The sequence below is a fragment of the Argiope bruennichi genome, chromosome X1 (assembly GCF_947563725.1).
Source record: "Argiope bruennichi chromosome X1, qqArgBrue1.1, whole genome shotgun sequence".
Lineage (NCBI taxonomy): Eukaryota > Metazoa > Arthropoda > Arachnida > Araneae > Araneidae > Argiope > Argiope bruennichi.
The window spans coordinates 109,445,863-109,590,041 of NC_079162.1; positions in this window are offsets into that span (position 1 = coordinate 109,445,863).

Consider the following 144,179-nt stretch of genomic DNA (forward strand, 5'->3'; position numbering starts at 1 on the left):
GAGCTAATTCATTCGTTCTCGAACGAAAGAGCTTAACTCATTCGTTCGAAGAGTCGAAATCGTTCGCGAACGACCTGAAACGAACGGGTCAAATTGGTGAACGAACGATTTTTAGCCGAATCTTTCAAATGAACGAGATTTCCCATCACTAGTGATTTTTCATCTTGCATTTCTGGATTATTCGTTTCTTTGCAACCACTAACAATTTACAGTGAGGTTTCCAGTTAACTTTCAGAAATGCTGAAAAGAACAAACAAGAAATTTTGATTGTAATAAATGATCCCATATTAAACGTCATTTCAAAATATTTATTCTCCGTCATTCATTTTTTTTTCTATATAGAAGAGAAACAAAATAAAATGATGTAAAAATAAACGAATAAATATGTAGTGGTGAAACCGACACGTATTAAAATAAACGAATAAATATGTAGTGGTGAAACCGACACGTATTAAAATAAACGAATAAATATGTAGTGGTGAAACCGACACGTATTAGATTTCGTAGTAGCGAAGTGAACTGAAATATTAACAAGTGAAAAGAAATGGCGATATTTTATGATTTCATTTGTTTTAAAGTTTTTTTTAATTTATTTACTAGGTGATATTTCTTTTGCCTTTAACAAATTGCACGAATATTTCTTTGTGCATATTTTTTAAATGTAAGTAATTTTTATATCTCAATAATTAGTGCATGATACATTTACGACAGATATATGAGTTTTACCTTCTTTAATTCCACTGTGATATTAAGATTAGATTTATTTAATAGTTTTTTAAAAATAGGTTACGTGCGCCAAAGTAATTGTAACTAATCATACTTACTGATGCGGAATTCTTCGATTGTGGTTTCGATTTGACGTTTGTAAAACGATAAATCGAACTATATTCTTAAACCTTGCTGCAATTTGTTTTCGAAATGGCATGTGAAAGCGTACATCTTTTTTCTATCTTTTGTTTAATTTTCATGATCAGTTTGAAATGTACACAAAGGTTTTTGGTTGACATAAGTAAGCATGATTTATAAAAGATTATTAATTCATTTTATATATACCACGGACATTTTTGCGAAAAGACTGATCAATTTTTAAGAAATTAACGATGTTTCATTCGATAAGTTTTTATTTTCATTTGATTTTATACCAACTAGGAGTAACACTGCTAATTGATTTTTAAATTTTACTTCTGTTTCTCCAGTCATATCAGGCTTGAGTTTATTTCATGGAGGTGAGTTGGACATACCCCCATCCCTTTTCTCTCAGCTATGCTTCACTTTTCAGCACATTCTGTCTTTTTAATTAATTCTGTTTAATTTCATATACCATTGAACTTTTTAGAAAATGATGCAAATACAATCTTGTATACATTTAATTTAATACCATGTTCAACTTAAAATTTTTTTATTCACTGAGTTGTTTATTTTATTTACTACCCTGAAATATATATACATATATATATTTCTCTCACTGTTCCCATCAATTTGCTGTATTTACTTAAACTTTCCAACTAAAATAAAAAAAAGTTCTAAAAGTTTCTTTTCTTTTAAGATTTTCTATATGATATTTAAGTTCATTCTGACTTTCATTTTCATTATTTACTTTTTAAAAATTTATTTTGTTCCATAGTGAAAAAAAAATTTCTTGGTTGTGACCCTCCGAAAACAATTTCTAATAAAAACCTTTTAATGTGGAGTCTAAACATGCAGTAAAAATGTTATTACACATGAATTTTTATTATTGTGAATCTCTTTTCCATTTGTATGTTCATGCAATATAAATCTTTTCTCACTCTGATGCGCACAAAAAAAATTCATCTGAATTTAGAAAATTTTGACTTCAGAACAGCATTTTACATATATGCATACCCTCCAATATAGTTGCGCTGTCATCGGCAGCACTTCCTACCAATATATTGCAAATAACATAGTATCAATAAATTGTTAGAGAATAGGTATTTCCAAAGATTAATTATTAATTGAAAGAAATATTTTCAAAGCACTATACAAAATTATTTAACTTACATTTATTATTGATTAAATATAAAAGTGAAATAATTTTATCACACAACACAATTTTGTTCATTAAGCTAATTAACACTCTTTGTTGGACATTTTTAAAAAAAATTTTCCATTACAAAGCAAACACTTCTGCATTTTATAATTATTGCTCAGTTTAACATCAAAAGAAAGACCCATATACATTTTTATTACGAGCAGTGTCTGCAAAGATTTTGCGTTAATGCCATATCAAAATCCCCCCGACCCCTTTTTTTTCCACGTAACTATTCTAAAATTACTTCCATTATTAGCATTGCTGTGAACGAAGATTTGGATATTTACAACACTCTTTGATAGTTCTTTGTAATTTTTTATTATATATCCATAACTTTGTAGTTTTCTCCCAATTTCCATAGCAAGTACAGAAATTTTGTAGCTGTTGGATGGTATGTAGGTATATTTTCAGTCTTTTATTAAAATTTTTTATTCACTGAAGTGGTTTCTTTTAAACCTGGAACTAGAAAATTTTGACTTTGGTATTGGATTTTGCATATATCTGTATATTTATAATATTTGAATTAATTTCTTAATGACTATTTACACACAAGAGTAAAACTAGATAAAAACTATATACATTTTGTTTCCTTACTCTGTATAGACATCAAGAATATTTATGTTACTATACATATATAAATATAATTTTATCACATTAATAAGGTCCATATATTGTATCCTTTGGTAGTTTTAAAGATATTTTTGATAAGTTAGTTTTTAAATTTGCTCTTTAGTCAAGCAAGATAAATAATTTGCATAAATTTAAAATTAAAAAAATGCCTGTTTTGGCATGTCATTTCTGTTTTCATTATTCATATTCTATATTTTGAAATGGGCTTTGAATAATTTTCTTTTAGATTGCTATTTTGTGTTATAATTCTGTTTATATTTCCCTTTTAATAAATTCTTCTTAATTTGAGAGTTCTTTTAGAAGGAAAAGGCTTCGAATCTATGATAAATATGACTAATAGAAACCTTTATTCTATTTTTAATATAATATTAAGGCATTAAGTCTACCAGTATTTTACTTTTCTGTTTGTTTTTAATGTTCATTTTATACAATTTTTCATATAAGTAAAATGTTTGTTGCAATGTGAAACACTTGCTATTGTGTCTTATTTATTATGTGATACTAAAATTAGATTTATGTATATTTTATATTTATTTTTCTGCTGGTTTTATCAGACCGTGCAAAAAAATCTTTTGCATATGATACTTTTATTTAATTTCAAATCTAGTGTCTGTTTATATCTGACCAAGGCATTTGTGGTCATTTTGTGAAGGTTGTATTTAGTTTTTGCTGAAACATTTGGCCACCTTTATTTTAATGCAAAATTTTTTTTCAATGAAGAGTATGTCTTAGGAATGATTTGAATGTAAAATGGCTTTCAATCTAATATATAAAACCTTCTATCACTCTATCTTTCAATATCTTAATATCTGATTTTTAACTGTTTTAATTTCTGCTAAAATTTGTATCCCTTTTAAAAATTCTTCTCTGAGAAATAGATTATATCACAGAAATAAATTGATTGAGGAAATATTGGACTATAGCATTAGACAACTAATTTGATTCTCAGACGAGACTATGATCTAGTTTAGTGAGAATAAGTATCAGGAATTAAACTTTATATTTACCAAGCAATTCAATATTGTCTCATAAAATTTTCAGTACATTTCGTTGTGTTCATTTGAGTATGCTTAAGTCATTTTAAATTCATCTAAAATTCTTATAACAGGTAACCTCATCCACTCATGTTTTGAAGAAGGAATAACATAGCCTGAATTTAAATAATATTAATAAGCATTTATATGGCAAGAAGACATTATTTAATAAAACCACATCATTCTATGTTATCGTCATATTCGTATAACATTATCTGAATAGCCAATAATTCAGTTATATCATTGGGATGAGTATTTGTTTGGGATGGTTTGAAAGTTAACATAAAAGGAAAAATAAAGAAACCTTTTAATCTTTATGTTGATACTAGGCTTAAACAATTATCCGTGACAAATTCTTACTTTAAATTTTAATTAAATACAATCCTAGAAATCACTTAACAAGTGGTTATATACAGATGATTATTAATTTAATAAAGATTTCCTGATTCAGATTACATTTTATTAAACTTTCAGTGTGCAATTTAAACACTTCATCAGTATGCTCTCTCAACAGTTTTACAAATCAAATCAGATAGATATCAGTTAACAAAAGAGCTTGGTTTTTTTTATATATATTTGATTTATCATCCACAATTGAAATGTTGAGATTTCAAAAGATCTGTGTTCTGTTAGTAAAAAAAAAAAAAAAAATACTTCTTAGAATCTTTATGTTAAACTTTTATTTGCCATAACTTTTTAATCTTAAATAAAATTGATTAGGTTATTCAAAAATCAAGACTTTTTCTTGTATTGGGGAAATCTTTAACAGGGCTCCTAGCTTAAACTACAGGATAATCTGTTGGAAAGTGGGACAAAAATTAGCATAATATGGATCTAGCAATCTCCTTTTTGCTTATAGATCACAACAGCAGTATTAGTGTGCTTTTAAAAGATTCAAGAACAAAACAATACATAAAATGGGATTCATAAGTGACTTTTAAATGAAATCTCGTCTTACAATAAATTCATGAAGCAGAGGCACAGAATATTTATTATATATATAAAAAAAAAAGATTTTTATTGAGAAAGAGTTCATAATTTATCAACCAGGTCACAGAATGTTATGTGTTTTATGAACAACACACACAATGGGATATCCACAATTTTCCTGCTCTTGGAGCAAGAAGATTGACTACCTGGGATTACAAGGTGCATATATTTGAAATGTATCCTGACTAAACAGCTGCGCCATACTATTTACTTGCTATGTAGCAGAAGTCTTATTTACTTATATAGAGTAATTTTGAATGTTGTACAATTGTTTTCATTCTGTACCTGCTTTTAATTATTGTATTTTCTATTGTACTAATTATTTGGCTCATTACAAATTAGTATAATATATATTATATTATATACATGAAAATATTGTAATAGCTAGAGGTTTATTCCATCCTGCATAAAAGTGTTGGAATGTCATTTAATAGCTGCTATGGTGATTATTGTCCTTAGATGTTGATGCAACTAAATATATTTCTATTTCAAGTGGTGCTTTTGTACTTGAAGAATTGCTGATATACTTTGAATACTGAGCGCTGGCTTGTAATAATTTCCATCAGAAGATTTTTACTGCATGCTGCTGGATATTATATTCTTTATTGATAATTAATAGATACTTTTGGGTAATGTTTAAAAACAATGATTCCCACATGAATTAAAATTTATTGTGTAAATCATCATAATGCAAAATATGTATTTAAATCAATATTTCATGGGTAAAATTTTTTCAAAAAGTAGTATTTTTTAATTGAGAATGCTAGATGTGTTTCTCTAGAGAAAGGTAAATTTTTATAGGCAGAGAGTAAAAAGTATGACAAAGTGTTTTTTACCATGTTCAGAAAGATATATTTTCTGTATTTTTCTTTCATTAGTATGTAAAATCATATTTTCATAATAATGAAAATCTTATTCTCCTATTCATTGATTTATAGTATAATATTTCTTGAATTAGTTCAGAATTTTTAAAATACTTGTACAATAAATATCATTGTGCTAGAAACGTGCAACAACGTCATTCAATAAATTTCTAATAATTCTTTTGCATGATTTGAAGATCTTTGACCCTTTTAATCAAATATCTTGTGTATTGTGTAGGTAATAATATAAAGTTTATTTTTCCTTTGAATGATTCTTGCAAGTAAATTGCATTAAGTATATTTTACCTTAGTTTTTACCTCGAATAGTTTTTTTTTTTTTTTTTTTCTTATTTCGTATGCATGTAGTATTTATAATTTTTTTACTCTAATAACAATAATGTCTTTTAAATGTATTTTTAGAAGATGCGACTTAAAATATTGCTTCTTTATTGGGATCGCCATATAAGATCTGGTATTTATTTTAATGAGACTGAATGCAATTTGAACTTGATCTGGTATTGCTTTCAAAATAAATAAATACGCTGTGGAATAAATGTATAAAGATGTAAATGGTTATTACAAGGCTTCTTTTGTCACCACTTTAGTAAATTAGTATCTGATTTGTCATGAAATTTGAGAATTGCATTCTTTTTAAACATTCTTCATCTGAGAAAATATCTGATCAGTTTTAGATGAGTTAAATAAATAGTTTGAGGAAGTACTGAAGTGTGTCATTTTAACAAATAATTTCTGTCCAAAAGGGGCCTGTGAACTAGAGGTTTATTGTGATTGCACTGTCTTGATTTTGCTGCTCATCTTATAGGAAGTTTTCCCTGTCTGGAGTTGCAAGGTATATTTTTGTGCTGTGCGTATTATATTTTACCTGAATTAAACTTGCATTGAATGGCTATTTAATAGTTGTTTGGATTCTTATTACATCATTGAAAATCTTGATAATCTGACATTCCATATGTATGTTAAATACACAATGTGCATGTAATTGTAATAGCTAAAGTTTTATTTTACTTTGCATAAAAGTATCATAATGTAATTTATTCATTAGCTGTTAAGGTAGCTCTTGATGTTTCTCATAATAATTTTGCCATTTCATGTTGATGTAATTGTATATATTATAATATCTTTCTATTTCAGATGGTGCTTTTGGATTTGACTTGAGAAAATTCAGACATGTTTAGAACATTGAAGAGCGGTTAGTGATAAATTTTACTTGAAATTTAAAAAATGGTTGTTTTTATTAAATGTACTGTGCCTTCCTATTCTTTTAAAGCCAATTAATAGAATATACAATCTTACTAGATGTATCTTTTTGCTATATTATGAAATATTTTTGGACACAATTAATATATTTTGTGAATGCAATTGTATTTCTACTTTTCACATTTAAATAGAGTTCTCTTTTAAAAAAATTTCCATCAGTGCTCATTCTCAAATTCAGCTTTGAATTTGAGCTAATATTTATAAACTTCATTATTTTTTAAATTTGAGAATGAATGGTATCAGAATTAAAATAATTGTGCAAATTTATCATTGGATATATTCATTATTGGTTAATAATAGATGCTTTCATGTAATATTCAAAGACACTAATTCCAATTTGTAATTAAATTCGCTGTACAGATACTGTTAGAACATGAATTTAGCCTTGTGCATTCCACCTTCTGGTGTCTCTGGATGTAAAATTCATAATTTAGTTTTCCTGAAATTGATGATATATATTATTATTATTATTTTTCCAGTTTATTGAAATTGATTTATTTGGTTGTATAAGTTATCTTGGACTTGGCTACCAGTCCTGTAGTAAAAACAATGGATTGAAAAGAGTGAAATAATAATTTTATGTTTAAAACTATATTCAAATTCTGTAATTTTTATTAAAGAATGTTAAGTGTTTCTCTACTTAAATTGAAAATAAATTATATAGGAAGCGATTTGAAATTAAGAAAAAGCATATTCTCTGTAATTTTCTCAAGGATTGATCAATATATTGTTACTTTCCTTTTATTAGCTTGTAAATCATTTTTGTTGATAATGAAAATCTTGTTTCGCTAGGAATTGAAATCAGTTCTAAAATTTTAAGTTAGTACTGAGGTTTTACTGTTGTGTTTACTAATTTTATTATTTGGAGCATTTCTTTTGGATTATTTGGAAATTTTCTTTTCTCTTAATGATATATTTTCAATTCTGTTTATGTAATATAAAGTTTTAGTTTGCTTTTGAATCATTCTTATCTTTTAATTACGTTATTTTAGACATATTTTTTCTCTTTTCTAATACTGATAAATTATTGTGCTCAATTTCTCCATATTTTGTGTATACTACACTTAATATATTTTAACCACGTTTTCTAATAATTCTTAAGTATTGTTCTTCATTCCCTCATTTTATGTATACAACATGTAAATTATTTTACTTGCACTCAATTGAAACGATATTGTTGAATTTTATTCTATCTCACAATATTTAAATTGTAAAATTTCTTATGGTTTCCTTTTTTAAATTTAACATCCACTTAGTGTGTTTTAACGGTTTAAAATATATCTTTATTAGATGAAAATTAAAATATTGCAACTTAATTCTAATCTCCATATGGTTTTTAAAGAGTTCTGGTATTAGTGAGTGAATCAATTCCGATTGAACTTTTTTATCTGGTGTTTATTTCAAAAAAGAAAATAAATACATTGTATAATTAATTATCCGTAGGAAGGTGTAAATTAGGATTACAGGCCTTATTTTGTTTAACCTTTCACTGGCTTATTACTGATATTTCTCATTAATTATATTTCACTGGTTGAAGATTGTATCCTCTTTAAAGATTTTATGTCTGAGGGAAAATTCTCATCAGGTTAGATAAGTCAGAAAAAATGTGTGGAAAAATATTAGAAATTGATGTTGTAACTGATCATTTGATTCCATGTGGGGTCTGTGAAGAATAGTCTTATCATGATAAAACTGTCATGACTTTGCTACTCATTCGACAGGAAGTTTCCTCTTCCTGAAAATGCACAGTGTAATGTGTGTATTTAAACTGAATAGCCAGTCTCATCGTATTATTTGCCTACTTTGTGGAAATTGTTTTAATTAGATTTGTGTAGACATTTTAAAAATTTCCAAAATTTTGAATGTGAAAGGATTGCTTTCATTCTAATTTCTCTTTTTATCATTGCATCATAATACTCATTCCATGACTTTCTTTACTAATTTTTTAAATTCATTTTACACCATTAAAAATCTTTATAACTTGAAAACTATATGCACATCAAGTATACTGTGTGCATGAAAGTTTTATATCAACTGGAATTCTGTTTAACTCTGTGTAGAATACTGTATATTTATAACTGTTGGGGAGGCCTTTTGATATTTCTCATTATTGTTTTGTTTCTTGATGCTAATGAAATTAAATATATATTTTTATATCAGGTGTTGCTTTTGGAATTTTGCTCAAAGAATTTTCGATGCATTTTGAATGTTAAGCAGTGGTAAGTAATAAATTAAATTTTACTTAATTATTAAAGATGATAGCTTGCATTAAATGTGCTGTGGCTCCATGTACTTTAAAAACCAAATATTGTTTTTAAATTCTTTCTAGGCATAAAAGTTTTGTTGTAAAACTATGAAATGATTTTGAACACATTTAAAACACAATTCTCTTAAGAAGGCTTGCATCATTGATCATTGTAACATTTTGTTTCTTAAATATTTTAGGATTAATACTCATGAACATCTCTTTCATGTTTGAGAATTATGGCAAAGTTACAATACTTACAAATTAAATTTACTGGGTGAGGAGATTTTAGAACTAGTAGATGGTGCTGCATATAATTTTTTGTATTATTTTGTAAGTATTAATTCTCCATAATATTCAAAGCAGCTGTTCCAGTATGTGCAGAAATGTGTTGTGTAAATGTTCATGTTGTAAAGTACTGAAATAAAGAAAAAGAATGATGTCTAAAAATATTTGAAAGAGTTATTTTTTACTAGGGAATGGTAAATGTCTTTCTCTAGATAATTAAAATTAAATTTTTATAAGCATGGAGTTAAAAATAAGAAAATGCAAAATCTCGACAATCTTTACCAATATAACATCAGCAATTGAGTATTTTCTTTTATGAATATATAAAATCATTTCTGCTGATAATGAAAATTTTGTTTTGTTGTTCTTTGAAAAGTTGTGTGATTATTATTGAAATGAATTTCAGTCTTTTGGGGTGTTGCTAAATTTTATTCGTAACTTCTTTTTTTTACTGCAATATTTAATAAATTGATTATTTAAAATATTTCTTTTCAATGGTGTGATAATTCTCTTCTCTTTCAATGGCATATTTTCGATATTAGTTAGGCAATATATAGTTTAGTTTTGTTATGCTTCATTTCTAGAAGTAAATTGCTTTAAATACTTCTGTACTCTAATACTTTTTATATTTCATAATCCTTATAATAATTTGTTCTTTGATATTGATGGTTATGTTTCTATTTCAGATAGTTACTTTTTGATATCACTTGAGAATATTCTGATATATTTTGTGTATTGAGGAGTGGTAAGTTGTAAATTATTTTTTGTCTGAAATATTAAAAATGGTAGCTTTCATTTTATTTACTCTGTATCTATATTCTTTTAAAGCCCAAATATATGCAAATTCATACTGGGCATATGCTTCTTGGTTGCAAAATTATAAAATATTTTTAAACACTATTAAATCTTTACTTTTCATATTTAAATACAATTTTGTGCAATTTAAATAAGTGATCTTTGTCACATTCAGCTCTGAATATATTAATACTATAATGTATGTAAATATTAATTTGAGATCATTATTTATTAGAGAATAAATAATGTTATTTAAAATGCAGGTTAAGTAAATTTAATGCACCAGAATGTTTTATAAATATTACTACACATGGATGGATGTAATTTCTTTCCTAGTGGGTTATATGTGATTCTCCATTTAGGTCATAAACAACTATTCCAGTATGTAGTGATATTTAATTTACAAAATAGTTATAATATAAAAAAGGTAATGAAAATGAAACTTTATATCTAACAGTATTAAAGAATATGCTATTCTCCAGTATAAAATGTTGCATGTCTTAATTTAATAGACAAAGTCTCAAAAACTGATAATGAATGTTGGTTGGATTTAAGTACAGACTTAAGTGAAACTATTGTTTCATATAATTGTTACTACATACAGCTGGTAGCATGTGTTGAAATTTATTGTGAAGGTGCTAATAAGTTGAGTATTCAAATTAACATTTTATATCTAAAAGTTTATTGAAAAGTGTTTTTGAAAGTTTTAACTGTCTTTCTCTGGTTAAATTAAAAGTAAATTTTAGAGGCAAAAAGTTGAAATTAAGAAAAAGGTTGCTGTCTGCTATCTTCACAAGAATTGGGCATTATTTGAGTACTTTGATTAATGTATAAAATAATTTCTGCTGAAATTAAAATTTTGCTCTTTCAGATTTGTTAACTTAGATCCTTAACTTTCTTTTTCCTTTCAAGGAATTGATATGTTAGTGAATTGGTAGTATACTATTTTTTTTTTCTTAGTACATATAAATAAATATAAGAACTGTATTATGACAAGATAATTTTATGAATACATTGAAAGTGCTTTTTCATAAGGAACTTGCAAAATTAAAAAGTGTTGCTTCTATGTTTATGAAAAATATTTGACAATTGGCAATATGTTGTATTTATTTTGTATAAATCTTGCTCAACTTAAGGAATTTCATTGTTACATATAATTCTATAAACAAAACTCTTATATTAGTGTTTGTTCTTATATCTACTCAGAAGTCTTAAAAGGTGTATATTTTTAAAAATTTAGTTGTTCACCCTCAAAAGTGGTAGGAATAATTGTCTTCCTTAATTGTAGGAATACTGAAATCATGATTTACACATAATTATTATTTTATCTATATCATGTCAACAGTATGATTGCTTTTACACTAGAATAAAATACTCTTATAATCTTGTTTTTTATATTGTGTTTTTAAGTATTATGTCATAATTGCATTCTTTATTTCTTATTTTATGAGGATTTGTATGAGATCTCTGTCTGATTTATATAAGTTTTTCATTTTAATTTATTTCATATATCTTGTAAATATCTTGCATATCTATACATATGTTTCTTTATATTTTTCAGTTTTGTCATTAAATATTGTTTTGTCCATTTTTAAGTGCTTTGCAAATTGTACTTGTAATGTTTTTTTGTATAATTGGATTTGAGTTTTTGCTGTGGAACTGCCTTTCATAACAGTTTCTGTTTCAGGATTATTCTTCTTGTCTCTTTTTGCTGAATATATATTTGTCATTTGCATCTTATATATTTGATGCAGAAAAGGTCTCTCAACTCAGCCTTTTCTCCAAATGGATACTGAATCTGAAGAATAAATATTTTTGGAATCCCTGCTTAAATTCTATCTGCAAGATGATCCACTCATTTGTGGAGACAATTATTTATTTGCTCCACATCTGTAGTAGATTTTCTTGAATTCCTTTAATGTAAGTAAAAAAACAATTTACCACAAAGAATCTTTTTAATTTAAGTTATTTAAAAATGTTTGAAATTTGGTTTCATGTATTATTCAGCACTTAAAAACTTGGCTTATTAAAATATTATGTTGTTTTCATAAAAGTATGCAATTTCTAGAATTTGTATTATGGCTTTTTAACTTGGGAGTGTTGTAAATTATATAATAAATAAATACATTTTGATGTTGGGACTTTGTAAATTATTATGTTTTCAATAATTTAAAGGTTTTATAAATTTTTCCCTTATTTTATTCTGTTTCTGTGTTTTATAGATTGTGAAAATATTGAAGTAATCAGTCATGATTTTTTAAAAACAATATTATGTGAAATTATTTTATCACTTAGATGGTTGTCTTTAATTCATTCTGAATTCAAATACAATTACTTCACAACAATTATTTTTTTCACTTTTAGTATGTTTTTGTTTTTTATTTTTATTTACTTGTAAATATTAGATGATGAAATTAAATTTGTATTCTTAAGGGCATTTTAAAGTTTAATTTTTTTTTTTTTAATAAAATAACTATATATATTATTTGTAGTGTAGAAGAAAAAAATTCTTAATATTCTTTCTTTCTTTCAAAACTAAGTTTATTAAAAACAGTGTCCAGAGCATTCTACTGCTAATGACTCTTCCTTGACTCAAAAATGGACATTACTAAAAAGATATTTCTCAGAAAAGTACAGTTAAAATATCGGCTTGATCTCTGTATAATTCAAAATTTGTGACTGTAATTATCTCTTTTGTATAATAAAGATTTACCGATGTATCATTTCTTGGTGTGTGACTCCTAACAAAATGGGGAAAAAGAATAAAAAAAGTGAAGGTGAATGTTTATCTGATTGGTGGGAGGGATGATACAAATATCAATTGCAGTAATATTAAGTTGTCTTAGTTACTATATTAGGAATGTAAGGTTATGTTTCCTCTTATTTTTTTCTTTTTTTTTTAAGGGAAATAAAGACAAACCTTAAATTTTTTAAATTTAAGTGTCTTATTTGAAAAAAACCTGCACTGTTACTTTTTGATAACCACGTAACTATTTGTGTTATTATGATGATAAATGTTATGATTATCATGACCTTTCATCCTCACAGCAACCACTGAATGCATCCATTTGACAGGAATGCTTTTAGACCGTTTTTAAAACTTATTGCAATCAGACAATGAACTGGTTGTTAACACCAAATAATAGTAATATTTCTGTTACCATGCATGATGTGGCTAAATTGGCTCCAAATAATATCACCTAAGTTTTCAATATTATATGCCTTTGAAAAAGTATATTACGTAGAAAATGATTCTTCAGAAGTTGAATTTTTTAAATTATATCTCAAATTAACGGAAATTCAGGATAAACATTAAAAAACTGGGATTGTCTCAGCTATTCTGTTCATTTAATTTATAAACTCAATTGTCACTATAGATAGTTTTTTCCTATCCTTCAAGGGATGTCATAATTCAAATTCTGAGCTATGAGTTTAAGGAAGATCTTTTCAATCTTTTATTACTTTCCCTCTTATACAAGAAATATCATGCAGTGTTGAACAACACGCACAATGATATAACTTGGAAAAGGCAAGGGGTGTATGCACGTGAAGGTCGGAAATCATAGGAAATGTCTTGGGCAAAATATTAATGCACTTTAGCTACTTATTAAAGTCAAAAATAATGGGGTGGGCACGAAAAATTGTCACTCTTCTCAGGGAGTCACCGCTCTTTGCTACACCACTGAACATATTAAATTATACATATGAATAATTTTTACGATTCCCAGAAAAAAATTTCTTGCCATTAACTGTCAAAATGAAAAAAAAATCAGGATATCTTGAGAATTTACAGATTATTTTCACAGAAAATGACTGTTATAGGGGTTGTTTATTTCAAAGCCTGCATTAGTCAGAATTATCAGAACCTTAATTTCATTCATGTGGTCTTTTGGCATATTAGCATCAAATACTAAAAATGAAATAATGAAGTCTGTTTGGCATCTTATTACCTACTACCAACTACTGGGTACTACTACCTACTTTGCTATATTCAGCTTCAAAAGAAAAGCAAATAATAATAATAATACGCCTTTAAACCATCAATCAAAAATTATAGAAACTGTTTATACTATCAAAATATTTTTGCCTGGCATTGTAATCAAAAGTGCTGATAAATTGAAAATCCACATACTGATAAATACGATTATATTCTTTCAAAAGCATTCCAAGAACTCATATTTGAAGAAACCATCTTTCTGAAATCAAAACATTATTTATTTATTTTTTTTGAAACGACAAAGTAAATTCGATGTCCCTATCTCTCTGCTATAATATGCTAACAATAATATCTCTGCAATTGAAAAAAAAAAAATTTCACAAAGGAATACAGCTGATAAAATATTTAAAAATTGTATAGTAAAATATAATTAAAAATATTTATATAAATATGCCAAAATGAAAAAATAATTATATGAAAATAAAATTGATATCACTGAAGAATTAATTTTTCTGAATTGAAAGGTAAAGTAAAAAGGCCCTTGATATACTACTCAAATATTGAGAGAGAAAAAAACATTTCGATTGATTTGCAATTAAAAGTATAATTAAAATTTTGAGAAATTTTTTGTGTATAAGCACTTGCTACCAAAGAAGTAATTATATTTCAAATATAATAGCTCTAGTTTCAACAATCTGCTTTGTAGAACATTTTGAGTGATTTTTCATCTTGCATTTCTGGATTATTCGTTTCTTTGCAACCACTAACAATTTACAGTGAGGTTTCCAGTTAACTTTCAGAAATGCTGAAAAGAACAAACAAGAAATTTTGATTGTAATAAATGATCCCATATTAAACGTCATTTCAAAATATTTATTCTCCGTCATTCATTTTTTTTTTCTATATAGAAGAGAAACAAAATATAATGATGTAAAAATAAACGAATAAATATGTAGTGGTGAAACCGACACGTATTAGATTTCGTAGTAGCGAAGTGAACTGAAATATTAACAAGTGAAAAGAAATGGCGATATTTTATGATTTCATTTGTTTTAAAGTTTTTTTTAATTTATTTACTAGGTGATATTTCTTTTGCCTTTAACAAATTGCACGAATATTTCTTTGTGCATATTTTTTAAATGTAAGTAATTTTTATATCTCAATAATTAGTGCATGATACATTTACGACAGATATATGAGTTTTACCTTCTTTAATTCCACTGTGATATTAAGATTAGATTTATTTAATAGTTTTTTAAAAATAGGTTACGTGCGCCAAAGTAATTGTAACTAATCATACTTACTGATGCGGAATTCTTCGATTGTGGTTTCGATTTGACGTTTGTAAAACGATAAATCGAACTATATTCTTAAACCTTGCTGCAATTTGTTTTCGAAATGGCATGTGAAAGCGTACATCTTTTTTCTATCTTTTGTTTAATTTTCATGATCAGTTTGAAATGTACACAAAGGTTTTTGGTTGACATAAGTAAGCATGATTTATAAAAGATTATTAATTCATTTTATATATACCACGGACATTTTTGCGAAAAGACTGATCAATTTTTAAGAAATTAACGATGTTTCATTCGATAAGTTTTTATTTTCATTTGATTTTATACCAACTAGGAGTAACACTGCTAATTGATTTTTAAATTTTACTTCTGTTTCTCCAGTCATATCAGGCTTGAGTTTATTTCATGGAGGTGAGTTGGACATACCCCCATCCCTTTTCCCTCAGCTATGCTTCACTTTTCAGCACATTCTGTCTTTTTAATTAATTCTGTTTAATTTCATATACCATTGAACTTTTTAGAAAATGATGCAAATACAATCTTGTATACATTTAATTTAATACCATGTTCAACTTAAAATTTTTTTATTCACTGAGTTGTTTATTTTATTTACTACCCTGAAATATATATACATATATATATTTCTCTCACTGTTCCCATCAATTTGCTGTATTTACTTAAACTTTCCAACTAAAATAAAAAAAAGTTCTAAAAGTTTCTTTTCTTTTAAGATTTTCTATATGATATTTAAGTTCATTCTGACTTTCATTTTCATTATTTACTTTTTAAAAATTTATTTTGTTCCATAGTGAAAAAAAAATTTCTTGGTTGTGACCCTCCGAAAACAATTTCTAATAAAAACCTTTTAATGTGGAGTCTAAACATGCAGTAAAAATGTTATTACACATGAATTTTTATTATTGTGAATCTCTTTTCCATTTGTATGTTCATGCAATATAAATCTTTTCTCACTCTGATGCGCACAAAAAAAATTCATCTGAATTTAGAAAATTTTGACTTCAGAACAGCATTTTACATATATGCATACCCTCCAATATAGTTGCGCTGTCATCGGCAGCACTTCCTACCAATATATTGCAAATAACATAGTATCAATAAATTGTTAGAGAATAGGTATTTCCAAAGATTAATTATTAATTGAAAGAAATATTTTCAAAGCACTATACAAAATTATTTAACTTACATTTATTATTGATTAAATATAAAAGTGAAATAATTTTATCACACAACACAATTTTGTTCATTAAGCTAATTAACACTCTTTGTTGGACATTTTAAAAAAAAATTTTCCATTACAAAGCAAACACTTCTGCATTTTATAATTATTGCTCAGTTTAACATCAAAAGAAAGACCCATATACATTTTTATTACGAGCAGTGTCTGCAAAGATTTTGCGTTAATGCCATATCAAAATCCCCCCGACCCCTTTTTTTTCCACGTAACTATTCTAAAATTACTTCCATTATTAGCATTGCTGTGAACGAAGATTTGGATATTTACAACACTCTTTGATAGTTCTTTGTAATTTTTTATTATATATCCATAACTTTGTAGTTTTCTCCCAATTTCCATAGCAAGTACAGAAATTTTATAGCTGTTGGATGGTATGTAGGTATATTTTCAGTCTTTTATTAAAATTTTTTATTCACTGAAGTGGTTTCTTTTAAACCTGGAACTAGAAAATTTTGACTTTGGTATTGGATTTTGCATATATCTGTATATTTATAATATTTGAATTAATTTCTTAATGACTATTTACACACAAGAGTAAAACTAGATAAAAACTATATACATTTTGTTTCCTTACTCTGTATAGACATCAAGAATATTTATGTTACTATACATATATAAATATAATTTTATCACATTAATAAGGTCCATATATTGTATCCCTTGGTAGTTTTAAAGATATTTTTGATAAGTTAGTTTTTAAATTTGCTCTTTAGTCAAGCAAGATAAATAATTTGCATAAATTTAAAATTAAAAAAATGCCTGTTTTGGCATGTCATTTCTGTTTTCATTATTCATATTCTATATTTCGAAATGGGCTTTGAATAATTTTCTTTTAGATCGCTATTTTGTGTTATAATTCTGTTTATATTTCCCTTTTAATAAATTCTTCTTAATTTGAGAGTTCTTTTAGAAGGAAAAGGCTTCGAATCTATGATAAATATGACTAATAGAAACCTTTATTCTATTTTTAATATAATATAAAGGCATTAAGTCTACCAGTATTTTACTTTTCTGTTTGTTTTTAATGTTCATTTTATACAATTTTTCATATAAGTAAAATGTTTGTTGCAATGTGAAACACTTGCTATTGTGTCTTATTTATTATGTGATACTAAAATTAGATTTATGTATATTTTATATTTATTTTTCTGCTGGTTTTATCAGACCGTGCAAAAAAATCTTTTGCATATGATACTTTTATTTAATTTCAAATCTAGTGTCTGTTTATATCTGACCAAGGCATTTGTGGTCATTTTGTGAAGGTTGTATTTAGTTTTTGCTGAAACATTTGGCCACCTTTATTTTAATGCAAAATTTTTTTTCACTGAAGAGTATGTCTTAAGAATGATTTGAATGTAAAATGGCTTTCAATCTAATATATAAAACCTTCTATCACTCTATCTTTCAATATCTTAATATCTGATTTTTAACTGTTTTAATTTCTGCTAAAATTTGTATCCCTTTTAAAAATTCTTCTCTGAGAAATAGATTATATCACAGAAATAAATTGATTGAGGAAATATTGGACTATAGCATTAGACAACTAATTTGATTCTCAGACGAGACTATGATCTAGTTTAGTGAGAATAAGTATCAGGAATTAAACTTTATATTTACCAAGCAATTCAATATTGTCTAATAAAATTTTCAGTACATTTCGTTGTGTTCATTTGAGTATGCTTAAGTCATTTTAAATTCATCTAAAATTCTTATAACAGGTAACCTCATCCACTCATGTTTTGAAGAAGGAATAACATAGCCTGAATTTAAATAATATTAATAAGCATTTATATGGCAAGAAGACATTATTTAATAAAACCACATCATTCTATGTTATCGTCATATTCGTATAACATTATCTGAATAGCCAATAATTCAGTTATATCATTGGGATGAGTATTTGTTTGGGATGGTTTGAAAGTTAACATAAAAGGAAAAATAAAGAAACCTTTTAATCTTTATGTTGATACTAGGCTTAAACAATTATCCGTGACAAATTCTTACTTTAAATTTTAATTAAATACAATCCTAGAAATCACTTAACAAGTGGTTATATACAGATGATTATTAATTTAATAAAGATTTCCTGATTCAGATTACATTTTATTAAACTTTCAGTGTGCAATTTAAACACTTCATCAGTATGCTCTCTCAACAGTTTTACAAATCAAATCAGATAGATATCAGTTAACAAAAGAGCTTGGTTTTTTTTATATATATTTGATTTATCATCCACAATTGAAATGTTGAGATTTCAAAAAATCTGTGTTCTGTTAGTAAAAAAAAAAAAAAAAAAAAAAAAAAAATACTTCTTAGAATCTTTATGTTAAACTTTTATTTGCCATAAATTTTTAATCTTAAATAAAATTGATTAGGTTATTCAAAAATCAAGACTTTTTCTTGTATTGGGGAAATCTTTAACAGGGCTCCTAGCTTAAACTACAGGATAATCTGTTGGAAAGTGGGACAAAAATTAGCATAATATGGATCTAGCAATATCCTTTTTGCTTATAGATCACAACAGCAGTATTAGTGTGCTTTTAAAAGATTCAAGAACAAAACAATACATAAAATGGGATTCATAAGTGACTTTTAAATGAAATCTCGTCTTACAATAAATTCATGAAGCAGAGGCACAGAATATTTATTATATTTATATAAAAAAAAGATTTTTATTGAGAAAGAGTTCATAATTTATCAACCAGGTCACAGAATGTTATGTGTTTTATGAACAACACACACAATGGGATATCCACAATTTTCCTGCTCTTGGAGCAAGAAGATTGACTACCTGGGATTACAAGGTGCATATATTTGAAATGTATCCTGACTAAACAGCTGCGCCATACTATTTACTTGCTATGTAGCAGAAGTCTTATTTACTTATATAGAGTAATTTTGAATGTTGTACAATTGTTTTCATTCTGTACCTGCTTTTAATTATTGTATTTTCTATTGTACTAATTATTTGGCTCATTACAAATTAGTATAATATATATTATATTGTTGGAATTTTTAAATTTGAAAAGCCATATGCACATCATGTGCATGAAAATATTGTAATAGCTAGAGGTTTATTCCATCCTGCATAAAAGTGTTGGAATGTCATTTAATAGCTGCTATGGTGATTATTGTCCTTAGATGTTGATGCAACTAAATATATTTCTATTTCAAGTGGTGCTTTTGTACTTGAAGAATTGCTGATATACTTTGAATACTGAGCGCTGGCTTGTAATAATTTCCATCAGAAGATTTTTACTGCATGCTGCTGGATATTATATTCTTTATTGATAATTAATAGATACTTTTGGGTAATGTTTAAAAACAATGATTCCCACATGAATTAAAATTTATTGTGTAAATCATCATAATGCAAAATATGTATTTAAATCAATATTTCATGGGTAAAATTTTTTCAAAAAGTAGTATTTTTTAATTGAGAATGCTAGATGTGTTTCTCTAGAGAAAGGTAAATTTTTATAGGCAGAGAGTAAAAAGTATGACAAAGTGTTTTTTACCATGTTCAGAAAGATATATTTTCTGTATTTTTCTTTCATTAGTATGTAAAATCATATTTTCATAATAATGAAAATCTTATTCTCCTATTCATTGATTTATAGTATAATATTTCTTGAATTAGTTCAGAATTTTTAAAATACTTGTACAATAAATATCATTGTGCTAGAAACGTGCAACAACGTCATTCAATAAATTTCTAATAATTCTTTTGCATGATTTGAAGATCTTTGACCCTTTTAATCAAATATCTTGTGTATTGTGTAGGTAATAATATAAAGTTTATTTTTCCTTTGAATGATTCTTGCAAGTAAATTGCATTAAGTATATTTTACCTTAGTTTTTACCTCGAATAGTTTTTTTTTTTTTTTTTTTTTTCTCATTTCGTATGCATGTAGTATTTATTAATTTTTTTACTCTAATAACAATAATGTCTTTTAAATGTATTTTTAGAAGATGCGACTTAAAATATTGCTTCTTTATTGGGATCGCCATATAAGATCTGGTATTGCTTTCAAAATAAATAAATACGCTGTGGAATAAATGTATAAAGATGTAAATGGTTATTACAAGGCTTCTTTTGTCACCACTTTAGTAAATTAGTATCTGATTTGTCATGAAATTTGAGAATTGCATTCTTTTTAAACATTCTTCATCTGAGAAAATATCTGATCAGTTTTAGATGAGTTAAATAAATAGTTTGAGGAAGTACTGAAGTGTGTCATTTTAACAAATAATTTCTGTCCAAAAGGGGCCTGTGAACTAGAGGTTTATTGTGATTGCACTGTCTTGATTTTGCTGCTCATCTTATAGGAAGTTTTCCCTGTCTGGAGTTGCAAGGTATATTTTTGTGCTGTGCGTATTATATTTTACCTGAATTAAACTTGCATTGAATGGCTATTTAATAGTTGTTTGGATTCTTATTACATCATTGAAAATCTTGATAATCTGACATTCCTTATGTATGTTAAATACACAATGTGCATGTAATTGTAATAGCTAAAGTTTTATTTTACTTTGCATAAAAGTATCATAATGTAATTTATTCATTAGCTGTTAAGGTAGCTCTTGATGTTTCTCATAATAATTTTGCCATTTCATGTTGATGTAATTGTATATATTATAATATCTTTCTATTTCAGATGGTGCTTTTGGATTTGACTTGAGAAAATTCAGACATGTTTAGAACATTGAAGAGCGGTTAGTGATAAATTTTACTTGAAATTTAAAAAATGGTTGTTTTTATTAAATGTACTGTGCCTTCCTATTCTTTTAAAGCCAATTAATAGAATATACAATCTTACTAGATGTATCTTTTTGCTATATTATGAAATATTTTTGGACACAATTAATATATTTTGTGAATGCAATTGTATTTCTACTTTTCACATTTAAATAGAGTTCTCTTTTAAAAAAATTTCCATCAGTGCTCATTCTCAAATTCAGCTTTGAATTTGAGCTAATATTTATAAACTTCATTATTTTTTAAATTTGAGAATGAATGGTATCAGAATTAAAATAATTGTGCAAATTTATCATTGGATATATTCATTATTGGTTAATAATAGATGCTTTCATGTAATATTCAAAGACACTAATTCCAATTTGTAATTAAATTCACTGTACAGATACTGTTAGAACATGAATTTAGCCTTGTGCATTCCACCTTCTGGTGTCTCTGGATGTAAAATTCATAATTTAGTTTTCCTGAAATTGATGATATATATTATTATTATTATTTTTCCAGTTTATTGAAATTGATTTATTTGGTTGTATAAGTTATCTTGGACTTGGCTACCAGTCCTGTAGTAAAAACAATGGATTGAAAAGAGTGAAATAATAATTTTATGTTTAAAACTATATTCAAATTCTGTAATTTTTATTAAAGAATGTTAAGTGTTTCTCTACTTAAATTGAAAATAAATTATATAGGAAGCGATTTGAAATTAAGAAAAAGCATATTCTCTGTAATTTTCTCAAGGATTGATCAATATATTGTTACTTTCCTTTTATTAGCTTGTAAATCATTTTTGTTGATAATGAAAATCTTGTTTCGCTAGGAATTGAAATCAGTTCTAAAATTTTAAGTTAGTACTGAGGTTTTACTGTTGTGTTTACTAATTTTATTATTTGGAGCATTTCTTTTGGATTATTTGGAAATTTTCTTTTCTCTTAATGATATATTTTCAATTCTGTTTATGTAATATAAAGTTTTAGTTTGCTTTTGAATCATTCTTATCTTTTAATTACGTTATTTTAGACATATTTTTTCTCTTTTCTAATACTGATAAATTATTGTGCTCAATTTCTCCATATTTTGTGTATACTACACTTAATATATTTTAACCACGTTTTCTAATAATTCTTAAGTATTGTTCTTCATTCCCTCATTTTATGTATACAACATGTAAATTATTTTACTTGCACTCAATTGAAACGATATTGTTGAATTTTATTCTATCTCACAATATTTAAATTGTAAAATTTCTTATGGTTTCCTTTTTTAAATTTAACATCCACTTAGTGTGTTTTAACGGTTTAAAATATATCTTTATTAGATGAAAATTAAAATATTGCAACTTAATTCTAATCTCCATATGGTTTTTAAAGAGTTCTGGTATTAGTGAGTGAATCAATTCCGATTGAACTTTTTTATCTGGTGTTTATTTCAAAAAAGAAAATAAATACATTGTATAATTAATTATCCGTAGGAAGGTGTAAATTAGGATTACAGGCCTTATTTTGTTTAACCTTTCACTGGCTTATTACTGATATTTCTCATTAATTATATTTCACTGGTTGAAGATTGTATCCTCTTTAAAGATTTTATGTCTGAGGGAAAATTCTCATCAGGTTAGATAAGTCAGAAAAAATGTGTGGAAAAATATTAGAAATTGATGTTGTAACTGATCATTTGATTCCATGTGGGGTCTGTGAAGAATAGTCTTATCATGATAAAACTGTCATGACTTTGCTACTCATTCGACAGGAAGTTTCCTCTTCCTGAAAATGCACAGTGTAATGTGTGTATTTAAACTGAATAGCCAGTCTCATCGTATTATTTGCCTACTTTGTGGAAATTGTTTTAATTAGATTTGTGTAGACATTTTAAAAATTTCCAAAATTTTGAATGTGAAAGGATTGCTTTCATTCTAATTTCTCTTTTTATCATTGCATCATAATACTCATTCCATGACTTTCTTTACTAATTTTTTAAATTCATTTTACACCATTAAAAATCTTTATAACTTGAAAACTATATGCACATCAAGTATACTGTGTGCATGAAAGTTTTATATCAACTGGAATTCTGTTTAACTCTGTGTAGAATACTGTATATTTATAACTGTTGGGGAGGCCTTTTGATATTTCTCATTATTGTTTTGTTTCTTGATGCTAATGAAATTAAATATATATTTTTGTATCAGGTGTTGCTTTTGGAATTTTGCTCAAAGAATTTTCGATGCATTTTGAATGTTAAGCAGTGGTAAGTAATAAATTAAATTTTACTTAATTATTAAAGATGATAGCTTGCATTAAATGTGCTGTGGCTCCATGTACTTTAAAAACCAAATATTGTTTTTAAATTCTTTCTAGGCATAAAAGTTTTGTTATAAAACTATGAAATGATTTTGAACACATTTAAAACACAATTCTCTTAAGAAGGCTTGCGTCATTGATCATTGTAACATTTTGTTTCTTAAATATTTTAGGATTAATACTCATGAACATCTCTTTCATGTTTGAGAATTATGGCAAAGTTACAATACTTACAAATTAAATTTACTGGGTGAGGAGATTTTAGAACTAGTAGATGGTGCTGCATATAATTTTTTGTATTATTTTGTAAGTATTAATTCTCCATAATATTCAAAGCAGCTGTTCCAGTATGTGCAGAAATGTGTTGTGTAAATGTTCATGTTGTAAAGTACTGAAATAAAGAAAAAGAATGATGTCTAAAAATATTTGAAAGAGTTATTTTTTACTAGGGAATGGTAAATGTCTTTCTCTAGATAATTAAAATTAAATTTTTATAAGCATGCAGTTAAAAATAAGAAAATGCAAAATCTCGACAATCTTTACCAATATAACATCAGCAATTGAGTATTTTCTTTTATGAATATATAAAATCATTTCTGCTGATAATGAAAATTTTGTTTTGTTGTTCTTTGAAAAGTTGTGTGATTATTATTGAAATGAATTTCAGTCTTTTGGGGTGTTGCTAAATTTTATTCATAACTTCTTTTTTTTTTACTGCAATATTTAATAAATTGATTATTTAAAATATTTCTTTTCAATGGTGTGATAATTCTCTTCTCTTTCAATGGCATATTTTCGATATTAGTTAGGCAATATATAGTTTAGTTTTGTTATGCTTCATTTCTAGAAGTAAATTGCTTTAAATACTTCTGTACTCTAATACTTTTTATATTTCATAATCCTTATAATAATTTGTTCTTTGATATTGATGGTTATGTTTCTATTTCAGATAGTTACTTTTTGATATCACTTGAGAATATTCTGATATATTTTGTGTATTGAGGAGTGGTAAGTTGTAAATTATTTTTTGTCTGAAATATTAAAAATGGTAGCTTTCATTTTATTTACTCTGTATCTATATTCTTTTAAAGCCCAAATATATGCAAATTCATACTGGGCATATGCTTCTTGGTTGCAAAATTATAAAATATTTTTAAACACTATTAAATCTTTACTTTTCATATTTAAATACAATTTTGTGCAATTTAAATAAGTGATCTTTGTCACATTCAGCTCTGAATATATTAATACTATAATGTATGTTAATATTAATTTGAGATCATTATTTATTAGAGAATAAATAATGTTATTTAAAATGCAGGTTAAGTACATTTAATGCACCAGAATGTTTTATAAATACTACTACACATGGATGGATGTAATTTCTTTCCTAGTGGGTTATATGTGATTCTCCATTTAGGTCATAAACAACTATTCCAGTATGTAGTGATATTTAATTTACAAAATAGTTATAATATAAAAAAGGTAATGAAAATGAAACTTTATATCTAACAGTATTATAGAATATGCTATTCTCCAGTATAAAATGTTGCATGTCTTAATTTAATAGACAAAGTCTCAAAAACTGATAATGAATGTTGGTTGGATTTAAGTACAGACTTAAGTGAAACTATTGTTTCATATAATTGTTACTACATACAGCTGGTAGCATGTGTTGAAATTTATTGTGAAGGTGCTAATAAGTTGAGTATTCAAATTAACATTTTATATCTAAAAGTTTATTGAAAAGTGTTTTTGAAAGTTTTAACTGTCTTTCTCTGGTTAAATTAAAAGTAAATTTTAGAGGCAAAAAGATGAAATTAAGAAAAAGGTTGCTGTCTGCTATCTTCACAAGAATTGGGCATTATTTGAGTACTTTGATTAATGTATAAAATAATTTCTGCTGAAATTAAAATTTTGCTCTTTCAGATTTGTTAACTTAGATCCTTAACTTTCTTTTTCCTTTCAAGGAATTGATATGTTAGTGAATTGGTAGTATACTATTTTTTTTTCTTAGTACATATAAATAAATATAAGAACTGTATTATGACAAGATAATTTTATGAATACATTGAAAGTGCTTTTTCATAAGGAACTTGCAAAATTAAAAAGTGTTGCTTCTATGTTTATGAAAAATATTTGACAATTGGCAATATGTTGTATTTATTTTGTATAAATCTTGCTCAACTTAAGGAATTTCATTGTTACATATAATTCTATAAACAAAACTCTTATATTAGTGTTTGTTCTTATATCTACTCAGAAGTCTTAAAAGGTGTATATTTTTAAAAATTTAGTTGTTCACCCTCAAAAGTGGTAGAAATAATTGTCTTCCTTAATTGTAGGAATACTGAAATCATGATTTACACATAATTATTATTTTATCTATATCATGTCAACAGTATGATTGCTTTTACACTAGAATAAAATACTCCTATAATATTGTTTTTTATATTGTGTTTTTAAGTATTATGTCATAATTGCATTCTTTATTTCTTATTTTATGAGGATTTGTATGAGATCTCTGTCTGATTTATATAAGTTTTTCATTTTAATTTATTTCATATATCTTGTAAATATCTTGCATATCTATACATATGTTTCTTTATATTTTTCAGTTTTGTCATTGAATATTGTTTTGTCCATTTTTAAGTGCTTTGCAAATTGTACTTGTAATGTTTTTTTGTATAATTGGATTTGTGTTTTTGCTGTGGAACTGCCTTTCATAACAGTTTCTGTTTCAGGATTATTCTTCTTGTCTCTTTTTGCTGAATATATATTTGTCATTTGCATCTTATATATTTGATGCAGAAAAGGTCTCTCAACTCAGCCTTTACTCCAAATGGATACTGAATCTGAAGAATAAATATTTTTGGAATCCCTGCTTAAATTCTATCTGCAAGATGATCCACTCATTTGTGGAGACAATTATTTATTTGCTCCACATCTGTAGTAGATTTTCTTGAATTCCTTTAATGTAAGTAAAAAAACAATTTACCACAAAGAATCTTTTTAATTTAAGTTATTTAAAAATGTTTGAAATTTGGTTTCATGTATTATTCAGCACTTAAAAACTTGGCTTATCAAAATATTATGTTGTTTTCATAAAAGTATGCAATTTCTAGAATTTGTATTATGGCTTTTTAACTTGGGAGTGTTGTAAATTATATAATAAATAAATACATTTTGATGTTGGGACTTTGTAAATTATTATGTTTTCAATAATTTAAAGGTTTTATAAATTTTTCCCTTATTTTATTCTGTTTCTGTGTTTTATAGATTGTGAAAATATTGAAGTAATCAGTCATGATTTTTTAAAAACAATATTATGTGAAATTATTTTATCACTTAGATGGTTGTCTTTAATTCATTCTGAATTCAAATACAATTACTTCACAACAATTATTTTTTCCACTTTTAGTATGTTTTTATTTTTTATTTTTATTTACTTGTAAATATTAGATGATGAAATTAAATTTGTATTCTTAAGGGCATTTTAAAGTTTTAATTTTTTTTTTAATAAAATAACTATATATATTATTTGTAATGTAGAAGAAAAAAATTCTTAATTTTCTTTCTCTATTCTTTCTTTCTTTCAAAACTAAGTTTATTAAAAACAGTGTCCAGAGCATTCTACTGCTAATGACTCTTCCTTGACTCAAAAATGGACATTACTAAAAAGATATTTCTCAGAAAAGTACAGTTAAAATATCGGCTTGATCTCTGTATAATTCAAAATTTGTGACTGTAATTATCTCTTTTGTATAATAAAGATTTACCGATGTATCATTTCTTGGTGTGTGACTCCTAACAAAATGGGGAAAAAGAATAAAAAAAGTGAAGGTGAATGTTTATCTGATTGGTGGGAGGGATGATACAAATATCAATTGCAGTAATATTAAGTTGTCTTAGTTACTATATTAGGAATGTAAGGTTTTGTTTCCTCTTATTTTTTTCTTTTTTTTTTAAGGGAAATAAAGACAAACCTTAAATTTTTTAAATTTAAGTGTCTTATTTGAAAAAAACCTGCACTGTTACTTTTTGATAACCACGTAACTATTTGTGTTATTATAATGATAAATGGTATGATTATCATGACCTTTCATCCTCACAGCAACCACTGAATGCATCCATTTGACAGGAATGCTTTTAGACCGTTTTTAAAACTTATTGCAATCAGACAATGAACTGGTTGTTAACACCAAATAATAGTAATATTTCTGTTACCATGCATGATGTGGCTAAATTGGCTCCAAATAATATCACCTAAGTTTTCAATATTATATGCCTTTGAAAAAGTATATTACGTAGAAAATGATTCTTCAGAAGTTGAATTTTTTAAATTATATCTCAAATTAACGGAAATTCAGGATAAACATTAAAAAACTGGGATTGTCTCAGCTATTCTGTTCATTTAATTTATAAACTCAATTGTCACTATAGATAGTTTTTTCCTATCCTTCAAGGGATGTCATAATTCAAATTCTGAGCTATGAGTTTAAGGAAGATCTTTTCAATCTTTTATTACTTTCCCTCTTATACAAGAAATATCATGCAGTGTTGAACAACACGCACAATGATATAACTTTGAAAGGGCAAGGGGTGTATGCACGTGAAGGTCGAAAATCATAGGAAATGTCTTGGGCAAAATATTAATGCACTTTAGCTACTTATTAAAGTCAAAAATAATGGGATGGGCACGAAAAATTGTCACTCTTCTCAGGGAGTCACCGCTCTTTGCTACACCACTGAACATATTAAATTATACATATGAATAATTTTTACGATTCCCAGAAAAAAATTTCTTGCCATTAACTGTCAAAATGAAAGAAAATCAGGATATCTCGAGAATTTACGCACATCGAAGCAGATTATTTTCACAGAAAATGACTGTTATAGGGGTTGTTTATTTCAAAGCCTGCATTAGTCAGAACCTTAATTTCATTCATGTGGTCTGTTGGCATATTAGCATCAAATACTAAAAATGAAATAATGAAGTCTGTTTGGCATCTTATTACCTACTACCAACTACTGGGTACTACTACCTACTTTGCTATATTCAGCTTCAAAAGAAAAGCAAATAATAATAATAATACGCCTTTAAACCATCAATCAAAAATTATAGAAACTGTTTATACTATCAAAATATTTTTGCCTGGCATTGTAATCAAAAGTGCTGATAAATAGAAAATCCACATACTGATAAATACGATGATATTCTTTCAAAAGCATTCCAAGAACTCATATTTGAAGAAACCATCTTTCTGAAATCAAAACATTATTTATTTATTTTTTTTGAAACGACAAAGTAAATTCGATGTCCCAATCTCTCTGCTATAATATGCTAACAAAAATATCTCTGCAATTGAAAAAAAAAAAATTTCACAAAGGAATACAGCTGATAAAATATTTAAAAATTGTATAGTAAAATATAATTAAAAATATTTATATAAATATGCCAAAATGAAAAAATAATTATATGAAAATAAAATTGATATCACTGAAGAATTAATTTTTCTGAATTGAAAGGTAAAGTAAAAAGGCCCTTGATATACTACTCAAATATTGAGAGAGAAAAAAACAAACATTTCGATTGATTTGCAATTAAAAGTATAATTAAAATTTTGAGAAATTTTTTGTGTATAAGCACTTGCTACCAAAGAAGTAATTATATTTCAAATATAATAGCCCTAGTTTCAACAATCTGCTTTGTAGAACATTTTGAGTGATTTTTCATCTTGCATTTCTGGATTATTCGTTTCTTTGCAACCACTAACAATTTACAGTGAGGTTTCCAGTTAACTTTCAGAAATGCTGAAAAGAACAAACAAGAAATTTTGATTGTAATAAATGATCCCATATTAAACGTCATTTCAAAATATTTATTCTCCGTCATTCATTTTTTTTTTCTATATAGAAGAGAAACAAAATATAATGATGTAAAAATAAACGAATAAATATGTAGTGGTGAAACCGACACGTATTAGATTTCGTAGTAGCGAAGTGAACTGAAATATTAACAAGTGAAAAGAAATGGCGATATTTTATGATTTCATTTGTTTTAAAGTTTTTTTTAATTTATTTACTAGGTGATATTTCTTTTGCCTTTAACAAATTGCACGAATATTTCTTTGTGCATATTTTTTAAATGTAAGTAATTTTTATATCTCAATAATTAGTGCATGATACATTTACGACAGATATATGAGTTTTACCTTCTTTAATTCCACTGTGATATTAAGATTAGATTTATTTAATAGTTTTTTAAAAATAGGTTACGTGCGCCAAAGTAATTGTAACTAATCATACTTACTGATGCGGAATTCTTCGATTGTGGTTTCGATTTGACGTTTGTAAAACGATAAATCGAACTATATTCTTAAACCTTGCTGCAATTTGTTTTCGAAATGGCATGTGAAAGCGTACATCTTTTTTCTATCTTTTGTTTAATTTTCATGATCAGTTTGAAATGTACACAAAGGTTTTTGGTTGACATAAGTAAGCATGATTTATAAAAGATTATTAATTCATTTTATATATACCACGGACATTTTTGCGAAAAGACTGATCAATTTTTAAGAAATTAACGATGTTTCATTCGATAAGTTTTTATTTTCATTTGATTTTATACCAACTAGGAGTAACACTGCTAATTGATTTTTAAATTTTACTTCTGTTTCTCCAGTCATATCAGGCTTGAGTTTATTTCATGGAGGTGAGTTGGACATACCCCCATCCCTTTTCCCTCAGCTATGCTTCACTTTTCAGCACATTCTGTCTTTTTAATTAATTCTGTTTAATTTCATATACCATTGAACTTTTTAGAAAATGATGCAAATACAATCTTGTATACATTTAATTTAATACCATGTTCAACTTAAAATTTTTTTATTCACTGAGTTGTTTATTTTATTTACTACCCTGAAATATATATACATATATATATTTCTCTCACTGTTCCCATCAATTTGCTGTATTTACTTAAACTTTCCAACTAAAATAAAAAAAAGTTCTAAAAGTTTCTTTTCTTTTAAGATTTTCTATATGATATTTAAGTTCATTCTGACTTTCATTTTCATTATTTACTTTTTAAAAATTTATTTTGTTCCATAGTGAAAAAAAAATTTCTTGGTTGTGACCCTCCGAAAACAATTTCTAATAAAAACCTTTTAATGTGGAGTCTAAACATGCAGTAAAAATGTTATTACACATGAATTTTTATTATTGTGAATCTCTTTTCCATTTGTATGTTCATGCAATATAAATCTTTTCTCACTCTGATGTGCACAAAAAAAATTCATCTGAATTTAGAAAATTTTGACTTCAGAACAGCATTTTACATATATGCATACCCTCCAATATAGTTGCGCTGTCATCGGCAGCACTTCCTACCAATATATTGCAAATAACATAGTATCAATAAATTGTTAGAGAATAGGTATTTCCAAAGATTAATTATTAATTGAAAGAAATATTTTCAAAGCACTATACAAAATTATTTAACTTACATTTATTATTGATTAAATATAAAAGTGAAATAATTTTATCACACAACACAATTTTGTTCATTAAGCTAATTAACACTCTTTGTTGGACATTTTAAAAAAAAATTTTCCATTACAAAGCAAACACTTCTGCATTTTATAATTATTGCTCAGTTTAACATCAAAAGAAAGACCCATATACATTTTTATTACGAGCAGTGTCTGCAAAGATTTTGCGTTAATGCCATATCAAAATCCCCCCGACCCCTTTTTTTTCCACGTAACTATTCTAAAATTACTTCCATTATTAGCATTGCTGTGAACGAAGATTTGGATATTTACAACACTCTTTGATAGTTCTTTGTAATTTTTTATTATATATCCATAACTTTGTAGTTTTCTCCCAATTTCCATAGCAAGTACAGAAATTTTGTAGCTGTTGGATGGTATGTAGGTATATTTTCAGTCTTTTATTAAAATTTTTTATTCACTGAAGTGGTTTCTTTTAAACCTGGAACTAGAAAATTTTGACTTTGGTATTGGATTTTGCATATATCTGTATATTTATAATATTTGAATTAATTTCTTAATGACTATTTACACACAAGAGTAAAACTAGATAAAAACTATATACATTTTGTTTCCTTACTCTGTATAGACATCAAGAATATTTATGTTACTATACATATATAAATATAATTTTATCACATTAATAAGGTCCATATATTGTATCCCTTGGTAGTTTTAAAGATATTTTTGATAAGTTAGTTTTTAAATTTGCTCTTTAGTCAAGCAAGATAAATAATTTGCATAAATTTAAAATTAAAAAAATGCCTGTTTTGGCATGTCATTTCTGTTTTCATTATTCATATTCTATATTTTGAAATGGGCTTTGAATAATTTTCTTTTAGATTGCTATTTTGTGTTATAATTCTGTTTATATTTCCCTTTTAATAAATTCTTCTTAATTTGAGAGTTCTTTTAGAAGGAAAAGGCTTCGAATCTATGATAAATATGACTAATAGAAACCTTTATTCTATTTTTAATATAATATAAAGGCATTAAGTCTACCAGTATTTTACTTTTCTGTTTGTTTTTAATGTTCATTTTATACAATTTTTCATATAAGTAAAATGTTTGTTGCAATGTGAAACACTTGCTATTGTGTCTTATTTATTATGTGATACTAAAATTAGATTTATGTATATTTTATATTTATTTTTCTGCTGGTTTTATCAGACCGTGCAAAAAAATCTTTTGCATATGATACATTTATTTAATTTCAAATCTAGTGTCTGTTTATATCTGACCAAGGCATTTGTGGTCATTTTGTGAAGGTTGTATTTAGTTTTTGCTGAAACATTTGGCCACCTTTATTTTAATGCAAAATTTTTTTTCAATGAAGAGTATGTCTTAGGAATGATTTGAATGTAAAATGGCTTTCAATCTAATATATAAAACCTTCTATCACTCTATCTTTCAATATCTTAATATCTGATTTTTAACTGTTTTAATTTCTGCTAAAATTTGTATCCCTTTTAAAAATTCTTCTCTGAGAAATAGATTATATCACAGAAATAAATTGATTGAGGAAATATTGGACTATAGCATTAGACAACTAATTTGATTCTCAGACGAGACTATGATCTAGTTTAGTGAGAATAAGTATCAGGAATTAAACTTTATATTTACCAAGCAATTCAATATTGTCTAATAAAATTTTCAGTACATTTCGTTCTGTTCATTTGAGTATGCTTAAGTCATTTTAAATTCATCTAAAATTCTTATAACAGGTAACCTCATCCACTCATGTTTTGAAGAAGGAATAACATAGCCTGAATTTAAATAATATTAATAAGCATTTATATGGCAAGAAGACATTATTTAATAAAACCACATCATTCTATGTTATCGTCATATTCGTATAACATTATCTGAATAGCCAATAATTCAGTTATATCATTGGGATGAGTATTTGTTTGGGATGGTTTGAAAGTTAACATAAAAGGAAAAATAAAGAAACCTTTTAATCTTTATGTTGATACTAGGCTTAAACAATTATCCGTGACAAATTCTTACTTTAAATTTTAATTAAATACAATCCTAGAAATCACTTAACAAGTGGTTATATACAGATGATTATTAATTTAATAAAGATTTCCTGATTCAGATTACATTTTATTAAACTTTCAGTGTGCAATTTAAACACTTCATCAGTATGCTCTCTCAACAGTTTTACAAATCAAATCAGATAGATATCAGTTAACAAAAGAGCTTGGTTTTTTTTATATATATTTGATTTATCATCCACAATTGAAATGTTGAGATTTCAAAAGATCTGTGTTCTGTTAGTAAAAAAAAAAAAAAAAAAAAAATACTTCTTAGAATCTTTATGTTAAACTTTTATTTGCCATAACTTTTTAATCTTAAATAAAATTGATTAGGTTATTCAAAAATCAAGACTTTTTCTTGTATTGGGGAAATCTTTAACAGGGCTCCTAGCTTAAACTACAGGATAATCTGTTGGAAAGTGGGACAAAAATTAGCATAATATGGATCTAGCAATCTCCTTTTTGCTTATAGATCACAACAGCAGTATTAGTGTGCTTTTAAAAGATTCAAGAACAAAACAATACATAAAATGGGATTCATAAGTGACTTTTAAATGAAATCTCGTCTTACAATAAATTCATGAAGCAGAGGCACAGAATATTTATTATATATATAAAAAAAAAAGATTTTTATTGAGAAAGAGTTCATAATTTATCAACCAGGTCACAGAATGTTATGTGTTTTATGAACAACACACACAATGGGATATCCACAATTTTCCTGCTCTTGGAGCAAGAAGATTGACTACCTGGGATTACAAGGTGCATATATTTGAAATGTATCCTGACTAAACAGCTGCGCCATACTATTTACTTGCTATGTAGCAGAAGTCTTATTTACTTATATAGAGTAATTTTGAATGTTGTACAATTGTTTTCATTCTGTACCTGCTTTTAATTATTGTATTTTCTATTGTACTAATTATTTGGCTCATTACAAATTAGTATAATATATATTATATTGTTGGAATTTTTAAATTTGAAAAGCCATATGCACATCATGTGCATGAAAATATTGTAATAGCTAGAGGTTTATTCCATCCTGCATAAAAGTGTTGGAATGTCATTTAATAGCTGCTATGGTGATTATTGTCCTTAGATGTTGATGCAACTAAATATATTTCTATTTCAAGTGGTGCTTTTGTACTTGAAGAATTGCTGATATACTTTGAATACTGAGCGCTGGCTTGTAATAATTTCCATCAGAAGATTTTTACTGCATGCTGCTGGATATTATATTCTTTATTGATAATTAATAGATACTTTTGGGTAATGTTTAAAAACAATGATTCCCACATGAATTAAAATTTATTGTGTAAATCATCATAATGCAAAATATGTATTTAAATCAATATTTCATGGGTAAAATTTTTTCAAAAAGTAGTATTTTTTAATTGAGAATGCTAGATGTGTTTCTCTAGAGAAAGGTAAATTTTTATAGGCAGAGAGTAAAAAGTATGACAAAGTGTTTTTTACCATGTTCAGAAAGATATATTTTCTGTATTTTTCTTTCATTAGTATGTAAAATCATATTTTCATAATAATGAAAATCTTATTCTCCTATTCATTGATTTATAGTATAATATTTCTTGAATTAGTTCAGAATTTTTAAAATACTTGTACAATAAATATCATTGTGCTAGAAACGTGCAACAACGTCATTCAATAAATTTCTAATAATTCTTTTGCATGATTTGAAGATCTTTGACCCTTTTAATCAAATATCTTGTGTATTGTGTAGGTAATAATATAAAGTTTATTTTTCCTTTGAATGATTCTTGCAAGTAAATTGCATTAAGTATATTTTACCTTAGTTTTTACCTCAAATAGTTTTTTTTTTTTCTTATTTCGTATTCATGTAGTATTTATTAATTTTTTTACTCTAATAACAATAATGTCTTTTAAATGTATTTTTAGAAGATGCGACTTAAAATATTGCTTCTTTATTGGGATCGCCATATAAGATCTGGTATTGCTTTCAAAATAAATAAATACGCTGTGGAATAAATGTATAAAGATGTAAATGGTTATTACAAGGCTTCTTTTGTCACCACTTTAGTAAATTAGTATCTGATTTGTCATGAAATTTGAGAATTGCATTCTTTTTAAACATTCTTCATCTGAGAAAATATCTGATCAGTTTTAGATGAGTGAAATAAATAGTTTGAGGAAGTACTGAAGTGTGTCATTTTAACAAATAATTTCTGCCCAAAAGGGGCCTGTGAACTAGAGGTTTATTGTGATTGCACTGTCTTGATTTTGCTGCTCATCTTATAGGAAGTTTTCCCTGTCTGGAGTTGCAAGGTATATTTTTGTGCTGTGCGTATTATATTTTACCTGAATTAAACTTGCATTGAATGGCTATTTAATAGTTGTTTGGATTCTTATTACATCATTGAAAATCTTGATAATCTGACATTCCATATGTATGTTAAATACACAATGTGCATGTAATTGTAATAGCTAAAGTTTTATTTTACTTTGCATAAAAGTATCATAATGTAATTTATTCATTAGCTGTTAAGGTAGCTCTTGATGTTTCTCATAATAATTTTGCCATTTCATGTTGATGTAATTGTATATATTATAATATCTTTCTATTTCAGATGGTGCTTTTGGATTTGACTTGAGAAAATTCAGACATGTTTAGAACATTGAAGAGCGGTTAGTGATAAATTTTACTTGAAATTTAAAAAATGGTTGTTTTTATTAAATGTACTGTGCCTTCCTATTCTTTTAAAGCCAATTAATAGAATATACAATCTTACTAGATGTATCTTTTTGCTATATTATGAAATATTTTTGGACACAATTAATATATTTTGTGAATGCAATTGTATTTCTACTTTTCACATTTAAATAGAGTTCTCTTTTAAAAAAATTTCCATCAGTGCTCATTCTCAAATTCAGCTTTGAATTTGAGCTAATATTTATAAACTTCATTATTTTTTAAATTTGAGAATGAATGGTATCAGAATTAAAATAATTGTGCAAATTTATCATTGGATATATTCATTATTGGTTAATAATAGATGCTTTCATGTAATATTCAAAGACACTAATTCCAATTTGTAATTAAATTCACTGTACAGATACTGTTAGAACATGAATTTAGCCTTGTGCATTCCACCTTCTGGTGTCTCTGGATGTAAAATTCATAATTTAGTTTTCCTGAAATTGATGATATATATTATTATTATTATTTTTCCAGTTTATTGAAATTGATTTATTTGGTTGTATAAGTTATCTTGGACTTGGCTACCAGTCCTGTAGTAAAAACAATGGATTGAAAAGAGTGAAATAATAATTTTATGTTTAAAACTATATTCAAATTCTGTAATTTTTATTAAAGAATGTTAAGTGTTTCTCTACTTAAATTGAAAATAAATTATATAGGAAGCGATTTGAAATTAAGAAAAAGCATATTCTCTGTAATTTTCTCAAGGATTGATCAATATATTGTTACTTTCCTTTTATTAGCTTGTAAATCATTTTTGTTGATAATGAAAATCTTGTTTCGCTAGGAATTGAAATCAGTTCTAAAATTTTAAGTTAGTACTGAGGTTTTACTGTTGTGTTTACTAATTTTATTATTTGGAGCATTTCTTTTGGATTATTTGGAAATTTTCTTTTCTCTTAATGATATATTTTCAATTCTGTTTATGTAATATAAAGTTTTAGTTTGCTTTTGAATCATTCTTATCTTTTAATTACGTTATTTTAGACATATTTTTTCTCTTTTCTAATACTGATAAATTATTGTGCTCAATTTCTCCATATTTTGTGTATACTACACTTAATATATTTTAACCACGTTTTCTAATAATTCTTAAGTATTGTTCTTCATTCCCTCATTTTATGTATACAACATGTAAATTATTTTACTTGCACTCAATTGAAACGATATTGTTGAATTTTATTCTATCTCACAATATTTAAATTGTAAAATTTCTTATGGTTTCCTTTTTTAAATTTAACATCCACTTAGTGTGTTTTAACGGTTTAAAATATATCTTTATTAGATGAAAATTAAAATATTGCAACTTAATTCTAATCTCCATATGGTTTTTAAAGAGTTCTGGTATTAGTGAGTGAATCAATTCCGATTGAACTTTTTTATCTGGTGTTTATTTCAAAAAAGAAAATAAATACATTGTATAATTAATTATCCGTAGGAAGGTGTAAATTAGGATTACAGGCCTTATTTTGTTTAACCTTTCACTGGCTTATTACTGATATTTCTCATTAATTATATTTCACTGGTTGAAGATTGTATCCTCTTTAAAGATTTTATGTCTGAGGGAAAATTCTCATCAGGTTAGATAAGTCAGAAAAAATGTGTGGAAAAATATTAGAAATTGATGTTGTAACTGATCATTTGATTCCATGTGGGGTCTGTGAAGAATAGTCTTATCATGATAAAACTGTCATGACTTTGCTACTCATTCGACAGGAAGTTTCCTCTTCCTGAAAATGCACAGTGTAATGTGTGTATTTAAACTGAATAGCCAGTCTCATCGTATTATTTGCCTACTTTGTGGAAATTGTTTTAATTAGATTTGTGTAGACATTTTAAAAATTTCCAAAATTTTGAATGTGAAAGGATTGCTTTCATTCTAATTTCTCTTTTTATCATTGCATCATAATACTCATTCCATGACTTTCTTTACTAATTTTTTAAATTCATTTTACACCATTAAAAATCTTTATAACTTGAAAACTATATGCACATCAAGTATACTGTGTGCATGAAAGTTTTATATCAACTGGAATTCTGTTTAACTCTGTGTAGAATACTGTATATTTATAACTGTTGGGGAGGCCTTTTGATATTTCTCATTATTGTTTTGTTTCTTGATGCTAATGAAATTAAATATATATTTTTGTATCAGGTGTTGCTTTTGGAATTTTGCTCAAAGAATTTTCGATGCATTTTGAATGTTAAGCAGTGGTAAGTAATAAATTAAATTTTACTTAATTATTAAAGATGATAGCTTGCATTAAATGTGCTGTGGCTCCATGTACTTTAAAAACCAAATATTGTTTTTAAATTCTTTCTAGGCATAAAAGTTTTGTTGCAAAACTATGAAATGATTTTGAACACATTTAAAACACAATTCTCTTAAGAAGGCTTGCATCATTGATCATTGTAACATTTTGATTCTTAAATATTTTAGGATTAATACTCATGAACATCTCTTTCATGTTTGAGAATTATGGCAAAGTTACAATACTTACAAATTAAATTTACTGGGTGAGGAGATTTTAGAACTAGTAGATGGTGCTGCATATAATTTTTTGTATTATTTTGTAAGTATTAATTCTCCATAATATTCAAAGCAGCTGTTCCAGTATGTGCAGAAATGTGTTGTGTAAATGTTCATGTTGTAGAGTACTGAAATAAAGAAAAAGAATGATGTCTAAAAATATTTGAAAGAGTTATTTTTTACTAGGGAATGGTAAATGTCTTTCTCTAGATAATTAAAATTAAATTTTTATAAGCATGGAGTTAAAAATAAGAAAATGCAAAATCTCGACAATCTTTACCAATATAACATCAGCAATTGAGTATTTTCTTTTATGAATATATAAAATCATTTCTGCTGATAATGAAAATTTTGTTTTGTTGTTCTTTGAAAAGTTGTGTGATTATTATTGAAATGAATTTCAGTCTTTTGGGGTGTTGCTAAATTTTATTCGTAACTTCTTTTTTTTACTGCAATATTTAATAAATTGATTATTTAAAATATTTCTTTTCAATGGTGTGATAATTCTCTTCTCTTTCAATGGCATATTTTCGATATTAGTTAGGCAATATATAGTTTAGTTTTGTTATGCTTCATTTCTAGAAGTAAATTGCTTTAAATACTTCTGTACTCTAATACTTTTTATATTTCATAATCCTTATAATAATTTGTTCTTTGATATTGATGGTTATGTTTCTATTTCAGATAGTTACTTTTTGATATCACTTGAGAATATTCTGATATATTTTGTGTATTGAGGAGTGGTAAGTTGTAAATTATTTTTTGTCTGAAATATTAAAAATGGTAGCTTTCATTTTATTTACTCTGTATCTATATTCTTTTAAAGCCCAAATATATGCAAATTCATACTGGGCATATGCTTCTTGGTTGCAAAATTATAAAATATTTTTAAACACTATTAAATCTTTACTTTTCATATTTAAATACAATTTTGTGCAATTTAAATAAGTGATCTTTGTCACATTCAGCTCTGAATATATTAATACTATAATGTATGTAAATATTAATTTGAGATCATTATTTATTAGAGAATAAATAATGTTATTTAAAATGCAGGTTAAGTAAATTTAATGCACCAGAATGTTTTATAAATACTACTACACATGGATGGATGTAATTTCTTTCCTAGTGGGTTATATGTGATTCTCCATTTAGGTCATAAACAACTATTCCAGTATGTAGTGATATTTAATTTACAAAATAGTTATAATATAAAAAAGGTAATGAAAATGAAACTTTATATCTAACAGTATTATAGAATATGCTATTCTCCAGTATAAAATGTTGCATGTCTTAATTTAATAGACAAAGTCTCAAAAACTGATAATGAATGTTGATTGGATTTAAGTACAGACTTAAGTGAAACTATTGTTTCATATAATTGTTACTACATACAGCTGGTAGCATGTGTTGAAATTTATTGTGAAGGTGCTAATAAGTTGAGTATTCAAATTAACATTTTATATCTAAAAGTTTATTGAAAAGTGTTTTTGAAAGTTTTAACTGTCTTTCTCTGGTTAAATTAAAAGTAAATTTTAGAGGCAAAAAGTTGAAATTAAGAAAAAGGTTGCTGTCTGCTATCTTCACAAGAATTGGGCATTATTTGAGTACTTTGATTAATGTATAAAATAATTTCTGCTGAAATTAAAATTTTGCTCTTTCAGATTTGTTAACTTAGATCCTTAACTTTCTTTTTCCTTTCAAGGAATTGATATGTTAGTGAATTGGTAGTATACTATTTTTTTTTTTTCCTTAGTACATATAAATAAATATAAGAACTGTATTATGACAAGATAATTTTATGAATACATTGAAAGTGCTTTTTCATAAGGAACTTGCAAAATTAAAAAGTGTTGCTTCTATGTTTATGAAAAATATTTGACAATTGGCAATATGTTGTATTTATTTTGTATAAATCTTGCTCAACTTAAGGAATTTCATTGTTACATATAATTCTATAAACAAAACTCTTATATTAGTGTTTGTTCTTATATCTACTCAGAAGTCTTAAAAGGTGTATATTTTTAAAAATTTAGTTGTTCACCCTCAAAAGTGGTAGGAATAATTGTCTTCCTTAATTGTAGGAATACTGAAATCATGATTTACACATAATTATTATTTTATCTATATCATGTCAACAGTATGATTGCTTTTACACTAGAATAAAATACTCTTATAATATTGTTTTTTATATTGTGTTTTTAAGTATTATGTCATAATTGCATTCTTTATTTCTTATTTTATGAGGATTTGTATGAGATCTCTGTCTGATTTATATAAGTTTTTCATTTTAATTTATTTCATATATCTTGTAAATATCTTGCATATCTATACATATGTTTCTTTATATTTTTCAGTTTTGTCATTAAATATTGTTTTGTCCATTTTTAAGTGCTTTGCAAATTGTACTTGTAATGTTTTTTTGTATAATTGGATTTGAGTTTTTGCTGTGGAACTGCCTTTCATAACAGTTTCTGTTTCAGGATTATTCTTCTTGTCTCTTTTTGCTGAATATATATTTGTCATTTGCATCTTATATATTTGATGCAGAAAAGGTCTCTCAACTCAGCCTTTTCTCCAAATGGATACTGAATCTGAAGAATAAATATTTTTGGAATCCCTGCTTAAATTCTATCTGCAAGATGATCCACTCATTTGTGGAGACAATTATTTATTTGCTCCACATCTGTAGTAGATTTTCTTGAATTCCTTTAATGTAAGTAAAAAAACAATTTACCACAAAGAATCTTTTTAATTTAAGTTATTTAAAAATGTTTGAAATTTGGTTTCATGTATTATTCAGCACTTAAAAACTTGGCTTATTAAAATATTATGTTGTTTTCATAAAAGTATGCAATTTCTAGAATTTGTATTATGGCTTTTTAACTTGGGAGTGTTGTAAATTATATAATAAATAAATACATTTTGATGTTGGGACTTTGTAAATTATTATGTTTTCAATAATTTAAAGGTTTTATAAATTTTTCCCTTATTTTATTCTGTTTCTGTGTTTTATAGATTGTGAAAATATTGAAGTAATCAGTCATGATTTTTTAAAAACAATATTATGTGAAATTATTTTATCACTTAGATGGTTGTCTTTAATTCATTCTGAATTCAAATACAATTACTTCACAACAATTATTTTTTTCACTTTTAGTATGTTTTTGTTTTTTATTTTTATTTACTTGTAAATATTAGATGATGAAATTAAATTTGTATTCTTAAGGGCATTTTAAAGTTTAATTTTTTTTTTTTTTTAATAAAATAACTATATATATTATTTGTAGTGTAGAAGAAAAAAATTCTTAATATTCTTTCTTTCTTTCAAAACTAAGTTTATTAAAAACAGTGTCCAGAGCATTCTACTGCTAATGACTCTTCCTTGACTCAAAAATGGACATTACTAAAAAGATATTTCTCAGAAAAGTACAGTTAAAATATCGGCTTGATCTCTGTATAATTCAAAATTTGTGACTGTAATTATCTCTTTTGTATAATAAAGATTTACCGATGTATCATTTCTTGGTGTGTGACTCCTAACAAAATGGGGAAAAAGAATAAAAAAAGTGAAGGTGAATGTTTATCTGATTGGTGGGAGGGATGATACAAATATCAATTGCAGTAATATTAAGTTGTCTTAGTTACTATATTAGGAATGTAAGGTTATGTTTCCTCTTTTTTTTTTTAAAGGGAAATAAAGACAAACCTTAAATTTTTTAAATTTAAGTGTCTTATTTGAAAAAAACCTGCACTGTTACTTTTTGATAACCACGTAACTATTTGTGTTATTATAATGATAAATGGTATGATTATCATGACCTTTCATCCTCACAGCAACCACTGAATGCATCCATTTGACAGGAATGCTTTTAGACCGTTTTTAAAACTTATTGCAATCAGACAATGAACTGGTTGTTAACACCAAATAATAGTAATATTTCTGTTACCATGCATGATGTGGCTAAATTGGCTCCAAATAATATCACCTAAGTTTTCAATATTATATGCCTTTGAAAAAGTATATTACGTAGAAAATGATTCTTCAGAAGTTGAATTTTTTAAATTATATCTCAAATTAACGGAAATTCAGGATAAACATTAAAAAACTGGGATTGTCTCAGCTATTCTGTTCATTTAATTTATAAACTCAATTGTCACTATAGATAGTTTTTTCCTATCCTTCAAGGGATGTCATAATTCAAATTTTGAGCTATGAGTTTAAGGAAGATCTTTTCAATCTTTTATTACTTTCCCTCTTATACAAGAAATATCATGCAGTGTTGAACAACACGCACAATGATATAACTTGGAAAAGGCAAGGGGTGTATGCACGTGAAGGTCGGAAATCATAGGAAATGTCTTGGGCAAAATATTAATGCACTTTAGCTACTTATTAAAGTCAAAAATAATGGGGTGGGCACGAAAAATTGTCACTCTTCTCAGGGAGTCACCGCTCTTTGCTACACCACTGAACATATTAAATTATACATATGAATAATTTTTACGATTCTCAGAAAAAAATTTCTTGCCATTAACTGTCAAAATGAAAAAAAATCAGGATATCTCGAGAATTTACGCACATCGAAGCAGATTATTTTCACAGAAAATGACTGTTATAGGGGTTGTTTATTTCAAAGCCTGCATTAGTCAGAACCTTAATTTCATTCATGTGGTCTGTTGGCATATTAGCATCAAATACTAAAAATGAAATAATGAAGTCTGTTTGGCATCTTATTACCTACTACCAACTACTGGGTACTACTACCTACTTTGCTATATTCAGCTTCAAAAGAAAAGCAAATAATAATAATAATACGCCTTTAAACCATCAATCAAAAATTATAGAAACTGTTTATACTATCAAAATATTTTTGCCTGGCATTGTAATCAAAAGTGCTGATAAATTGAAAATCCACATACTGATAAATACGATGATATTCTTTCAAAAGCATTCCAAGAACTCATATTTGAAGAAACCATCTTTCTGAAATCAAAACATTATTTATTTATTTTTTTTGAAACGACAAAGTAAATTCGATGTCCCAATCTCTCTGCTATAATATGCTAACAATAATATCTCTGCAATTGAAAAAAAAAAATTTCACAAAGGAATACAGCTGATAAAATATTTAAAAATTGTATAGTAAAATATAATTAAAAACATTTATATAAATATGCCAAAATGAAAAAATAATTATATGAAAATAAAATTGATATCACTGAAGAATTAATTTTTCTGAATTGAAAGGTAAAGTAAAAAGGCCCTTGATATACTACTCAAATATTGAGAGAGAAAAAAACAAACATTTCGATTGATTTGCAATTAAAAGTATAATTAAAATTTTGAGAAATTTTTTGTGTATAAGCACTTGCTACCAAAGAAGTAATTATATTTCAAATATAATAGCTCTAGTTTCAACAATCTGCTTTGTAGAACATTTTGAGTGATTTTTCATCTTGCATTTCTGGATTATTCGTTTCTTTGCAACCACTAACAATTTACAGTGAGGTTTCCAGTTAACTTTCAGAAATGCTGAAAAGAACAAACAAGAAATTTTGATTGTAATAAATGATCCCATATTAAACGTCATTTCAAAATATTTATTCTCCGTCATTCATTTTTTTTTCCTATATAGAAGAGAAACAAAATATAATGATGTAAAAATAAACGAATAAATATGTAGTGGTGAAACCGACACGTATTAGATTTCGTAGTAGCGAAGTGAACTGAAATATTAAGTGAAAAGAAATGGCGATATTTTATGATTTCATTTGTTTTAAAGTTTTTTTTAATTTATTTACTAGGTGATATTTCTTTTGCCTTTAACAAATTGCACGAATATTTCTTTGTGCATATTTTTTAAATGTAAGTAATTTTTATATCTCAATAATTAGTGCATGATACATTTACGACAGATATATGAGTTTTACCTTCTTTAATTCCACTGTGATATTAAGATTAGATTTATTTAATAGTTTTTTAAAAATAGGTTACGTGCGCCAAAGTAATTGTAACTAATCATACTTACTGATGCGGAATTCTTCGATTGTGGTTTCGATTTGACGTTTGTAAAACGATAAATCGAACTATATTCTTAAACCTTGCTGCAATTTGTTTTCGAAATGGCATGTGAAAGCGTACATCTTTTTTCTATCTTTTGTTTAATTTTCATGATCAGTTTGAAATGTACACAAAGGTTTTTGGTTGACATAAGTAAGCATGATTTATAAAAGATTATTAATTCATTTTATATATACCACGGACATTTTTGCGAAAAGACTGATCAATTTTTAAGAAATTAACGATGTTTCATTCGATAAGTTTTTATTTTCATTTGATTTTATACCAACTAGGAGTAACACTGCTAATTGATTTTTAAATTTTACTTCTGTTTCTCCAGTCATATCAGGCTTGAGTTTATTTCATGGAGGTGAGTTGGACATACCCCCATCCCTTTTCCCTCAGCTATGCTTCACTTTTCAGCACATTCTGTCTTTTTAATTAATTCTGTTTAATTTCATATACCATTGAACTTTTTAGAAAATGATGCAAATACAATCTTGTATACATTTAATTTAATACCATGTTCAACTTAAAATTTTTTTATTCACTGAGTTGTTTATTTTATTTACTACCCTGAAATATATATACATATATATATTTCTCTCACTGTTCCCATCAATTTGCTGTATTTACTTAAACTTTCCAACTAAAATAAAAAAAAGTTCTAAAAGTTTCTTTTCTTTTAAGATTTTCTATATGATATTTAAGTTCATTCTGACTTTCATTTTCATTATTTACTTTTTAAAAATTTATTTTGTTCCATAGTGAAAAAAAAATTTCTTGGTTGTGACCCTCCGAAAACAATTTCTAATAAAAACCTTTTAATGTGGAGTCTAAACATGCAGTAAAAATGTTATTACACATGAATTTTTATTATTGTGAATCTCTTTTCCATTTGTATGTTCATGCAATATAAATCTTTTCTCACTCTGATGTGCACAAAAAAAATTCATCTGAATTTAGAAAATTTTGACTTCAGAACAGCATTTTACATATATGCATACCCTCCAATATAGTTGCGCTGTCATCGGCAGCACTTCCTACCAATATATTGCAAATAACATAGTATCAATAAATTGTTAGAGAATAGGTATTTCCAAAGATTAATTATTAATTGAAAGAAATATTTTCAAAGCACTATACAAAATTATTTAACTTACATTTATTATTGATTAAATATAAAAGTGAAATAATTTTATCACACAACACAATTTTGTTCATTAAGCTAATTAACACTCTTTGTTGGACATTTTAAAAAAAAATTTTCCATTACAAAGCAAACACTTCTGCATTTTATAATTATTGCTCAGTTTAACATCAAAAGAAAGACCCATATACATTTTTATTACGAGCAGTGTCTGCAAAGATTTTGCGTTAATGCCATATCAAAATCCCCCCGACCCCTTTTTTTTCCACGTAACTATTCTAAAATTACTTCCATTATTAGCATTGCTGTGAACGAAGATTTGGATATTTACAACACTCTTTGATAGTTCTTTGTAATTTTTTATTATATATCCATAACTTTGTAGTTTTCTCCCAATTTCCATAGCAAGTACAGAAATTTTGTAGCTGTTGGATGGTATGTAGGTATATTTTCAGTCTTTTATTAAAATTTTTTATTCACTGAAGTGGTTTCTTTTAAACCTGGAACTAGAAAATTTTGACTTTGGTATTGGATTTTGCATATATCTGTATATTTATAATATTTGAATTAATTTCTTAATGACTATTTACACACAAGAGTAAAACTAGATAAAAACTATATACATTTTGTTTCCTTACTCTGTATAGACATCAAGAATATTTATGTTACTATACATATATAAATATAATTTTATCACATTAATAAGGTCCATATATTGTATCCCTTGGTAGTTTTAAAGATATTTTTGATAAGTTAGTTTTTAAATTTGCTCTTTAGTCAAGCAAGATAAATAATTTGCATAAATTTAAAATTAAAAAAATGCCTGTTTTGGCATGTCATTTCTGTTTTCATTATTCATATTCTATATTTTGAAATGGGCTTTGAATAATTTTCTTTTAGATTGCTATTTTGTGTTATAATTCTGTTTATATTTCCCTTTTAATAAATTCTTCTTAATTTGAGAGTTCTTTTAGAAGGAAAAGGCTTCGAATCTATGATAAATATGACTAATAGAAACCTTTATTCTATTTTTAATATAATATAAAGGCATTAAGTCTACCAGTATTTTACTTTTCTGTTTGTTTTTAATGTTCATTTTATACAATTTTTCATATAAGTAAAATGTTTGTTGCAATGTGAAACACTTGCTATTGTGTCTTATTTATTATGTGATACTAAAATTAGATTTATGTATATTTTATATTTATTTTTCTGCTGGTTTTATCAGACCGTGCAAAAAAATCTTTTGCATATGATACATTTATTTAATTTCAAATCTAGTGTCTGTTTATATCTGACCAAGGCATTTGTGGTCATTTTGTGAAGGTTGTATTTAGTTTTTGCTGAAACATTTGGCCACCTTTATTTTAATGCAAAATTTTTTTTCAATGAAGAGTATGTCTTAGGAATGATTTGAATGTAAAATGGCTTTCAATCTAATATATAAAACCTTCTATCACTCTATCTTTCAATATCTTAATATCTGATTTTTAACTGTTTTAATTTCTGCTAAAATTTGTATCCCTTTTAAAAATTCTTCTCTGAGAAATAGATTATATCACAGAAATAAATTGATTGAGGAAATATTGGACTATAGCATTAGACAACTAATTTGATTCTCAGACGAGACTATGATCTAGTTTAGTGAGAATAAGTATCAGGAATTAAACTTTATATTTACCAAGCAATTCAATATTGTCTAATAAAATTTTCAGTACATTTCGTTCTGTTCATTTGAGTATGCTTAAGTCATTTTAAATTCATCTAAAATTCTTACAACAGGTAACCTCATCCACTCATGTTTTGAAGAAGGAATAACATAGCCTGAATTTAAATAATATTAATAAGCATTTATATGGCAAGAAGACATTATTTAATAAAACCACATCATTCTATGTTATCGTCATATTCGTATAACATTATCTGAATAGCCAATAATTCAGTTATATCATTGGGATGAGTATTTGTTTGGGATGGTTTGAAAGTTAACATAAAAGGAAAAATAAAGAAACCTTTTAATCTTTATGTTGATACTAGGCTTAAACAATTATCCGTGACAAATTCTTACTTTAAATTTTAATTAAATACAATCCTAGAAATCACTTAACAAGTGGTTATATACAGATGATTATTAATTTAATAAAGATTTCCTGATTCAGATTACATTTTATTAAACTTTCAGTGTGCAATTTAAACACTTCATCAGTATGCTCTCTCAACAGTTTTACAAATCAAATCAGATAGATATCAGTTAACAAAAGAGCTTGGTTTTTTTTATATATATTTGATTTATTGTAGTGATCGTAGCGCCATCTTTAATCATGTCATTCTAAAGCGCTACCTATCTACTTTCCCTAATACAATCTCTGTTATTACTTCTCCCGGGGAATCCCCGTTCTGTGTATACGAGCGCTAAGCAGCGATGTACGATAGTAGTTAGTGTAATAAAGAGTTTATTTTTCTAATAGCGATGAAATGCTTTACACTACACTCTACATGAACATCACCACAAATGGTGACCCGGATAAGAAATCACGCATCTCTTTTGATTCAATTTGATTAATATTATCTTACTAAGTTTCGTTTTGAAACGAAAGCGCACTTCATGATGGAGGATATCTCAGCGGTGAAGATGCCTAACTTCATTCCGTCCGACCCTTCCCTCTGGTTTACGATGGTAGAGTCAACATTTGAATTGGCTATTCCAAAGCCAATTACAGCTTCTCGCACTAAATTCAACTACTGCGTGAGCACTTTGCCACCTGAAATCGCGATAACTGTGCGCGATATCATTCTTTCGCCAGATGCAACTGACCCTTACAGCCAACTTAAATCTGAGATAATTTCCCGATGCGGAGAATCAAAATCTCAGGAAATTCGTAAGTTATTGGCTGGAGAGCAGTTGCATGATAGAAAGCCGTCCGAGCTGTTAAGAATTATGCAAAGACGTGCCGAAAGTCACAGTATTGCCGATTCTCTTTTACTGGAATTATTTCTTCAGCAACTACCATCTAATGTGCAATCGATTCTTGCCTCAATACAACCTTTGACACCTCAAAAAGCCTCTGAAATTGCCGACAAAATACTGGATATAACACCAAACCAGGTAAGTGCTGTTTCAAATGTAACTGCTACAGCTGATTCTGAACTGTTATCAGAAATTAAAATGTTGCGTAAAGAAATTGCACAGATGCGTCGCCATTCCAGAAGCCATTCACGGAATCGCCAACCTCGTTTTCGACGGAAAAGTCCTGCCAGTAATGATGATATTTGTTGGTATCATCGGAAGTACGACTCCAAAGCGCAAAAATGCATTCCGCCTTGCAATTATCAGCCAAACCACAACGGCAAGGAGTAGCGGCGACATACGCCTCGCCCAGTAGTTCTCGTCGCCTTTTTGTTCGCGATAGAAAATCAAACGTAAATTTTCTTGTTGACACTGGCAGTGATTGTAGTTTGATTCCTGCGACTAGAAATGATAAACTGTGTATTCCGATTCAAAAATTCTTTGCAGCAAATGGTTCCATCATAAATGTATATAAACAAAAGTTATTATCTTTAGATTTAGGTTTAAGAAAACAATTTGTTTATCCTTTTTATGTTTGTGATATTAAAACTGCAATTATTGGTGCAGATTTTTTACATCATTTTAATTTGCAACCTAATTTAAGAAATCGTTGTTTAAATGATATGTATACACATATAAATGCTCATGCTATTCTTAATAATACTGATGTTCATTCTGTAAAATCTGTATTTTGTAATGATGATTTTTCAAAGTTATTGAATGATTTTCCTAATATTGTTAAAGCTCCATGTGCAAACCAAACTGTAAAACATTCTGTTATGCATCATATTGAAACTTTTGGTTCTCCTGTTTATGCAAAACCTCGTAGGCTAGCACCCGATCGCTTAAAAATCGCTAAAATGGAATTTCAGCATATGTTGGATTTAGGCCATATGCGGCCATCCAACAGCAATTATGCCTCTCCTCTACATATGGTTCCGAAAAAGGGAAGTGACGATTGGCGTCCTGTTGGTGATTTTAGAGCTCTTAATGCTCAGACCAAAAAGGACAAATATCCGATTCCCAGTGTTTTGGATTTTACTAGCGAACTACATGGAACCACAATTTTTTCTCATATTGATTTAGTAAAAGCTTTTCATCAAATTCCGATTGCTCCCGAGGACGTTCATAAAACAGCTATTTGTACTCCGTTCAGACTCTTCGAGAGCACTCGGATGCAATTTGGTTTGTGCAATGCATCAAGTACCTTTCAGAGATTTATTGATGAAGTTACTAGAGATTTAGATGGTGTGTATGCTTTTATTGACGATTTATTAATTGCTTCAAAATCAATCGAAGAGCATAGACAACATCTCAGAGCTCTCTTTTCAAAATTAGACCATTATGGACTTACAATTAAATCTTCTAAGTGTACATTTGGTGTTCCTACCCTAGATTTTTTAGGATTTAAAGTTTCCAAAGAAGGTATTTCTCCAATTCCTGATCGAGTTAGTGCAATTCAAGAATTCCCACGACCCACTACCCTTACTCAACTTCGTAGATTTTTGGGTATGTTTAATTTTTACCGCAGATTTCTTCCCAAGGCAGCTCACATATTATCACCTTTGATTAAGTTTCTTGAAGGCCATACTAACAAAAAGAAATCACCACGGCCAGCAAAAAAATCTGAAACTATTCTGCAATGGTCTGAGGAAGCTGACAAGGCATTTTCTAATGCTAAGAAAGCTCTTGCCGAAGCTACCCTACTCAAACATCCGATTCCTGGAGCTCCTTTAAGTCTGTGGACTGATGCATCCTTATTTGCTATCGGAAGCTCTTTAAATCAACTTTCAAATGGAATTTGGGAACCCATTGCATTCTTCTCAATGAAACTTTCTAAAAGTCAAACTAATTGGTCAACATACGACAGAGAACTTCTTGCTATTTATGCTTCCATAAAAAAATTTCGACACATGCTTGAAGGTAGGGAATTTTCAATCTATACTGATCAAAGACCCCTTACTGAAGCCTTTAAACAAAAGCCGGATAAATGCTCACCTCGTCAACTGAGACATTTAGACTTCATATCCCAATTTTCTACCGATATTCGTTATGTCAAGGGTACAGAAAACATTGTTGCAGATGCATTGTCTCGCATTGAAATCAATTCAATTTCAAAGAAAAATTTAAATTTTAATGACATCTCACTTGCACAGTTAAATGATTCTGAACTTAAAGAATATCTGAAGTCTTCAAATTGTAAAATAGAAAAGCAATATTTTCCCTTAGAGGATGTAACCTTGTATTGTGACTTATCTACTAATTCACCTCGTCCGTACATTCCAAATTCTTTTCGTTCAATAGTTTTTGAAAATATTCACAATCTTTCTCATCCTGGCATTCGAGCAACAAGAAAGCTGATTACTAAACGTTATTTTTGGCCAAACATGAATTCATTTATTAAAAATTCTGTTCAATCTTGTCATAATTGCCAACGTTCTAAAATTCAAAAACATACAAAATCTCCTATAGGCACTTTCGCTTTGCCAGATGCTCGATTTGCCCATATAAATATTGATTTCATAGGACCACTCCCACTATCTGATGGTTATAAATATTGTATGACAATAGTTGACCGATTTACCAGATGGCCGGAAGCTATTCCTACTTCAGATATTACTGCTGAAACAACATGTAAAGCCCTAATTCATAATTGGATATCTCGTTTCGGTTGTCCAGTAACTATAACTACAGATCAAGGTAAAAATTTTGATTCACATCTATTTAGACATTTGAATAATATTTTGGGCACAAATCGAATTCGCACAACGTCCTACCATCCCCAATCCAATGGACTTGTAGAACGTTTCCACAGGGATCTTAAGAGTTCTATTATAGCCCATTGTCAACCAAACTGGACTGAAACTATTCCCATAGTTTTACTCGGAATTCGATCTGCAATTAAACCGGACATAAATGCCACATGTGCTGAATTAGTCTTTGGTACAACTCTCAGATTGCCTTCTGACATTTTAACCTCAAAAGTAGATCTATCAGTACCAACAGATACTTATGTATCAAAATTCAAAGCACTAATGCAATCTATAAATCCTATCTCTACGTCTAGACACTCGGTTAAACCTATTTATATTCATCCATCCTTAAGTACTTGCTCTCATGTATTTTTGAGAGTGGACAGTGTTAAACCTCCTCTTTCACCTCCTTACACTGGTCCACACCTTGTAATCAGCAGGAAAGATAAAACTTTTGTATTAAAAGTTAATAATAAAAATGTAACAGTTTCCATAGACCGTGTCAAACCTGCATATGTGTTGACAGGATCTAATGACTCGTTACCTTCTATACCTGCAACTATTCATAAAACTCAAGGTGAACTTTCTTCTAAAAATGAGCAATTACCGACAAAACCAACTACCACTCGTAGTGGACGTCATGTCCATTTTCCAACGAGATTAATTACTGAGATATAAACTGTTATGCATATATATATATTGTAACTGTAATTTTATGTATTTCATATATTATTGCATCTATTTACTTCAATTTCTATTTACCATTGAAACCATTATCCTATATTATACTTATTGTATTATGTGATGTTTTATTTTTATGCGCGTATAATTATCTTGTATTATTACATTTGTCGTTCTCCTTGTTCACTAGGGGGATACTCATGTAGTGATCGTAGCGCCATCTTTAATCATGTCATTCTAAAGCGCTACCTATCTACTTTCCCTAATACAATCTCTGTTATTACTTCTCCCGGGGAATCCCCGTTCTGTGTATACGAGCGCTAAGCAGCGATGTACGATAGTAGTTAGTGTAATAAAGAGTTTATTTTTCTAATAGCGATGAAATGCTTTACACTACACTCTACATGAACATCACCACATTATCATCCACAATTGAAATGTTGAGATTTCAAAAGATCTGTGTTCTGTTAGTAAAAAAAAAAAAAAAAAATACTTCTTAGAATCTTTATGTTAAACTTTTATTTGCCATAACTTTTTAATCTTAAATAAAATTGATTAGGTTATTCAAAAATCAAGACTTTTTCTTGTATTGGGGAAATCTTTAACAGGGCTCCTAGCTTAAACTACAGGATAATCTGTTGGAAAGTGGGACAAAAATTAGCATAATATGGATCTAGCAATCTCCTTTTTGCTTATAGATCACAACAGCAGTATTAGTGTGCTTTTAAAAGATTCAAGAACAAAACAATACATAAAATGGGATTCATAAGTGACTTTTAAATGAAATCTCGTCTTACAATAAATTCATGAAGCAGAGGCACAGAATATTTATTATATATATAAAAAAAAAAAAGATTTTTATTGAGAAAGAGTTCATAATTTATCAACCAGGTCACAGAATGTTATGTGTTTTATGAACAACACACACAATGGGATATCCACAATTTTCCTGCTCTTGGAGCAAGAAGATTGACTACCTGGGATTACAAGGTGCATATATTTGAAATGTATCCTGACTAAACAGCTGCGCCATACTATTTACTTGCTATGTAGCAGAAGTCTTATTTACTTATATAGAGTAATTTTGAATGTTGTACAATTGTTTTCATTCTGTACCTGCTTTTAATTATTGTATTTTCTATTGTACTAATTATTTGGCTCATTACAAATTAGTATAATATATATTATATTGTTGGAATTTTTAAATTTGAAAAGCCATATGCACATCATGTGCATGAAAATATTGTAATAGCTAGAGGTTTATTCCATCCTGCATAAAAGTGTTGGAATGTCATTTAATAGCTGCTATGGTGATTATTGTCCTTAGATGTTGATGCAACTAAATATATTTCTATTTCAAGTGGTGCTTTTGTACTTGAAGAATTGCTGATATACTTTGAATACTGAGCGCTGGCTTGTAATAATTTCCATCAGAAGATTTTTACTGCATGCTGCTGGATATTATATTCTTTATTGATAATTAATAGATACTTTTGGGTAATGTTTAAAAACAATGATTCCCACATGAATTAAAATTTATTGTGTAAATCATCATAATGCAAAATATGTATTTAAATCAATATTTCATGGGTAAAATTTTTTCAAAAAGTAGTATTTTTTAATTGAGAATGCTAGATGTGTTTCTCTAGAGAAAGGTAAATTTTTATAGGCAGAGAGTAAAAAGTATGACAAAGTGTTTTTTACCATGTTCAGAAAGATATATTTTCTGTATTTTTCTTTCATTAGTATGTAAAATCATATTTTCATAATAATGAAAATCTTATTCTCCTATTCATTGATTTATAGTATAATATTTCTTGAATTAGTTCAGAATTTTTAAAATACTTGTACAATAAATATCATTGTGCTAGAAACGTGCAACAACGTCATTCAATAAATTTCTAATAATTCTTTTGCATGATTTGAAGATCTTTGACCCTTTTAATCAAATATCTTGTGTATTGTGTAGGTAATAATATAAAGTTTATTTTTCCTTTGAATGATTCTTGCAAGTAAATTGCATTAAGTATATTTTACCTTAGTTTTTACCTCAAATAGTTTTTTTTTTTTTTTTTCTTATTTCGTATTCATGTAGTATTTATTAATTTTTTTACTCTAATAACAATAATGTCTTTTAAATGTATTTTTAGAAGATGCGACTTAAAATATTGCTTCTTTATTGGGATCGCCATATAAGATCTGGTATTGCTTTCAAAATAAATAAATACGCTGTGGAATAAATGTATAAAGATGTAAATGGTTATTACAAGGCTTCTTTTGTCACCACTTTAGTAAATTAGTATCTGATTTGTCATGAAATTTGAGAATTGCATTCTTTTTAAACATTCTTCATCTGAGAAAATATCTGATCAGTTTTAGATGAGTGAAATAAATAGTTTGAGGAAGTACTGAAGTGTGTCATTTTAACAAATAATTTCTGCCCAAAAGGGGCCTGTGAACTAGAGGTTTATTGTGATTGCACTGTCTTGATTTTGCTGCTCATCTTATAGGAAGTTTTCCCTGTCTGGAGTTGCAAGGTATATTTTTGTGCTGTGCGTATTATATTTTACCTGAATTAAACTTGCATTGAATGGCTATTTAATAGTTGTTTGGATTCTTATTACATCATTGAAAATCTTGATAATCTGACATTCCATATGTATGTTAAATACACAATGTGCATGTAATTGTAATAGCTAAAGTTTTATTTTACTTTGCATAAAAGTATCATAATGTAATTTATTCATTAGCTGTTAAGGTAGCTCTTGATGTTTCTCATAATAATTTTGCCATTTCATGTTGATGTAATTGTATATATTATAATATCTTTCTATTTCAGATGGTGCTTTTGGATTTGACTTGAGAAAATTCAGACATGTTTAGAACATTGAAGAGCGGTTAGTGATAAATTTTACTTGAAATTTAAAAAATGGTTGTTTTTATTAAATGTACTGTGCCTTCCTATTCTTTTAAAGCCAATTAATAGAATATACAATCTTACTAGATGTATCTTTTTGCTATATTATGAAATATTTTTGGACACAATTAATATATTTTGTGAATGCAATTGTATTTCTACTTTTCACATTTAAATAGAGTTCTCTTTTAAAAAAATTTCCATCAGTGCTCATTCTCAAATTCAGCTTTGAATTTGAGCTAATATTTATAAACTTCATTATTTTTTAAATTTGAGAATGAATGGTATCAGAATTAAAATAATTGTGCAAATTTATCATTGGATATATTCATTATTGGTTAATAATAGATGCTTTCATGTAATATTCAAAGACACTAATTCCAATTTGTAATTAAATTCACTGTACAGATACTGTTAGAACATGAATTTAGCCTTGTGCATTCCACCTTCTGGTGTCTCTGGATGTAAAATTCATAATTTAGTTTTCCTGAAATTGATGATATATATTATTATTATTATTTTTCCAGTTTATTGAAATTGATTTATTTGGTTGTATAAGTTATCTTGGACTTGGCTACCAGTCCTGTAGTAAAAACAATGGATTGAAAAGAGTGAAATAATAATTTTATGTTTAAAACTATATTCAAATTCTGTAATTTTTATTAAAGAATGTTAAGTGTTTCTCTACTTAAATTGAAAATAAATTATATAGGAAGCGATTTGAAATTAAGAAAAAGCATATTCTCTGTAATTTTCTCAAGGATTGATCAATATATTGTTACTTTCCTTTTATTAGCTTGTAAATCATTTTTGTTGATAATGAAAATCTTGTTTCGCTAGGAATTGAAATCAGTTCTAAAATTTTAAGTTAGTACTGAGGTTTTACTGTTGTGTTTACTAATTTTATTATTTGGAGCATTTCTTTTGGATTATTTGGAAATTTTCTTTTCTCTTAATGATATATTTTCAATTCTGTTTATGTAATATAAAGTTTTAGTTTGCTTTTGAATCATTCTTATCTTTTAATTACGTTATTTTAGACATATTTTTTCTCTTTTCTAATACTGATAAATTATTGTGCTCAATTTCTCCATATTTTGTGTATACTACACTTAATATATTTTAACCACGTTTTCTAATAATTCTTAAGTATTGTTCTTCATTCCCTCATTTTATGTATACAACATGTAAATTATTTTACTTGCACTCAATTGAAACGATATTGTTGAATTTTATTCTATCTCACAATATTTAAATTGTAAAATTTCTTATGGTTTCCTTTTTTAAATTTAACATCCACTTAGTGTGTTTTAACGGTTTAAAATATATCTTTATTAGATGAAAATTAAAATATTGCAACTTAATTCTAATCTCCATATGGTTTTTAAAGAGTTCTGGTATTAGTGAGTGAATCAATTCCGATTGAACTTTTTTATCTGGTGTTTATTTCAAAAAAGAAAATAAATACATTGTATAATTAATTATCCGTAGGAAGGTGTAAATTAGGATTACAGGCCTTATTTTTTTTAACCTTTCACTGGCTTATTACTGATATTTCTCATTAATTATATTTCACTGGTTGAAGATTGTATCCTCTTTAAAGATTTTATGTCTGAGGGAAAATTCTCATCAGGTTAGATAAGTCAGAAAAAATGTGTGGAAAAATATTAGAAATTGATGTTGTAACTGATCATTTGATTCCATGTGGGGTCTGTGAAGAATAGTCTTATCATGATAAAACTGTCATGACTTTGCTACTCATTCGACAGGAAGTTTCCTCTTCCTGAAAATGCACAGTGTAATGTGTGTATTTAAACTGAATAGCCAGTCTCATCGTATTATTTGCCTACTTTGTGGAAATTGTTTTAATTAGATTTGTGTAGACATTTTAAAAATTTCCAAAATTTTGAATGTGAAAGGATTGCTTTCATTCTAATTTCTCTTTTTATCATTGCATCATAATACTCATTCCATGACTTTCTTTACTAATTTTTTAAATTCATTTTACACCATTAAAAATCTTTATAACTTGAAAACTATATGCACATCAAGTATACTGTGTGCATGAAAGTTTTATATCAACTGGAATTCTGTTTAACTCTGTGTAGAATACTGTATATTTATAACTGTTGGGGAGGCCTTTTGATATTTCTCATTATTGTTTTGTTTCTTGATGCTAATGAAATTAAATATATATTTTTGTATCAGGTGTTGCTTTTGGAATTTTGCTCAAAGAATTTTCGATGCATTTTGAATGTTAAGCAGTGGTAAGTAATAAATTAAATTTTACTTAATTATTAAAGATGATAGCTTGCATTAAATGTGCTGTGGCTCCATGTACTTTAAAAACCAAATATTGTTTTTAAATTCTTTCTAGGCATAAAAGTTTTGTTGTAAAACTATGAAATGATTTTGAACACATTTAAAACACAATTCTCTTAAGAAGGCTTGCATCATTGATCATTGTAACATTTTGTTTCTTAAATATTTTAGGATTAATACTCATGAACATCTCTTTCATGTTTGAGAATTATGGCAAAGTTACAATACTTACAAATTAAATTTACTGGGTGAGGAGATTTTAGAACTAGTAGATGGTGCTGCATATAATTTTTTGTATTATTTTGTAAGTATTAATTCTCCATAATATTCAAAGCAGCTGTTCCAGTATGTGCAGAAATGTGTTGTGTAAATGTTCATGTTGTAAAGTACTGAAATAAAGAAAAAGAATGATGTCTAAAAATATTTGAAAGAGTTATTTTTTACTAGGGAATGGTAAATGTCTTTCTCTAGATAATTAAAATTAAATTTTTATAAGCATGGAGTTAAAAATAAGAAAATGCAAAATCTCGACAATCTTTACCAATATAACATCAGCAATTGAGTATTTTCTTTTATGAATATATAAAATCATTTCTGCTGATAATGAAAATTTTGTTTTGTTGTTCTTTGAAAAGTTGTGTGATTATTATTGAAATGAATTTCAGTCTTTTGGGGTGTTGCTAAATTTTATTCGTAACTTCTTTTTTTTACTGCAATATTTAATAAATTGATTATTTAAAATATTTCTTTTCAATGGTGTGATAATTCTCTTCTCTTTCAATGGCATATTTTCGATATTAGTTAGGCAATATATAGTTTAGTTTTGTTATGCTTCATTTCTAGAAGTAAATTGCTTTAAATACTTCTGTACTCTAATACTTTTTATATTTCATAATCCTTATAATAATTTGTTCTTTGATATTGATGGTTATGTTTCTATTTCAGATAGTTACTTTTTGATATCACTTGAGAATATTCTGATATATTTTGTGTATTGAGGAGTGGTAAGTTGTAAATTATTTTTTGTCTGAAATATTAAAAATGGTAGCTTTCATTTTATTTACTCTGTATCTATATTCTTTTAAAGCCCAAATATATGCAAATTCATACTGGGCATATGCTTCTTGGTTGCAAAATTATAAAATATTTTTAAACACTATTAAATCTTTACTTTTCATATTTAAATACAATTTTGTGCAATTTAAATAAGTGATCTTTGTCACATTCAGCTCTGAATATATTAATACTATAATGTATGTAAATATTAATTTGAGATCATTATTTATTAGAGAATAAATAATGTTATTTAAAATGCAGGTTAAGTAAATTTAATGCACCAGAATGTTTTATAAATACTACTACACATGGATGGATGTAATTTCTTTCCTAGTGGGTTATATGTGATTCTCCATTTAGGTCATAAACAACTATTCCAGTATGTAGTGATATTTAATTTACAAAATAGTTATAATATAAAAAAGGTAATGAAAATGAAACTTTATATCTAACAGTATTATAGAATATGCTATTCTCCAGTATAAAATGTTGCATGTCTTAATTTAATAGACAAAGTCTCAAAAACTGATAATGAATGTTGATTGGATTTAAGTACAGACTTAAGTGAAACTATTGTTTCATATAATTGTTACTACATACAGCTGGTAGCATGTGTTGAAATTTATTGTGAAGGTGCTAATAAGTTGAGTATTCAAATTAACATTTTATATCTAAAAGTTTATTGAAAAGTGTTTTTGAAAGTTTTAACTGTCTTTCTCTGGTTAAATTAAAAGTAAATTTTAGAGGCAAAAAGTTGAAATTAAGAAAAAGGTTGCTGTCTGCTATCTTCACAAGAATTGGGCATTATTTGAGTACTTTGATTAATGTATAAAATAATTTCTGCTGAAATTAAAATTTTGCTCTTTCAGATTTGTTAACTTAGATCCTTAACTTTCTTTTTCCTTTCAAGGAATTGATATGTTAGTGAATTGGTAGTATACTATTTTTTTTTTCCTTAGTACATATAAATAAACATAAGAACTGTATTATGACAAGATAATTTTATGAATACATTGAAAGTGCTTTTTCATAAGGAACTTGCAAAATTAAAAAGTGTTGCTTCTATGTTTATGAAAAATATTTGACAATTGGCAATATGTTGTATTTATTTTGTATAAATCTTGCTCAACTTAAGGAATTTCATTGTTACATATAATTCTATAAACAAAACTCTTATATTAGTGTTTGTTCTTATATCTACTCAGAAGTCTTAAAAGGTGTATATTTTTAAAAATTTAGTTGTTCACCCTCAAAAGTGGTAGGAATAATTGTCTTCCTTAATTGTAGGAATACTGAAATCATGATTTACACATAATTATTATTTTATCTATATCATGTCAACAGTATGATTGCTTTTACACTAGAATAAAATACTCTTATAATATTGTTTTTTATATTGTGTTTTTAAGTATTATGTCATAATTGCATTCTTTATTTCTTATTTTATGAGGATTTGTATGAGATCTCTGTCTGATTTATATAAGTTTTTCATTTTAATTTATTTCATATATCTTGTAAATATCTTGCATATCTATACATATGTTTCTTTATATTTTTCAGTTTTGTCATTAAATATAGTTTTGTCCATTTTTAAGTGCTTTGCAAATTGTACTTGTAATGTTTTTTTTGTATAATTGGATTTGAGTTTTTGCTGTGGAACTGCCTTTCATAACAGTTTCTGTTTCAGGATTATTCTTCTTGTCTCTTTTTGCTGAATATATATTTGTCATTTGCATCTTATATATTTGATGCAGAAAAGGTCTCTCAACTCAGCCTTTTCTCCAAATGGATACTGAATCTGAAGAATAAATATTTTTGGAATCCCTGCTTAAATTCTATCTGCAAGATGATCCACTCATTTGTGGAGACAATTATTTATTTGCTCCACATCTGTAGTAGATTTTCTTGAATTCCTTTAATGTAAGTAAAAAAACAATTTACCACAAAGAATCTTTTTAATTTAAGTTATTTAAAAATGTTTGAAATTTGGTTTCATGTATTATTCAGCACTTAAAAACTTGGCTTATTAAAATATTATGTTGTTTTCATAAAAGTATGCAATTTCTAGAATTTGTATTATGGCTTTTTAACTTGGGAGTGTTGTAAATTATATAATAAATAAATACATTTTGATGTTGGGACTTTGTAAATTATTATGTTTTCAATAATTTAAAGGTTTTATAAATTTTTCCCTTATTTTATTCTGTTTCTGTGTTTTATAGATTGTGAAAATATTGAAGTAATCAGTCATGATTTTTTAAAAACAATATTATGTGAAATTATTTTATCACTTAGATGGTTGTCTTTAATTCATTCTGAATTCAAATACAATTACTTCACAACAATTATTTTTTCCACTTTTAGTATGTTTTTATTTTTTATTTTTATTTACTTGTAAATATTAGATGATGAAATTAAATTTGTAATCTTAAGGGCATTTTAAAGTTTTAATTTTTTTTTTAATAAAATAACTATATATATTATTTGTAATGTAGAAGAAAAAAATTCTTAATTTTCTTTCTCTATTCTTTCTTTCTTTCAAAACTAAGTTTATTAAAAACAGTGTCCAGAGCATTCTACTGCTAATGACTCTTCCTTGACTCAAAAATGGACATTACTAAAAAGATATTTCTCAGAAAAGTACAGTTAAAATATCGGCTTGATCTCTGTATAATTCAAAATTTGTGACTGTAATTATCTCTTTTGTATAATAAAGATTTACCGATGTATCATTTCTTGGTGTGTGACTCCTAACAAAATGGGGAAAAAGAATAAAAAAAGTGAAGGTGAATGTTTATCTGATTGGTGGGAGGGATGATACAAATATCAATTGCAGTAATATTAAGTTGTCTTAGTTACTATATTAGGAATGTAAGGTTTTGTTTCCTCTTATTTTTTTCTTTTTTTTTTAAGGGAAATAAAGACAAACCTTAAATTTTTTAAATTTAAGTGTCTTATTTGAAAAAAACCTGCACTGTTACTTTTTGATAACCACGTAACTATTTGTGTTATTATAATGATAAATGGTATGATTATCATGACCTTTCATCCTCACAGCAACCACTGAATGCATCCATTTGACAGGAATGCTTTTAGACCGTTTTTAAAACTTATTGCAATCAGACAATGAACTGGTTGTTAATACCAAATAATAGTAATATTTCTGTTACCATGCATGATGTGGCTAAATTGGCTCCAAATAATATCACCTAAGTTTTCAATATTATATGCCTTTGAAAAAGTATATTACGTAGAAAATGATTCTTCAGAAGTTGAATTTTTTAAATTATATCTCAAATTAACGGAAATTCAGGATAAACATTAAAAAACTGGGATTGTCTCAGCTATTCTGTTCATTTAATTTATAAACTCAATTGTCACTATAGATAGTTTTTTCCTATCCTTCAAGGGATGTCATAATTCAAATTTTGAGCTATGAGTTTAAGGAAGATCTTTTCAATCTTTTATTACTTTCCCTCTTATACAAGAAATATCATGCAGTGTTGAACAACACGCACAATGATATAACTTGGAAAAGGCAAGGGGTGTATGCACGTGAAGGTCGGAAATCATAGGAAATGTCTTGGGCAAAATATTAATGCACTTTAGCTACTTATTAAAGTCAAAAATAATGGGGTGGGCACGAAAAATTGTCACTCTTCTCAGGGAGTCACCGCTCTTTGCTACACCACTGAACATATTAAATTATACATATGAATAATTTTTACGATTCCCAGAAAAAAATTTCTTGCCATTAACTGTCAAAATGAAAAAAAATCAGGATATCTCGAGAATTTACGCACATCGAAGCAGATTATTTTCACAGAAAATGACTGTTATAGGGGTTGTTTATTTCAAAGCCTGCATTAGTCAGAACCTTAATTTCATTCATGTGGTCTGTTGGCATATTAGCATCAAATACTAAAAATGAAATAATGAAGTCTGTTTGGCATCTTATTACCTACTACCAACTACTGGGTACTACTACCTACTTTGCTATATTCAGCTTCAAAAGAAAAGCAAATAATAATAATAATACGCCTTTAAACCATCAATCAAAAATTATAGAAACTGTTTATACTATCAAAATATTTTTGCCTGGCATTGTAATCAAAAGTGCTGATAAATTGAAAATCCACATACTGATAAATACGATGATATTCTTTCAAAAGCATTCCAAGAACTCATATTTGAAGAAACCATCTTTCTGAAATCAAAACATTATTTATTTATTTTTTTTGAAACGACAAAGTAAATTCGATGTCCCAATCTCTCTGCTATAATATGCTAACAATAATATCTCTGCAATTGAAAAAAAAAAAATTTCACAAAGGAATACAGCTGATAAAATATTTAAAAATTGTATAGTAAAATATAATTAAAAACATTTATATAAATATGCCAAAATGAAAAAATAATTATATGAAAATAAAATTGATATCACTGAAGAATTAATTTTTCTTAATTGAAAGGTAAAGTAAAAAGGCCCTTGATATACTACTCAAATATTGAGAGAGAAAAAAACAAACATTTCGATTGATTTGCAATTAAAAGTATAATTAAAATTTTGAGAAATTTTTTGTGTATAAGCACTTGCTACCAAAGAAGTAATTATATTTCAAATATAATAGCTCTAGTTTCAACAATCTGCTTTGTAGAACATTTTGAGTGATTTTTCATCTTGCATTTCTGGATTATTCGTTTCTTTGCAACCACTAACAATTTACAGTGAGGTTTCCAGTTAACTTTCAGAAATGCTGAAAAGAACAAACAAGAAATTTTGATTGTAATAAATGATCCCATATTAAACGTCATTTCAAAATATTTATTCTCCGTCATTCATTTTTTTTTCCTATATAGAAGAGAAACAAAATATAATGATGTAAAAATAAACGAATAAATATGTAGTGGTGAAACCGACACGTATTAGATTTCGTAGTAGCGAAGTGAACTGAAATATTAACAAGTGAAAAGAAATGGCGATATTTTATGATTTCATTTGTTTTAAAGTTTTTTTTAATTTATTTACTAGGTGATATTTCTTTTGCCTTTAACAAATTGCACGAATATTTCTTTGTGCATATTTTTTAAATGTAAGTAATTTTTATATCTCAATAATTAGTGCATGATACATTTACGACAGATATATGAGTTTTACCTTCTTTAATTCCACTGTGATATTAAGATTAGATTTATTTAATAGTTTTTTAAAAATAGGTTACGTGCGCCAAAGTAATTGTAACTAATCATACTTACTGATGCGGAATTCTTCGATTGTGGTTTCGATTTGACGTTTGTAAAACGATAAATCGAACTATATTCTTAAACCTTGCTGCAATTTGTTTTCGAAATGGCATGTGAAAGCGTACATCTTTTTTCTATCTTTTGTTTAATTTTCATGATCAGTTTGAAATGTACACAAAGGTTTTTGGTTGACATAAGTAAGCATGATTTATAAAAGATTATTAATTCATTTTATATATACCACGGACATTTTTGCGAAAAGACTGATCAATTTTTAAGAAATTAACGATGTTTCATTCGATAAGTTTTTATTTTCATTTGATTTTATACCAACTAGGAGTAACACTGCTAATTGATTTTTAAATTTTACTTCTGTTTCTCCAGTCATATCAGGCTTGAGTTTATTTCATGGAGGTGAGTTGGACATACCCCCATCCCTTTTCCCTCAGCTATGCTTCACTTTTCAGCACATTCTGTCTTTTTAATTAATTCTGTTTAATTTCATATACCATTGAACTTTTTAGAAAATGATGCAAATACAATCTTGTATACATTTAATTTAATACCATGTTCAACTTAAAATTTTTTTATTCACTGAGTTGTTTATTTTATTTACTACCCTGAAATATATATACATATATATATTTCTCTCACTGTTCCCATCAATTTGCTGTATTTACTTAAACTTTCCAACTAAAATAAAAAAAAAGTTCTAAAAGTTTCTTTTCTTTTAAGATTTTCTATATGATATTTAAGTTCATTCTGACTTTCATTTTCATTATTTACTTTTTAAAAATTTATTTTGTTCCATAGTGAAAAAAAAATTTCTTGGTTGTGACCCTCCGAAAACAATTTCTAATAAAAACCTTTTAATGTGGAGTCTAAACATGCAGTAAAAATGTTATTACACATGAATTTTTATTATTGTGAATCTCTTTTCCATTTGTATGTTCATGCAATATAAATCTTTTCTCACTCTGATGTGCACAAAAAAAATTCATCTGAATTTAGAAAATTTTGACTTCAGAACAGCATTTTACATATATGCATACCCTCCAATATAGTTGCGCTGTCATCGGCAGCACTTCCTACCAATATATTGCAAATAACATAGTATCAATAAATTGTTAGAGAATAGGTATTTCCAAATATTAATTATTAATTGAAAGAAATATTTTCAAAGCACTATACAAAATTATTTAACTTACATTTATTATTGATTAAATATAAAAGTGAAATAATTTTATCACACAACACAATTTTGTTCATTAAGCTAATTAACACTCTTTGTTGGACATTTTAAAAAAAAATTTTCCATTACAAAGCAAACACTTCTGCATTTTATAATTATTGCTCAGTTTAACATCAAAAGAAAGACCCATATACATTTTTATTACGAGCAGTGTCTGCAAAGATTTTGCGTTAATGCCATATCAAAATCCCCCCGACCCCTTTTTTTTCCACGTAACTATTCTAAAATTACTTCCATTATTAGCATTGCTGTGAACGAAGATTTGGATATTTACAACACTCTTTGATAGTTCTTTGTAATTTTTTATTATATATCCATAACTTTGTAGTTTTCTCCCAATTTCCATAGCAAGTACAGAAATTTTGTAGCTGTTGGATGGTATGTAGGTATATTTTCAGTCTTTTATTAAAATTTTTTATTCACTGAAGTGGTTTCTTTTAAACCTGGAACTAGAAAATTTTGACTTTGGTATTGGATTTTGCATATATCTGTATATTTATAATATTTGAATTAATTTCTTAATGACTATTTACACACAAGAGTAAAACTAGATAAAAACTATATACATTTTGTTTCCTTACTCTGTATAGACATCAAGAATATTTATGTTACTATACATATATAAATATAATTTTATCACATTAATAAGGTCCATATATTGTATCCCTTGGTAGTTTTAAAGATATTTTTGATAAGTTAGTTTTTAAATTTGCTCTTTAGTCAAGCAAGATAAATAATTTGCATAAATTTAAAATTAAAAAAATGCCTGTTTTGGCATGTCATTTCTGTTTTCATTATTCATATTCTATATTTGGAAATGGGCTTTGAATAATTTTCTTTTAGATTGCTATTTTGTGTTATAATTCTGTTTATATTTCCCTTTTAATAAATTCTTCTTAATTTGAGAGTTCTTTTAGAAGGAAAAGGCTTCGAATCTATGATAAATATGACTAATAGAAACCTTTATTCTATTTTTAATATAATATAAAGGCATTAAGTCTACCAGTATTTTACTTTTCTGTTTGTTTTTAATGTTCATTTTATACAATTTTTCATATAAGTAAAATGTTTGTTGCAATGTGAAACACTTGCTATTGTGTCTTATTTATTATGTGATACTAAAATTAGATTTATGTATATTTTATATTTATTTTTCTGCTGGTTTTATCAGACCGTGCAAAAAAATCTTTTGCATATGATACTTTTATTTAATTTCAAATCTAGTGTCTGTTTATATCTGACCAAGGCATTTGTGGTCATTTTGTGAAGGTTGTATTTAGTTTTTGCTGAAACATTTGGCCACCTTTATTTTAATGCAAAATTTTTTTTCAATGAAGAGTATGTCTTAGGAATGATTTGAATGTAAAATGGCTTTCAATCTAATATATAAAACCTTCTTTCACTCTATCTTTCAATATCTTAATATCTGATTTTTAACTGTTTTAATTTCTGCTAAAATTTGTATCCCTTTTAAAAATTCTTCTCTGAGAAATAGATTATATCACAGAAATAAATTGATTGAGGAAATATTGGACTATAGCATTAGACAACTAATTTGATTCTCAGACGAGACTATGATCTAGTTTAGTGAGAATAAGTATCAGGAATTAAACTTTATATTTACCAAGCAATTCAATATTGTCTAATAAAATTTTCAGTACATTTCGTTGTGTTCATTTGAGTATGCTTAAGTCATTTTAAATTCATCTAAAATTCTTATAACAGGTAACCTCATCCACTCATGTTTTGAAGAAGGAATAACATAGCCTGAATTTAAATAATATTAATAAGCATTTATATGGCAAGAAGACATTATTTAATAAAACCACATCATTCTATGTTATCGTCATATTCGTATAACATTATCTGAATAGCCAATAATTCAGTTATATCATTGGGATGAGTATTTGTTTGGGATGGTTTGAAAGTTAACATAAAAGGAAAAATAAAGAAACCTTTTAATCTTTATGTTGATACTAGGCTTAAACAATTATCCGTGACAAATTCTTACTTTAAATTTTAATTAAATACAATCCTAGAAATCACTTAACAAGTGGTTATATACAGATGATTATTAATTTAATAAAGATTTCCTGATTCAGATTACATTTTATTAAACTTTCAGTGTGCAATTTAAACACTTCATCAGTATGCTCTCTCAACAGTTTTACAAATCAAATCAGATAGATATCAGTTAACAAAAGAGCTTGGTTTTTTTTATATATATTTGATTTATCATCCACAATTGAAATGTTGAGATTTCAAAAGATCTGTGTTCTGTTAGTAAAAAAAAAAAAAAAAATACTTCTTAGAATCTTTATGTTAAACTTTTATTTGCCATAACTTTTTAATCTTAAATAAAATTGATTAGGTTATTCAAAAATCAAGACTTTTTCTTGTATTGGGGAAATCTTTAACAGGGCTCCTAGCTTAAACTACAGGATAATCTGTTGGAAAGTGGGACAAAAATTAGCATAATATGGATCTAGCAATCTCCTTTTTGCTTATAGATCACAACAGCAGTATTAGTGTGCTTTTAAAAGATTCAAGAACAAAACAATACATAAAATGGGATTCATAAGTGACTTTTAAATGAAATCTCGTCTTACAATAAATTCATGAAGCAGAGGCACAGAATATTTATTATATATATAAAAAAAAAAGATTTTTATTGAGAAAGAGTTCATAATTTATCAACCAGGTCACAGAATGTTATGTGTTTTATGAACAACACACACAATGGGATATCCACAATTTTCCTGCTCTTGGAGCAAGAAGATTGACTACCTGGGATTACAAGGTGCATATATTTGAAATGTATCCTGACTAAACAGCTGCGCCATACTATTTACTTGCTATGTAGCAGAAGTCTTATTTACTTATATAGAGTAATTTTGAATGTTGTACAATTGTTTTCATTCTGTACCTGCTTTTAATTATTGTATTTTCTATTGTACTAATTATTTGGCTCATTACAAATTAGTATAATATATATTATATTGTTGGAATTTTTAAATTTGAAAAGCCATATGCACATCATGTGCATGAAAATATTGTAATAGCTAGAGGTTTATTCCATCCTGCATAAAAGTGTTGGAATGTCATTTAATAGCTGCTATGGTGATTATTGTCCTTAGATGTTGATGCAACTAAATATATTTCTATTTCAAGTGGTGCTTTTGTACTTGAAGAATTGCTGATATACTTTGAATACTGAGCGCTGGCTTGTAATAATTTCCATCAGAAGATTTTTACTGCATGCTGCTGGATATTATATTCTTTATTGATAATTAATAGATACTTTTGGGTAATGTTTAAAAACAATGATTCCCACATGAATTAAAATTTATTGTGTAAATCATCATAATGCAAAATATGTATTTAAATCAATATTTCATGGGTAAAATTTTTTCAAAAAGTAGTATTTTTTAATTGAGAATGCTAGATGTGTTTCTCTAGAGAAAGGTAAATTTTTATAGGCAGAGAGTAAAAAGTATGACAAAGTGTTTTTTACCATGTTCAGAAAGATATATTTTCTGTATTTTTCTTTCATTAGTATGTAAAATCATATTTTCATAATAATGAAAATCTTATTCTCCTATTCATTGATTTATAGTATAATATTTCTTGAATTAGTTCAGAATTTTTAAAATACTTGTACAATAAATATCATTGTGCTAGAAACGTGCAACAACGTCATTCAATAAATTTCTGATAATTCTTTTGCATGATTTGAAGATCTTTGACCCTTTTAATCAAATATCTTGTGTATTGTGTAGGTAATAATATAAAGTTTATTTTTCCTTTTTTCCTTTGAATGATTCTTGCAAGTAAATTGCATTAAGTATATTTTACCTTAGTTTTTACCTCGAATAGTTTTTTTTTTTTTTTTTTTCTTATTTCGTATGCATGTAGTATTTATTAATTTTTTTACTCTAATAACAATAATGTCTTTTAAATGTATTTTTAGAAGATGCGACTTAAAATATTGCTTCTTTATTGGGATCGCCATATAAGATCTGGTATTGCTTTCAAAATAAATAAATACGCTGTGGAATAAATGTATAAAGATGTAAATGGTTATTACAAGGCTTCTTTTGTCACCACTTTAGTAAATTAGTATCTGATTTGTCATGAAATTTGAGAATTGCATTCTTTTTAAACATTCTTCATCTGAGAAAATATCTGATCAGTTTTAGATGAGTGAAATAAATAGTTTGAGGAAGTACTGAAGTGTGTCATTTTAACAAATAATTTCTGCCCAAAAGGGGCCTGTGAACTAGAGGTTTATTGTGATTGCACTGTCTTGATTTTGCTGCTCATCTTATAGGAAGTTTTCCCTGTCTGGAGTTGCAAGGTATATTTTTGTGCTGTGCGTATTATATTTTACCTGAATTAAACTTGCATTGAATGGCTATTTAATAGTTGTTTGGATTCTTATTACATCATTGAAAATCTTGATAATCTGACATTCCATATGTATGTTAAATACACAATGTGCATGTAATTGTAATAGCTAAAGTTTTATTTTACTTTGCATAAAAGTATCATAATGTAATTTATTCATTAGCTGTTAAGGTAGCTCTTGATGTTTCTCATAATAATTTTGCCATTTCATGTTGATGTAATTGTATATATTATAATATCTTTCTATTTCAGATGGTGCTTTTGGATTTGACTTGAGAAAATTCAGACATGTTTAGAACATTGAAGAGCGGTTAGTGATAAATTTTACTTGAAATTTAAAAAATGGTTGTTTTTATTAAATGTACTGTGCCTTCCTATTCTTTTAAAGCCAATTAATAGAATATACAATCTTACTAGATGTATCTTTTTGCTATATTATGAAATATTTTTGGACACAATTAATATATTTTGTGAATGCAATTGTATTTCTACTTTTCACATTTAAATAGAGTTCTCTTTTAAAAAAATTTCCATCAGTGCTCATTCTCAAATTCAGCTTTGAATTTGAGCTAATATTTATAAACTTCATTATTTTTTAAATTTGAGAATGAATGGTATCAGAATTAAAATAATTGTGCAAATTTATCATTGGATATATTCATTATTGGTTAATAATAGATGCTTTCATGTAATATTCAAAGACACTAATTCCAATTTGTAATTAAATTCACTGTACAGATACTGTTAGAACATGAATTTAGCCTTGTGCATTCCACCTTCTGGTGTCTCTGGATGTAAAATTCATAATTTAGTTTTCCTGAAATTGATGATATATATTATTATTATTATTTTTCCAGTTTATTGAAATTGATTTATTTGGTTGTATAAGTTATCTTGGACTTGGCTACCAGTCCTGTAGTAAAAACAATGGATTGAAAAGAGTGAAATAATAATTTTATGTTTAAAACTATATTCAAATTCTGTAATTTTTATTAAAGAATGTTAAGTGTTTCTCTACTTAAATTGAAAATAAATTATATAGGAAGCGATTTGAAATTAAGAAAAAGCATATTCTCTGTAATTTTCTCAAGGATTGATCAATATATTGTTACTTTCCTTTTATTAGCTTGTAAATCATTTTTGTTGATAATGAAAATCTTGTTTCGCTAGGAATTGAAATCAGTTCTAAAATTTTAAGTTAGTACTGAGGTTTTACTGTTGTGTTTACTAATTTTATTATTTGGAGCATTTCTTTTGGATTATTTGGAAATTTTCTTTTCTCTTAATGATATATTTTCAATTCTGTTTATGTAATATAAAGTTTTAGTTTGCTTTTGAATCATTCTTATCTTTTAATTACGTTATTTTAGACATATTTTTTCTCTTTTCTAATACTGATAAATTATTGTGCTCAATTTCTCCATATTTTGTGTATACTACACTTAATATATTTTAACCACGTTTTCTAATAATTCTTAAGTATTGTTCTTCATTCCCTCATTTTATGTATACAACATGTAAATTATTTTACTTGCACTCAATTGAAACGATATTGTTGAATTTTATTCTATCTCACAATATTTAAATTGTAAAATTTCTTATGGTTTCCTTTTTTAAATTTAACATCCACTTAGTGTGTTTTAACGGTTTAAAATATATCTTTATTAGATGAAAATTAAAATATTGCAACTTAATTCTAATCTCCATATGGTTTTTAAAGAGTTCTGGTATTAGTGAGTGAATCAATTCCGATTGAACTTTTTTATCTGGTGTTTATTTCAAAAAAGAAAATAAATACATTGTATAATTAATTATCCGTAGGAAGGTGTAAATTAGGATTACAGGCCTTATTTTGTTTAACCTTTCACTGGCTTATTACTGATATTTCTCATTAATTATATTTCACTGGTTGAAGATTGTATCCTCTTTAAAGATTTTATGTCTGAGGGAAAATTCTCATCAGGTTAGATAAGTCAGAAAAAATGTGTGGAAAAATATTAGAAATTGATGTTGTAACTGATCATTTGATTCCTTGTGGGGTCTGTGAAGAATAGTCTTATCATGATAAAACTGTCATGACTTTGCTACTCATTCGACAGGAAGTTTCCTCTTCCTGAAAATGCACAGTGTAATGTGTGTATTTAAACTGAATAGCCAGTCTCATCGTATTATTTGCCTACTTTGTGGAAATTGTTTTAATTAGATTTGTGTAGACATTTTAAAAATTTCCAAAATTTTGAATGTGAAAGGATTGCTTTCATTCTAATTTCTCTTTTTATCATTGCATCATAATACTCATTCCATGACTTTCTTTACTAATTTTTTAAATTCATTTTACACCATTAAAAATCTTTATAACTTGAAAACTATATGCACATCAAGTATACTGTGTGCATGAAAGTTTTATATCAACTGGAATTCTGTTTAACTCTGTGTAGAATACTGTATATTTATAACTGTTGGGGAGGCCTTTTGATATTTCTCATTATTGTTTTGTTTCTTGATGCTAATGAAATTAAATATATATTTTTGTATCAGGTGTTGCTTTTGGAATTTTGCTCAAAGAATTTTCGATGCATTTTGAATGTTAAGCAGTGGTAAGTAATAAATTAAATTTTACTTAATTATTAAAGATGATAGCTTGCATTAAATGTGCTGTGGCTCCATGTACTTTAAAAACCAAATATTGTTTTTAAATTCTTTCTAGGCATAAAAGTTTTGTTGCAAAACTATGAAATGATTTTGAACACATTTAAAACACAATTCTCTTAAGAAGGCTTGCATCATTGATCATTGTAACATTTTGTTTCTTAAATATTTTAGGATTAATACTCATGAACATCTCTTTCATGTTTGAGAATTATGGCAAAGTTACAATACTTACAAATTAAATTTACTAGGTGAGGAGATTTTAGAACTAGTAGATGGTGCTGCATATAATTTTTTGTATTATTTTGTAAGTATTAATTCTCCATAATATTCAAAGCAGCTGTTCCAGTATGTGCAGAAATGTGTTGTGTAAATGTTCATGTTGTAGAGTACTGAAATAAAGAAAAAGAATGATGTCTAAAAATATTTGAAAGAGTTATTTTTTACTAGGGAATGGTAAATGTCTTTCTCTAGATAATTAAAATTAAATTTTTATAAGCATGGAGTTAAAAATAAGAAAATGCAAAATCTCGACAATCTTTACCAATATAACATCAGCAATTGAGTATTTTCTTTTATGAATATATAAAATCATTTCTGCTGATAATGAAAATTTTGTTTTGTTGTTCTTTGAAAAGTTGTGTGATTATTATTGAAATGAATTTCAGTCTTTTGGGGTGTTGCTAAATTTTATTCGTAACTTCTTTTTTTTACTGCAATATTTAATAAATTGATTATTTAAAATATTTCTTTTCAATGGTGTGATAATTCTCTTCTCTTTCAATGGCATATTTTCGATATTAGTTAGGCAATATATAGTTTAGTTTTGTTATGCTTCATTTCTAGAAGTAAATTGCTTTAAATACTTCTGTACTCTAATACTTTTTATATTTCATAATCCTTATAATAATTTGTTCTTTGATATTGATGGTTATGTTTCTATTTCAGATAGTTACTTTTTGATATCACTTGAGAATATTCTGATATATTTTGTGTATTGAGGAGTGGTAAGTTGTAAATTATTTTTTGTCTGAAATATTAAAAATGGTAGCTTTCATTTTATTTACTCTGTATCTATATTCTTTTAAAGCCCAAATATATGCAAATTCATACTGGGCATATGCTTCTTGGTTGCAAAATTATAAAATATTTTTAAACACTATTAAATCTTTACTTTTCATATTTAAATACAATTTTGTGCAATTTAAATAAGTGATCTTTGTCACATTCAGCTCTGAATATATTAATACTATAATGTATGTAAATATTAATTTGAGATCATTATTTATTAGAGAATAAATAATGTTATTTAAAATGCAGGTTAAGTAAATTTAATGCACCAGAATGTTTTATAAATACTACTACACATGGATGGATGTAATTTCTTTCCTAGTGGGTTATATGTGATTCTCCATTTAGGTCATAAACAACTATTCCAGTATGTAGTGATATTTAATTTACAAAATAGTTATAATATAAAAAAGGTAATGAAAATGAAACTTTATATCTAACCGTATTATAGAATATGCTATTCTCCAGTATAAAATGTTGCATGTCTTAATTTAATAGACAAAGTCTCAAAAACTGATAATGAATGTTGGTTGGATTTAAGTACAGACTTAAGTGAAACTATTGTTTCATATAATTGTTACTACATACAGCTGGTAGCATGTGTTGAAATTTATTGTGAAGGTGCTAATAAGTTGAGTATTCAAATTAACATTTTATATCTAAAAGTTTATTGAAAAGTGTTTTTGAAAGTTTTAACTGTCTTTCTCTGGTTAAATTAAAAGTAAATTTTAGAGGCAAAAAGTTGAAATTAAGAAAAAGGTTGCTGTCTGCTATCTTCACAAGAATTGGGCATTATTTGAGTACTTTGATTAATGTATAAAATAATTTCTGCTGAAATTAAAATTTTGCTCTTTCAGATTTGTTAACTTAGATCCTTAACTTTCTTTTTCCTTTCAAGGAATTGATATGTTAGTGAATTGGTAGTATACTATTTTTTTTTCTTAGTACATATAAATAAATATAAGAACTGTATTATGACAAGATAATTTTATGAATACATTGAAAGTGCTTTTTCATAAGGAACTTGCAAAATTAAAAAGTGTTGCTTCTATGTTTATGAAAAATATTTGACAATTGGCAATATGTTGTATTTATTTTGTATAAATCTTGCTCAACTTAAGGAATTTCATTGTTACATATAATTCTATAAACAAAACTCTTATATTAGTGTTTGTTCTTATATCTACTCAGAAGTCTTAAAAGGTGTATATTTTTAAAAATTTAGTTGTTCACCCTCAAAAGTGGTAGGAATAATTGTCTTCCTTAATTGTAGGAATACTGAAATCATGATTTACACATAATTATTATTTTATCTATATCATGTCAACAGTATGATTGCTTTTACACTAGAATAAAATACTCTTATAATATTGTTTTTTATATTGTGTTTTTAAGTATTATGTCATAATTGCATTCTTTATTTCTTATTTTATGAGGATTTGTATGAGATCTCTGTCTGATTTATATAAGTTTTTCATTTTAATTTATTTCATATATCTTGTAAATATCTTGCATATCTATACATATGTTTCTTTATATTTTTCAGTTTTGTCATTAAATATTGTTTTGTCCATTTTTAAGTGCTTTGCAAATTGTACTTGTAATGTTTTTTTGTATAATTGGATTTGAGTTTTTGCTGTGGAACTGCCTTTCATAACAGTTTCTGTTTCAGGATTATTCTTCTTGTCTCTTTTTGCTGAATATATATTTGTCATTTGCATCTTATATATTTGATGCAGAAAAGGTCTCTCAACTCAGCCTTTTCTCCAAATGGATACTGAATCTGAAGAATAAATATTTTTGGAATCCCTGCTTAAATTCTATCTGCAAGATGATCCACTCATTTGTGGAGACAATTATTTATTTGCTCCACATCTGTAGTAGATTTTCTTGAATTCCTTTAATGTAAGTAAAAAAACAATTTACCACAAAGAATCTTTTTAATTTAAGTTATTTAAAAATGTTTGAAATTTGGTTTCATGTATTATTCAGCACTTAAAAACTTGGCTTATTAAAATATTATGTTGTTTTCATAAAAGTATGCAATTTCTAGAATTTGTATTATGGCTTTTTAACTTGGGAGTGTTGTAAATTATATAATAAATAAATACATTTTGATGTTGGGACTTTGTAAATTATTATGTTTTCAATAATTTAAAGGTTTTATAAATTTTTCCCTTATTTTATTCTGTTTCTGTGTTTTATAGATTGTGAAAATATTGAAGTAATCAGTCATGATTTTTTAAAAACAATATTATGTGAAATTATTTTATCACTTAGATGGTTGTCTTTAATTCATTCTGAATTCAAATACAATTACTTCACAACAATTATTTTTTTCACTTTTAGTATGTTTTTGTTTTTTATTTTTATTTACTTGTAAATATTAGATGATGAAATTAAATTTGTATTCTTAAGGGCATTTTAAAGTTTAATTTTTTTTTTTTTAATAAAATAACTATATATATTATTTGTAGTGTAGAAGAAAAAAATTCTTAATATTCTTTCTTTCTTTCAAAACTAAGTTTATTAAAAACAGTGTCCAGAGCATTCTACTGCTAATGACTCTTCCTTGACTCAAAAATGGACATTACTAAAAAGATATTTCTCAGAAAAGTACAGTTAAAATATCGGCTTGATCTCTGTATAATTCAAAATTTGTGACTGTAATTATCTCTTTTGTATAATAAAGATTTACCGATGTATCATTTCTTGGTGTGTGACTCCTAACAAAATGGGGAAAAAGAATAAAAAAAGTGAAGGTGAATGTTTATCTGATTGGTGGGAGGGATGATACAAATATCAATTGCAGTAATATTAAGTTGTCTTAGTTACTATATTAGGAATGTAAGGTTATGTTTCCTCTTATTTTTTTCTTTTTTTTTTAAGGGAAATAAAGACAAACCTTAAATTTTTTAAATTTAAGTGTCTTATTTGAAAAAAACCTGCACTGTTACTTTTTGATAACCACGTAACTATTTGTGTTATTATAATGATAAATGGTATGATTATCATGACCTTTCATCCTCACAGCAACCACTGAATGCATCCATTTGACAGGAATGCTTTTAGACCGTTTTTAAAACTTATTGCAATCAGACAATGAACTGGTTGTTAACACCAAATAATAGTAATATTTCTGTTACCATGCATGATGTGGCTAAATTGGCTCCAAATAATATCACCTAAGTTTTCAATATTATATGCCTTTGAAAAAGTATATTACGTAGAAAATGATTCTTCAGAAGTTGAATTTTTTAAATTATATCTCAAATTAACGGAAATTCAGGATAAACATTAAAAAACTGGGATTGTCTCAGCTATTCTGTTCATTTAATTTATAAACTCAATTGTCACTATAGATAGTTTTTTCCTATCCTTCAAGGGATGTCATTATTCAAATTTTGAGCTATGAGTTTAAGGAAGATCTTTTCAATCTTTTATTACTTTCCCTCTTATACAAGAAATATCATGCAGTGTTGAACAACACGCACAATGATATAACTTGGAAAAGGCAAGGGGTGTATGCACGTGAAGGTCGGAAATCATAGGAAATGTCTTGGGCAAAATATTAATGCACTTTAGCTACTTATTAAAGTCAAAAATAATGGGGTGGGCACGAAAAATTGTCACTCTTCTCAGGGAGTCACCGCTCTTTGCTACACCACTGAACATATTAAATTATACATATGAATAATTTTTACGATTCCCAGAAAAAAATTTCTTGCCATTAACTGTCAAAATGAAAAAAAATCAGGATATCTCGAGAATTTACGCACATCGAAGCAGATTATTTTCACAGAAAATGACTGTTATAGGGGTTGTTTATTTCAAAGCCTGCATTAGTCAGAACCTTAATTTCATTCATGTGGTCTGTTGGCATATTAGCATCAAATACTAAAAATGAAATAATGAAGTCTGTTTGGCATCTTATTACCTACTACCAACTACTTTGCTATATTCAGCTTCAAAAGAAAAGCAAATAATAATAATAATACGCCTTTAAACCATCAATCAAAAATTATAGAAACTGTTTATACTATCAAAATATTTTTGCCTGGCATTGTATTCAAAAGTGCTGATAAATTGAAAATCCACATACTGATAAATACGATGATATTCTTTCAAAAGCATTCCAAGAACTCATATTTGAAGAAACCATCTTTCTGAAATCAAAACATTATTTATTTTTTTTGAAACGACAAAGTAAATTCGATGTCCCAATCTCTCTGCTATAATATGCTAACAATAATATCTCTGCAATTGAAAAAAAAAAAATTTCACAAAGGAATACAGCTGATAAAATATTTAAAAATTGTATAGTAAAATATAATTAAAAACATTTATATAAATATGCCAAAATGAAAAAATAATTATATGAAAATAAAATTGATATCACTGAAGAATTAATTTTTCTGAATTGAAAGGTAAAGTAAAAAGGCCCTTGATATACTACTCAAATATTGAGAGAGAAAAAAACAAACATTTCGATTGATTTGCAATTAAAAGTATAATTAAAATTTTGAGAAATTTTTTGTGTATAAGCACTTGCTACCAAAGAAGTAATTATATTTCAAATATAATAGCTCTAGTTTCAACAATCTGCTTTGTAGAACATTTTGAGTGATTTTTCATCTTGCATTTCTGGATTATTCGTTTCTTTGCAACCACTAACAATTTACAGTGAGGTTTCCAGTTAACTTTCAGAAATGCTGAAAAGAACAAACAAGAAATTTTGATTGTAATAAATGATCCCATATTAAACGTCATTTCAAAATATTTATTCTCCGTCATTCATTTTTTTTTTCTATATAGAAGAGAAACAAAATATAATGATGTAAAAATAAACGAATAAATATGTAGTGGTGAAACCGACACGTATTAGATTTCGTAGTAGCGAAGTGAACTGAAATATTAACAAGTGAAAAGAAATGGCGATATTTTATGATTTCATTTGTTTTAAAGTTTTTTTTAATTTATTTACTAGGTGATATTTCTTTTGCCTTTAACAAATTGCACGAATATTTCTTTGTGCATATTTTTTAAATGTAAGTAATTTTTATATCTCAATAATTAGTGCATGATACATTTACGACAGATATATGAGTTTTACCTTCTTTAATTCCACTGTGATATTAAGATTAGATTTATTTAATAGTTTTTTAAAAATAGGTTACGTGCGCCAAAGTAATTGTAACTAATCATACTTACTGATGCGGAATTCTTCGATTGTGGTTTCGATTTGACGTTTGTAAAACGATAAATCGAACTATATTCTTAAACCTTGCTGCAATTTGTTTTCGAAATGGCATGTGAAAGCGTACATCTTTTTTCTATCTTTTGTTTAATTTTCATGATCAGTTTGAAATGTACACAAAGGTTTTTGGTTGACATAAGTAAGCATGATTTATAAAAGATTATTAATTCATTTTATATATACCACGGACATTTTTGCGAAAAGACTGATCAATTTTTAAGAAATTAACGATGTTTCATTCGATAAGTTTTTATTTTCATTTGATTTTATACCAACTAGGAGTAACACTGCTAATTGATTTTTAAATTTTACTTCTGTTTCTCCAGTCATATCAGGCTTGAGTTTATTTCATGGAGGTGAGTTGGACATACCCCCATCCCTTTTCCCTCAGCTATGCTTCACTTTTCAGCACATTCTGTCTTTTTAATTAATTCTGTTTAATTTCATATACCATTGAACTTTTTAGAAAATGATGCAAATACAATCTTGTATACATTTAATTTAATACCATGTTCAACTTAAAATTTTTTTATTCACTGAGTTGTTTATTTTATTTACTACCCTGAAATATATATACATATATATATTTCTCTCACTGTTCCCATCAATTTGCTGTATTTACTTAAACTTTCCAACTAAAATAAAAAAAAAGTTCTAAAAGTTTCTTTTCTTTTAAGATTTTCTATATGATATTTAAGTTCATTCTGACTTTCATTTTCATTATTTACTTTTTAAAAATTTATTTTGTTCCATAGTGAAAAAAAAATTTCTTGGTTGTGACCCTCCGAAAACAATTTCTAATAAAAACCTTTTAATGTGGAGTCTAAACATGCAGTAAAAATGTTATTACACATGAATTTTTATTATTGTGAATCTCTTTTCCATTTGTATGTTCATGCAATATAAATCTTTTCTCACTCTGATGTGCACAAAAAAAATTCATCTGAATTTAGAAAATTTTGACTTCAGAACAGCATTTTACATATATGCATACCCTCCAATATAGTTGCGCTGTCATCGGCAGCACTTCCTACCAATATATTGCAAATAACATAGTATCAATAAATTGTTAGAGAATAGGTATTTCCAAAGATTAATTATTAATTGAAAGAAATATTTTCAAAGCACTATACAAAATTATTTAACTTACATTTATTATTGATTAAATATAAAAGTGAAATAATTTTATCACACAACACAATTTTGTTCATTAAGCTAATTAACACTCTTTGTTGGACATTTTAAAAAAAAATTTTCCATTACAAAGCAAACACTTCTGCATTTTATAATTATTGCTCAGTTTAACATCAAAAGAAAGACCCATATACATTTTTATTACGAGCAGTGTCTGCAAAGATTTTGCGTTAATGCCATATCAAAATCCCCCCGACCCCCTTTTTTTCCACGTAACTATTCTAAAATTACTTCCATTATTAGCATTGCTGTGAACGAAGATTTGGATATTTACAACACTCTTTGATAGTTCTTTGTAATTTTTTATTATATATCCATAACTTTGTAGTTTTCTCCCAATTTCCATAGCAAGTACAGAAATTTTGTAGCTGTTGGATGGTATGTAGGTATATTTTCAGTCTTTTATTAAAATTTTTTATTCACTGAAGTGGTTTCTTTTAAACCTGGAACTAGAAAATTTTGACTTTGGTATTGGATTTTGCATATATCTGTATATTTATAATATTTGAATTAATTTCTTAATGACTATTTACACACAAGAGTAAAACTAGATAAAAACTATATACATTTTGTTTCCTTACTCTGTATAGACATCAAGAATATTTATGTTACTATACATATATAAATATAATTTTATCACATTAATAAGGTCCATATATTGTATCCCTTGGTAGTTTTAAAGATATTTTTGATAAGTTAGTTTTTAAATTTGCTCTTTAGTCAAGCAAGATAAATAATTTGCATAAATTTAAAATTAAAAAAATGCCTGTTTTGGCATGTCATTTCTGTTTTCATTATTCATATTCTATATTTGGAAATGGGCTTTGAATAATTTTCTTTTAGATTGCTATTTTGTGTTATAATTCTGTTTATATTTCCCTTTTAATAAATTCTTCTTAATTTGAGAGTTCTTTTAGAAGGAAAAGGCTTCGAATCTATGATAAATATGACTAATAGAAACCTTTATTCTATTTTTAATATAATATAAAGGCATTAAGTCTACCAGTATTTTACTTTTCTGTTTGTTTTTAATGTTCATTTTATACAATTTTTCATATAAGTAAAATGTTTGTTGCAATGTGAAACACTTGCTATTGTGTCTTATTTATTATGTGATACTAAAATTAGATTTATGTATATTTTATATTTATTTTTCTGCTGGTTTTATCAGACCGTGCAAAAAAATCTTTTGCATATGATACTTTTATTTAATTTCAAATCTAGTGTCTGTTTATATCTGACCAAGGCATTTGTGGTCATTTTGTGAAGGTTGTATTTAGTTTTTGCTGAAACATTTGGCCACCTTTATTTTAATGCAAAATTTTTTTTCAATGAAGAGTATGTCTTAGGAATGATTTGAATGTAAAATGGCTTTCAATCTAATATATAAAACCTTCTATCACTCTATCTTTCAATATCTTAATATCTGATTTTTAACTGTTTTAATTTCTGCTAAAATTTGTATCCCTTTTAAAAATTCTTCTCTGAGAAATAGATTATATCACAGAAATAAATTGATTGAGGAAATATTGGACTATAGCATTAGACAACTAATTTGATTCTCAGACGAGACTATGATCTAGTTTAGTGAGAATAAGTATCAGGAATTAAACTTTATATTTACCAAGCAATTCAATATTGTCTAATAAAATTTTCAGTACATTTCGTTGTGTTCATTTGAGTATGCTTAAGTCATTTTAAATTCATCTAAAATTCTTATAACAGGTAACCTCATCCACTCATGTTTTGAAGAAGGAATAACATAGCCTGAATTTAAATAATATTAATAAGCATTTATATGGCAAGAAGACATTATTTAATAAAACCACATCATTCTATGTTATCGTCATATTCGTATAACATTATCTGAATAGCCAATAATTCAGTTATATCATTGGGATGAGTATTTGTTTGGGATGGTTTGAAAGTTAACATAAAAGGAAAAATAAAGAAACCTTTTAATCTTTATGTTGATACTAGGCTTAAACAATTATCCGTGACAAATTCTTACTTTAAATTTTAATTAAATACAATCCTAGAAATCACTTAACAAGTGGTTATATACAGATGATTATTAATTTAATAAAGATTTCCTGATTCAGATTACATTTTATTAAACTTTCAGTGTGCAATTTAAACACTTCATCAGTATGCTCTCTCAACAGTTTTACAAATCAAATCAGATAGATATCAGTTAACAAAAGAGCTTGGTTTTTTTTATATATATTTGATTTATCATCCACAATTGAAATGTTGAGATTTCAAAAGATCTGTGTTCTGTTAGTAAAAAAAAAAAAAAAAATACTTCTTAGAATCTTTATGTTAAACTTTTATTTGCCATAACTTTTTAATCTTAAATAAAATTGATTAGGTTATTCAAAAATCAAGACTTTTTCTTGTATTGGGGAAATCTTTAACAGGGCTCCTAGCTTAAACTACAGGATAATCTGTTGGAAAGTGGGACAAAAATTAGCATAATATGGATCTAGCAATCTCCTTTTTGCTTATAGATCACAACAGCAGTATTAGTGTGCTTTTAAAAGATTCAAGAACAAAACAATACATAAAATGGGATTCATAAGTGGCTTTTAAATGAAATCTCGTCTTACAATAAATTCATGAAGCAGAGGCACAGAATATTTATTATATATATAAAAAAAAAGATTTTTATTGAGAAAGAGTTCATAATTTATCAACCAGGTCACAGAATGTTATGTGTTTTATGAACAACACACACAATGGGATATCCACAATTTTCCTGCTCTTGGAGCAAGAAGATTGACTGCCTGGGATTACAAGGTGCATATATTTGAAATGTATCCTGACTAAACAGCTGCGCCATACTATTTACTTGCTATGTAGCAGAAGTCTTATTTACTTATATAGAGTAATTTTGAATGTTGTACAATTGTTTTCATTCTGTACCTGCTTTTAATTATTGTATTTTCTATTGTACTAATTATTTGGCTCATTACAAATTAGTATAATATATATTATATTGTTGGAATTTTTAAATTTGAAAAGCCATATGCACATCATGTGCATGAAAATATTGTAATAGCTAGAGGTTTATTCCATCCTGCATAAAAGTGTTGGAATGTCATTTAATAGCTGCTATGGTGATTATTGTCCTTAGATGTTGATGCAACTAAATATATTTCTATTTCAAGTGGTGCTTTTGTACTTGAAGAATTGCTGATATACTTTGAATACTGAGCGCTGGCTTGTAATAATTTCCATCAGAAGATTTTTACTGCATGCTGCTGGATATTATATTCTTTATTGATAATTAATAGATACTTTTGGGTAATGTTTAAAAACAATGATTCCCACATGAATTAAAATTTATTGTGTAAATCATCATAATGCAAAATATGTATTTAAATCAATATTTCATGGGTAAAATTTTTTCAAAAAGTAGTATTTTTTAATTGAGAATGCTAGATGTGTTTCTCTAGAGAAAGGTAAATTTTTATAGGCAGAGAGTAAAAAGTATGACAAAGTGTTTTTTACCATGTTCAGAAAGATATATTTTCTGTATTTTTCTTTCATTAGTATGTAAAATCATATTTTCATAATAATGAAAATCTTATTCTCCTATTCATTGATTTATAGTATAATATTTCTTGAATTAGTTCAGAATTTTTAAAATACTTGTACAATAAATATCATTGTGCTAGAAACGTGCAACAACGTCATTCAATAAATTTCTAATAATTCTTTTGCATGATTTGAAGATCTTTGACCCTTTTAATCAAATATCTTGTGTATTGTGTAGGTAATAATATAAAGTTTATTTTTCCTTTGAATGATTCTTGCAAGTAAATTGCATTAAGTATATTTTACCTTAGTTTTTACCTCGAATAGTTTTTTTTTTTTTTTTTTTCTCATTTCGTATGCATGTAGTATTTATTAATTTTTTTACTCTAATAACAATAATGTCTTTTAAATGTATTTTTAGAAGATGCGACTTAAAATATTGCTTCTTTATTGGGATCGCCATATAAGATCTGGTATTGCTTTCAAAATAAATAAATACGCTGTGGAATAAATGTATAAAGATGTAAATGGTTATTACAAGGCTTCTTTTGTCACCACTTTAGTAAATTAGTATCTGATTTGTCATGAAATTTGAGAATTGCATTCTTTTTAAACATTCTTCATCTGAGAAAATATCTGATCAGTTTTAGATGAGTGAAATAAATAGTTTGAGGAAGTACTGAAGTGTGTCATTTTAACAAATAATTTCTGCCCAAAAGGGGCCTGTGAACTAGAGGTTTATTGTGATTGCACTGTCTTGATTTTGCTGCTCATCTTATAGGAAGTTTTCCCTGTCTGGAGTTGCAAGGTATATTTTTGTGCTGTGCGTATTATATTTTACCTGAATTAAACTTGCATTGAATGGCTATTTAATAGTTGTTTGGATTCTTATTACATCATTGAAAATCTTGATAATCTGACATTCCATATGTATGTTAAATACACAATGTGCATGTAATTGTAATAGCTAAAGTTTTATTTTACTTTGCATAAAAGTATCATAATGTAATTTATTCATTAGCTGTTAAGGTAGCTCTTGATGTTTCTCATAATAATTTTGCCATTTCATGTTGATGTAATTGTATATATTATAATATCTTTCTATTTCAGATGGTGCTTTTGGATTTGACTTGAGAAAATTCAGACATGTTTAGAACATTGAAGAGCGGTTAGTGATAAATTTTACTTGAAATTTAAAAAATGGTTGTTTTTATTAAATGTACTGTGCCTTCCTATTCTTTTAAAGCCAATTAATAGAATATACAATCTTACTAGATGTATCTTTTTGCTATATTATGAAATATTTTTGGACACAATTAATATATTTTGTGAATGCAATTGTATTTCTACTTTTCACATTTAAATAGAGTTCTCTTTTAAAAAAATTTCCATCAGTGCTCATTCTCAAATTCAGCTTTGAATTTGAGCTAATATTTATAAACTTCATTATTTTTTAAATTTGAGAATGAATGGTATCAGAATTAAAATAATTGTGCAAATTTATCATTGGATATATTCATTATTGGTTAATAATAGATGCTTTCATGTAATATTCAAAGACACTAATTCCAATTTGTAATTAAATTCACTGTACAGATACTGTTAGAACATGAATTTAGCCTTGTGCATTCCACCTTCTGGTGTCTCTGGATGTAAAATTCATAATTTAGTTTTCCTGAAATTGATGATATATATTATTATTATTATTTTTCCAGTTTATTGAAATTGATTTATTTGGTTGTATAAGTTATCTTGGACTTGGCTACCAGTCCTGTAGTAAAAACAATGGATTGAAAAGAGTGAAATAATAATTTTATGTTTAAAACTATATTCAAATTCTGTAATTTTTATTAAAGAATGTTAAGTGTTTCTCTACTTAAATTGAAAATAAATTATATAGGAAGCGATTTGAAATTAAGAAAAAGCATATTCTCTGTAATTTTCTCAAGGATTGATCAATATATTGTTACTTTCCTTTTATTAGCTTGTAAATCATTTTTGTTGATAATGAAAATCTTGTTTCGCTAGGAATTGAAATCAGTTCTAAAATTTTAAGTTAGTACTGAGGTTTTACTGTTGTGTTTACTAATTTTATTATTTGGAGCATTTCTTTTGGATTATTTGGAAATTTTCTTTTCTCTTAATGATATATTTTCAATTCTGTTTATGTAATATAAAGTTTTAGTTTGCTTTTGAATCATTCTTATCTTTTAATTACGTTATTTTAGACATATTTTTTCTCTTTTCTAATACTGATAAATTATTGTGCTCAATTTCTCCATATTTTGTGTATACTACACTTAATATATTTTAACCACGTTTTCTAATAATTCTTAAGTATTGTTCTTCATTCCCTCATTTTATGTATACAACATGTAAATTATTTTACTTGCACTCAATTGAAACGATATTGTTGAATTTTATTCTATCTCACAATATTTAAATTGTAAAATTTCTTATGGTTTCCTTTTTTAAATTTAACATCCACTTAGTGTGTTTTAACGGTTTAAAATATATCTTTATTAGATGAAAATTAAAATATTGCAACTTAATTCTAATCTCCATATGGTTTTTAAAGAGTTCTGGTATTAGTGAGTGAATCAATTCCGATTGAACTTTTTTATCTGGTGTTTATTTCAAAAAAGAAAATAAATACATTGTATAATTAATTATCCGTAGGAAGGTGTAAATTAGGATTACAGGCCTTATTTTGTTTAACCTTTCACTGGCTTATTACTGATATTTCTCATTAATTATATTTCACTGGTTGAAGATTGTATCCTCTTTAAAGATTTTATGTCTGAGGGAAAATTCTCATCAGGTTAGATAAGTCAGAAAAAATGTGTGGAAAAATATTAGAAATTGATGTTGTAACTGATCATTTGATTCCTTGTGGGGTCTGTGAAGAATAGTCTTATCATGATAAAACTGTCATGACTTTGCTACTCATTCGACAGGAAGTTTCCTCTTCCTGAAAATGCACAGTGTAATGTGTGTATTTAAACTGAATAGCCAGTCTCATCGTATTATTTGCCTACTTTGTGGAAATTGTTTTAATTAGATTTGTGTAGACATTTTAAAAATTTCCAAAATTTTGAATGTGAAAGGATTGCTTTCATTCTAATTTCTCTTTTTATCATTGCATCATAATACTCATTCCATGACTTTCTTTACTAATTTTTTAAATTCATTTTACACCATTAAAAATCTTTATAACTTGAAAACTATATGCACATCAAGTATACTGTGTGCATGAAAGTTTTATATCAACTGGAATTCTGTTTAACTCTGTGTAGAATACTGTATATTTATAACTGTTGGGGAGGCCTTTTGATATTTCTCATTATTGTTTTGTTTCTTGATGCTAATGAAATTAAATATATATTTTTGTATCAGGTGTTGCTTTTGGAATTTTGCTCAAAGAATTTTCGATGCATTTTGAATGTTAAGCAGTGGTAAGTAATAAATTAAATTTTACTTAATTATTAAAGATGATAGCTTGCATTAAATGTGCTGTGGCTCCATGTACTTTAAAAACCAAATATTGTTTTTAAATTCTTTCTAGGCATAAAAGTTTTGTTGCAAAACTATGAAATGATTTTGAACACATTTAAAACACAATTCTCTTAAGAAGGCTTGCATCATTGATCATTGTAACATTTTGTTTCTTAAATATTTTAGGATTAATACTCATGAACATCTCTTTCATGTTTGAGAATTATGGCAAAGTTACAATACTTACAAATTAAATTTACTAGGTGAGGAGATTTTAGAACTAGTAGATGGTGCTGCATATAATTTTTTGTATTATTTTGTAAGTATTAATTCTCCATAATATTCAAAGCAGCTGTTCCAGTATGTGCAGAAATGTGTTGTGTAAATGTTCATGTTGTAGAGTACTGAAATAAAGAAAAAGAATGATGTCTAAAAATATTTGAAAGAGTTATTTTTTACTAGGGAATGGTAAATGTCTTTCTCTAGATAATTAAAATTAAATTTTTATAAGCATGGAGTTAAAAATAAGAAAATGCAAAATCTCGACAATCTTTACCAATATAACATCAGCAATTGAGTATTTTCTTTTATGAATATATAAAATCATTTCTGCTGATAATGAAAATTTTGTTTTGTTGTTCTTTGAAAAGTTGTGTGATTATTATTGAAATGAATTTCAGTCTTTTGGGGTGTTGCTAAATTTTATTCGTAACTTCTTTTTTTTACTGCAATATTTAATAAATTGATTATTTAAAATATTTCTTTTCAATGGTGTGATAATTCTCTTCTCTTTCAATGGCATATTTTCGATATTAGTTAGGCAATATATAGTTTAGTTTTGTTATGCTTCATTTCTAGAAGTAAATTGCTTTAAATACTTCTGTACTCTAATACTTTTTATATTTCATAATCCTTATAATAATTTGTTCTTTGATATTGATGGTTATGTTTCTATTTCAGATAGTTACTTTTTGATATCACTTGAGAATATTCTGATATATTTTGTGTATTGAGGAGTGGTAAGTTGTAAATTATTTTTTGTCTGAAATATTAAAAATGGTAGCTTTCATTTTATTTACTCTGTATCTATATTCTTTTAAAGCCCAAATATATGCAAATTCATACTGGGCATATGCTTCTTGGTTGCAAAATTATAAAATATTTTTAAACACTATTAAATCTTTACTTTTCATATTTAAATACAATTTTGTGCAATTTAAATAAGTGATCTTTGTCACATTCAGCTCTGAATATATTAATACTATAATGTATGTAAATATTAATTTGAGATCATTATTTATTAGAGAATAAATAATGTTATTTAAAATGCAGGTTAAGTAAATTTAATGCACCAGAATGTTTTATAAATACTACTACACATGGATGGATGTAATTTCTTTCCTAGTGGGTTATATGTGATTCTCCATTTAGGTCATAAACAACTATTCCAGTATGTAGTGATATTTAATTTACAAAATAGTTATAATATAAAAAAGGTAATGAAAATGAAACTTTATATCTAACAGTATTATAGAATATGCTATTCTCCAGTATAAAATGTTGCATGTCTTAATTTAATAGACAAAGTCTCAAAAACTGATAATGAATGTTGGTTGGATTTAAGTACAGACTTAAGTGAAACTATTGTTTCATATAATTGTTACTACATACAGCTGGTAGCATGTGTTGAAATTTATTGTGAAGGTGCTAATAAGTTGAGTATTCAAATTAACATTTTATATCTAAAAGTTTATTGAAAAGTGTTTTTGAAAGTTTTAACTGTCTTTCTCTGGTTAAATTAAAAGTAAATTTTAGAGGCAAAAAGTTGAAATTAAGAAAAAGGTTGCTGTCTGCTATCTTCACAAGAATTGGGCATTATTTGAGTACTTTGATTAATGTATAAAATAATTTCTGCTGAAATTAAAATTTTGCTCTTTCAGATTTGTTAACTTAGATCCTTAACTTTCTTTTTCCTTTCAAGGAATTGATATGTTAGTGAATTGGTAGTATACTATTTTTTTTTCTTAGTACATATAAATAAATATAAGAACTGTATTATGACAAGATAATTTTATGAATACATTGAAAGTGCTTTTTCATAAGGAACTTGCAAAATTAAAAAGTGTTGCTTCTATGTTTATGAAAAATATTTGACAATTGGCAATATGTTGTATTTATTTTGTATAAATCTTGCTCAACTTAAGGAATTTCATTGTTACATATAATTCTATAAACAAAACTCTTATATTAGTGTTTGTTCTTATATCTACTCAGAAGTCTTAAAAGGTGTATATTTTTAAAAATTTAGTTGTTCACCCTCAAAAGTGGTAGGAATAATTGTCTTCCTTAATTGTAGGAATACTGAAATCATGATTTACACATAATTATTATTTTATCTATATCATGTCAACAGTATGATTGCTTTTACACTAGAATAAAATACTCTTATAATATTGTTTTTTATATTGTGTTTTTAAGTATTATGTCATAATTGCATTCTTTATTTCTTATTTTATGAGGATTTGTATGAGATCTCTGTCTGATTTATATAAGTTTTTCATTTTAATTTATTTCATATATCTTGTAAATATCTTGCATATCTATACATATGTTTCTTTACATTTTTCAGTTTTGTCATTGAATATTGTTTTGTCCATTTTTAAGTGCTTTGCAAATTGTACTTGTAATGTTTTTTTGTATAATTGGATTTGAGTTTTTGCTGTGGAACTGCCTTTCATAACAGTTTCTGTTTCAGGATTATTCTTCTTGTCTCTTTTTGCTGAATATATATTTGTCATTTGCATCTTATATATTTGATGCAGAAAAGGTCTCTCAACTCAGCCTTTTCTCCAAATGGATACTGAATCTGAAGAATAAATATTTTTGGAATCCCTGCTTAAATTCTATCTGCAAGATGATCCACTCATTTGTGGAGACAATTATTTATTTGCTCCACATCTGTAGTAGATTTTCTTGAATTCCTTTAATGTAAGTAAAAAAACAATTTACCACAAAGAATCTTTTTAATTTAAGTTATTTAAAAATGTTTGAAATTTGGTTTCATGTATTATTCAGCACTTAAAAACTTGGCTTATTAAAATATTATGTTGTTTTCATAAAAGTATGCAATTTCTAGAATTTGTATTATGGCTTTTTAACTTGGGAGTGTTGTAAATTATATAATAAATAAATACATTTTGATGTTGGGACTTTGTAAATTATTATGTTTTCAATAATTTAAAGGTTTTATAAATTTTTCCCTTATTTTATTCTGTTTCTGTGTTTTATAGATTGTGAAAATATTGAAGTAATCAGTCATGATTTTTTAAAAACAATATTATGTGAAATTATTTTATCACTTAGATGGTTGTCTTTAATTCATTCTGAATTCAAATACAATTACTTCACAACAATTATTTTTTTCACTTTTAGTATGTTTTTGTTTTTTATTTTTATTTACTTGTAAATATTAGATGATGAAATTAAATTTGTATTCTTAAGGGCATTTTAAAGTTTAATTTTTTTTTTTTTTTAATAAAATAACTATATATATTATTTGTAATGTAGAAGAAAAAAATTCTTAATTTTCTTTCTCTATTCTTTCTTTCTTTCAAAACTAAGTTTATTAAAAACAGTGTCCAGAGCATTCTACTGCTAATGACTCTTCCTTGACTCAAAAATGGACATTACTAAAAAGATATTTCTCAGAAAAGTACAGTTAAAATATCGGCTTGATCTCTGTATAATTCAAAATTTGTGACTGTAATTATCTCTTTTGTATAATAAAGATTTACCGATGTATCATTTCTTGGTGTGTGACTCCTAACAAAATGGGGAAAAAGAATAAAAAAAGTGAAGGTGAATGTTTATCTGATTGGTGGGAGGGATGATACAAATATCAATTGCAGTAATATTAAGTTGTCTTAGTTACTATATTAGGAATGTAAGGTTATGTTTCCTCTTATTTTTTTCTTTTTTTTTTAAGGGAAATAAAGACAAACCTTAAATTTTTTAAATTTAAGTGTCTTATTTGAAAAAAACCTGCACTGTTACTTTTTGATAACCACGTAACTATTTGTGTTATTATAATGATAAATGGTATGATTATCATGACCTTTCATCCTCACAGCAACCACTGAATGCATCCATTTGACAGGAATGCTTTTAGACCGTTTTTAAAACTTATTGCAATCAGACAATGAACTGGTTGTTAACACCAAATAATAGTAATATTTCTGTTACCATGCATGATGTGGCTAAATTGGCTCCAAATAATATCACCTAAGTTTTCAATATTATATGCCTTTGAAAAAGTATATTACGTAGAAAATGATTCTTCAGAAGTTGAATTTTTTAAATTATATCTCAAATTAACGGAAATTCAGGATAAACATTAAAAAACTGGGATTGTCTCAGCTATTCTGTTCATTTAATTTATAAACTCAATTGTCACTATAGATAGTTTTTTCCTATCCTTCAAGGGATGTCATTATTCAAATTTTGAGCTATGAGTTTAAGGAAGATCTTTTCAATCTTTTATTACTTTCCCTCTTATACAAGAAATATCATGCAGTGTTGAACAACACGCACAATGATATAACTTGGAAAAGGCAAGGGGTGTATGCAAGTGAAGGTCGGAAATCATAGGAAATGTCTTGGGCAAAATATTAATGCACTTTAGCTACTTATTAAAGTCAAAAATAATGGGGTGGGCACGAAAAATTGTCACTCTTCTCAGGGAGTCACCGCTCTTTGCTACACCACTGAACATATTAAATTATACATATGAATAATTTTTACGATTCCCAGAAAAAAATTTCTTGCCATTAACTGTCAAAATGAAAAAAAATCAGGATATCTCGAGAATTTACGCACATCGAAGCAGATTATTTTCACAGAAAATGACTGTTATAGGGGTTGTTTATTTCAAAGCCTGCATTAGTCAGAACCTTAATTTCATTCATGTGGTCTGTTGGCATATTAGCATCAAATACTAAAAATGAAATAATGAAGTCTGTTTGGCATCTTATTACCTACTACCAACTACTTTGCTATATTCAGCTTCAAAAGAAAAGCAAATAATAATAATAATACGCCTTTAAACCATCAATCAAAAATTATAGAAACTGTTTATACTATCAAAATATTTTTGCCTGGCATTGTAATCAAAAGTGCTGATAAATTGAAAATCCACATACTGATAAATACGATGATATTCTTTCAAAAGCATTCCAAGAACTCATATTTGAAGAAACCATCTTTCTGAAATCAAAACATTATTTATTTATTTTTTTTGAAACGACAAAGTAAATTCGATGTCCCAATCTCTCTGCTATAATATGCTAACAATAATATCTCTGCAATTGAAAAAAAAAAAATTTCACAAAGGAATACAGCTGATAAAATATTTAAAAATTGTATAGTAAAATATAATTAAAAACATTTATATAAATATGCCAAAATGAAAAAATAATTATATGAAAATAAAATTGATATCACTGAAGAATTAATTTTTCTTAATTGAAAGGTAAAGTAAAAAGGCCCTTGATATACTACTCAAATATTGAGAGAGAAAAAAACAAACATTTCGATTGATTTGCAATTAAAAGTATAATTAAAATTTTGAGAAATTTTTTGTGTATAAGCACTTGCTACCAAAGAAGTAATTATATTTCAAATATAATAGCTCTAGTTTCAACAATCTGCTTTGTAGAACATTTTGAGTGATTTTTCATCTTGCATTTCTGGATTATTCGTTTCTTTGCAACCACTAACAATTTACAGTGAGGTTTCCAGTTAACTTTCAGAAATGCTGAAAAGAACAAACAAGAAATTTTGATTGTAATAAATGATCCCATATTAAACGTCATTTCAAAATATTTATTCTCCGTCATTCATTTTTTTTTTCTATATAGAAGAGAAACAAAATATAATGATGTAAAAATAAACGAATAAATATGTAGTGGTGAAACCGACACGTATTAGATTTCGTAGTAGCGAAGTGAACTGAAATATTAACAAGTGAAAAGAAATGGCGATATTTTATGATTTCATTTGTTTTAAAGTTTTTTTTAATTTATTTACTAGGTGATATTTCTTTTGCCTTTAACAAATTGCACGAATATTTCTTTGTGCATATTTTTTAAATGTAAGTAATTTTTATATCTCAATAATTAGTGCATGATACATTTACGACAGATATATGAGTTTTACCTTCTTTAATTCCACTGTGATATTAAGATTAGATTTATTTAATAGTTTTTTAAAAATAGGTTACGTGCGCCAAAGTAATTGTAACTAATCATACTTACTGATGCGGAATTCTTCGATTGTGGTTTCGATTTGACGTTTGTAAAACGATAAATCGAACTATATTCTTAAACCTTGCTGCAATTTGTTTTCGAAATGGCATGTGAAAGCGTACATCTTTTTTCTATCTTTTGTTTAATTTTCATGATCAGTTTGAAATGTACACAAAGGTTTTTGGTTGACATAAGTAAGCATGATTTATAAAAGATTATTAATTCATTTTATATATACCACGGACATTTTTGCGAAAAGACTGATCAATTTTTAAGAAATTAACGATGTTTCATTCGATAAGTTTTTATTTTCATTTGATTTTATACCAACTAGGAGTAACACTGCTAATTGATTTTTAAATTTTACTTCTGTTTCTCCAGTCATATCAGGCTTGAGTTTATTTCATGGAGGTGAGTTGGACATACCCCCATCCCTTTTCCCTCAGCTATGCTTCACTTTTCAGCACATTCTGTCTTTTTAATTAATTCTGTTTAATTTCATATACCATTGAACTTTTTAGAAAATGATGCAAATACAATCTTGTATACATTTAATTTAATACCATGTTCAACTTAAAATTTTTTTATTCACTGAGTTGTTTATTTTATTTACTACCCTGAAATATATATACATATATATATTTCTCTCACTGTTCCCATCAATTTGCTGTATTTACTTAAACTTTCCAACTAAAATAAAAAAAAAGTTCTAAAAGTTTCTTTTCTTTTAAGATTTTCTATATGATATTTAAGTTCATTCTGACTTTCATTTTCATTATTTACTTTTTAAAAATTTATTTTGTTCCATAGTGAAAAAAAAATTTCTTGGTTGTGACCCTCCGAAAACAATTTCTAATAAAAACCTTTTAATGTGGAGTCTAAACATGCAGTAAAAATGTTATTACACATGAATTTTTATTATTGTGAATCTCTTTTCCATTTGTATGTTCATGCAATATAAATCTTTTCTCACTCTGATGTGCACAAAAAAAATTCATCTGAATTTAGAAAATTTTGACTTCAGAACAGCATTTTACATATATGCATACCCTCCAATATAGTTGCGCTGTCATCGGCAGCACTTCCTACCAATATATTGCAAATAACATAGTATCAATAAATTGTTAGAGAATAGGTATTTCCAAAGATTAATTATTAATTGAAAGAAATATTTTCAAAGCACTATACAAAATTATTTAACTTACATTTATTATTGATTAAATATAAAAGTGAAATAATTTTATCACACAACACAATTTTGTTCATTAAGCTAATTAACACTCTTTGTTGGACATTTTAAAAAAAATTTTTCCATTACAAAGCAAACACTTCTGCATTTTATAATTATTGCTCAGTTTAACATCAAAAGAAAGACCCATATACATTTTTATTACGAGCAGTGTCTGCAAAGATTTTGCGTTAATGCCATATCAAAATCCCCCCGACCCCTTTTTTTTCCACGTAACTATTCTAAAATTACTTCCATTATTAGCATTGCTGTGAACGAAGATTTGGATATTTACAACACTCTTTGATAGTTCTTTGTAATTTTTTATTATATATCCATAACTTTGTAGTTTTCTCCCAATTTCCATAGCAAGTACAGAAATTTTGTAGCTGTTGGATGGTATGTAGGTATATTTTCAGTCTTTTATTAAAATTTTTTATTCACTGAAGTGGTTTCTTTTAAACCTGGAACTAGAAAATTTTGACTTTGGTATTGGATTTTGCATATATCTGTATATTTATAATATTTGAATTAATTTCTTAATGACTATTTACACACAAGAGTAAAACTAGATAAAAACTATATACATTTTGTTTCCTTACTCTGTATAGACATCAAGAATATTTATGTTACTATACATATATAAATATAATTTTATCACATTAATAAGGTCCATATATTGTATCCCTTGGTAGTTTTAAAGATATTTTTGATAAGTTAGTTTTTAAATTTGCTCTTTAGTCAAGCAAGATAAATAATTTGCATAAATTTAAAATTAAAAAAATGCCTGTTTTGGCATGTCATTTCTGTTTTCATTATTCATATTCTATATTTGGAAATGGGCTTTGAATAATTTTCTTTTAGATTGCTATTTTGTGTTATAATTCTGTTTATATTTCCCTTTTAATAAATTCTTCTTAATTTGAGAGTTCTTTTAGAAGGAAAAGGCTTCGAATCTATGATAAATATGACTAATAGAAACCTTTATTCTATTTTTAATATAATATAAAGGCATTAAGTCTACCAGTATTTTACTTTTCTGTTTGTTTTTAATGTTCATTTTATACAATTTTTCATATAAGTAAAATGTTTGTTGCAATGTGAAACACTTGCTATTGTGTCTTATTTATTATGTGATACTAAAATTAGATTTATGTATATTTTATATTTATTTTTCTGCTGGTTTTATCAGACCGTGCAAAAAAATCTTTTGCATATGATACTTTTATTTAATTTCAAATCTAGTGTCTGTTTATATCTGACCAAGGCATTTGTGGTCATTTTGTGAAGGTTGTATTTAGTTTTTGCTGAAACATTTGGCCACCTTTATTTTAATGCAAAATTTTTTTTCACTGAAGAGTATGTCTTAGGAATGATTTGAATGTAAAATGGCTTTCAATCTAATATATAAAACCTTCTTTCACTCTATCTTTCAATATCTTAATATCTGATTTTTAACTGTTTTAATTTCTGCTAAAATTTGTATCCCTTTTAAAAATTCTTCTCTGAGAAATAGATTATATCACAGAAATAAATTGATTGAGGAAATATTGGACTATAGCATTAGACAACTAATTTGATTCTCAGACGAGACTATGATCTAGTTTAGTGAGAATAAGTATCAGGAATTAAACTTTATATTTACCAAGCAATTCAATATTGTCTAATAAAATTTTCAGTACATTTCGTTGTGTTCATTTGAGTATGCTTAAGTCATTTTAAATTCATCTAAAATTCTTATAACAGGTAACCTCATCCACTCATGTTTTGAAGAAGGAATAACATAGCCTGAATTTAAATAATATTAATAAGCATTTATATGGCAAGAAGACATTATTTAATAAAACCACATCATTCTATGTTATCGTCATATTCGTATAACATTATCTGAATAGCCAATAATTCAGTTATATCATTGGGATGAGTATTTGTTTGGGATGGTTTGAAAGTTAACATAAAAGGAAAAATAAAGAAACCTTTTAATCTTTATGTTGATACTAGGCTTAAACAATTATCCGTGACAAATTCTTACTTTAAATTTTAATTAAATACAATCCTAGAAATCACTTAACAAGTGGTTATATACAGATGATTATTAATTTAATAAAGATTTCCTGATTCAGATTACATTTTATTAAACTTTCAGTGTGCAATTTAAACACTTCATCAGTATGCTCTCTCAACAGTTTTACAAATCAAATCAGATAGATATCAGTTAACAAAAGAGCTTGGTTTTTTTTATATATATTTGATTTATCATCCACAATTGAAATGTTGAGATTTCGAAAGATCTGTGTTCTGTTAGTAAAAAAAAAAAAAAAAAAAAAAAATACTTCTTAGAATCTTTATGTTAAACTTTTATTTGCCATAACTTTTTAATCTTAAATAAAATTGATTAGGTTATTCAAAAATCAAGACTTTTTCTTGTATTGGGGAAATCTTTAACAGGGCTCCTAGCTTAAACTACAGGATAATCTGTTGGAAAGTGGGACAAAAATTAGCATAATATGGATCTAGCAATCTCCTTTTTGCTTATAGATCACAACAGCAGTATTAGTGTGCTTTTAAAAGATTCAAGAACAAAACAATACATAAAATGGGATTCATAAGTGGCTTTTAAATGAAATCTCGTCTTACAATAAATTCATGAAGCAGAGGCACAGAATATTTATTATATATATAAAAAAAAAAGATTTTTATTGAGAAAGAGTTCATAATTTATCAACCAGGTCACAGAATGTTATGTGTTTTATGAACAACACACACAATGGGATATCCACAATTTTCCTGCTCTTGGAGCAAGAAGATTGACTGCCTGGGATTACAAGGTGCATATATTTGAAATGTATCCTGACTAAACAGCTGCGCCATACTATTTACTTGCTATGTAGCAGAAGTCTTATTTACTTATATAGAGTAATTTTGAATGTTGTACAATTGTTTTCATTCTGTACCTGCTTTTAATTATTGTATTTTCTATTGTACTAATTATTTGGCTCATTACAAATTAGTATAATATATATTATATTGTTGGAATTTTTAAATTTGAAAAGCCATATGCACATCATGTGCATGAAAATATTGTAATAGCTAGAGGTTTATTCCATCCTGCATAAAAGTGTTGGAATGTCATTTAATAGCTGCTATGGTGATTATTGTCCTTAGATGTTGATGCAACTAAATATATTTCTATTTCAAGTGGTGCTTTTGTACTTGAAGAATTGCTGATATACTTTGAATACTGAGCGCTGGCTTGTAATAATTTCCATCAGAAGATTTTTACTGCATGCTGCTGGATATTATATTCTTTATTGATAATTAATAGATACTTTTGGGTAATGTTTAAAAACAATGATTCCCACATGAATTAAAATTTATTGTGTAAATCATCATAATGCAAAATATGTATTTAAATCAATATTTCATGGGTAAAATTTTTTCAAAAAGTAGTATTTTTTAATTGAGAATGCTAGATGTGTTTCTCTAGAGAAAGGTAAATTTTTATAGGCAGAGAGTAAAAAGTATGACAAAGTGTTTTTTACCATGTTCAGAAAGATATATTTTCTGTATTTTTCTTTCATTAGTATGTAAAATCATATTTTCATAATAATGAAAATCTTATTCTCCTATTCATTGATTTATAGTATAATATTTCTTGAATTAGTTCAGAATTTTTAAAATACTTGTACAATAAATATCATTGTGCTAGAAACGTGCAACAACGTCATTCAATAAATTTCTAATAATTCTTTTGCATGATTTGAAGATCTTTGACCCTTTTAATCAAATATCTTGTGTATTGTGTAGGTAATAATATAAAGTTTATTTTTCCTTTGAATGATTCTTGCAAGTAAATTGCATTAAGTATATTTTACCTTAGTTTTTACCTCGAATAGTTTTTTTTTTTTTTTTCTCATTTCGTATGCATGTAGTATTTATTAATTTTTTTACTCTAATAACAATAATGTCTTTTAAATGTATTTTTAGAAGATGCGACTTAAAATATTGCTTCTTTATTGGGATCGCCATATAAGATCTGGTATTGCTTTCAAAATAAATAAATACGCTGTGGAATAAATGTATAAAGATGTAAATGGTTATTACAAGGCTTCTTTTGTCACCACTTTAGTAAATTAGTATCTGATTTGTCATGAAATTTGAGAATTGCATTCTTTTTAAACATTCTTCATCTGAGAAAATATCTGATCAGTTTTAGATGAGTGAAATAAATAGTTTGAGGAAGTACTGAAGTGTGTCATTTTAACAAATAATTTCTGCCCAAAAGGGGCCTGTGAACTAGAGGTTTATTGTGATTGCACTGTCTTGATTTTGCTGCTCATCTTATAGGAAGTTTTCCCTGTCTGGAGTTGCAAGGTATATTTTTGTGCTGTGCGTATTATATTTTACCTGAATTAAACTTGCATTGAATGGCTATTTAATAGTTGTTTGGATTCTTATTACATCATTGAAAATCTTGATAATCTGACATTCCATATGTATGTTAAATACACAATGTGCATGTAATTGTAATAGCTAAAGTTTTATTTTACTTTGCATAAAAGTATCATAATGTAATTTATTCATTAGCTGTTAAGGTAGCTCTTGATGTTTCTCATAATAATTTTGCCATTTCATGTTGATGTAATTGTATATATTATAATATCTTTCTATTTCAGATGGTGCTTTTGGATTTGACTTGAGAAAATTCAGACATGTTTAGAACATTGAAGAGCGGTTAGTGATAAATTTTACTTGAAATTTAAAAAATGGTTGTTTTTATTAAATGTACTGTGCCTTCCTATTCTTTTAAAGCCAATTAATAGAATATACAATCTTACTAGATGTATCTTTTTGCTATATTATGAAATATTTTTGGACACAATTAATATATTTTGTGAATGCAATTGTATTTCTACTTTTCACATTTAAATAGAGTTCTCTTTTAAAAAAATTTCCATCAGTGCTCATTCTCAAATTCAGCTTTGAATTTGAGCTAATATTTATAAACTTCATTATTTTTTAAATTTGAGAATGAATGGTATCAGAATTAAAATAATTGTGCAAATTTATCATTGGATATATTCATTATTGGTTAATAATAGATGCTTTCATGTAATATTCAAAGACACTAATTCCAATTTGTAATTAAATTCACTGTACAGATACTGTTAGAACATGAATTTAGCCTTGTGCATTCCACCTTCTGGTGTCTCTGGATGTAAAATTCATAATTTAGTTTTCCTGAAATTGATGATATATATTATTATTATTATTTTTCCAGTTTATTGAAATTGATTTATTTGGTTGTATAAGTTATCTTGGATTTGGCTACCAGTCCTGTAGTAAAAACAATGGATTGAAAAGAGTGAAATAATAATTTTATGTTTAAAACTATATTCAAATTCTGTAATTTTTATTAAAGAATGTTAAGTGTTTCTCTACTTAAATTGAAAATAAATTATATAGGAAGCGATTTGAAATTAAGAAAAAGCATATTCTCTGTAATTTTCTCAAGGATTGATCAATATATTGTTACTTTCCTTTTATTAGCTTGTAAATCATTTTTGTTGATAATGAAAATCTTGTTTCGCTAGGAATTGAAATCAGTTCTAAAATTTTAAGTTAGTACTGAGGTTTTACTGTTGTGTTTACTAATTTTATTATTTGGAGCATTTCTTTTGGATTATTTGGAAATTTTCTTTTCTCTTAATGATATATTTTCAATTCTGTTTATGTAATATAAAGTTTTAGTTTGCTTTTGAATCATTCTTATCTTTTAATTACGTTATTTTAGACATATTTTTTCTCTTTTCTAATACTGATAAATTATTGTGCTCAATTTCTCCATATTTTGTGTATACTACACTTAATATATTTTAACCACGTTTTCTAATAATTCTTAAGTATTGTTCTTCATTCCCTCATTTTATGTATACAACATGTAAATTATTTTACTTGCACTCAATTGAAACGATATTGTTGAATTTTATTCTATCTCACAATATTTAAATTGTAAAATTTCTTATGGTTTCCTTTTTTAAATTTAACATCCACTTAGTGTGTTTTAACGGTTTAAAATATATCTTTATTAGATGAAAATTAAAATATTGCAACTTAATTCTAATCTCCATATGGTTTTTAAAGAGTTCTGGTATTAGTGAGTGAATCAATTCCGATTGAACTTTTTTATCTGGTGTTTATTTCAAAAAAGAAAATAAATACATTGTATAATTAATTATCCGTAGGAAGGTGTAAATTAGGATTACAGGCCTTATTTTGTTTAACCTTTCACTGGCTTATTACTGATATTTCTCATTAATTATATTTCACTGGTTGAAGATTGTATCCTCTTTAAAGATTTTATGTCTGAGGGAAAATTCTCATCAGGTTAGATAAGTCAGAAAAAATGTGTGGAAAAATATTAGAAATTGATGTTGTAACTGATCATTTGATTCCATGTGGGGTCTGTGAAGAATAGTCTTATCATGATAAAACTGTCATGACTTTGCTACTCATTCGACAGGAAGTTTCCTCTTCCTGAAAATGCACAGTGTAATGTGTGTATTTAAACTGAATAGCCAGTCTCATCGTATTATTTGCCTACTTTGTGGAAATTGTTTTAATTAGATTTGTGTAGACATTTTAAAAATTTCCAAAATTTTGAATGTGAAAGGATTGCTTTCATTCTAATTTCTCTTTTTATCATTGCATCATAATACTCATTCCATGACTTTCTTTACTAATTTTTTAAATTCATTTTACACCATTAAAAATCTTTATAACTTGAAAACTATATGCACATCAAGTATACTGTGTGCATGAAAGTTTTATATCAACTGGAATTCTGTTTAACTCTGTGTAGAATACTGTATATTTATAACTGTTGGGGAGGCCTTTTGATATTTCTCATTATTGTTTTGTTTCTTGATGCTAATGAAATTAAATATATATTTTTGTATCAGGTGTTGCTTTTGGAATTTTGCTCAAAGAATTTTCGATGCATTTTGAATGTTAAGCAGTGGTAAGTAATAAATTAAATTTTACTTAATTATTAAAGATGATAGCTTGCATTAAATGTGCTGTGGCTCCATGTACTTTAAAAACCAAATATTGTTTTTAAATTCTTTCTAGGCATAAAAGTTTTGTTGCAAAACTATGAAATGATTTTGAACACATTTAAAACACAATTCTCTTAAGAAGGCTTGCATCATTGATCATTGTAACATTTTGTTTCTTAAATATTTTAGGATTAATACTCATGAACATCTCTTTCATGTTTGAGAATTATGGCAAAGTTACAATACTTACAAATTAAATTTACTAGGTGAGGAGATTTTAGAACTAGTAGATGGTGCTGCATATAATTTTTTGTATTATTTTGTAAGTATTAATTCTCCATAATATTCAAAGCAGCTGTTCCAGTATGTGCAGAAATGTGTTGTGTAAATGTTCATGTTGTAGAGTACTGAAATAAAGAAAAAGAATGATGTCTAAAAATATTTGAAAGAGTTATTTTTTACTAGGGAATGGTAAATGTCTTTCTCTAGATAATTAAAATTAAATTTTTATAAGCATGGAGTTAAAAATAAGAAAATGCAAAATCTCGACAATCTTTACCAATATAACATCAGCAATTGAGTATTTTCTTTTATGAATATATAAAATCATTTCTGCTGATAATGAAAATTTTGTTTTGTTGTTCTTTGAAAAGTTGTGTGATTATTATTGAAATGAATTTCAGTCTTTTGGGGTGTTGCTAAATTTTATTCGTAACTTCTTTTTTTTACTGCAATATTTAATAAATTGATTATTTAAAATATTTCTTTTCAATGGTGTGATAATTCTCTTCTCTTTCAATGGCATATTTTCGATATTAGTTAGGCAATATATAGTTTAGTTTTGTTATGCTTCATTTCTAGAAGTAAATTGCTTTAAATACTTCTGTACTCTAATACTTTTTATATTTCATAATCCTTATAATAATTTGTTCTTTGATATTGATGGTTATGTTTCTATTTCAGATAGTTACTTTTTGATATCACTTGAGAATATTCTGATATATTTTGTGTATTGAGGAGTGGTAAGTTGTAAATTATTTTTTGTCTGAAATATTAAAAATGGTAGCTTTCATTTTATTTACTCTGTATCTATATTCTTTTAAAGCCCAAATATATGCAAATTCATACTGGGCATATGCTTCTTGGTTGCAAAATTATAAAATATTTTTAAACACTATTAAATCTTTACTTTTCATATTTAAATACAATTTTGTGCAATTTAAATAAGTGATCTTTGTCACATTCAGCTCTGAATATATTAATACTATAATGTATGTAAATATTAATTTGAGATCATTATTTATTAGAGAATAAATAATGTTATTTAAAATGCAGGTTAAGTAAATTTAATGCACCAGAATGTTTTATAAATACTACTACACATGGATGGATGTAATTTCTTTCCTAGTGGGTTATATGTGATTCTCCATTTAGGTCATAAACAACTATTCCAGTATGTAGTGATATTTAATTTACAAAATAGTTATAATATAAAAAAGGTAATGAAAATGAAACTTTATATCTAACAGTATTATAGAATATGCTATTCTCCAGTATAAAATGTTGCATGTCTTAATTTAATAGACAAAGTCTCAAAAACTGATAATGAATGTTGGTTGGATTTAAGTACAGACTTAAGTGAAACTATTGTTTCATATAATTGTTACTACATACAGCTGGTAGCATGTGTTGAAATTTATTGTGAAGGTGCTAATAAGTTGAGTATTCAAATTAACATTTTATATCTAAAAGTTTATTGAAAAGTGTTTTTGAAAGTTTTAACTGTCTTTCTCTGGTTAAATTAAAAGTAAATTTTAGAGGCAAAAAGTTGAAATTAAGAAAAAGGTTGCTGTCTGCTATCTTCACAAGAATTGGGCATTATTTGAGTACTTTGATTAATGTATAAAATAATTTCTGCTGAAATTAAAATTTTGCTCTTTCAGATTTGTTAACTTAGATCCTTAACTTTCTTTTTCCTTTCAAGGAATTGATATGTTAGTGAATTGGTAGTATACTATTTTTTTTTTTTCCTTAGTACATATAAATAAATATAAGAACTGTATTATGACAAGATAATTTTATGAATACATTGAAAGTGCTTTTTCATAAGGAACTTGCAAAATTAAAAAGTGTTGCTTCTATGTTTATGAAAAATATTTGACAATTGGCAATATGTTGTATTTATTTTGTATAAATCTTGCTCAACTTAAGGAATTTCATTGTTACATATAATTCTATAAACAAAACTCTTATATTAGTGTTTGTTCTTATATCTACTCAGAAGTCTTAAAAGGTGTATATTTTTAAAAATTTAGTTGTTCACCCTCAAAAGTGGTAGGAATAATTGTCTTCCTTAATTGTAGGAATACTGAAATCATGATTTACACATAATTATTATTTTATCTATATCATGTCAACAGTATGATTGCTTTTACACTAGAATAAAATACTCTTATAATATTGTTTTTTATATTGTGTTTTTAAGTATTATGTCATAATTGCATTCTTTATTTCTTATTTTATGAGGATTTGTATGAGATCTCTGTCTGATTTATATAAGTTTTTCATTTTAATTTATTTCATATATCTTGTAAATATCTTGCATATCTATACATATGTTTCTTTACATTTTTCAGTTTTGTCATTGAATATTGTTTTGTCCATTTTTAAGTGCTTTGCAAATTGTACTTGTAATGTTTTTTTGTATAATTGGATTTGAGTTTTTGCTGTGGAACTGCCTTTCATAACAGTTTCTGTTTCAGGATTATTCTTCTTGTCTCTTTTTGCTGAATATATATTTGTCATTTGCATCTTATATATTTGATGCAGAAAAGGTCTCTCAACTCAGCCTTTTCTCCAAATGGATACTGAATCTGAAGAATAAATATTTTTGGAATCCCTGCTTAAATTCTATCTGCAAGATGATCCACTCATTTGTGGAGACAATTATTTATTTGCTCCACATCTGTAGTAGATTTTCTTGAATTCCTTTAATGTAAGTAAAAAAACAATTTACCACAAAGAATCTTTTTAATTTAAGTTATTTAAAAATGTTTGAAATTTGGTTTCATGTATTATTCAGCACTTAAAAACTTGGCTTATTAAAATATTATGTTGTTTTCATAAAAGTATGCAATTTCTAGAATTTGTATTATGGCTTTTTAACTTGGGAGTGTTGTAAATTATATAATAAATAAATACATTTTGATGTTGGGACTTTGTAAATTATTATGTTTTCAATAATTTAAAGGTTTTATAAATTTTTCCCTTATTTTATTCTGTTTCTGTGTTTTATAGATTGTGAAAATATTGAAGTAATCAGTCATGATTTTTTAAAAACAATATTATGTGAAATTATTTTATCACTTAGATGGTTGTCTTTAATTCATTCTGAATTCAAATACAATTACTTCACAACAATTATTTTTTTCACTTTTAGTATGTTTTTGTTTTTTATTTTTATTTACTTGTAAATATTAGATGATGAAATTAAATTTGTATTCTTAAGGGCATTTTAAAGTTTAATTTTTTTTTTTTTTTTAATAAAATAACTATATATATTATTTGTAATGTAGAAGAAAAAAATTCTTAATTTTCTTTCTCTATTCTTTCTTTCTTTCAAAACTAAGTTTATTAAAAACAGTGTCCAGAGCATTCTACTGCTAATGACTCTTCCTTGACTCAAAAATGGACATTACTAAAAAGATATTTCTCAGAAAAGTACAGTTAAAATATCGGCTTGATCTCTGTATAATTCAAAATTTGTGACTGTAATTATCTCTTTTGTATAATAAAGATTTACCGATGTATCATTTCTTGGTGTGTGACTCCTAACAAAATGGGGAAAAAGAATAAAAAAAGTGAAGGTGAATGTTTATCTGATTGGTGGGAGGGATGATACAAATATCAATTGCAGTAATATTAAGTTGTCTTAGTTACTATATTAGGAATGTAAGGTTATGTTTCCTCTTATTTTTTTCTTTTTTTTTTAAGGGAAATAAAGACAAACCTTAAATTTTTTAAATTTAAGTGTCTTATTTGAAAAAAACCTGCACTGTTACTTTTTGATAACCACGTAACTATTTGTGTTATTATAATGATAAATGGTATGATTATCATGACCTTTCATCCTCACAGCAACCACTGAATGCATCCATTTGACAGGAATGCTTTTAGACCGTTTTTAAAACTTATTGCAATCAGACAATGAACTGGTTGTTAACACCAAATAATAGTAATATTTCTGTTACCATGCATGATGTGGCTAAATTGGCTCCAAATAATATCACCTAAGTTTTCAATATTATATGCCTTTGAAAAAGTATATTACGTAGAAAATGATTCTTCAGAAGTTGAATTTTTTAAATTATATCTCAAATTAATGGAAATTCAGGATAAACATTAAAAAACTGGGATTGTCTCAGCTATTCTGTTCATTTAATTTATAAACTCAATTGTCACTATAGATAGTTTTTTCCTATCCTTCAAGGGATGTCATAATTCAAATTTTGAGCTATGAGTTTAAGGAAGATCTTTTCAATCTTTTATTACTTTCCCTCTTATACAAGAAATATCATGCAGTGTTGAACAACACGCACAATGATATAACTTGGAAAAGGCAAGGGGTGTATGCACGTGAAGGTCGGAAATCATAGGAAATGTCTTGGGCAAAATATTAATGCACTTTAGCTACTTATTAAAGTCAAAAATAATGGGGTGGGCACGAAAAATTGTCACTCTTCTCAGGGAGTCACCGCTCTTTGCTACACCACTGAACATATTAAATTATACATATGAATAATTTTTACGATTCCCAGAAAAAAATTTCTTGCCATTAACTGTCAAAATGAAAAAAAATCAGGATATCTCGAGAATTTACGCACATCGAAGCAGATTATTTTCACAGAAAATGACTGTTATAGGGGTTGTTTATTTCAAAGCCTGCATTAGTCAGAACCTTAATTTCATTCATGTGGTCTGTTGGCATATTAGCATCAAATACTAAAAATGAAATAATGAAGTCTGTTTGGCATCTTATTACCTACTACCAACTACTGGGTACTACTACCTACTTTGCTATATTCAGCTTCAAAAGAAAAGCAAATAATAATAATAATACGCCTTTAAACCATCAATCAAAAATTATAGAAACTGTTTATACTATCAAAATATTTTTGCCTGGCATTGTAATCAAAAGTGCTGATGATTATTTATTTATTTTTTTTGAAACGACAAAGTAAATTCGATGTCCCAATCTCTCTGCTATAATATGCTAACAATAATATCTCTGCAATTGAAAAAAAAAAAATTTCACAAAGGAATACAGCTGATAAAATATTTAAAAATTGTATAGTAAAATATAATTAAAAACATTTATATAAATATGCCAAAATGAAAAAATAATTATATGAAAATAAAATTGATATCACTGAAGAATTAATTTTTCTTAATTGAAAGGTAAAGTAAAAAGGCCCTTGATATACTACTCAAATATTGAGAGAGAAAAAAACAAACATTTCGATTGATTTGCAATTAAAAGTATAATTAAAATTTTGAGAAATTTTTTGTGTATAAGCACTTGCTACCAAAGAAGTAATTATATTTCAAATATAATAGCTCTAGTTTCAACAATCTGCTTTGTAGAACATTTTGAGTGATTTTTCATCTTGCATTTCTGGATTATTCGTTTCTTTGCAACCACTAACAATTTACAGTGAGGTTTCCAGTTAACTTTCAGAAATGCTGAAAAGAACAAACAAGAAATTTTGATTGTAATAAATGATCCCATATTAAACGTCATTTCAAAATATTTATTCTCCGTCATTCATTTTTTTTTTCTATATAGAAGAGAAACAAAATATAATGATGTAAAAATAAACGAATAAATATGTAGTGGTGAAACCGACACGTATTAGATTTCGTAGCAGCGAAGTGAACTGAAATATTAACAAGTGAAAAGAAATGGCGATATTTTATGATTTCATTTGTTTTAAAGTTTTTTTTAATTTATTTACTAGGTGATATTTCTTTTGCCTTTAACAAATTGCACGAATATTTCTTTGTGCATATTTTTTAAATGTAAGTAATTTTTATATCTCAATAATTAGTGCATGATACATTTACGACAGATATATGAGTTTTACCTTCTTTAATTCCACTGTGATATTAAGATTAGATTTATTTAATAGTTTTTTAAAAATAGGTTACGTGCGCCAAAGTAATTGTAACTAATCATACTTACTGATGCGGAATTCTTCGATTGTGGTTTCGATTTGACGTTTGTAAAACGATAAATCGAACTATATTCTTAAACCTTGCTGCAATTTGTTTTCGAAATGGCATGTGAAAGCGTACATCTTTTTTCTATCTTTTGTTTAATTTTCATGATCAGTTTGAAATGTACACAAAGGTTTTTGGTTGACATAAGTAAGCATGATTTATAAAAGATTATTAATTCATTTTATATATACCACGGACATTTTTGCGAAAAGACTGATCAATTTTTAAGAAATTAACGATGTTTCATTCGATAAGTTTTTATTTTCATTTGATTTTATACCAACTAGGAGTAACACTGCTAATTGATTTTTAAATTTTACTTCTGTTTCTCCAGTCATATCAGGCTTGAGTTTATTTCATGGAGGTGAGTTGGACATACCCCCATCCCTTTTCCCTCAGCTATGCTTCACTTTTCAGCACATTCTGTCTTTTTAATTAATTCTGTTTAATTTCATATACCATTGAACTTTTTAGAAAATGATGCAAATACAATCTTGTATACATTTAATTTAATACCATGTTCAACTTAAAATTTTTTTATTCACTGAGTTGTTTATTTTATTTACTACCCTGAAATATATATACATATATATATTTCTCTCACTGTTCCCATCAATTTGCTGTATTTACTTAAACTTTCCAACTAAAATAAAAAAAAGTTCTAAAAGTTTCTTTTCTTTTAAGATTTTCTATATGATATTTAAGTTCATTCTGACTTTCATTTTCATTATTTACTTTTTAAAAATTTATTTTGTTCCATAGTGAAAAAAAAATTTCTTGGTTGTGACCCTCCGAAAACAATTTCTAATAAAAACCTTTTAATGTGGAGTCTAAACATGCAGTAAAAATGTTATTACACATGAATTTTTATTATTGTGAATCTCTTTTCCATTTGTATGTTCATGCAATATAAATCTTTTCTCACTCTGATGTGCACAAAAAAAATTCATCTGAATTTAGAAAATTTTGACTTCAGAACAGCATTTTACATATATGCATACCCTCCAATATAGTTGCGCTGTCATCGGCAGCACTTCCTACCAATATATTGCAAATAACATAGTATCAATAAATTGTTAGAGAATAGGTATTTCCAAAGATTAATTATTAATTGAAAGAAATATTTTCAAAGCACTATACAAAATTATTTAACTTACATTTATTATTGATTAAATATAAAAGTGAAATAATTTTATCACACAACACAATTTTGTTCATTAAGCTAATTAACACTCTTTGTTGGACATTTTAAAAAAAAATTTTCCATTACAAAGCAAACACTTCTGCATTTTATAATTATTGCTCAGTTTAACATCAAAAGAAAGACCCATATACATTTTTATTACGAGCAGTGTCTGCAAAGATTTTGCGTTAATGCCATATCAAAATCCCCCCGACCCCCTTTTTTTCCACGTAACTATTCTAAAATTACTTCCATTATTAGCATTGCTGTGAACGAAGATTTGGATATTTACAACACTCTTTGATAGTTCTTTGTAATTTTTTATTATATATCCATAACTTTGTAGTTTTCTCCCAATTTCCATAGCAAGTACAGAAATTTTGTAGCTGTTGGATGGTATGTAGGTATATTTTCAGTCTTTTATTAAAATTTTTTATTCACTGAAGTGGTTTCTTTTAAACCTGGAACTAGAAAATTTTGACTTTGGTATTGGATTTTGCATATATCTGTATATTTATAATATTTGAATTAATTTCTTAATGACTATTTACACACAAGAGTAAAACTAGATAAAAACTATATACATTTTGTTTCCTTACTCTGTATAGACATCAAGAATATTTATGTTACTATACATATATAAATATAATTTTATCACATTAATAAGGTCCATATATTGTATCCCTTGGTAGTTTTAAAGATATTTTTGATAAGTTAGTTTTTAAATTTGCTCTTTAGTCAAGCAAGATAAATAATTTGCATAAATTTAAAATTAAAAAAATGCCTGTTTTGGCATGTCATTTCTGTTTTCATTATTCATATTCTATATTTGGAAATGGGCTTTGAATAATTTTCTTTTAGATTGCTATTTTGTGTTATAATTCTGTTTATATTTCCCTTTTAATAAATTCTTCTTAATTTGAGAGTTCTTTTAGAAGGAAAAGGCTTCGAATCTATGATAAATATGACTAATAGAAACCTTTATTCTATTTTTAATATAATATAAAGGCATTAAGTCTACCAGTATTTTACTTTTCTGTTTGTTTTTAATGTTCATTTTATACAATTTTTCATATAAGTAAAATGTTTGTTGCAATGTGAAACACTTGCTATTGTGTCTTATTTATTATGTGATACTAAAATTAGATTTATGTATATTTTATATTTATTTTTCTGCTGGTTTTATCAGACCGTGCAAAAAAATCTTTTGCATATGATACTTTTATTTAATTTCAAATCTAGTGTCTGTTTATATCTGACCAAGGCATTTGTGGTCATTTTGTGAAGGTTGTATTTAGTTTTTGCTGAAACATTTGGCCACCTTTATTTTAATGCAAAATTTTTTTTCACTGAAGAGTATGTCTTAGGAATGATTTGAATGTAAAATGGCTTTCAATCTAATATATAAAACCTTCTTTCACTCTATCTTTCAATATCTTAATATCTGATTTTTAACTGTTTTAATTTCTGCTAAAATTTGTATCCCTTTTAAAAATTCTTCTCTGAGAAATAGATTATATCACAGAAATAAATTGATTGAGGAAATATTGGACTATAGCATTAGACAACTAATTTGATTCTCAGACGAGACTATGATCTAGTTTAGTGAGAATAAGTATCAGGAATTAAACTTTATATTTACCAAGCAATTCAATATTGTCTAATAAAATTTTCAGTACATTTCGTTGTGTTCATTTGAGTATGCTTAAGTCATTTTAAATTCATCTAAAATTCTTATAACAGGTAACCTCATCCACTCATGTTTTGAAGAAGGAATAACATAGCCTGAATTTAAATAATATTAATAAGCATTTATATGGCAAGAAGACATTATTTAATAAAACCACATCATTCTATGTTATCGTCATATTCGTATAACATTATCTGAATAGCCAATAATTCAGTTATATCATTGGGATGAGTATTTGTTTGGGATGGTTTGAAAGTTAACATAAAAGGAAAAATAAAGAAACCTTTTAATCTTTATGTTGATACTAGGCTTAAACAATTATCCGTGACAAATTCTTACTTTAAATTTTAATTAAATACAATCCTAGAAATCACTTAACAAGTGGTTATATACAGATGATTATTAATTTAATAAAGATTTCCTGATTCAGATTACATTTTATTAAACTTTCAGTGTGCAATTTAAACACTTCATCAGTATGCTCTCTCAACAGTTTTACAAATCAAATCAGATAGATATCAGTTAACAAAAGAGCTTGGTTTTTTTTATATATATTTGATTTATCATCCACAATTGAAATGTTGAGATTTCAAAAGATCTGTGTTCTGTTAGTAAAAAAAAAAAAAAAAAAAAAAAAAAAAATACTTCTTAGAATCTTTATGTTAAACTTTTATTTGCCATAACTTTTTAATCTTAAATAAAATTGATTAGGTTATTCAAAAATCAAGACTTTTTCTTGTATTGGGGAAATCTTTAACAGGGCTCCTAGCTTAAACTACAGGATAATCTGTTGGAAAGTGGGACAAAAATTAGCATAATATGGATCTAGCAATCTCCTTTTTGCTTATAGATCACAACAGCAGTATTAGTGTGCTTTTAAAAGATTCAAGAACAAAACAATACATAAAATGGGATTCATAAGTGGCTTTTAAATGAAATCTCGTCTTACAATAAATTCATGAAGCAGAGGCACAGAATATTTATTATATATATAAAAAAAAAGATTTTTATTGAGAAAGAGTTCATAATTTATCAACCAGGTCACAGAATGTTATGTGTTTTATGAACAACACACACAATGGGATATCCACAATTTTCCTGCTCTTGGAGCAAGAAGATTGACTGCCTGGGATTACAAGGTGCATATATTTGAAATGTATCCTGACTAAACAGCTGCGCCATACTATTTACTTGCTATGTAGCAGAAGTCTTATTTACTTATATAGAGTAATTTTGAATGTTGTACAATTGTTTTCATTCTGTACCTGCTTTTAATTATTGTATTTTCTATTGTACTAATTATTTGGCTCATTACAAATTAGTATAATATATATTATATTGTTGGAATTTTTAAATTTGAAAAGCCATATGCACATCATGTGCATGAAAATATTGTAATAGCTAGAGGTTTATTCCATCCTGCATAAAAGTGTTGGAATGTCATTTAATAGCTGCTATGGTGATTATTGTCCTTAGATGTTGATGCAACTAAATATATTTCTATTTCAAGTGGTGCTTTTGTACTTGAAGAATTGCTGATATACTTTGAATACTGAGCGCTGGCTTGTAATAATTTCCATCAGAAGATTTTTACTGCATGCTGCTGGATATTATATTCTTTATTGATAATTAATAGATACTTTTGGGTAATGTTTAAAAACAATGATTCCCACATGAATTAAAATTTATTGTGTAAATCATCATAATGCAAAATATGTATTTAAATCAATATTTCATGGGTAAAATTTTTTCAAAAAGTAGTATTTTTTAATTGAGAATGCTAGATGTGTTTCTCTAGAGAAAGGTAAATTTTTATAGGCAGAGAGTAAAAAGTATGACAAAGTGTTTTTTACCATGTTCAGAAAGATATATTTTCTGTATTTTTCTTTCATTAGTATGTAAAATCATATTTTCATAATAATGAAAATCTTATTCTCCTATTCATTGATTTATAGTATAATATTTCTTGAATTAGTTCAGAATTTTTAAAATACTTGTACAATAAATATCATTGTGCTAGAAACGTGCAACAACGTCATTCAATAAATTTCTAATAATTCTTTTGCATGATTTGAAGATCTTTGACCCTTTTAATCAAATATCTTGTGTATTGTGTAGGTAATAATATAAAGTTTATTTTTCCTTTGAATGATTCTTGCAAGTAAATTGCATTAAGTATATTTTACCTTAGTTTTTACCTCGAATAGTTTTTTTTTTTTTTTTTCTCATTTCGTATGCATGTAGTATTTATTAATTTTTTTACTCTAATAACAATAATGTCTTTTAAATGTATTTTTAGAAGATGCGACTTAAAATATTGCTTCTTTATTGGGATCGCCATATAAGATCTGGTATTGCTTTCAAAATAAATAAATACGCTGTGGAATAAATGTATAAAGATGTAAATGGTTATTACAAGGCTTCTTTTGTCACCACTTTAGTAAATTAGTATCTGATTTGTCATGAAATTTGAGAATTGCATTCTTTTTAAACATTCTTCATCTGAGAAAATATCTGATCAGTTTTAGATGAGTGAAATAAATAGTTTGAGGAAGTACTGAAGTGTGTCATTTTAACAAATAATTTCTGCCCAAAAGGGGCCTGTGAACTAGAGGTTTATTGTGATTGCACTGTCTTGATTTTGCTGCTCATCTTATAGGAAGTTTTCCCTGTCTGGAGTTGCAAGGTATATTTTTGTGCTGTGCGTATTATATTTTACCTGAATTAAACTTGCATTGAATGGCTATTTAATAGTTGTTTGGATTCTTATTACATCATTGAAAATCTTGATAATCTGACATTCCATATGTATGTTAAATACACAATGTGCATGTAATTGTAATAGCTAAAGTTTTATTTTACTTTGCATAAAAGTATCATAATGTAATTTATTCATTAGCTGTTAAGGTAGCTCTTGATGTTTCTCATAATAATTTTGCCATTTCATGTTGATGTAATTGTATATATTATAATATCTTTCTATTTCAGATGGTGCTTTTGGATTTGACTTGAGAAAATTCAGACATGTTTAGAACATTGAAGAGCGGTTAGTGATAAATTTTACTTGAAATTTAAAAAATGGTTGTTTTTATTAAATGTACTGTGCCTTCCTATTCTTTTAAAGCCAATTAATAGAATATACAATCTTACTAGATGTATCTTTTTGCTATATTATGAAATATTTTTGGACACAATTAATATATTTTGTGAATGCAATTGTATTTCTACTTTTCACATTTAAATAGAGTTCTCTTTTAAAAAAATTTCCATCAGTGCTCATTCTCAAATTCAGCTTTGAATTTGAGCTAATATTTATAAACTTCATTATTTTTTAAATTTGAGAATGAATGGTATCAGAATTAAAATAATTGTGCAAATTTATCATTGGATATATTCATTATTGGTTAATAATAGATGCTTTCATGTAATATTCAAAGACACTAATTCCAATTTGTAATTAAATTCACTGTACAGATACTGTTAGAACATGAATTTAGCCTTGTGCATTCCACCTTCTGGTGTCTCTGGATGTAAAATTCATAATTTAGTTTTCCTGAAATTGATGATATATATTATTATTATTATTTTTCCAGTTTATTGAAATTGATTTATTTGGTTGTATAAGTTATCTTGGACTTGGCTACCAGTCCTGTAGTAAAAACAATGGATTGAAAAGAGTGAAATAATAATTTTATGTTTAAAACTATATTCAAATTCTGTAATTTTTATTAAAGAATGTTAAGTGTTTCTCTACTTAAATTGAAAATAAATTATATAGGAAGCGATTTGAAATTAAGAAAAAGCATATTCTCTGTAATTTTCTCAAGGATTGATCAATATATTGTTACTTTCCTTTTATTAGCTTGTAAATCATTTTTGTTGATAATGAAAATCTTGTTTCGCTAGGAATTGAAATCAGTTCTAAAATTTTAAGTTAGTACTGAGGTTTTACTGTTGTGTTTACTAATTTTATTATTTGGAGCATTTCTTTTGGATTATTTGGAAATTTTCTTTTCTCTTAATGATATATTTTCAATTCTGTTTATGTAATATAAAGTTTTAGTTTGCTTTTGAATCATTCTTATCTTTTAATTACGTTATTTTAGACATATTTTTTCTCTTTTCTAATACTGATAAATTATTGTGCTCAATTTCTCCATATTTTGTGTATACTACACTTAATATATTTTAACCACGTTTTCTAATAATTCTTAAGTATTGTTCTTCATTCCCTCATTTTATGTATACAACATGTAAATTATTTTACTTGCACTCAATTGAAACGATATTGTTGAATTTTATTCTATCTCACAATATTTAAATTGTAAAATTTCTTATGGTTTCCTTTTTTAAATTTAACATCCACTTAGTGTGTTTTAACGGTTTAAAATATATCTTTATTAGATGAAAATTAAAATATTGCAACTTAATTCTAATCTCCATATGGTTTTTAAAGAGTTCTGGTATTAGTGAGTGAATCAATTCCGATTGAACTTTTTTATCTGGTGTTTATTTCAAAAAAGAAAATAAATACATTGTATAATTAATTATCCGTAGGAAGGTGTAAATTAGGATTACAGGCCTTATTTTGTTTAACCTTTCACTGGCTTATTACTGATATTTCTCATTAATTATATTTCACTGGTTGAAGATTGTATCCTCTTTAAAGATTTTATGTCTGAGGGAAAATTCTCATCAGGTTAGATAAGTCAGAAAAAATGTGTGGAAAAATATTAGAAATTGATGTTGTAACTGATCATTTGATTCCATGTGGGGTCTGTGAAGAATAGTCTTATCATGATAAAACTGTCATGACTTTGCTACTCATTCGACAGGAAGTTTCCTCTTCCTGAAAATGCACAGTGTAATGTGTGTATTTAAACTGAATAGCCAGTCTCATCGTATTATTTGCCTACTTTGTGGAAATTGTTTTAATTAGATTTGTGTAGACATTTTAAAAATTTCCAAAATTTTGAATGTGAAAGGATTGCTTTCATTCTAATTTCTCTTTTTATCATTGCATCATAATACTCATTCCATGACTTTCTTTACTAATTTTTTAAATTCATTTTACACCATTAAAAATCTTTATAACTTGAAAACTATATGCACATCAAGTATACTGTGTGCATGAAAGTTTTATATCAACTGGAATTCTGTTTAACTCTGTGTAGAATACTGTATATTTATAACTGTTGGGGAGGCCTTTTGATATTTCTCATTATTGTTTTGTTTCTTGATGCTAATGAAATTAAATATATATTTTTGTATCAGGTGTTGCTTTTGGAATTTTGCTCAAAGAATTTTCGATGCATTTTGAATGTTAAGCAGTGGTAAGTAATAAATTAAATTTTACTTAATTATTAAAGATGATAGCTTGCATTAAATGTGCTGTGGCTCCATGTACTTTAAAAACCAAATATTGTTTTTAAATTCTTTCTAGGCATAAAAGTTTTGTTGCAAAACTATGAAATGATTTTGAACACATTTAAAACACAATTCTCTTAAGAAGGCTTGCATCATTGATCATTGTAACATTTTGTTTCTTAAATATTTTAGGATTAATACTCATGAACATCTCTTTCATGTTTGAGAATTATGGCAAAGTTACAATACTTACAAATTAAATTTACTAGGTGAGGAGATTTTAGAACTAGTAGATGGTGCTGCATATAATTTTTTGTATTATTTTGTAAGTATTAATTCTCCATAATATTCAAAGCAGCTGTTCCAGTATGTGCAGAAATGTGTTGTGTAAATGTTCATGTTGTAGAGTACTGAAATAAAGAAAAAGAATGATGTCTAAAAATATTTGAAAGAGTTATTTTTTACTAGGGAATGGTAAATGTCTTTCTCTAGATAATTAAAATTAAATTTTTATAAGCATGGAGTTAAAAATAAGAAAATGCAAAATCTCGACAATCTTTACCAATATAACATCAGCAATTGAGTATTTTCTTTTATGAATATATAAAATCATTTCTGCTGATAATGAAAATTTTGTTTTGTTGTTCTTTGAAAAGTTGTGTGATTATTATTGAAATGAATTTCAGTCTTTTGGGGTGTTGCTAAATTTTATTCGTAACTTCTTTTTTTTACTGCAATATTTAATAAATTGATTATTTAAAATATTTCTTTTCAATGGTGTGATAATTCTCTTCTCTTTCAATGGCATATTTTCGATATTAGTTAGGCAATATATAGTTTAGTTTTGTTATGCTTCATTTCTAGAAGTAAATTGCTTTAAATACTTCTGTACTCTAATACTTTTTATATTTCATAATCCTTATAATAATTTGTTCTTTGATATTGATGGTTATGTTTCTATTTCAGATAGTTACTTTTTGATATCACTTGAGAATATTCTGATATATTTTGTGTATTGAGGAGTGGTAAGTTGTAAATTATTTTTTGTCTGAAATATTAAAAATGGTAGCTTTCATTTTATTTACTCTGTATCTATATTCTTTTAAAGCCCAAATATATGCAAATTCATACTGGGCATATGCTTCTTGGTTGCAAAATTATAAAATATTTTTAAACACTATTAAATCTTTACTTTTCATATTTAAATACAATTTTGTGCAATTTAAATAAGTGATCTTTGTCACATTCAGCTCTGAATATATTAATACTATAATGTATGTAAATATTAATTTGAGATCATTATTTATTAGAGAATAAATAATGTTATTTAAAATGCAGGTTAAGTAAATTTAATGCACCAGAATGTTTTATAAATACTACTACACATGGATGGATGTAATTTCTTTCCTAGTGGGTTATATGTGATTCTCCATTTAGGTCATAAACAACTATTCCAGTATGTAGTGATATTTAATTTACAAAATAGTTATAATATAAAAAAGGTAATGAAAATGAAACTTTATATCTAACAGTATTATAGAATATGCTATTCTCCAGTATAAAATGTTGCATGTCTTAATTTAATAGACAAAGTCTCAAAAACTGATAATGAATGTTGGTTGGATTTAAGTACAGACTTAAGTGAAACTATTGTTTCATATAATTGTTACTACATACAGCTGGTAGCATGTGTTGAAATTTATTGTGAAGGTGCTAATAAGTTGAGTATTCAAATTAACATTTTATATCTAAAAGTTTATTGAAAAGTGTTTTTGAAAGTTTTAACTGTCTTTCTCTGGTTAAATTAAAAGTAAATTTTAGAGGCAAAAAGTTGAAATTAAGAAAAAGGTTGCTGTCTGCTATCTTCACAAGAATTGGGCATTATTTGAGTACTTTGATTAATGTATAAAATAATTTCTGCTGAAATTAAAATTTTGCTCTTTCAGATTTGTTAACTTAGATCCTTAACTTTCTTTTTCCTTTCAAGGAATTGATATGTTAGTGAATTGGTAGTATACTATTTTTTTTTTTTCCTTAGTACATATAAATAAATATAAGAACTGTATTATGACAAGATAATTTTATGAATACATTGAAAGTGCTTTTTCATAAGGAACTTGCAAAATTAAAAAGTGTTGCTTCTATGTTTATGAAAAATATTTGACAATTGGCAATATGTTGTATTTATTTTGTATAAATCTTGCTCAACTTAAGGAATTTCATTGTTACATATAATTCTATAAACAAAACTCTTATATTAGTGTTTGTTCTTATATCTACTCAGAAGTCTTAAAAGGTGTATATTTTTAAAAATTTAGTTGTTCACCCTCAAAAGTGGTAGGAATAATTGTCTTCCTTAATTGTAGGAATACTGAAATCATGATTTACACATAATTATTATTTTATCTATATCATGTCAACAGTATGATTGCTTTTACACTAGAATAAAATACTCTTATAATATTGTTTTTTATATTGTGTTTTTAAGTATTATGTCATAATTGCATTCTTTATTTCTTATTTTATGAGGATTTGTATGAGATCTCTGTCTGATTTATATAAGTTTTTCATTTTAATTTATTTCATATATCTTGTAAATATCTTGCATATCTATACATATGTTTCTTTACATTTTTCAGTTTTGTCATTGAATATTGTTTTGTCCATTTTTAAGTGCTTTGCAAATTGTACTTGTAATGTTTTTTTGTATAATTGGATTTGAGTTTTTGCTGTGGAACTGCCTTTCATAACAGTTTCTGTTTCAGGATTATTCTTCTTGTCTCTTTTTGCTGAATATATATTTGTCATTTGCATCTTATATATTTGATGCAGAAAAGGTCTCTCAACTCAGCCTTTTCTCCAAATGGATACTGAATCTGAAGAATAAATATTTTTGGAATCCCTGCTTAAATTCTATCTGCAAGATGATCCACTCATTTGTGGAGACAATTATTTATTTGCTCCACATCTGTAGTAGATTTTCTTGAATTCCTTTAATGTAAGTAAAAAAACAATTTACCACAAAGAATCTTTTTAATTTAAGTTATTTAAAAATGTTTGAAATTTGGTTTCATGTATTATTCAGCACTTAAAAACTTGGCTTATTAAAATATTATGTTGTTTTCATAAAAGTATGCAATTTCTAGAATTTGTATTATGGCTTTTTAACTTGGGAGTGTTGTAAATTATATAATAAATAAATACATTTTGATGTTGGGACTTTGTAAATTATTATGTTTTCAATAATTTAAAGGTTTTATAAATTTTTCCCTTATTTTATTCTGTTTCTGTGTTTTATAGATTGTGAAAATATTGAAGTAATCAGTCATGATTTTTTAAAAACAATATTATGTGAAATTATTTTATCACTTAGATGGTTGTCTTTAATTCATTCTGAATTCAAATACAATTACTTCACAACAATTATTTTTTTCACTTTTAGTATGTTTTTGTTTTTTATTTTTATTTACTTGTAAATATTAGATGATGAAATTAAATTTGTATTCTTAAGGGCATTTTAAAGTTTAATTTTTTTTTTTTTTTTAATAAAATAACTATATATATTATTTGTAATGTAGAAGAAAAAAATTCTTAATTTTCTTTCTCTATTCTTTCTTTCTTTCAAAACTAAGTTTATTAAAAACAGTGTCCAGAGCATTCTACTGCTAATGACTCTTCCTTGACTCAAAAATGGACATTACTAAAAAGATATTTCTCAGAAAAGTACAGTTAAAATATCGGCTTGATCTCTGTATAATTCAAAATTTGTGACTGTAATTATCTCTTTTGTATAATAAAGATTTACCGATGTATCATTTCTTGGTGTGTGACTCCTAACAAAATGGGGAAAAAGAATAAAAAAAGTGAAGGTGAATGTTTATCTGATTGGTGGGAGGGATGATACAAATATCAATTGCAGTAATATTAAGTTGTCTTAGTTACTATATTAGGAATGTAAGGTTATGTTTCCTCTTATTTTTTTCTTTTTTTTTTAAGGGAAATAAAGACAAACCTTAAATTTTTTAAATTTAAGTGTCTTATTTGAAAAAAACCTGCACTGTTACTTTTTGATAACCACGTAACTATTTGTGTTATTATAATGATAAATGGTATGATTATCATGACCTTTCATCCTCACAGCAACCACTGAATGCATCCATTTGACAGGAATGCTTTTAGACCGTTTTTAAAACTTATTGCAATCAGACAATGAACTGGTTGTTAACACCAAATAATAGTAATATTTCTGTTACCATGCATGATGTGGCTAAATTGGCTCCAAATAATATCACCTAAGTTTTCAATATTATATGCCTTTGAAAAAGTATATTACGTAGAAAATGATTCTTCAGAAGTTGAATTTTTTAAATTATATCTCAAATTAATGGAAATTCAGGATAAACATTAAAAAACTGGGATTGTCTCAGCTATTCTGTTCATTTAATTTATAAACTCAATTGTCACTATAGATAGTTTTTTCCTATCCTTCAAGGGATGTCATAATTCAAATTTTGAGCTATGAGTTTAAGGAAGATCTTTTCAATCTTTTATTACTTTCCCTCTTATACAAGAAATATCATGCAGTGTTGAACAACACGCACAATGATATAACTTGGAAAAGGCAAGGGGTGTATGCACGTGAAGGTCGGAAATCATAGGAAATGTCTTGGGCAAAATATTAATGCACTTTAGCTACTTATTAAAGTCAAAAATAATGGGGTGGGCACGAAAAATTGTCACTCTTCTCAGGGAGTCACCGCTCTTTGCTACACCACTGAACATATTAAATTATACATATGAATAATTTTTACGATTCCCAGAAAAAAATTTCTTGCCATTAACTGTCAAAATGAAAAAAAATCAGGATATCTCGAGAATTTACGCACATCGAAGCAGATTATTTTCACAGAAAATGACTGTTATAGGGGTTGTTTATTTCAAAGCCTGCATTAGTCAGAACCTTAATTTCATTCATGTGGTCTGTTGGCATATTAGCATCAAATACTAAAAATGAAATAATGAAGTCTGTTTGGCATCTTATTACCTACTACCAACTACTGGGTACTACTACCTACTTTGCTATATTCAGCTTCAAAAGAAAAGCAAATAATAATAATAATACGCCTTTAAACCATCAATCAAAAATTATAGAAACTGTTTATACTATCAAAATATTTTTGCCTGGCATTGTAATCAAAAGTGCTGATAAATTGAAAATCCACATACTGATAAATACGATGATATTCTTTCAAAAGCATTCCAAGAACTCATATTTGAAGAAACCATCTTTCTGAAATCAAAACATTATTTATTTATTTTTTTTGAAACGACAAAGTAAATTCGATGTCCCAATCTCTCTGCTATAATATGCTAACAATAATATCTCTGCAATTGAAAAAAAAAAAATTTCACAAAGGAATACAGCTGATAAAATATTTAAAAATTGTATAGTAAAATATAATTAAAAACATTTATATAAATATGCCAAAATGAAAAAATAATTATATGAAAATAAAATTGATATCACTGAAGAATTAATTTTTCTTAATTGAAAGGTAAAGTAAAAAGGCCCTTGATATACTACTCAAATATTGAGAGAGAAAAAAACAAACATTTCGATTGATTTGCAATTAAAAGTATAATTAAAATTTTGAGAAATTTTTTGTGTATAAGCACTTGCTACCAAAGAAGTAATTATATTTCAAATATAATAGCTCTAGTTTCAACAATCTGCTTTGTAGAACATTTTGAGTGATTTTTCATCTTGCATTTCTGGATTATTCGTTTCTTTGCAACCACTAACAATTTACAGTGAGGTTTCCAGTTAACTTTCAGAAATGCTGAAAAGAACAAACAAGAAATTTTGATTGTAATAAATGATCCCATATTAAACGTCATTTCAAAATATTTATTCTCCGTCATTCATTTTTTTTTTCTATATAGAAGAGAAACAAAATATAATGATGTAAAAATAAACGAATAAATATGTAGTGGTGAAACCGACACGTATTAGATTTCGTAGTAGCGAAGTGAACTGAAATATTAACAAGTGAAAAGAAATGGCGATATTTTATGATTTCATTTGTTTTAAAGTTTTTTTTAATTTATTTACTAGGTGATATTTCTTTTGCCTTTAACAAATTGCACGAATATTTCTTTGTGCATATTTTTTAAATGTAAGTAATTTTTATATCTCAATAATTAGTGCATGATACATTTACGACAGATATATGAGTTTTACCTTCTTTAATTCCACTGTGATATTAAGATTAGATTTATTTAATAGTTTTTTAAAAATAGGTTACGTGCGCCAAAGTAATTGTAACTAATCATACTTACTGATGCGGAATTCTTCGATTGTGGTTTCGATTTGACGTTTGTAAAACGATAAATCGAACTATATTCTTAAACCTTGCTGCAATTTGTTTTCGAAATGGCATGTGAAAGCGTACATCTTTTTTCTATCTTTTGTTTAATTTTCATGATCAGTTTGAAATGTACACAAAGGTTTTTGGTTGACATAAGTAAGCATGATTTATAAAAGATTATTAATTCATTTTATATATACCACGGACATTTTTGCGAAAAGACTGATCAATTTTTAAGAAATTAACGATGTTTCATTCGATAAGTTTTTATTTTCATTTGATTTTATACCAACTAGGAGTAACACTGCTAATTGATTTTTAAATTTTACTTCTGTTTCTCCAGTCATATCAGGCTTGAGTTTATTTCATGGAGGTGAGTTGGACATACCCCCATCCCTTTTCCCTCAGCTATGCTTCACTTTTCAGCACATTCTGTCTTTTTAATTAATTCTGTTTAATTTCATATACCATTGAACTTTTTAGAAAATGATGCAAATACAATCTTGTATACATTTAATTTAATACCATGTTCAACTTAAAATTTTTTTATTCACTGAGTTGTTTATTTTATTTACTACCCTGAAATATATATACATATATATATTTCTCTCACTGTTCCCATCAATTTGCTGTATTTACTTAAACTTTCCAACTAAAATAAAAAAAAAGTTCTAAAAGTTTCTTTTCTTTTAAGATTTTCTATATGATATTTAAGTTCATTCTGACTTTCATTTTCATTATTTACTTTTTAAAAATTTATTTTGTTCCATAGTGAAAAAAAAATTTCTTGGTTGTGACCCTCCGAAAACAATTTCTAATAAAAACCTTTTAATGTGGAGTCTAAACATGCAGTAAAAATGTTATTACACATGAATTTTTATTATTGTGAATCTCTTTTCCATTTGTATGTTCATGCAATATAAATCTTTTCTCACTCTGATGTGCACAAAAAAAATTCATCTGAATTTAGAAAATTTTGACTTCAGAACAGCATTTTACATATATGCATACCCTCCAATATAGTTGCGCTGTCATCGGCAGCACTTCCTACCAATATATTGCAAATAACATAGTATCAATAAATTGTTAGAGAATAGGTATTTCCAAAGATTAATTATTAATTGAAAGAAATATTTTCAAAGCACTATACAAAATTATTTAACTTACATTTATTATTGATTAAATATAAAAGTGAAATAATTTTATCACACAACACAATTTTGTTCATTAAGCTAATTAACACTCTTTGTTGGACATTTTAAAAAAAATTTTTCCATTACAAAGCAAACACTTCTGCATTTTATAATTATTGCTCAGTTTAACATCAAAAGAAAGACCCATATACATTTTTATTACGAGCAGTGTCTGCAAAGATTTTGCGTTAATGCCATATCAAAATCCCCCCGACCCCTTTTTTTTCCACGTAACTATTCTAAAATTACTTCCATTATTAGCATTGCTGTGAACGAAGATTTGGATATTTACAACACTCTTTGATAGTTCTTTGTAATTTTTTATTATATATCCATAACTTTGTAGTTTTCTCCCAATTTCCATAGCAAGTACAGAAATTTTGTAGCTGTTGGATGGTATGTAGGTATATTTTCAGTCTTTTATTAAAATTTTTTATTCACTGAAGTGGTTTCTTTTAAACCTGGAACTAGAAAATTTTGACTTTGGTATTGGATTTTGCATATATCTGTATATTTATAATATTTGAATTAATTTCTTAATGACTATTTACACACAAGAGTAAAACTAGATAAAAACTATATACATTTTGTTTCCTTACTCTGTATAGACATCAAGAATATTTATGTTACTATACATATATAAATATAATTTTATCACATTAATAAGGTCCATATATTGTATCCCTTGGTAGTTTTAAAGATATTTTTGATAAGTTAGTTTTTAAATTTGCTCTTTAGTCAAGCAAGATAAATAATTTGCATAAATTTAAAATTAAAAAAATGCCTGTTTTGGCATGTCATTTCTGTTTTCATTATTCATATTCTATATTTGGAAATGGGCTTTGAATAATTTTCTTTTAGATCGCTATTTTGTGTTATAATTCTGTTTATATTTCCCTTTTAATAAATTCTTCTTAATTTGAGAGTTCTTTTAGAAGGAAAAGGCTTCGAATCTATGATAAATATGACTAATAGAAACCTTTATTCTATTTTTAATATAATATAAAGGCATTAAGTCTACCAGTATTTTACTTTTCTGTTTGTTTTTAATGTTCATTTTATACAATTTTTCATATAAGTAAAATGTTTGTTGCAATGTGAAACACTTGCTATTGTGTCTTATTTATTATGTGATACTAAAATTAGATTTATGTATATTTTATATTTATTTTTCTGCTGGTTTTATCAGACCGTGCAAAAAAATCTTTTGCATATGATACTTTTATTTAATTTCAAATCTAGTGTCTGTTTATATCTGACCAAGGCATTTGTGGTCATTTTGTGAAGGTTGTATTTAGTTTTTGCTGAAACATTTGGCCACCTTTATTTTAATGCAAAATTTTTTTTCACTGAAGAGTATGTCTTAGGAATGATTTGAATGTAAAATGGCTTTCAATCTAATATATAAAACCTTCTTTCACTCTATCTTTCAATATCTTAATATCTGATTTTTAACTGTTTTAATTTCTGCTAAAATTTGTATCCCTTTTAAAAATTCTTCTCTGAGAAATAGATTATATCACAGAAATAAATTGATTGAGGAAATATTGGACTATAGCATTAGACAACTAATTTGATTCTCAGACGAGACTATGATCTAGTTTAGTGAGAATAAGTATCAGGAATTAAACTTTATATTTACCAAGCAATTCAATATTGTCTAATAAAATTTTCAGTACATTTCGTTGTGTTCATTTGAGTATGCTTAAGTCATTTTAAATTCATCTAAAATTCTTATAACAGGTAACCTCATCCACTCATGTTTTGAAGAAGGAATAACATAGCCTGAATTTAAATAATATTAATAAGCATTTATATGGCAAGAAGACATTATTTAATAAAACCACATCATTCTATGTTATCGTCATATTCGTATAACATTATCTGAATAGCCAATAATTCAGTTATATCATTGGGATGAGTATTTGTTTGGGATGGTTTGAAAGTTAACATAAAAGGAAAAATAAAGAAACCTTTTAATCTTTATGTTGATACTAGGCTTAAACAATTATCCGTGACAAATTCTTACTTTAAATTTTAATTAAATACAATCCTAGAAATCACTTAACAAGTGGTTATATACAGATGATTATTAATTTAATAAAGATTTCCTGATTCAGATTACATTTTATTAAACTTTCAGTGTGCAATTTAAACACTTCATCAGTATGCTCTCTCAACAGTTTTACAAATCAAATCAGATAGATATCAGTTAACAAAAGAGCTTGGTTTTTTTTATATATATTTGATTTATCATCCACAATTGAAATGTTGAGATTTCGAAAGATCTGTGTTCTGTTAGTAAAAAAAAAAAAAAAAAAAAATACTTCTTAGAATCTTTATGTTAAACTTTTATTTGCCATAACTTTTTAATCTTAAATAAAATTGATTAGGTTATTCAAAAATCAAGACTTTTTCTTGTATTGGGGAAATCTTTAACAGGGCTCCTAGCTTAAACTACAGGATAATCTGTTGGAAAGTGGGACAAAAATTAGCATAATATGGATCTAGCAATCTCCTTTTTGCTTATAGATCACAACAGCAGTATTAGTGTGCTTTTAAAAGATTCAAGAACAAAACAATACATAAAATGGGATTCATAAGTGGCTTTTAAATGAAATCTCGTCTTACAATAAATTCATGAAGCAGAGGCACAGAATATTTATTATATATATAAAAAAAAAAGATTTTTATTGAGAAAGAGTTCATAATTTATCAACCAGGTCACAGAATGTTATGTGTTTTATGAACAACACACACAATGGGATATCCACAATTTTCCTGCTCTTGGAGCAAGAAGATTGACTGCCTGGGATTACAAGGTGCATATATTTGAAATGTATCCTGACTAAACAGCTGCGCCATACTATTTACTTGCTATGTAGCAGAAGTCTTATTTACTTATATAGAGTAATTTTGAATGTTGTACAATTGTTTTCATTCTGTACCTGCTTTTAATTATTGTATTTTCTATTGTACTAATTATTTGGCTCATTACAAATTAGTATAATATATATTATATTGTTGGAATTTTTAAATTTGAAAAGCCATATGCACATCATGTGCATGAAAATATTGTAATAGCTAGAGGTTTATTCCATCCTGCATAAAAGTGTTGGAATGTCATTTAATAGCTGCTATGGTGATTATTGTCCTTAGATGTTGATGCAACTAAATATATTTCTATTTCAAGTGGTGCTTTTGTACTTGAAGAATTGCTGATATACTTTGAATACTGAGCGCTGGCTTGTAATAATTTCCATCAGAAGATTTTTACTGCATGCTGCTGGATATTATATTCTTTATTGATAATTAATAGATACTTTTGGGTAATGTTTAAAAACAATGATTCCCACATGAATTAAAATTTATTGTGTAAATCATCATAATGCAAAATATGTATTTAAATCAATATTTCATGGGTAAAATTTTTTCAAAAAGTAGTATTTTTTAATTGAGAATGCTAGATGTGTTTCTCTAGAGAAAGGTAAATTTTTATAGGCAGAGAGTAAAAAGTATGACAAAGTGTTTTTTACCATGTTCAGAAAGATATATTTTCTGTATTTTTCTTTCATTAGTATGTAAAATCATATTTTCATAATAATGAAAATCTTATTCTCCTATTCATTGATTTATAGTATAATATTTCTTGAATTAGTTCAGAATTTTTAAAATACTTGTACAATAAATATCATTGTGCTAGAAACGTGCAACAACGTCATTCAATAAATTTCTAATAATTCTTTTGCATGATTTGAAGATCTTTGACCCTTTTAATCAAATATCTTGTGTATTGTGTAGGTAATAATATAAAGTTTATTTTTCCTTTGAATGATTCTTGCAAGTAAATTGCATTAAGTATATTTTACCTTAGTTTTTACCTCGAATAGTTTTTTTTTTTTTTTTTTTTTTTTTCTCATTTCGTATGCATGTAGTATTTATTAATTTTTTTACTCTAATAACAATAATGTCTTTTAAATGTATTTTTAGAAGATGCGACTTAAAATATTGCTTCTTTATTGGGATCGCCATATAAGATCTGGTATTGCTTTCAAAATAAATAAATACGCTGTGGAATAAATGTATAAAGATGTAAATGGTTATTACAAGGCTTCTTTTGTCACCACTTTAGTAAATTAGTATCTGATTTGTCATGAAATTTGAGAATTGCATTCTTTTTAAACATTCTTCATCTGAGAAAATATCTGATCAGTTTTAGATGAGTGAAATAAATAGTTTGAGGAAGTACTGAAGTGTGTCATTTTAACAAATAATTTCTGCCCAAAAGGGGCCTGTGAACTAGAGGTTTATTGTGATTGCACTGTCTTGATTTTGCTGCTCATCTTATAGGAAGTTTTCCCTGTCTGGAGTTGCAAGGTATATTTTTGTGCTGTGCGTATTATATTTTACCTGAATTAAACTTGCATTGAATGGCTATTTAATAGTTGTTTGGATTCTTATTACATCATTGAAAATCTTGATAATCTGACATTCCATATGTATGTTAAATACACAATGTGCATGTAATTGTAATAGCTAAAGTTTTATTTTACTTTGCATAAAAGTATCATAATGTAATTTATTCATTAGCTGTTAAGGTAGCTCTTGATGTTTCTCATAATAATTTTGCCATTTCATGTTGATGTAATTGTATATATTATAATATCTTTCTATTTCAGATGGTGCTTTTGGATTTGACTTGAGAAAATTCAGACATGTTTAGAACATTGAAGAGCGGTTAGTGATAAATTTTACTTGAAATTTAAAAAATGGTTGTTTTTATTAAATGTACTGTGCCTTCCTATTCTTTTAAAGCCAATTAATAGAATATACAATCTTACTAGATGTATCTTTTTGCTATATTATGAAATATTTTTGGACACAATTAATATATTTTGTGAATGCAATTGTATTTCTACTTTTCACATTTAAATAGAGTTCTCTTTTAAAAAAATTTCCATCAGTGCTCATTCTCAAATTCAGCTTTGAATTTGAGCTAATATTTATAAACTTCATTATTTTTTAAATTTGAGAATGAATGGTATCAGAATTAAAATAATTGTGCAAATTTATCATTGGATATATTCATTATTGGTTAATAATAGATGCTTTCATGTAATATTCAAAGACACTAATTCCAATTTGTAATTAAATTCACTGTACAGATACTGTTAGAACATGAATTTAGCCTTGTGCATTCCACCTTCTGGTGTCTCTGGATGTAAAATTCATAATTTAGTTTTCCTGAAATTGATGATATATATTATTATTATTATTTTTCCAGTTTATTGAAATTGATTTATTTGGTTGTATAAGTTATCTTGGATTTGGCTACCAGTCCTGTAGTAAAAACAATGGATTGAAAAGAGTGAAATAATAATTTTATGTTTAAAACTATATTCAAATTCTGTAATTTTTATTAAAGAATGTTAAGTGTTTCTCTACTTAAATTGAAAATAAATTATATAGGAAGCGATTTGAAATTAAGAAAAAGCATATTCTCTGTAATTTTCTCAAGGATTGATCAATATATTGTTACTTTCCTTTTATTAGCTTGTAAATCATTTTTGTTGATAATGAAAATCTTGTTTCGCTAGGAATTGAAATCAGTTCTAAAATTTTAAGTTAGTACTGAGGTTTTACTGTTGTGTTTACTAATTTTATTATTTGGAGCATTTCTTTTGGATTATTTGGAAATTTTCTTTTCTCTTAATGATATATTTTCAATTCTGTTTATGTAATATAAAGTTTTAGTTTGCTTTTGAATCATTCTTATCTTTTAATTACGTTATTTTAGACATATTTTTTCTCTTTTCTAATACTGATAAATTATTGTGCTCAATTTCTCCATATTTTGTGTATACTACACTTAATATATTTTAACCACGTTTTCTAATAATTCTTAAGTATTGTTCTTCATTCCCTCATTTTATGTATACAACATGTAAATTATTTTACTTGCACTCAATTGAAACGATATTGTTGAATTTTATTCTATCTCACAATATTTAAATTGTAAAATTTCTTATGGTTTCCTTTTTTAAATTTAACATCCACTTAGTGTGTTTTAACGGTTTAAAATATATCTTTATTAGATGAAAATTAAAATATTGCAACTTAATTCTAATCTCCATATGGTTTTTAAAGAGTTCTGGTATTAGTGAGTGAATCAATTCCGATTGAACTTTTTTATCTGGTGTTTATTTCAAAAAAGAAAATAAATACATTGTATAATTAATTATCCGTAGGAAGGTGTAAATTAGGATTACAGGCCTTATTTTGTTTAACCTTTCACTGGCTTATTACTGATATTTCTCATTAATTATATTTCACTGGTTGAAGATTGTATCCTCTTTAAAGATTTTATGTCTGAGGGAAAATTCTCATCAGGTTAGATAAGTCAGAAAAAATGTGTGGAAAAATATTAGAAATTGATGTTGTAACTGATCATTTGATTCCATGTGGGGTCTGTGAAGAATAGTCTTATCATGATAAAACTGTCATGACTTTGCTACTCATTCGACAGGAAGTTTCCTCTTCCTGAAAATGCACAGTGTAATGTGTGTATTTAAACTGAATAGCCAGTCTCATCGTATTATTTGCCTACTTTGTGGAAATTGTTTTAATTAGATTTGTGTAGACATTTTAAAAATTTCCAAAATTTTGAATGTGAAAGGATTGCTTTCATTCTAATTTCTCTTTTTATCATTGCATCATAATACTCATTCCATGACTTTCTTTACTAATTTTTTAAATTCATTTTACACCATTAAAAATCTTTATAACTTGAAAACTATATGCACATCAAGTATACTGTGTGCATGAAAGTTTTATATCAACTGGAATTCTGTTTAACTCTGTGTAGAATACTGTATATTTATAACTGTTGGGGAGGCCTTTTGATATTTCTCATTATTGTTTTGTTTCTTGATGCTAATGAAATTAAATATATATTTTTGTATCAGGTGTTGCTTTTGGAATTTTGCTCAAAGAATTTTCGATGCATTTTGAATGTTAAGCAGTGGTAAGTAATAAATTAAATTTTACTTAATTATTAAAGATGATAGCTTGCATTAAATGTGCTGTGGCTCCATGTACTTTAAAAACCAAATATTGTTTTTAAATTCTTTCTAGGCATAAAAGTTTTGTTGCAAAACTATGAAATGATTTTGAACACATTTAAAACACAATTCTCTTAAGAAGGCTTGCATCATTGATCATTGTAACATTTTGTTTCTTAAATATTTTAGGATTAATACTCATGAACATCTCTTTCATGTTTGAGAATTATGGCAAAGTTACAATACTTACAAATTAAATTTACTAGGTGAGGAGATTTTAGAACTAGTAGATGGTGCTGCATATAATTTTTTGTATTATTTTGTAAGTATTAATTCTCCATAATATTCAAAGCAGCTGTTCCAGTATGTGCAGAAATGTGTTGTGTAAATGTTCATGTTGTAGAGTACTGAAATAAAGAAAAAGAATGATGTCTAAAAATATTTGAAAGAGTTATTTTTTACTAGGGAATGGTAAATGTCTTTCTCTAGATAATTAAAATTAAATTTTTATAAGCATGGAGTTAAAAATAAGAAAATGCAAAATCTCGACAATCTTTACCAATATAACATCAGCAATTGAGTATTTTCTTTTATGAATATATAAAATCATTTCTGCTGATAATGAAAATTTTGTTTTGTTGTTCTTTGAAAAGTTGTGTGATTATTATTGAAATGAATTTCAGTCTTTTGGGGTGTTGCTAAATTTTATTCGTAACTTCTTTTTTTTACTGCAATATTTAATAAATTGATTATTTAAAATATTTCTTTTCAATGGTGTGATAATTCTCTTCTCTTTCAATGGCATATTTTCGATATTAGTTAGGCAATATATAGTTTAGTTTTGTTATGCTTCATTTCTAGAAGTAAATTGCTTTAAATACTTCTGTACTCTAATACTTTTTATATTTCATAATCCTTATAATAATTTGTTCTTTGATATTGATGGTTATGTTTCTATTTCAGATAGTTACTTTTTGATATCACTTGAGAATATTCTGATATATTTTGTGTATTGAGGAGTGGTAAGTTGTAAATTATTTTTTGTCTGAAATATTAAAAATGGTAGCTTTCATTTTATTTACTCTGTATCTATATTCTTTTAAAGCCCAAATATATGCAAATTCATACTGGGCATATGCTTCTTGGTTGCAAAATTATAAAATATTTTTAAACACTATTAAATCTTTACTTTTCATATTTAAATACAATTTTGTGCAATTTAAATAAGTGATCTTTGTCACATTCAGCTCTGAATATATTAATACTATAATGTATGTAAATATTAATTTGAGATCATTATTTATTAGAGAATAAATAATGTTATTTAAAATGCAGGTTAAGTAAATTTAATGCACCAGAATGTTTTATAAATACTACTACACATGGATGGATGTAATTTCTTTCCTAGTGGGTTATATGTGATTCTCCATTTAGGTCATAAACAACTATTCCAGTATGTAGTGATATTTAATTTACAAAATAGTTATAATATAAAAAAGGTAATGAAAATGAAACTTTATATCTAACAGTATTATAGAATATGCTATTCTCCAGTATAAAATGTTGCATGTCTTAATTTAATAGACAAAGTCTCAAAAACTGATAATGAATGTTGGTTGGATTTAAGTACAGACTTAAGTGAAACTATTGTTTCATATAATTGTTACTACATACAGCTGGTAGCATGTGTTGAAATTTATTGTGAAGGTGCTAATAAGTTGAGTATTCAAATTAACATTTTATATCTAAAAGTTTATTGAAAAGTGTTTTTGAAAGTTTTAACTGTCTTTCTCTGGTTAAATTAAAAGTAAATTTTAGAGGCAAAAAGTTGAAATTAAGAAAAAGGTTGCTGTCTGCTATCTTCACAAGAATTGGGCATTATTTGAGTACTTTGATTAATGTATAAAATAATTTCTGCTGAAATTAAAATTTTGCTCTTTCAGATTTGTTAACTTAGATCCTTAACTTTCTTTTTCCTTTCAAGGAATTGATATGTTAGTGAATTGGTAGTATACTATTTTTTTTTCTTAGTACATATAAATAAATATAAGAACTGTATTATGACAAGATAATTTTATGAATACATTGAAAGTGCTTTTTCATAAGGAACTTGCAAAATTAAAAAGTGTTGCTTCTATGTTTATGAAAAATATTTGACAATTGGCAATATGTTGTATTTATTTTGTATAAATCTTGCTCAACTTAAGGAATTTCATTGTTACATATAATTCTATAAACAAAACTCTTATATTAGTGTTTGTTCTTATATCTACTCAGAAGTCTTAAAAGGTGTATATTTTTAAAAATTTAGTTGTTCACCCTCAAAAGTGGTAGGAATAATTGTCTTCCTTAATTGTAGGAATACTGAAATCATGATTTACACATAATTATTATTTTATCTATATCATGTCAACAGTATGATTGCTTTTACACTAGAATAAAATACTCTTATAATATTGTTTTTTATATTGTGTTTTTAAGTATTATGTCATAATTGCATTCTTTATTTCTTATTTTATGAGGATTTGTATGAGATCTCTGTCTGATTTATATAAGTTTTTCATTTTAATTTATTTCATATATCTTGTAAATATCTTGCATATCTATACATATGTTTCTTTACATTTTTCAGTTTTGTCATTGAATATTGTTTTGTCCATTTTTAAGTGCTTTGCAAATTGTACTTGTAATGTTTTTTTGTATAATTGGATTTGAGTTTTTGCTGTGGAACTGCCTTTCATAACAGTTTCTGTTTCAGGATTATTCTTCTTGTCTCTTTTTGCTGAATATATATTTGTCATTTGCATCTTATATATTTGATGCAGAAAAGGTCTCTCAACTCAGCCTTTTCTCCAAATGGATACTGAATCTGAAGAATAAATATTTTTGGAATCCCTGCTTAAATTCTATCTGCAAGATGATCCACTCATTTGTGGAGACAATTATTTATTTGCTCCACATCTGTAGTAGATTTTCTTGAATTCCTTTAATGTAAGTAAAAAAACAATTTACCACAAAGAATCTTTTTAATTTAAGTTATTTAAAAATGTTTGAAATTTGGTTTCATGTATTATTCAGCACTTAAAAACTTGGCTTATTAAAATATTATGTTGTTTTCATAAAAGTATGCAATTTCTAGAATTTGTATTATGGCTTTTTAACTTGGGAGTGTTGTAAATTATATAATAAATAAATACATTTTGATGTTGGGACTTTGTAAATTATTATGTTTTCAATAATTTAAAGGTTTTATAAATTTTTCCCTTATTTTATTCTGTTTCTGTGTTTTATAGATTGTGAAAATATTGAAGTAATCAGTCATGATTTTTTAAAAACAATATTATGTGAAATTATTTTATCACTTAGATGGTTGTCTTTAATTCATTCTGAATTCAAATACAATTACTTCACAACAATTATTTTTTTCACTTTTAGTATGTTTTTGTTTTTTATTTTTATTTACTTGTAAATATTAGATGATGAAATTAAATTTGTATTCTTAAGGGCATTTTAAAGTTTAATTTTTTTTTTTTTTTAATAAAATAACTATATATATTATTTGTAATGTAGAAGAAAAAAATTCTTAATTTTCTTTCTCTATTCTTTCTTTCTTTCAAAACTAAGTTTATTAAAAACAGTGTCCAGAGCATTCTACTGCTAATGACTCTTCCTTGACTCAAAAATGGACATTACTAAAAAGATATTTCTCAGAAAAGTACAGTTAAAATATCGGCTTGATCTCTGTATAATTCAAAATTTGTGACTGTAATTATCTCTTTTGTATAATAAAGATTTACCGATGTATCATTTCTTGGTGTGTGACTCCTAACAAAATGGGGAAAAAGAATAAAAAAAGTGAAGGTGAATGTTTATCTGATTGGTGGGAGGGATGATACAAATATCAATTGCAGTAATATTAAGTTGTCTTAGTTACTATATTAGGAATGTAAGGTTATGTTTCCTCTTATTTTTTTCTTTTTTTTTTAAGGGAAATAAAGACAAACCTTAAATTTTTTAAATTTAAGTGTCTTATTTGAAAAAAACCTGCACTGTTACTTTTTGATAACCACGTAACTATTTGTGTTATTATAATGATAAATGGTATGATTATCATGACCTTTCATCCTCACAGCAACCACTGAATGCATCCATTTGACAGGAATGCTTTTAGACCGTTTTTAAAACTTATTGCAATCAGACAATGAACTGGTTGTTAACACCAAATAATAGTAATATTTCTGTTACCATGCATGATGTGGCTAAATTGGCTCCAAATAATATCACCTAAGTTTTCAATATTATATGCCTTTGAAAAAGTATATTACGTAGAAAATGATTCTTCAGAAGTTGAATTTTTTAAATTATATCTCAAATTAATGGAAATTCAGGATAAACATTAAAAAACTGGGATTGTCTCAGCTATTCTGTTCATTTAATTTATAAACTCAATTGTCACTATAGATAGTTTTTTCCTATCCTTCAAGGGATGTCATAATTCAAATTTTGAGCTATGAGTTTAAGGAAGATCTTTTCAATCTTTTATTACTTTCCCTCTTATACAAGAAATATCATGCAGTGTTGAACAACACGCACAATGATATAACTTGGAAAAGGCAAGGGGTGTATGCACGTGAAGGTCGGAAATCATAGGAAATGTCTTGGGCAAAATATTAATGCACTTTAGCTACTTATTAAAGTCAAAAATAATGGGGTGGGCACGAAAAATTGTCACTCTTCTCAGGGAGTCACCGCTCTTTGCTACACCACTGAACATATTAAATTATACATATGAATAATTTTTACGATTCCCAGAAAAAAATTTCTTGCCATTAACTGTCAAAATGAAAAAAAATCAGGATATCTCGAGAATTTACGCACATCGAAGCAGATTATTTTCACAGAAAATGACTGTTATAGGGGTTGTTTATTTCAAAGCCTGCATTAGTCAGAACCTTAATTTCATTCATGTGGTCTGTTGGCATATTAGCATCAAATACTAAAAATGAAATAATGAAGTCTGTTTGGCATCTTATTACCTACTACCAACTACTGGGTACTACTACCTACTTTGCTATATTCAGCTTCAAAAGAAAAGCAAATAATAATAATAATACGCCTTTAAACCATCAATCAAAAATTATAGAAACTGTTTATACTATCAAAATATTTTTGCCTGGCATTGTAATCAAAAGTGCTGATAAATTGAAAATCCACATACTGATAAATACGATGATATTCTTTCAAAAGCATTCCAAGAACTCATATTTGAAGAAACCATCTTTCTGAAATCAAAACATTATTTATTTATTTTTTTTGAAACGACAAAGTAAATTCGATGTCCCAATCTCTCTGCTATAATATGCTAACAATAATATCTCTGCAATTGAAAAAAAAAAAATTTCACAAAGGAATACAGCTGATAAAATATTTAAAAATTGTATAGTAAAATATAATTAAAAACATTTATATAAATATGCCAAAATGAAAAAATAATTATATGAAAATAAAATTGATATCACTGAAGAATTAATTTTTCTTAATTGAAAGGTAAAGTAAAAAGGCCCTTGATATACTACTCAAATATTGAGAGAGAAAAAAACAAACATTTCGATTGATTTGCAATTAAAAGTATAATTAAAATTTTGAGAAATTTTTTGTGTATAAGCACTTGCTACCAAAGAAGTAATTATATTTCAAATATAATAGCTCTAGTTTCAACAATCTGCTTTGTAGAACATTTTGAGTGATTTTTCATCTTGCATTTCTGGATTATTCGTTTCTTTGCAACCACTAACAATTTACAGTGAGGTTTCCAGTTAACTTTCAGAAATGCTGAAAAGAACAAACAAGAAATTTTGATTGTAATAAATGATCCCATATTAAACGTCATTTCAAAATATTTATTCTCCGTCATTCATTTTTTTTTTCCTATATAGAAGAGAAACAAAATATAATGATGTAAAAATAAACGAATAAATATGTAGTGGTGAAACCGACACGTATTAGATTTCGTAGTAGCGAAGTGAACTGAAATATTAACAAGTGAAAAGAAATGGCGATATTTTATGATTTCATTTGTTTTAAAGTTTTTTTTAATTTATTTACTAGGTGATATTTCTTTTGCCTTTAACAAATTGCACGAATATTTCTTTGTGCATATTTTTTAAATGTAAGTAATTTTTATATCTCAATAATTAGTGCATGATACATTTACGACAGATATATGAGTTTTACCTTCTTTAATTCCACTGTGATATTAAGATTAGATTTATTTAATAGTTTTTTAAAAATAGGTTACGTGCGCCAAAGTAATTGTAACTAATCATACTTACTGATGCGGAATTCTTCGATTGTGGTTTCGATTTGACGTTTGTAAAACGATAAATCGAACTATATTCTTAAACCTTGCTGCAATTTGTTTTCGAAATGGCATGTGAAAGCGTACATCTTTTTTCTATCTTTTGTTTAATTTTCATGATCAGTTTGAAATGTACACAAAGGTTTTTGGTTGACATAAGTAAGCATGATTTATAAAAGATTATTAATTCATTTTATATATACCACGGACATTTTTGCGAAAAGACTGATCAATTTTTAAGAAATTAACGATGTTTCATTCGATAAGTTTTTATTTTCATTTGATTTTATACCAACTAGGAGTAACACTGCTAATTGATTTTTAAATTTTACTTCTGTTTCTCCAGTCATATCAGGCTTGAGTTTATTTCATGGAGGTGAGTTGGACATACCCCCATCCCTTTTCCCTCAGCTATGCTTCACTTTTCAGCACATTCTGTCTTTTTAATTAATTCTGTTTAATTTCATATACCATTGAACTTTTTAGAAAATGATGCAAATACAATCTTGTATACATTTAATTTAATACCATGTTCAACTTAAAATTTTTTTATTCACTGAGTTGTTTATTTTATTTACTACCCTGAAATATATATACATATATATATTTCTCTCACTGTTCCCATCAATTTGCTGTATTTACTTAAACTTTCCAACTAAAATAAAAAAAAAGTTCTAAAAGTTTCTTTTCTTTTAAGATTTTCTATATGATATTTAAGTTCATTCTGACTTTCATTTTCATTATTTACTTTTTAAAAATTTATTTTGTTCCATAGTGAAAAAAAAATTTCTTGGTTGTGACCCTCCGAAAACAATTTCTAATAAAAACCTTTTAATGTGGAGTCTAAACATGCAGTAAAAATGTTATTACACATGAATTTTTATTATTGTGAATCTCTTTTCCATTTGTATGTTCATGCAATATAAATCTTTTCTCACTCTGATGTGCACAAAAAAAATTCATCTGAATTTAGAAAATTTTGACTTCAGAACAGCATTTTACATATATGCATACCCTCCAATATAGTTGCGCTGTCATCGGCAGCACTTCCTACCAATATATTGCAAATAACATAGTATCAATAAATTGTTAGAGAATAGGTATTTCCAAAGATTAATTATTAATTGAAAGAAATATTTTCAAAGCACTATACAAAATTATTTAACTTACATTTATTATTGATTAAATATAAAAGTGAAATAATTTTATCACACAACACAATTTTGTTCATTAAGCTAATTAACACTCTTTGTTGGACATTTTAAAAAAAAATTTTCCATTACAAAGCAAACACTTCTGCATTTTATAATTATTGCTCAGTTTAACATCAAAAGAAAGACCCATATACATTTTTATTACGAGCAGTGTCTGCAAAGATTTTGCGTTAATGCCATATCAAAATCCCCCCGACCCCCTTTTTTTCCACGTAACTATTCTAAAATTACTTCCATTATTAGCATTGCTGTGAACGAAGATTTGGATATTTACAACACTCTTTGATAGTTCTTTGTAATTTTTTATTATATATCCATAACTTTGTAGTTTTCTCCCAATTTCCATAGCAAGTACAGAAATTTTGTAGCTGTTGGATGGTATGTAGGTATATTTTCAGTCTTTTATTAAAATTTTTTATTCACTGAAGTGGTTTCTTTTAAACCTGGAACTAGAAAATTTTGACTTTGGTATTGGATTTTGCATATATCTGTATATTTATAATATTTGAATTAATTTCTTAATGACTATTTACACACAAGAGTAAAACTAGATAAAAACTATATACATTTTGTTTCCTTACTCTGTATAGACATCAAGAATATTTATGTTACTATACATATATAAATATAATTTTATCACATTAATAAGGTCCATATATTGTATCCCTTGGTAGTTTTAAAGATATTTTTGATAAGTTAGTTTTTAAATTTGCTCTTTAGTCAAGCAAGATAAATAATTTGCATAAATTTAAAATTAAAAAAATGCCTGTTTTGGCATGTCATTTCTGTTTTCATTATTCATATTCTATATTTGGAAATGGGCTTTGAATAATTTTCTTTTAGATTGCTATTTTGTGTTATAATTCTGTTTATATTTCCCTTTTAATAAATTCTTCTTAATTTGAGAGTTCTTTTAGAAGGAAAAGGCTTCGAATCTATGATAAATATGACTAATAGAAACCTTTATTCTATTTTTAATATAATATAAAGGCATTAAGTCTACCAGTATTTTACTTTTCTGTTTGTTTTTAATGTTCATTTTATACAATTTTTCATATAAGTAAAATGTTTGTTGCAATGTGAAACACTTGCTATTGTGTCTTATTTATTATGTGATACTAAAATTAGATTTATGTATATTTTATATTTATTTTTCTGCTGGTTTTATCAGACCGTGCAAAAAAATCTTTTGCATATGATACTTTTATTTAATTTCAAATCTAGTGTCTGTTTATATCTGACCAAGGCATTTGTGGTCATTTTGTGAAGGTTGTATTTAGTTTTTGCTGAAACATTTGGCCACCTTTATTTTAATGCAAAATTTTTTTTCACTGAAGAGTATGTCTTAGGAATGATTTGAATGTAAAATGGCTTTCAATCTAATATATAAAACCTTCTTTCACTCTATCTTTCAATATCTTAATATCTGATTTTTAACTGTTTTAATTTCTGCTAAAATTTGTATCCCTTTTAAAAATTCTTCTCTGAGAAATAGATTATATCACAGAAATAAATTGATTGAGGAAATATTGGACTATAGCATTAGACAACTAATTTGATTCTCAGACGAGACTATGATCTAGTTTAGTGAGAATAAGTATCAGGAATTAAACTTTATATTTACCAAGCAATTCAATATTGTCTAATAAAATTTTCAGTACATTTCGTTGTGTTCATTTGAGTATGCTTAAGTCATTTTAAATTCATCTAAAATTCTTATAACAGGTAACCTCATCCACTCATGTTTTGAAGAAGGAATAACATAGCCTGAATTTAAATAATATTAATAAGCATTTATATGGCAAGAAGACATTATTTAATAAAACCACATCATTCTATGTTATCGTCATATTCGTATAACATTATCTGAATAGCCAATAATTCAGTTATATCATTGGGATGAGTATTTGTTTGGGATGGTTTGAAAGTTAACATAAAAGGAAAAATAAAGAAACCTTTTAATCTTTATGTTGATACTAGGCTTAAACAATTATCCGTGACAAATTCTTACTTTAAATTTTAATTAAATACAATCCTAGAAATCACTTAACAAGTGGTTATATACAGATGATTATTAATTTAATAAAGATTTCCTGATTCAGATTACATTTTATTAAACTTTCAGTGTGCAATTTAAACACTTCATCAGTATGCTCTCTCAACAGTTTTACAAATCAAATCAGATAGATATCAGTTAACAAAAGAGCTTGGTTTTTTTTATATATATTTGATTTATCATCCACAATTGAAATGTTGAGATTTCAAAAGATCTGTGTTCTGTTAGTAAAAAAAAAAAAAAAAAAAAAAAATACTTCTTAGAATCTTTATGTTAAACTTTTATTTGCCATAACTTTTTAATCTTAAATAAAATTGATTAGGTTATTCAAAAATCAAGACTTTTTCTTGTATTGGGGAAATCTTTAACAGGGCTCCTAGCTTAAACTACAGGATAATCTGTTGGAAAGTGGGACAAAAATTAGCATAATATGGATCTAGCAATCTCCTTTTTGCTTATAGATCACAACAGCAGTATTAGTGTGCTTTTAAAAGATTCAAGAACAAAACAATACATAAAATGGGATTCATAAGTGGCTTTTAAATGAAATCTCGTCTTACAATAAATTCATGAAGCAGAGGCACAGAATATTTATTATATATATAAAAAAAAAAGATTTTTATTGAGAAAGAGTTCATAATTTATCAACCAGGTCACAGAATGTTATGTGTTTTATGAACAACACACACAATGGGATATCCACAATTTTCCTGCTCTTGGAGCAAGAAGATTGACTGCCTGGGATTACAAGGTGCATATATTTGAAATGTATCCTGACTAAACAGCTGCGCCATACTATTTACTTGCTATGTAGCAGAAGTCTTATTTACTTATATAGAGTAATTTTGAATGTTGTACAATTGTTTTCATTCTGTACCTGCTTTTAATTATTGTATTTTCTATTGTACTAATTATTTGGCTCATTACAAATTAGTATAATATATATTATATTGTTGGAATTTTTAAATTTGAAAAGCCATATGCACATCATGTGCATGAAAATATTGTAATAGCTAGAGGTTTATTCCATCCTGCATAAAAGTGTTGGAATGTCATTTAATAGCTGCTATGGTGATTATTGTCCTTAGATGTTGATGCAACTAAATATATTTCTATTTCAAGTGGTGCTTTTGTACTTGAAGAATTGCTGATATACTTTGAATACTGAGCGCTGGCTTGTAATAATTTCCATCAGAAGATTTTTACTGCATGCTGCTGGATATTATATTCTTTATTGATAATTAATAGATACTTTTGGGTAATGTTTAAAAACAATGATTCCCACATGAATTAAAATTTATTGTGTAAATCATCATAATGCAAAATATGTATTTAAATCAATATTTCATGGGTAAAATTTTTTCAAAAAGTAGTATTTTTTAATTGAGAATGCTAGATGTGTTTCTCTAGAGAAAGGTAAATTTTTATAGGCAGAGAGTAAAAAGTATGACAAAGTGTTTTTTACCATGTTCAGAAAGATATATTTTCTGTATTTTTCTTTCATTAGTATGTAAAATCATATTTTCATAATAATGAAAATCTTATTCTCCTATTCATTGATTTATAGTATAATATTTCTTGAATTAGTTCAGAATTTTTAAAATACTTGTACAATAAATATCATTGTGCTAGAAACGTGCAACAACGTCATTCAATAAATTTCTAATAATTCTTTTGCATGATTTGAAGATCTTTGACCCTTTTAATCAAATATCTTGTGTATTGTGTAGGTAATAATATAAAGTTTATTTTTCCTTTGAATGATTCTTGCAAGTAAATTGCATTAAGTATATTTTACCTTAGTTTTTACCTCGAATAGTTTTTTTTTTTTTTTCTCATTTCGTATGCATGTAGTATTTATTAATTTTTTTACTCTAATAACAATAATGTCTTTTAAATGTATTTTTAGAAGATGCGACTTAAAATATTGCTTCTTTATTGGGATCGCCATATAAGATCTGGTATTGCTTTCAAAATAAATAAATACGCTGTGGAATAAATGTATAAAGATGTAAATGGTTATTACAAGGCTTCTTTTGTCACCACTTTAGTAAATTAGTATCTGATTTGTCATGAAATTTGAGAATTGCATTCTTTTTAAACATTCTTCATCTGAGAAAATATCTGATCAGTTTTAGATGAGTGAAATAAATAGTTTGAGGAAGTACTGAAGTGTGTCATTTTAACAAATAATTTCTGCCCAAAAGGGGCCTGTGAACTAGAGGTTTATTGTGATTGCACTGTCTTGATTTTGCTGCTCATCTTATAGGAAGTTTTCCCTGTCTGGAGTTGCAAGGTATATTTTTGTGCTGTGCGTATTATATTTTACCTGAATTAAACTTGCATTGAATGGCTATTTAATAGTTGTTTGGATTCTTATTACATCATTGAAAATCTTGATAATCTGACATTCCATATGTATGTTAAATACACAATGTGCATGTAATTGTAATAGCTAAAGTTTTATTTTACTTTGCATAAAAGTATCATAATGTAATTTATTCATTAGCTGTTAAGGTAGCTCTTGATGTTTCTCATAATAATTTTGCCATTTCATGTTGATGTAATTGTATATATTATAATATCTTTCTATTTCAGATGGTGCTTTTGGATTTGACTTGAGAAAATTCAGACATGTTTAGAACATTGAAGAGCGGTTAGTGATAAATTTTACTTGAAATTTAAAAAATGGTTGTTTTTATTAAATGTACTGTGCCTTCCTATTCTTTTAAAGCCAATTAATAGAATATACAATCTTACTAGATGTATCTTTTTGCTATATTATGAAATATTTTTGGACACAATTAATATATTTTGTGAATGCAATTGTATTTCTACTTTTCACATTTAAATAGAGTTCTCTTTTAAAAAAATTTCCATCAGTGCTCATTCTCAAATTCAGCTTTGAATTTGAGCTAATATTTATAAACTTCATTATTTTTTAAATTTGAGAATGAATGGTATCAGAATTAAAATAATTGTGCAAATTTATCATTGGATATATTCATTATTGGTTAATAATAGATGCTTTCATGTAATATTCAAAGACACTAATTCCAATTTGTAATTAAATTCACTGTACAGATACTGTTAGAACATGAATTTAGCCTTGTGCATTCCACCTTCTGGTGTCTCTGGATGTAAAATTCATAATTTAGTTTTCCTGAAATTGATGATATATATTATTATTATTATTTTTCCAGTTTATTGAAATTGATTTATTTGGTTGTATAAGTTATCTTGGATTTGGCTACCAGTCCTGTAGTAAAAACAATGGATTGAAAAGAGTGAAATAATAATTTTATGTTTAAAACTATATTCAAATTCTGTAATTTTTATTAAAGAATGTTAAGTGTTTCTCTACTTAAATTGAAAATAAATTATATAGGAAGCGATTTGAAATTAAGAAAAAGCATATTCTCTGTAATTTTCTCAAGGATTGATCAATATATTGTTACTTTCCTTTTATTAGCTTGTAAATCATTTTTGTTGATAATGAAAATCTTGTTTCGCTAGGAATTGAAATCAGTTCTAAAATTTTAAGTTAGTACTGAGGTTTTACTGTTGTGTTTACTAATTTTATTATTTGGAGCATTTCTTTTGGATTATTTGGAAATTTTCTTTTCTCTTAATGATATATTTTCAATTCTGTTTATGTAATATAAAGTTTTAGTTTGCTTTTGAATCATTCTTATCTTTTAATTACGTTATTTTAGACATATTTTTTCTCTTTTCTAATACTGATAAATTATTGTGCTCAATTTCTCCATATTTTGTGTATACTACACTTAATATATTTTAACCACGTTTTCTAATAATTCTTAAGTATTGTTCTTCATTCCCTCATTTTATGTATACAACATGTAAATTATTTTACTTGCACTCAATTGAAACGATATTGTTGAATTTTATTCTATCTCACAATATTTAAATTGTAAAATTTCTTATGGTTTCCTTTTTTAAATTTAACATCCACTTAGTGTGTTTTAACGGTTTAAAATATATCTTTATTAGATGAAAATTAAAATATTGCAACTTAATTCTAATCTCCATATGGTTTTTAAAGAGTTCTGGTATTAGTGAGTGAATCAATTCCGATTGAACTTTTTTATCTGGTGTTTATTT